Source organism: Equus przewalskii, chromosome 9, assembly GCF_037783145.1.
Source record: "Equus przewalskii isolate Varuska chromosome 9, EquPr2, whole genome shotgun sequence".
Taxonomy (NCBI): domain Eukaryota; kingdom Metazoa; phylum Chordata; class Mammalia; order Perissodactyla; family Equidae; genus Equus; species Equus przewalskii.
The window spans coordinates 25,525,197-25,660,612 of record NC_091839.1 but is presented as its reverse complement, the minus strand read 5'-3'; the positions used below and the strand labels follow the sequence as shown (position 1 = coordinate 25,660,612).

The window sequence follows — 135,416 nt, the reverse complement described above, 5'->3', positions numbered from 1 at the left end:
TTCCCCAAAGGTCCAATAACTAAAATGGGAAACTACTACACCTACTTCGTGGGAAGTGAGATGCAATGTGCTTAACACAGGGCCTAGTGCTAAACACATACAAGCTATTTTAGCATTCATTGTCACCACAAGGTTCTCACATATACTGCTATTGGAGGATGTCAGAGACCTGTTTTGTAGAATCGCTGATCATATTTTTCAAAATATAAACTACAGTGATTCCCTGACTCAGCAAGTAGCATCACAGGTAATGGTTAAAATTTTCACATAAATCACACCTATATACATTTAGGCTCATTCGAATTTTTAAAAATATCACATGCAGGAGGGTTTCATAAATTACAGGTAGGTCTGTTGTCCAAGGGACACATTCTTATACGCCAGATGATTCAAAACATAGGGCTATTAAGACTAATTGTCTTTAGGCTTAAGTGGACAGTGGAGTTAACATGGTTTCATATCATGGTTTGTTTCATAAGATGACAGAGTAATAATTCATGTCTAATTCACAGGAATAGAGACTCAAACTCCTCCTGCCTCCTTCCTGGATCTCAGGGCAGGCAGACCCAGGTACAAATGTATGATCATCAGATGGCCCAGCCTGACAGCCAGTGGCTCAAGGTCAGCAGGTCTGTGTGGTCCTCCTCCTCCTTAAGACATCATCTTCCCATTATCTAAACCTGCAGCTCACAAGGGAGCAGTAATTCCTGAGGAGGTATGAAATCTAGAACCACTGAGGCCCAAGGAGACAACCCCAGGAAGGAGCACAAATGAGAAGAAAAAATGAAGAAGCATTGGGGCCAGCCTGGTGGTGCAGCGGTTAAGTTTGCACATTCCGCTTTGGTGGCCTGGGGTTTGCGGGTTCAGATCCTGGGTGTGGTCCTACACACTGCTTGTCAAGCCATGCTGTGGCAGGCATCCCACATATAAAGTAGAAGTTGGGCATGGATGTTAGCTCAGGGCCAGTCTTCCTCAGCAAAAAGAGGAGGATTGGCAGCAGATGTTAGCTCAGAGCTAATCTTCCTCAAGAAAACTAAACAAAACAAAGAAGCATTTTCACAGTCACTCCTGCCTGTATTCCCTTGGCCAAAATTCATTAGCATGGTAGCAAATTAAGTGTAAGGGAAGCTAGGACATGCCTGTCCTCCTGGGTGTCCAGAAAGAGGAAACAGTGTAGGGGCACTAGCCTGCATGCCCTTCAGAGCCATGTGTCCTTGAGGCCCCTTGTGTGGGCTATGTGCCAGCACTCATGATGATAACAGTCCTGGGCTTGGCCAATTCAGGTGGGAGATTTAGCACAAAAACCCTCGGTGAAGGAACACGGAGGCCCTCGCAGGGAGCTCTCATCCTTGCAATGCAGGTCATACAAAGACAATCCCCCTTGACAAGCACGCAGCCTTTGTTCCTCTGCCTGCTTAAATAAACTTCTCTCAGGGGGCAGAAGCAGTGTGCAAATCTATGTCCAGCCAGCTGCCCATGGATTTTCCCTGTATGTGAATCCCAATAAATCTATATGTTTCACCCACCATCTCCAGGTCATTGCTTAGGTGTCTTGGCACGATACCCAGCTGTCTTAGCCCTGCTGGGCATGCAGCCAAACATAGTATTGGTGAGCACCTAGTCAGTTGTTAGCACAGTCCATCAATTTGATCACCAGATGCCCATTTTATTATTCATCATCTACATTCCACTCTTATACCTTGTTAATGTGACAACGAAAACCGTATCCATTCACTGACTGCATGTTAATGTTAGGATCTCTGGGTGATGTCATCAGCAACTCAGGTCAAATTATTGTTTCTCAAAGCCCAAGAAGCTATATATATATATATATATATATATACACACACATACACACACACACACATCCCCACTGACACTCAATATAAAGTTATGTGTCAGGGCCACACTGGAAGGACATACTGAAACTGTTGAAGAAATAACTACCAACAGGTTTCTATCCACAACAAATGCATCTTTGAAGAAAGAGTATAAAATAAGACTATTTAAGACCAAAAATGAGAAATTTGATGGACAAAAATAAACACCACAAATAGCACTTTAAGGATTCTGTTGAAGGTTGAGGAAAAGTGATCCCAGGTGACTGGTCTGTGACAATAGCAGAAATTAGGATTGTGAGAGGGGTGTGTTTGTAGAATAATACAATCACTCGTTATCTGTGTAAAACATTAATATTTCATTTTTGGAGACAGAATGATGGAATTACCCTGCATATCTTCAATAGCGCATAAACTGAGACGAGCAAATTAATGTTTAAATTTTGTATATTTTCCAGAAGGAGAACAAAGATATTAATAACTTTACACTTTAATGTGTTAAATAAGTGTTGTCATGTCCAGCTTACACACTAATGGAAGAGAATCAGAGTATATAGTCTAGAGATTTGAAGAAGGAAAACTGAAATATAAAGAAATAATCAATAGAAAGTCTTTAAAAAGGAATTTACAGAACCAGTGAAGCAGAGAAAAGCATGCACCCACCCAGGGAGGATGTATCGAAACCCAAATATATCAGTTATCTCATGACACGAGTATGGAGGAAATGCTCACATTAGCAGTCAGTGATAGTTTTTTTAATGAGGTAACATTGGTTTAGTAATTTTTGATATATTAAAAATATGCAACAGTAGTATGGATACAAGAGACACGTCTAAAAATATAACATTATGGAAATATATCAAATAGGTTTTGGAAAACATACCTGTTAGAATTATTTTGAAAATAATACATGAAAACGTGAAATATGTATTTACATCAGAAAAAAAATTTTAAAGAGAAAGCATCGCCAAACAGATAATACTATTCTAAAACAGGTATGTAATTTATAACACAGACTCAAATTACATAAAGGAAGAACTTTAGAATAAGAAGGATAAAGATATAAATCCATGAATATATCAGGCATTTTTACATCAGCAGTATAAGCAATTAGTAGAAACAGCCAATATCAAAGTGTTAAAGTTCTAGTGGATTCACACACCAAGTTTGATAAATCAGGCCTGACAGATAAATATCCATACAAATACAGAATGTTCACATTTAGTACAAACTGGATATTTACAAAACTGTCCATATCTATGACCATAAAAAGCATCTTCAATTTAATAGAATGAAATAAGACAAAGAATGCTATCAAGACATCAACAACAGAGATTAATGTAAAATATTTAAAAATGTGTTTGTAATTAAGTTATAGAATACTAACCCATGCATCACAAAAATAAAGACAAAAAATGTAAATTATTTTTTGCCAAATAATGACACCCCCTTATATGTTTTAGAGATGTGTTTAATAAAATTCTACAGGGACATTAATAACTTTAAATATATACATATAATATATTTTAAAAGGATAATTAGCAAGTGACACATTCACCTGAAAAATACTAAAAAAAAAAAAAAAACAAAGTAGAGTAAAGCACACTGATTCCATTCATATAAATTTCAAAATAAGGCAAAAAAAGTATCTATTATTGGTGATACATATATAAGGGGTCAAACTATGAATTAAAAAAGAGAGAATGAGTGAAACAAAATTCTGGATGAAGGATTCCTCTGAAGTGAAAATGGAGTTTGCCATCTGTGAGGTTCCTAAAGGAACTCTCATCTTGCTCTGCTCTTTGTATTCTGTGGGGTGCACATTGCTATTTTATTTCTCTTTTTTCTATCTGTGTAATTTCAATAAGATAACGTGGACAAGTCTTAAGTGCATGGCTTGATAGACATTTGTGTGTTAACACCCATATAAACCCCACCGATACAACGTCACAGAACATTCCCAACAGCCCTGTACAAAGGTGACCATTGTTCTGTCCTTTCTCGCCATGGTGTTTAACTTTTCTACAGAACTCTACAGTATGTACTGCTTTGTCCCTGACTCACATCCTTGTCATTCAATGTCTTTTTCTGTAAGATCCATCCACGTGGTTTCATGAAGCAGCAGTTTTTATTGCTGTTTTCTTCCATTTTGTGACCAAGTCATCGCTTGTTTAGGCATGTTCCCAGAGATGCCTACGTGGGCTGTTTCACGTTCTTTGTTATTTCAGTACAGTTGCTATAAACCTTCACGGATATATATTTTGGAAGAAAAAAAATGCCCTCATTGCTAATGGCTATACACTCAGAATTGGATTTGCTTGGTTATAATATATAAATACATTGGAATTTAGTACAAACCTTGACACATAAAAGAGTTACAGCAAAAATTGATGAAAACATTCTGTGAGAATCAATTGGCTATGTGGTGCTCACGACAGAGACCATTGTATATATTATTATCATTTGTAAATTGTGTGCTACACATCCTTTATGTCAGCAAAATTTGTAGTGAACTTATGTAATCTATATGTACTTTTTTCTCAAGAGCAGACAGCAAACATTTATCACCACATTCCTGTGGGTACAGATTGCATTGTCTGCACTGGGGAACATCTCTGTGATTGTGTGTGTTTGTGAGCAAGTGAGATCTTGTGTGCATGTCTCTCTCTGGATGGCCGGATCTCTATGTGGGGGACCATCTGTACATCTGTCTCTGTCAGTGTGGCTGTATACATGTGTCTACCTCACTCTCAATGCACCTGTCTTTGTTGTCCTCACGTTCTCCTGTGTTGCCCCTTTGTCTCTCCAGGAGCTTTTCTGTGAATGTCTCCATACTCTTTCTGCACATGCCCCAGTGCATACCTGTGTGGCTGCATGTACATGTTTGTGCCAATGGGTGCATCTGCCTGTGGCCCACGCATGTCCCTGTGACTACTGCTGTTGATGTGTGTGACTTGTGTGTATAGGTGACTGGGTGTCCTTCTACGTCTGTGTCTATCCATCTTCGTGGGTGTATGTGTCTTCAGTCGATATAAATTACCCTCTCTACTCTTGTGTCTGTCTGAGATGGGAGGGGTTGATTGGAAGGGGAAAGAGGAGCTCAGGGGCCTCCTGGGGGCCGGGCCACAGTATTCTCAGGAGCTGCTCTGGCACTCACCTCTAAGCTCTGGGATTCTCCTGTTGAATATTAGGTCACTCTGTGACCATGCTCGAGTGAGACCAAGACCGCCCTATCATCACGTCAGAGCACAGACGAAAACAAGAACCTGTGCAAACCACAGAAGTGACCAGATAGCCCCCTCTCTGGGGTAACATGAGTGATGGCTACGTCTCCTACCAGCTGCCGCTTTAGGGCTGCTTCCTTCCCCTGCCTTGTAGAGGATACACTTTGGGATTTCTGATTATAGAATAATCCTGCTTCCCGACACCATCCAATTCAGACCAAAGCTCCATTGCTTTAAACCCTTCTCCAAATCACTGAACACCCAGAGTTCTAACATCCTCTTACCGAGCGCCCCACATTTCCTCGGGTGTGTGGTACCCTACATGGCACGCAAGGCACTGATAAACCTCACTGTTCCACTACAGCTGTCGGGGTGTTCCTGGTGCCAGAGGGCACTGGCGCCACAGATCTGCACACCTGAATGCTCTCCTGGACATCAACATTTCCTCTTAGACGTCTGGTAGACCTCTCAAACTGAATGAGCACAAAACCCAATTCCTCATCTCGCCCTGCCCTGCTCCATCTCACTGCCCACCACTCTCCCCACCACAGCCCCAGTGGCCTTCCTCTGGTTCCTGCACCGACCATGCTCTCATCACTCTCTGCACCTTGACACACGCTGTTACCTTTGCTGGAGATGTCCTCCAACTCTGACCCTGCCTGGAGATCCCGCATCCTTCAGAGGGCTGCATGATACTACATCTTGCTTTTGTCTGCTCTGCTTTCTGTGCCTTAATTCAATGTTCATCTTCTCATTTTCCACACAAAGACACGGAACTTCAGGGATAAGTGACATGACCAAGGTCACGTGGCTGGGGATGGCCCAGTGCAGACAGGCTGGAATCCCAATCACTCCCAACTCCAAGCTCTCAGCCGCTACGTCACTCTGCCCCCTCCACACCTCGCCTCACATCCCTGCATTTCAATCCTTCTGTCTTCTGTATTGCCAGGGTCACCAGACACATTTCTGTCAAAGCAACAATTACTTTATTGCTAGTGCTTCATTTAACATGTTCTCCACATGAGACAAACTCAAGAGCAGGGCCCACATCTCAGTCACCCATGTGTCTCAACTCCTCATGGTATGCCATGGGAACGAAGGACGGGATCTCATCCCTCTTGCCCAAATGGTGGCAAACTCATAGCTGGCCCCTCTGACTGAACATGGAAGTGAAGACCAGATGGTGAGACATGGGACATGTCGGAACAAACCCAAGTCCTTCATCCTCCGGACGGCATGTCACATGGCTTTGGGACAAATGTAGGCCCAGGGCTCTGAATGTGCTGTGTTATACTGAAGAGCTCCCAGGTGTGGTAAGAAATGTCCTCTGTAGCAAAGGGTTTCATCGACCCTTACAGACCCAGGAGCTCAGCTACAGGTAAGCCACAGTCACTGCACAGACAAGCCCTCCTGAGAGAGGATAAAGGAGGGAGGAGTACTTGAGAGGAAACTCTTTTTCCCAAATAGAAAACTGTGTGTGCTGTCATTAAAAAATTATAAGTATTGTGACTACTTACTCATTAAGAAGTACATGCAAGATAACGAAATGTGGTAAAGCACCACAGAATGCTTTCAGTCCACAACAGTGATGCAAAACTACACCTGTGCTCATTGACAAAACTCTGAGGAGGGCTCAAAGTGAGGCTGTGATTATATTAAAAAAATGCACAATGTATTTTTTAACAGGTGGTAACAACGATCATCACACGTAGTTCAGCATTTACCCTCAAAGACAATCCCAGAAGGGATATTCCAAAGCACCCTGCATTTATTTATTTGGAAATGAGGTCATGGGGGTAAACGTGAAACCCACACGGAGCTGCACCTTCACATGATCTTCATGCCCCTGGTGAGTCCTGACCACTTGTCTTTATAGTGACACCTGACATAGTCTCATCAGAGTAAACAATGAGATTCCTTATCCACGATTGTTTTGTGGAGTTTATCATGAATTTAACTTGAATGTGTTTTACTGTTTGTTTGAGCCCTAACTCAACCCCTAGAAAACTTCTGAGGTAGACTTGGAGAAGACTCTCAAGTGAAGACTAAAACATGTGAAAAACCCAGTCAGAGGAAAGAATTAGGATTCACCAGGGAAGACCGCACAGCTACACGATCACCATCACGCCTCAGAGAAAATACAGAAAAAATAAACATGTACATTGGGATTAAGAAAAAGTGAGCATGGTGGATGTTTAAAATAACACAAAGAAATGACTTGCTGGTTTTTTTAAATTTAATTGAAAATTAAATTTTCTCTCTCACCACTTATCTAACATAGTACTAGAAGTCCTAGCCAGAGCAATCACATAAGACAAAGAAAGAAAAGGCATCAAATTGGAAAGAAAAAAGTAAAATTGTCATTATTTGCAGATATGACCTTATATATTGAAAAATCCCAATGACTTAAACTAAAAAACCATTGGATCTAATCAATGACTTCAGTGAAGTTGCAGGATATAAAATCAATACACACAAAATCAGTTGCATTTCTACACACTAACAATGAAGCATCTGAAAAAGAAATGAAACTATCCCATTCAAAGTAGCATCCAAAACAACAAAAGACCTAGGAATAAACTTAACCAGAGGTGAAAGATCTGTACAATGAAAACTATAAGACTTTGCTGAAAGAAACTGAAGACACAAATAAGTGGAAAGATATCTTGTGTTCATGGATCAAGAATTAATATCGTTAATATGTCCATACTACCCAAAGCCATCTAGAGATTCAACACAATCCCTATCAAAATTCCAATGGCATTTTTCACAGGAATAGAAAAAACAGTCGTAAATTTGTATGGAACAACAAAAGACCCCTAAATCGCCAAAGCAGTCATGAGAAAGAAGAGTAAAACCAGAAGCATCACACTTCCTGATTTCATACTACAAAGCTATGGTAATGAAACCAGTACGGTAGCGGCATAAAAATAGAGACCAAGGAAGAGAAGAGAGAGCCCAGAATTAAATCCCTACATATCCGGTCAACTAATATTGGACAAGGGAGCCAAGAATATCCAATGGGGAAAGGATAGTCTCTTCAACAAGCAGTGCTGGGAAAATTGGATAACCCACGCAGAAAAATGAAATTGGAGCCCTATCTTATACCGCTCACGAAAATTAACTTGAAAATCAAAGTCTTAAACATAAGACCTGATACCACAGAATGCCTAGAAAAAAACTTAGTGAAGAAGCTCTGTGACACTGGTATTGGCAACTATTTTTTGGATATTACACCAAAAGCACAAACAACAAAAGAAAAAAGCATCAAGTGGGACATCAAACTGAAAAGCTTCTGCACAGCAAAGGATACAATTAACAAAATAAAAAGGTAACCTATGGCACGGGAGAGAATATTTGCACACCATGTATCAGATAAGGGGTTAATATCCAAAATTTACAAAGAACTTGTACAACTCAATAAAAAAAAATCCAATTAAAACATGGGCAGAGGAGAGGCTGGCCCGATGGCCAAGTGGTGAAGTTCGTGCACTCCGCTTGGTCAGCCCAGGGTTCACTGGTTAGGATCCTGGGCGTGGACCTACCACCGCTCCTCAAGCCATGTTGTGGTGGCATCCCACATAGAGGAACTAGAATGACCTACAACTATGATATACACCTATGTGCTGGGGCCTGGGGGAGAAAAAGAAAAGAGGAAAATTGGCAAAAGATGTTAGCTCAGGGGCAATCTTTCTCACCAAAAAGCATACATTAAAGAAAAAAAAATGGGCAGATGAACTATACAGACCTTTTTCCAAAGAAGACATACCAATGGCCAACAGGTACATGAAAAGGTGCTCGATATCACTAATCATCAGGGAAATGAAAATCAAAACCACAATGAGATATCACCTCACACCTGTCAGAATGGCTATCATCAAAAAGGCAAGAGATAACAAGTGTTGGTGAGAATCTGAAGAAAAGGGAATGTGAAGAAAAGAGAATGTGGAGAAATGTGTACTATTGGTGGGAATGTAAACCGGTCCAGCCACTTTGGAGAACAGTATGACGGTTCCTAAAAAAATTAAAAATATAACTATCATATGATTCAGCAATCCTACTTTGGAGTAAATGGCCAAAGGAAATGAAAACAGGATATCGAAGATATATGCACTTATGTTTATTGTGGCATTATTCACAATAGCCAAGATAGTGAAACAACCTAAGCGTCCATCAACAAATGAATGGAAAAAGACATGTATACATATATACAATGGAATACTATTCAGCTGTGAGAAAAGAGGAAACCCTGCCATTTGTAACAACATGGATGGACTCTGAGGACATTATGCTAAGGGAGGTAAGTCAAGACAAAGAAAGGCAAATACCGTATGATCTCACTTGCATGTGGAATCTAAAAAGAAAAAAATAAAAAACTGAACTTGAAAGAAAAGTGAGTAGAACGGGGGTTACCAAAGGCTCGGGGGTAGGGGAATGGGAGAGGTGTGGTTTAAGGGTATGTACTGGCAACTAGTAAATAAATACGTTCTGGAGATCTAATACATAGTCTAGGAATTACTGACAACAAAACTGTATTACAAACATTAAACTTGCTAAGAGACTAGATCTTAAGTGTTCCCACCACTAGAAGAAATGATAATTCTGCGACACAATAGATGTATTGGCTAAGGCTACAATGGCAGTCATAGCGAATATAAATGTATCAAACCAATATGGTGTAAAGCTTAAACCGACACAATGTTATTTATCAATTATAACTCAATTTAAAAAACCAGAGTGAATAAATAATAAAATAAAAATGGAAGCCTTAAATGGTCTTAAGTGGTACAGTAGAACATACCCTTTCATGGGCACCCGTAGCTCCTTAGGTATAATTTTAGGCAATATTTTTAGTATTCTAATTGCTGTTAAGTGCTTCATAAATCAGGGCTTCACATTCACATTTATCACAGACTTATGCTCCTCAATGGTCAAGACAATGTTTTATTACAAAGAAGGATTTCAATAAATGTTTGCAGAGCTGCTGTCAAGTGTCCAGCTCTCCTGACACGGGGTGGCAGAGGTTGTGTGTCAAGTCAGGTGGAGGGCACGAGGTCCTACACTGCTCCTCTCCTGCCACCCAACAACAAACAACTGATAACAAATTGTCATGGGTTTCTCAGGGCCACCTGAAAGAGGCCCTGAATGCAGTTCTTTTTCTGCTACATCTACTCCTTGTCTTCCTCCTCCCTTATGCCTTTTTCTTTACTATCCCTGTGACTGCTTTTCACTGCATGCTAAGGGAGGAGCTATAGCTGAATTTGTAATTGCACAATAGCCACTGGTTTCCTCTCCCTTAGGAAGTTTTGGATGTACAGCGAGGTCCTAGGCTGTCAATTTCCAATATGACGCTTTAAATGACAATAAATGATGATCTGTCCCAGAAGGTTTTCTCACAGCGATGACACATATGGGGTCTCTCTTTGGTATAATTTCTCAGGTGCCGAGTAAGATGTTTCCTACAGCTAAAAGATTTTCCTCAGGAGTTACATTCAAAAGGTCTTTCCCCAGTATGAGTTCTCTGATGCTGACTGAGATAAGTCCACTTGCAAAAGGCTTCCCCACATCTCCAACACTGTGAAGCGTACGAGACCCCGAGTATGAAGTATGAAGACTCCAAGGCTGGGTGAGGCACGGATGAAGGCTGAAGGCCTGTCCATGCACTATATTTGCTGGGTTTCTTCCCAGTGTGACTCCTCAGGCATTGAGGAGTTAGGGAAGAGCACTCACAAAACTCTTTCTGAAATTCTTTTTTTTTAAAGATTGGCACCTGAGCTAACAACTGTTGCCAATCATCTTTTTTTTTTTTTTTCTGATTTTTCTCCCCGAATCCCGCCAGTACATAGTTGTATATTTTAGTTGTGGGTCCTTCTAGTTGTGGCATGTGGGATGCCACCTCAATGTGACCTGATGAACAGTGCCACGTCTGCGCCCAGGATCCGAACCGGTGAAACCCCAGGCCGCCGAAGTGGAGCACGCAAACATAACCACTCGGCCACGGGGCCAGCCCCTCTGATGTTCTTTACACTCTAAAGGTTTTTCTCCAGCATGGATTCTGCTATGCCAGAAAAAGAAGAAAGGGTGAATAAAGGCCTTTCCACTCAGAGCTTCTCTCCCGTGAGAACCCTCACATGATGAGTGAAAAAAACACTGTCACAACAGGCTTACCCACATGTTTTGCACTCGAAGAGACTTTCTCTAGAGTGGGAAATATTATTTTGGACAAAAGCAGAGCTGTCACAGGAGACTTTCCCATGTTCTTTGCATTCCTGAGGCTTCTCCCCAGTGTCAATATGCTGGTGCTGCATGAGGTCTGACGTGGTTGAAGGCCTTCCCACACTGGAGGCACTCATATGGCTTTGCCGAGTGTAAATCCTCACATGTTGACTGAGGTCCGCCTGCTTGACAAAGCCTTTCTCACGTGCACTGCCGTCACAGGGCTTCACGTCAGCCCAGTCTGCTGATGTCGAACAACAAGCCAACGTTTGCTCAACCCTTGCCCGCATTCCTTCCACTTGTGGAGATTCTTCCCTGCATGGACCATGGAAGCTGCACCTGGTCCATGGGAGTTCTGTTCACGAAAAGCATCCCCTGGAGCCTCGCTACTATGACCATCTCGAGTAGGGGTTATCACCTGTCCCCACACCACTGCGTTCAGAGCGCGTCTTCCCGGGGAGACTCTCCTTGTGGGATAACTTGTGGGAAACTGTCCTGGGCTCAAGCGCCCTTCCTGCATCTGGCCCTCTTTGTTCCCTGGCTCACCCCGACCAGGAGTCCCTTGAGACTGTGAGTGAACTGCCCCTGGAACGAGGCTCCTTCCAATAAGGGCAGCTGAGAGGTGGGAGGCTTTATGGTCTCAGGTTGTACTTTCTCGCCTAACAGAATCCGCTACACAAAAGGGCCCGTCAGTGACGCCAGCACAGAAAGGCCTCCCCACACTCAGTGCTCTGTGTGGCTTCTCCCCACTGTGAGGGGCCTGGTGCTGGACAAATCCAGAGTCAACCAGGAAGCTCTTGGGACCCACCCTGTGAGTGAAGGCCTTCTCTGACACGTGGGTGTGTAGCTCTTCATGTGGCCTTCAATGGAGCTCTGCAACGAGGCCTGGCCCTTCTCCCTTCTGAGGAATTTCTCTCCACTCTGCTGCTTCTGCACCTGGTCAAGGTTTACACTGAACCAGAAGTCTCTCCAAATCATTCATACGGTGGTGTACGGGTGCTGCCACATGGTGTCCCTGTGGCTCAGCCAGGTGCAAAAGTGTCTTTCAAGACCAGGCTGCACATGCCACAGGGCTGAGCCATCTGGGTGGAAGGACCCACCCTGGGAGTTCTTGTCTGTGACACACCCACAGAAAGACCCTGCTCAGAAGGTGGATCCTCATCCTCCACTCCTGCCAACAAGCTGATGGAAGATAAATGCCGGTGAAGTGAGTGTCTAACTGGTGGCAAATGGCATCCCATAACCAATGTGTGTCTGATACGACCAGGGATTAGCCCGTGGCACTTTTGGCAGAATAAGGGAGCTAGACTCAGCACGAGGAAGGGCTGCTGTGTACTGCGGGCCTCGAAAGGTCATGGAATGGAGGAGACGTCAGAGGGCAGAAGGGACAAGGACAGGGTACAGTGTAAGGAGGAGGAGCACAGTCTCCAAATCACTCCTCCACCAACTGTTTCCTGCCAAGGCCTTGGTTCCTTGTCACACGTGAGTGCTGTGCAAAAGGGTCTGTCCAGGGCAGAAAAACCTGCCTGGATGCAATAGTCAGTGTTCAAGGAAAATTTAAGGATACACATGTGTCTCATGACACGTTAAATGAAAGCCAATGTTGTAGAGACCTGCATGGACGATGCAGAAAATAAGACATAAGCTGGAGAGACTAGAAGGGTGGGGGACTAACAGGAACCTAGATCAGAGTGGAAATGACAAGTGAGCAAAACACTAAAAATGCGGAAAGACAAGTGGGATGATACTAGCTTCTGGGCTTGGCCCCACAACATCAGTAAACACAGGACAAGTTACTGGTGTAATGTGAAGCCAGCACCGATGTGACTGCTTCCAAAGTTTCCACTCACCAGGCCTCGTCCAGGTCTTCTTTGCTGTGGCTGAGGCTGTGTCTACCTTCTGAGGCACCCTGGGCTCCCCTCCAGCCCCATTTGGGTAACTACATGAGACCTGGACACTGCAAGCCCTATGGTGAAAGAAGAGCTGGTGAGTGGCCAGCAGTGACCCAGGGAGACCCCTTCTACAGAGAAGAAAATTAAATATTAAACAAAGAATCTTGGAAGAGGGTCTTGCAGGAACAACTCAGTGTTCTCCACAAGCAGTGACCATGTCAGTGTCTGCAATTTCTGGAAACTTCAGGGATTTGGACAGTCACCCAGCCTAGAAGTGGCAGGGCCATCTGGGATCTGTTAGACAGACTGCAAGACTCCTGACCACCAAATCCTTCATTTCAAGGCTTTAAGGGGTAGTGGTTGGGGCTGCTCTGGGAGCAGAGGTAGTTCACGCTGCCCAGCCCTGGTACCCAAAGTACCCACTCCAGGGAACCAAGAAAAGGAGGTATGCCATGATAGAACTGTGAGGCTGAGACAGGTGCCCCTTGGGAAAAGGGGAAGAACAAAACCCAGCCCAGGAGACTGGGAATCACACCCACCCCGGGGATCCATGCTGTTGTTATGTTCCCTAGCTGAGTGTGGGCTGGACCTAAAAACTCTTTTAATGAACAGAATATGGCAAAGATTATGGGATGGAACTTCTGAGAAGAGGTTATAAAAATCCCGGCTTCTATCTCAGATGCTGTCTCTTACTCTTGATCATGGAAATCAGCTGCCTTATTGTGACCTGCTTATGGAGAAGACAGCTTGGCAAGAAACTGAGGGTGGGCTCTGGCCAAGAAACAGCAAGGAAATGATTAATTAGTCCAACAGCCTCCTGCTCATGTGCATGACCTTGAAAGGAGTCACCCCTGCTGAGCCTTCAGATGAGACAGCTAGCCCCGGACATCCTGACAGCAAGGTCATAAAAGACCTTTAGCGAGAGGTACCCAAGCAGGATATGCCCGATTCTTGACCCACAGAAACTGTGAGATAATAAACATTTGTCTTTTCAACTCACTAAACTTTGGGGTAATTTACTGTCTAGCAATAGATACCTAAAACAGAGACTTACCCAGTGAGGACACAAGTGCAAAGTTCTCCAGCATCACATCACGGTACAGGAGTCTCTGAGCCTCCTCAAGGAGCTCCCACTCCTCCCGGGAGAAATACACGAACACATCCTCGAAGGTCACACAGCCCTGCCACGATGAGGACAGTTGAGGGGACAGGCAGCATCTCTCTCCCCAGGTCAAGCTGCTCACACAACCACTCCCTGGTCCCTCTCTCCCCCAGGCTCCCAATTCACAGGAGATACCACACTTGGCACCCTTAGTGCCTGCTCTCACTTCATGTCCCTGATCATCTTCCAGCCCAGAGCAGATCCAGGCGGCTGGGCAGACAGATACTATGTAAGCTACAGGTCAGGCATGAAAGGCACCATACACTCTCCTGCTGGCCAGTTCTCTTCCTGTCACCTAGACCATGCCTCCCAGACACAAACCTGGGCTCAGCCTTCTCCCACAAGCCCCACTACTAGGGCCTTAAGGCTCACATTTCACACTCCTCCCTGGTTTCCCTGCCACCTCCGTCGCTTCCACAGTCTCCACTGTGCAGGCTGAGGGGACCTGTTGAATGAAATCTGTTAAATCACCTCCCTTCTCTGCTCCAAACTTCAAAAGGGAGGCCTAGCTCCTCAGGCTGCTGTTCCAGGCCTGACTTCTGCCCAGCTGCTCTCTGTTCCCATACGACACAATGAGATTCTGATCACTCCCGACTCAGTCTCACCTCCAAGTATTTGCACATGCCCATTCCCCAGACTGGGACACCCTTCTGAACGGTATTCCATCGGTTGCCAGTAACGGGAAACTATCTATATAATCCTCGGCCTGGACTCAGGACCCTGGATGACTCCCCTCCAGGAACTGCACGACCAAGAGCCGGGAGAAGGAAACGTGGAGTCCCAGGACGCCACCATCAGCTCTAACGAGGAGTGCTAGCCATGACAGTGGGAGAGGGTGAGGCCCTGGGCGACCCTCCACTCACCTGCGCCGGATTCATCGGTGCTGCCGCCTCCGCCAACGGCCCGGGACCTGGAGGGCTGAGCGGAACCCTGAGAGGCGGGCGACCAGGGCGGGTCCCGAGGGCTCAGCCTGGGCGGGGTCGTCTCTGGCTGCGTGTTGCGCTCGCAGCCCGGCTAGAAAATGGTGCCGAAGGCTCACAGGGCGCAGGCCGCCGCCTTCGGGGCCGCAGCGACGGAGCGCAGGAGCTGAGGCCTGGGCGAACGCGCGGTCCCGGCGGCGCCTGGCAGACACGAGGCGCGAGGGGAGCTGTCCCACAGTCGGGGGCACAGTCCCAGGGGAATGGAGCGGGGGCCAGGGGGCACGGCTTGCACCAGGCGCGGCGGTGGCCTCCGCCACGTCACTCTCTTTCCCAGCTCGGCCGCACAGAAGCGGCCACCGCGCGGCGCTCCAGTCCACGTGGTCGTGGTCCAACCAGCCACCGCTCCCGGAAGGATGTCCCGCTGCAGCGATAGCGGAAGCCCCGCCCAACACCGCAGGAAATGCGCCTCCTGGGCCGTCATTGGCCACCCGCTCGGGCGGAAGCGCGGAGCACCACCTCCTGGGTAGTGTAGTTTGGACGCCACCTGTGCGCACGCGCCTGCACCCCTTCCCTTCTCCACGGCAACGGCCAAGCGGCTCCGCTAGAACCGACCAGGAAATAACGCTCCAGATTTCCAGGCACCGGGGCGGCGCTTCGCTTCCTCTTACAGAAAAGAGCTCACATTTCCGTGGGCGCGGGGGCAAGGTCCCGCCCTCAGGAGGCGTGCATCCGCGGGACCTGGGAACCTGCTAGGAATGCAAGCTTTGTGGACCCTCTCAGGCCTAGAGAATCCAACTGCGGGGGGCTCAGCACTCTGTGCTTTAAGGAATCCTTCTGCAGCTCACTCAAGTTTGAGAACCATGGCTCTTCTGTGACTAGAATGGGAAATACTAAGTCCATCATGGGAATTTACATGAAATGCCTATTAGATAGTTAGTACTCAGTAAGTAAGAGCTATTATCATCACTGTCGTTATCATTAACATCACAATGCCTTCACTTACACTGTGTGGGAGGCTATGTTGGAGATGCCTCTTTGCAAGATCCTTGGCATCATTTATCAAAAATATGACTCGTATTAATTGTTTCACATAAAAGCACCCATTTATATGCACCATTTGGCTTATTTAGTTATTTTTTTAAACAGCGCAGCAGGAGGTTTTCTTAAACTACAGGTAGGCATGTTGCCCAAGAGATGCAGTATTGCAGCCTACAGGATTCAGACCTTGGGAACATCAGGAGTAACTGCCCTCAGGCCTAAGTGGAGAGTAGACATGACATGGTTTAAAGTTTGTGACATAAGATGACATGTCGTCTAGTTCAAGTAATCAGGATCTCTCTCTCCTCCTGTCCTCCCTTTCTGACCCGCAGGGCAGCTGGGCCCAGATGTAAATAGATGATCACAAGATGGCCCAGCCTGAAGCTCAGAGGCTTCAGATCCTCAGGTCCTGTCCTCATCGAAACACCATCACCATCAGCCCATCACTTGAGCCTGCAGCCCTGAGGGAGCACTAAATCCTGGTGAGGTGTGAAATCTAGAACCAGTGGGGCCATCCCCGGAATGGTGAACAATGCAGTAACAAGACACAACTTCACAATCACTTCTGCGTGATTCAATTGGCCACATCTCACATGGTCCCAAATTAAAGGTAAGGAAAGCTGGGACATGCTGTCCTCCCAGTTATCCAGAAAGAGAAAATGGGATTGGTAAGCATCCAGCCAGTTTACATCACAATCTACCAATTTGGTCACCACATATTTCATTATTTCCCCTATGTATTCTACACTGCCACCCTTTTATTATTCCAACAACACAAAATCCCATCTAATCACTGAGCCCATCTCGCTGTTACAATCTCTAGGGTGTCTTGTCCTTTGCATTATGTTCAAATACTTTTCCTTAACACCAGGAAACTATCAACACAAAATACATCCTATCTACTCACACACCACATATAGTGGGTCAAGGACAAAGCAGAAGGACATACTGAAGGTGCTGGAGGAATGACCACCACATAGATTCTGTACTGAACAAGTGCATTTGTCAAGAAAGAGCATGAAATAAGACTATAAGAGGCCAAAAATGAGAACTGTGGTAGAAAACTAACCCACACAAAGTGAATCCTAAAGTTTTCACTTAAGTCCGAAGGAAAGTGATCCCAGTGAAAGGTCTGCAGCAATAGAAGGAAGGAAGATCCAAGAGAAGGATGCGTCTGTGGATTAATTTTCATTACCTGCATAAAACATCAACAGTGTCTCCTGCCGAGCAGAGTGAGAGAATCACCTCTCATGCAATCCTCAATAATACCCCTTATCTTGTGCAAGAGGAGAGTGAAGGTATTAATTCTATACTCCGTTAAGTTAAAGACATGTTATTTTTAGCTCAAACATTAATAAAATAGGAGTATCTACATTCCCAACTAAAAGCAACGTTTCGAATGTAAATAATCTATACCAATTTTTAAAAGTAAGTACAAGAAATAGAACTGAAGCAAAAATAAGCACAAAATAGGAAGATGCATATTAACCCAAATGTACCAGCTATCACACTAAATGAGCATGGAGTAAAAGTTTCAATTAGTCATCAGTAGATTTTGGTGAGCTGAAAAATATCCAGCAATATTCAGTTTGCAAGTCACACTTCTAGGATATAATGTTACAGAAAGAGATGCAATAAAAGTTTGGAAAATATATACCTTATAATTTTAAACAAAAACACACAAAAATGTATATTTGTATCTGAAAAATAGGAAGGAAACATAGGCAGGAAGACATACTTTCAATTTTGTATACAATTTTTAACATCATTTCAAGTTACATAAAAAATTTTATTATAAGAATAGTTAAACCTATAAACAAACTGGCATATTTTAATATGTTATCTCAGTAACTGATTTTTAAAAGGCAGGAATAACATTGCTAAGGTAGATGCACACACCAAGATGGGAAAATCTGGCCCGATAGACACATGCAGAAGTGTAGACACCAACTGCAGTATGTTTCCTTTTCAGCACAAATTGAATGTGTATGAAACCGACAATATATAGGACCATAAAAAAATCTCTTTAACTTGGCATAGAATGAAATAAAACAGAGAATGCACTCAGGATAGAGATCAGTAACAGAAGATACCTGAAAAAACGTAAAGATGTGCTTGGAAACTAAACTACAAAATACTAAATGTCCCATGTGAGAGGGAAGCAAAGACAATCAAACCCGGAGGATATGTTCTTTGAAAATACTGACAGCTCCGTGCTGATCTGATAGGCCTTTATAAGGAGCCTAATGGACAGAACTCCAACAAGTTAGCAGACACAGATAGGGTCTGCCCTTAAGAGTATGGGCTTGGGCTCATTGTCTGACTTCTCTGCACCTCCGTTTTCTCATCATTACATTGAGGGGGTCTCTGTGGTCGTTTAAAGTGCTCAAGTTCTATTATTCAAGGCATAATTTTGTTGTTTTTAAATTATTACAGAAAAAAATAAATTATTATAGGATATTCAATTTGAAGCTTTGCTTTACAACCTACCAAAAATAATAATATCTCTACATACTCTCATGAGATGCAATTAAGGAATTCCATTAAAAAGAATACCAGTAAAGGAATACCTTTTAACATACATACTATAAGTAAAGGATGATCATTAGGTTTATGTTCATCTCAAAAAGCTTTAAAAATCACAGGATAATATATCCAGGTAATACTAAAAAGCATATATTAAGCATTATTCCATTCACATAAATTTCAAAATCAAACAAAATATAATAGTTACTATTAGTGATACACACTTAAGGTGTCAACCTACAAAGAAAAGTAAGAGGAGGCGAGGAGGACGGAATCTGCAATCTGGAGGCTCACACAGGGTGCCCAAAGACTGCTATGTACTAATTTTTAATGGGGGTGCACTAGTATTAATTTATTAATCTTTTTTCCCTTTTTCATACATGTGTAATTCAGTGAGATTAAGTGGACAAACCTCAAGAGCGGGGCTCGAAGACTACTTACACCTGTTTCCCATGTAAGCCCCCGCCGCACAGAGAATATTCCCAGTAGCTTCTCAGGCACAGATCTGCCTCCCTTCAGTTAATACTGCACAAATGTGACCATTATTGTGTCCTTTGTTGCCATGTATTAGGTTTTCCTGGTTATGAACTTTTCTATAGAATTCTAGAGTATTTACTACTTTGCGTTTGACATACACTGCCACTCAAAGTACTTTTTTCTATGAAATTCATCCATGTTGTTGCACGAAAGCAGCAGCTTTGTTTTGTTTTGTTTTGTTTTGAGGAAGATTAGCCCTGAGCTAACATCTGCTGCCAATCCTCTTTTTGCTGAGGAAGACTGGCCCTGAGCTAACATCCATGCCCATCTTCCTCTACTTTATTTTTTTAAAGATTTTCCTTTTCCTTTTTCTCTCCAAAGCCCCCTAGTACATAGTTGTATATTTCTAGTTGTGGGTCCTTCTAGTTGTGGTACGTGGGATGCCGCCTTAGCGTGGCCCAATGAGCGGTGCCATGTCTGTGCCCAGGATTCGAACTGGCGAAACCCTGGGCTGCCAAAGCAGAGAGCATGAACTTAACCACTCGGCCACGGGGCCGGCCCTTCCTCTACTTTATATGTGGGACGCCTACCACAGCATGGCTTGCCAAGTGGTGCCATGTCTGAACCCAGGATCCGAACCAGGGAACCCTGGGCCGCCAAAGCAGAATGTGCGCACTTAACTGCTGTGCCACCCGGCCGGCCCTGAAAGCAGCAGGTTTAATCTGTTTTCTTCCATTTAATGACTTTCAAAATTTAGGTAAGCAGCTTATAGATGACTGTCATTTGCATTATTTCCAGTTCTTGGTTATTATGAAATTGTTATCAACCTTTGTGTGTATGTATTTTGGTGTAAGAAAGCACTCATTTCTAATGGGTATACCCCCAAAGTGACTTGCTTGGTTATAAAATATAGCATGTTTAAAAATAATATAAGATCCTTATCTCAGATCATATATAAACATTAACTCAAGATGGGTCCTGGACCACCACATAAGAACTAAAACCATAAAATGCCTAGAGGAAGCGAAAATCAAAGCTTTGCAACTATGGGTTGGACAAACTCTAATTAGTTAGATAGTACACAAAAGAATACATAAAAGGAAAAATAAATTTTGGGTTACACCAGGATTAAAAACATCTACTCTTTGGGGCCAGCCCTGCGGCCGAGTGGTTAAGTTCGCGCGCTCTGCTGCAGGCGGCCCAGTGTTTCGTCGGTTCGAATCCTGGGCGTGGACATGGCACTGCTCATCAAGCCACGCTGAGGCGGCGTCCCACATGCCACAACTAGAAGGACCCACAACTAAGAACATACAACTATGTACGGGGGGCTTTGGGGAGAAAAAGGAAAAAAATAAAATCTTTAAAAACATCTACTCTTCAAAAGATCACTAAGAAAATAAAAAGACAAGCCAATGACTGAGAAAAACTATTTTCAAAATACATATCTGATAAAAGACTAGCATCCACAATATTAAAAAAGAAGAAAATAAAACAAATTCTTCCAGTTCAATCTTAAGAACAAAAACACAAAGGTTTGGATAAATAACTAAAGATATGATTAATGAACACATGAAAAGATGCTCAATACCATCAGTCATTCCAGCAATGCCATTTAAAACTACAATAGGATAACTACACATTTGCTAGAATTGCTAAAATTAAAAAGACTGAAAATACCAGGTGCTGATGAGGATGCAAAACAACTGGAACTCTCATGCATCGTAGTGGCCAATACAAATTGATCCAGCCATTTTGGAAAACAATTGCAGTTTCCTCTATAGGGAAATATATATATACGCACGGCACAACAGTTCTCCTCCTAAATATTTACATGAGACTAGTTAAAATGTCTCCATCTAAATACCTGTTGCAAATATTCATGGCAGTTTTATTCACCTAAGCCAAAAACTTGTAAAAGTTTTCCATGAACTGGTTAATGAAGGAACAAAATGTAGCATATCCAGAAAACAAAACAGAACTCAGCTAGGAAAGGAAGAAACAAGGAAAAACACAAATGAATCTCAAAGCCAATACACCAAGTGAAAATATCAGGGGAAAAAAGGCCACATGTTGAATGATTCCATTCACTTCACATTCTAAAAAAGGCAAAAATGTAGAAAAAGAAAATCTCTACAATTTTGGGAGAGGAGTTTGCATGACGGAACATTTTGAGGTGATGGAAATATTTCACATCTCGATGGTGGTAGTGGTCACAAAATTGTATATATATGTGTCAAAATTCACCAAAATATACCCTTAAAAGAGAGATTATTATTGAATACAAATTATACTTCAAAAAACTTGAATACAAATTATACTTCAATTCACAAGGAATATTTAATTAAAGTTTGAGGTAACTCAGCGATGCACCTCAGATACTCCCCTACATTTTCTCCAAAAGAACAAGGGAGGAAATGTCAAGATAACATGCAAGAAAGCAACAACAATTTTGAATTTCTTTTACACTAGGTGAGAATGTTGGGGGGCAGGCTGAGGGAAGATAACCAGACATGTGACATATTTTATAGGCTGAAAATATGACTATCACAAGGGGCAAGTTGTAGAGAGCCACAGTGAGGGGCCAGCATGGAGTTCCTGGGCAAATGTATCCAGGGGCTACCACAATTTTGGAAGACTAACACAGAAAATTTCATCTCCAGTTCCTTTAATCAGTGAAGAGCAGTGGAGTTCCAGATGGTGATGACAAGGCCAGAAAATAGTGGGCATCTGAGAAGCTGGATCCTTTATGGATACTTTATGAGCATCTAGGCTTTTACCTGTGCCGAGAAGAGCTGCTTCAAGAACACCAATCAGAAGACATGATGATCAGGGCAAGTATTTGGCCTTTCCTTTGGTAGCACAACTGAGTATGTTCAAGCTATAAACACAAAACTGGAACCCTGAGAGGAGGCCAAATGATGCTGAAATCAGCGAAAGTACTTGGGACTGAGCAGGGAGAGGTTTGTGGGGTGGTGGAGATGGGGGTTCAGTTCTCTCGAGAATTCCCCAACAGCCTGAATCAGCTCAGAAAATGTGGGGCTTATGACTAATCTAGGTTTAGGGCCTCGTATGGCAAGTCCCACAGAATGGGGCAAAAAAGGGAGATCTTTCAGGAAAGTAGTATGAAGTAATAATCCACAGAAGTGGGAGTGGGAAGAATGATAATCGGAGGAGCTGATTAATGGGAAGAAAATGTGACAATAGAATTTCTTACTTCCGGTATTTTGACAGAAAACTGTGAGATGATTACTGGGGTATGGGGGGTTTACCTGAGAAGTGACCTCAGGATGGACAGGAGTGAAGTGGGCGGTGAGATGGGGTGGGGAAGGCCGTACAATTTCCATCAGGGAGCAGGTTGATGCCGAGGACAAAGCTGGCTCCACCCTGCTAGAGGTCTTTTTTTTTTTTTTTGGATTTTATTTTTTTCCTTTTTCTCCCCAAAGCCCCCTAGTACATAGTTGTATATTCTTCGTTGTGGGTCCTTCTAGTTGTGGCATGTGGGACGCTGCCTCAGCGTGGTTTGATGAGCAGTGCCACGTCCGCGCCCAGGATTTGAATCAACAAAACAGTGGGCTGCCTGCAGTGGAGCACGCAGACTTAACCACTCGGCCATGGGGCCAGCCCCTAGAGGTCCTTTGATAAGACCTGGAAAGTGGGTTATGTGGAGCAAGATCTCAACAGTGTTGGCTATAGACCTCCCGTGCAAGACCTCAAGCCATTTGTGTCTACACAGTGATTCATCTCCAGGGTGATGGCCAGCAACAGTGCTGGTGGATCAAGTAGTTAATACACCGTTATAATGGTGTCTAGAGGCCCTGTTGGCAGGGAAGTTACTAGCACATGCAGAAACAGTATCAATCCCAGTAAGGATGAGTCAGTGCCCCCTCCAGGAGGGAACAGATCTGACGTAAACAATCTACCACCAAGTGGCAGTTTGGTCTCCTAGAGATTGTATCGTATCATGATCTCAGTGTTGGTCTTTGTAACTGGCAGGTTAGACATTCAGAAAGGGAAGTGGCTATTTCAGTTGTGGCACGTGGGATGCCATGTTGTTGGGCCCATTCAAAACCTTCATTCCTGCCACCATAGCTACTGTGTCTACATCCCTAGAGTGCAAAGACTGGGAATGCAGAGGACTGAGCCTGGCCAGTCTCAACTCCTCTGCTCCCCTCCCCTTCTCCTCTGCAACGGGGGTCTTCTTGCAGGCACTGACGCGGGACATAAACATCCACTCATTTTGCACTCTCTCCAGGAACCTCATGCCGCTGGTCCATACAAACTTGTCACTCGTCTGCCCATCTTGATTCTTCAGTGCCTCTGAACAACCAGACAAGCCATTTGCCACAAAGGGCACATATATCCTTACTTGAGCCACTTCTCCCAAAACAAAAGTGACACTCAATTGTACTTGTCCAAGATCTGGCCATGAAGAGGATTTCTCCACACCAATGTCCTTTAGGGCCCCTCTAGGTGGGATGTGATGCGGCATCAGCTCATTTGCAGCTTACCCCCCAAATATCAAGGTGATCCATCCACCTGTAAACAAGGCTTGGGCCTTTCCAATTCAACCAGCCAACCAAATGTACAATATAACAGTCTGACTCTACTTTTGATGTTGGATTGTTTCTAGCTTTCAATCCTCCTCTCCTGCTTCTGCCCCACATTTGGACAACCATAACAGAGAAGCCCACATGTTCCTTCCCTTTCCACGGGTGGCAGAGCTAAACTCTCACCCTCACCCAGTAGCAGGGCAGAAGGAGGTGGTCCAAGGTAACAACAGTTCTCTTTCACTTCCAGGATAGTGTCATGAAGGCCCGGTGAGGGAGCTAACCTTCCAACCCCACCCAGAAGCAATGACAGTAGTTGGTATTCCACTCCTTGCTCCCCTCCCCAAAGAGAGGTCAACAGAAATTACTCAATCTGAACAGACATAAAGCAGACAGGAAAAATTAAAAACCAAACCAAACCAAACCAAAGCAGAGCCTCAGGGACCTGTGGGACAATAAAACAGAAAAAAGAAAAAAAAAAGAGATCTAACCTTCATGTTACTGAAGTCCCAGAAAGAAAGGAGATAGAGGGTCAGTCTAAAAATAATACTGGAAGAAACAAAGACTGAAAATTTCCCAAAATTGGCAACAGGCATACACCTACAGATTCAAAAACCTCAACAAACCCCAAACATGACAAACAAAAAAAATTCTAAACCAGGACACAACATAATTAAATTTCTGACAACTAGAGACAAATATTTTTAAAGCAGCTAGAGAGAAATAACACGCTATCTGTAGGGGAACAATGGTTTTTGAATGGCAGATCTCTCATCTGAACCCGTCCGTGGAGGGCTGAAGGAAGCGGCCTAACATTTCTCAAGCACTTTGAAAAAAGGACTGTCAACCATGAACAGTACAATGCACAAAATTTCCTTCAAGAATGAAGAAATAAAGACATTCTCAGATGAAAGAAAACAAAGAACATATGTTACCAGCAGAGCAACTCTGAAAAAATGGCTACAGGAAGTTTTCCAAACAGAAAGGAAATGTTAGTAGAACGCGGCTTGAAACTTCAGGATGGAAGAACAATGAAATAGAGGGAAATGGACCACCCTTCTTCTCACAAGCTTTTAAAAATGTTTGACAGTTGAATGAAAAATTATAACCTTAACAGATGAAGAGTAAACACCCAAGACAACTGTATTAAAAGAATAGTGAGGGGCTGGCCCAGTGGCGTAGCAGTTAAGTTCGCATGTTGTGCTTCGGCGGCCCAGGGTTCGCCAGTTTGGATCCCAGGTGCAGACCTAGCACAGCTTATCAAGTCATGCTGTGGCAGGTGTCCCACATATAAAATAGAGGAAGATGGGCACAGATATTAGCTCAGGGCCAATCTTCCTCAGCAAAAAGAAGAGGATTGGCAGAGGAAGCTAGCTCAGGGACAATCCTCCTCAAAAAAAAAAAAAAAAAGAATAGTGAGTGCAAAGGGACCTAATAGAAGTAAAGTTTCTACACTTCACTCAAATTGCTAAGATGTTGATGACAGTAGATTGTGATAAGTTATACATGCACAGTTTAAAACCTAGAGTAACCACTTGAAAAAAAAAAAAAGAAATCCCATACAAAGACATATACCCCAAAACACCATACATGAATCAAAATTGAATTCTAAAAAATGTTCATGTACCTAAAAGAAGACAAAGAACCACCTCCCCCTAAACACACACACACTAAAACAGTAAAATAGGAACAAGGAACACAGGAAAAATTAAAAAGTAAAAGAAAAATGGCATATTTAGTCCCAATATGGCAATGACTACTATAAATATAAATGGTCTAATATACCAATTAAAAGACAGATATTGTCAAAAGGTGGGGGGAGCAGGACACCTCTATATGCTATCTACAAAAAATTGACCTCAAATATGACAATATAAGTAGGTTGAAAATAAGAGATGGGCAAAGTAAGAGATGGACAAAGATAACCCATGCAAATATTAATAAAAATGCATAAGTGGCTATAATATCAGATAAAGAATACTTTAGAGCCAAGAAAATTAACAGGGACAAAGAGGGATGTTAGTTACATCATGATAAGGAAACATACAATGACCAAGAAAATATGGCAATCATAAACGTATATACACCAAACAAGAAAACAGTCAAATACACAAAGGTAATAGAAGTAAAAGGAAAAATAGACAATTCCACAATTACAGTTTGGAATTTCAATGCTTCTCTTTCAGTGATTGACAGAAACATTAGAAAGAAAATCAGCAATGGCAGAGAAAACCTGAATAACACCATTGACCAACAGAACCTCACAGACATTTATAGAACACGCCACCCAACAACAGAATATACATCCTTTCAAGCACCCATGGAACATTCTACAAGAATGTTGTTTATAGGACATTTGTTTGTGGATCATTAAACAAACCTTAACAAATGTAAACGTTCTGAAATCACACAGAGCATGTACTCAGACCACATGAGAAACCAGAAATAAATAACAGAAAGACAACAGGAAATATTCCAAACACTTGGAAATCAAAGAACACATTTCTAAATAATCTCTGGGTCACACAAGAAGGCTCAAATTGAATCAAGATATATTTAAACTGAATGAAAGCATAATTAAAACATATGAAAATCTGTGGGATGGAGCTCAAACAGTGCTAAGAGGGAAATTTATAGAACTAAATGCATACATTAAAATAGGGAAAAAGTCTCAAATTAATAAATCTAAGCTACCATCTCAAGAAACTACACAGAGCACAATAAAACCAAAGCAAGTAGAAGAAAGGAAACAATAAGGATCAGAGAAGAAATTGAGAACAGAAAAATAATAGAGAAAATCAATAATATAAAAAGCTGATTTCTTTGAAATAGTCAAGAAAGCTGATAAACATCTAAGAAGATTAACAAATATAAAAACAGAGTGAACATACATTTCTAGTATCAGGAATAAAACAGGAGATACAACCCCAGATGCTCCTGTCACGAAAAGAATAAGAGAATACTTCAAACAATTCCACGAATTTAGTTAGAAAACTAGATGAAATGGAGTAATTCCTCCAGAAGGGCAATCTATCAAAACCCACCTAAGGGCTGGTCTGGTGGTGTAGTGGTTAAGGTCACATGCTCTGCTTCCGCAGATGGGGTTTGCCAATTCAGATCCTGGACGTGGACCTATGCACCACTCATCAAGCCATGCTGTGGCAGCATTCCACATAGAAGAACTAGAATGACTTGCAACTAGGATATACAACTATGTACTGGGGCTTTGGGGAGGGAAAAACAAACAAAAAACCCCCACCCAATATGAAACAGATACTGTGAATAGTACTATATTGATTAAATTAAATAAATTGTAATTAAAAGCATCCAAAAGAGAAATCTCCAGGCCCAAATGGTTTCACTGGAGAATTCTACCAAACATTTAAAGATGAAATAACACCAATTCTACAAGATCTCATTCAGAAAAAAAAAAGAGAGAGAGGAAGAACACTTCCTAGTTCATTCTGGGAGGCCATTATTACTCAGACACCAATATCAGTACAAAAAAATTAAACTAAAGACCAACACGCTCATGATTTTAGACACAAAATTCCTCCACAAAATATTAGCAAATGAAATGGTGCAACACATATATATAAAGAATTATATTTCGTGACCTGGTGGGGTATATTGCAGGGATCCAAGGCTGGTTCGACATTCAAAAACCAGTCAAAGCAATCCATCCCATCAAAAGGCTACTGAAATCACAACAATTGAAGGAGAAAAAGTATCTGACAAAACTCAACACCCATTCATAATGAAAGCTCTTAGCAAATTAGGAGAGAAACTTTCCAAACTGGATAAAAAGATCTACATAAAAACACACAGCTATCATCATATTTAATGGTCAACACTGAAAGCTTTCTCCCCAACACTAAGAACAAGGTAAGTGTGTCCTCTTACCATTTCTATTCAACATTGTACTGGAAGTTCTAGCTAGTGTACTAGCGTACTGTAAAGATAGGAAAGGGAAATAAAAGGGATACAAATTAGGAAAAAGAAATAAGATGTTTGCTATCTGCTGATATTATTGTTTATGAAGAAAATCCCAAGGAATCTACAAAAAAAACTGCTAGAGGGGGCCAGCCTAGTGGCATAGTGGTTAGGTTTGCACACTGTGCTTCAGTAGCCCAGGTTCGGATCCCAGGCACGGACCTACACTTCACTCATCAAGCCACGCTGTGGTGATGACCCACATAGAAAATGGAGGAAGATTTGCACAGATGTTAGCTCAGGGCCAAACTTCCTCACAAAAACCACAAAAACCCTCCCAGAATAAGTGAGTTCAGTAAGGTCACAAAATACAAGGACAACACATAAAAATTAATTATCTTTCTCTTATAACAGCAATGACCACGTGCCAAATAAAATTAAAAACTCATGAGGTTGGCCCTGTGGCTGAGTGGTTAAGTTTGCATGCTGTCCTTTGGCGGCCCAGGATTTCGCAGGTCTGGATCCTGGGTACGGACATGGCACTGCTCATCAGGCCATGCTGAGGCAGTGTCCCACAGAGCACAACCAGAAGGACCTGCAACTAGAATACACAACTATGTCCTAGGGGTTTTGGGGAGAAGAAGGAAAAAAAAGAAGATTGGCAACAGATGTTAGCTCAGGTGCCAATCTTTCAGGGGGGAAAAAATCCTCCCCCACATGACTCCAAAAAGAGGCACCTAAGACAAAAATCTAACAAAATATGTTCAGGATCTATAAGCTGAAAAATTAAAAAACACTAATGAAATAAACCAAAGAGGATCTAAACAAGTGGAGAGACATACCTCATTCATGGACTAGAAAACTCAACATAATAAAGATGCCAAATCTCAACAAAATGATCCATGGAATAATGCCATTTATATCAAAATCACAGCAAGATGTCTTGTAAATATAGACAAGCCCATGATAAAATTTATATGGAAAGCCAAAGAAAAAAACTGATATGGAAAGCTAAAGCAATTTTTAAAAACATAAAGAGGGAGGAATCATTTTACCCAATTTTAAGACTTAGTGATAGCTATAGTATTCATGATAGTGTGGTACTGGCAGAAGTTTAGACACACAGATCAAGGCTATAATATGGGGAAACAGACCAACATGAATACGCTGAACTGATTTTTGACTAAGTAGTAAAGGCAATTCAGTGGAGATAAGATAGTCTGTTTAACAAATATGCTGGAACAACTAAACATCCTCAGGAAAAAAGGAAAGAAACTCAGTCTAAAGCTCACATGGTAAGGCAAAACTTAACTCAACACGCAGAGTTTTAAATGTAAAGGTTAAACGATAAAACTTTTAGGAGAAAATATTCAGGACCTACAGCTTGCTGAAGATTACTGAGACATGACATGAAAAGGATGAAGAGGAGACTTCACGATAATGCTATGGATTAACACAACAAAAATGACCGGGCCTACAATGGCAATACGAAACTACATGCGTGGTCATTTAAGCGGCCCTGAGGAGGGTTCAAAGTGAATACAGGATTATTTTTACATCTTTCTTAGAGTATATTTTTTAACGTGAGGGAATACTATCACACGTAGTTCCAAAAAACACCAAAGGAGGAATTCTAAAATACCCTGATAAAAGGTTCTAGTCTTTAGTCACTACACCAGGACTATGCCCATGGTGACAACTATGCAGCACACATGTACCTGCCTGCACACATGCCCACCTCACCTCTTAAATTCTAGTCGCTCTACTTGACAGTGAATCTTCACATCATCTTTTATAACATTAAAAATGATCTGTGTGTTTGTTTTTCTGAGTTTATCACTATCCTTCAACTTATTTTAGCTATGTGTTTTGTTTTGGCTCTAATTCGACCCCTAGAAAACTGTTGGAGAAACCTCTCTAAAGAGGGTTGAAGAAGCTCAGAAACCATAATAAGAGGGGAGAATCAGGATTCATCTGGGAAGGTTGCCTAGCCACACTGTCATCCTCACCCCACAGAAAAATAAAGAAAAAAAATAAGTAGATCAAGCATGAATGTTGGGTGGTTAAAGATACATGAAGAAACATGTTTTTAAAAATATCAGTCTTAAGTGTGCGGTATAATGGACCCATTCATATGTATATCTTTATCTCCTTAAATATTAAAGTTATTTTCTCATATTTCTCATGAAGACTTATGCCACTCAAGGGTTGAGACAATGCTATAGAACAAAGGCATTCAAAAAATGTTTCCAGACCTGCCCTCAACTGTCTGACTGTCCTGACAACGGACAGAAGTGAATGTCTATACAAGACAAATGAAGGGTGTAAGGCCTTGTCTCTGAACAACACTCCCCTCTCCCTGAATCAACTAAGGGATGACAAATTGCCACAGGCTGGTCACAGAAGTCTGAGAGAAGCTGTGCTTGCATTTCTTTCTCTTTTCTCTTCCATGTCTTCTCCTTCTTTGTTTAAATATTCCTGAGATAACACTGCAGTGTAAACTAAGGAGAAAGATGTGGCTGAAGGTTTTGCTAAGAGCACAATAAAGACTGGATTACTCTCCTGGATGAATCTCAGACGTGGAATAAGACTCTAGGCTGGGTCAATTTCCAATATGACTCTTCAGATGACAACTGATATCCTGCAACAGGGCTTCTCACAGAGAAGAAAACCGAGGGGTTTCTCTTTGGTATGAATGATCAGATTCTGAGTAAGATGTTTCCTCTGGCAAAAGATTTTCCTCAGTGTTTACATTCAAAGTCTTTCCCCAGTAGGAGTTCTTAGAGGATGACTGAGGATTGCCCATTTGGGAAGGGTTTTCCCACTTCTGCCACACTGACAGGGTTTCTCCCAGAATGAACCCTCTGATGCTGAGTGAGGGATGAGCTTCGACTGAAGGACTTTCCACACTCACTACACTCATAGGGCTTCTCTCCAGTGTGGATGATGGAATGACGAATGAGGCTTGTGCTCCAGCAGAAGGATTTCCCGCACTCCATGCATTCATAGGGTTTCTCTCCACTATGAATCCGCTGATGCCTTGTGAGGCCTGACCTGCGGTTGAAGGCCTTCCCACACTCCATGCACTCAAAGGGCTTCTCTCCAGCATGGATGCTGATGTGCCGAATGAGGTCTTTCCTAGTGCTAAAGCCTTTCCCACATTCTTTGCACTCAAAAGGTTTTTCTCCAATGTGGGCCCTTTTATGCAAGATAAAAGTGTAGCAGTAGGTGAAGGCCTTTCCACATTCAGTGCACACAAAAGGCTTCTCCCCAGTGTGGATAATGGCATGTCGAATGAGGTTTGCCCTCTGGCAAAAGGCCTTGCCGCACTCTATGCATTCATAGGGCTTCTCTCCACTGTGAATCCGCTGGTGTCTTGTGAGGTATGACCTGCGGTTGAAGGCCTTCCCACACTCCATGCACTCATACGGCTTCTCTTCAGTGTGGATGCTGAAGTGTCGAATGAGGTCTGACCGATTGCTAAAGGCTTTCCCACATTCTTTGCATTCATAGGGTTTTTCTCCAGTGTGGGCCCTTTTATGCAAGATAAAAGTGGAGCAGTGGGTAAAGGCCTTTCCACATTCAGTGCACTCATAGGGCTTCTCCCCAGTATGACTCCTCTGGTGCTGCTTGAGGTGTGACCTGCGATAGAAGGCCTTCCCACACTCAAGGCACTTATATGGCTTCTCTCCGGTGTGAATGACGTAGTGTTGTATCAAGTCTGTGCTGTCACAAAAGGCTTTCCCACATTCGTTGCATTCGAATGGTCTCTCTCCGCTATGAATCTGCTGGTGCCATGTAAGGTGTGACCTGCGGTTGAAGGCCTTCCCACACTCCAAGCACTCAAAGGGCTTTTCCCCCGTGTGGATGATGTAGTGTCGAAGAAAACCTGTCTTATCTCGAAAGGCTTTCCCACATTCTTTGCACACAAAGGGTTTTTCACCAGTGTGGCTTCTGTTATGCAAGACTAAATTGGAGCGATGGGTAAAGGCCTTTCCACATTCGCTGCACATATAAGGCTTCTCTCCAGTGTGAATCCGCTGGTGCCTGGTGAGGTGTGACCTGCGGTTGAAGGCCTTCCCACACTCCATGCACTCATAGGGCCTCTCCCCAGTGTGGATCATGTGGTGCTGGAGAAGGTGTGTGCTCTTGCTAAAAGTTTTCCCACACTCTGTGCATTCATAGGGCTTCACTCCAGTGTGAATCTGCTCATGTCGAACAAGGAAGCAGTTCTTGTTAAACACTTTCCCGCATTCCTCACACTTATAGGGATGTTTCTCTTCGTGGATTGAGGGATCTTTTGCTGGTCCGTGTGAGTCACGTTCATAGATAACATCTGGAGAGACTCGCTCCCATACAATCCTTGAGTATAGACCATCATCTGTCCCTAAACCATCACGTTCAGGGCTCATTTTCCCAGGGAGCATGTCCCTCTGGAGGTCTATCTCTGGTCTGGAGTGGCCTTCCAGAATTTCCAATAGCTCATCCTGATCCTTGCCTTGCCCCTCCTGGGAGTCCCCTGGGGCTCGCTGAGTCAGGTGTTCCTGGGGTGAGACGTCCTCAGACAAGGCCAGGTGAGAAGGACTAGGTTCTGTGGTCTCAGGTTCTGTGCTCTCACCTGAAGGGAATATAATATACAAAAGGGCTCAGTAGAGATGGCAACATAAAATAAATGAAATCACCACTTCACTGAGAACAAGAAGATGAAAATAGAGGCTTGCACCTGCTGTTTTTTCAAATCTCTGAAACGCAGGTTTGCAACTTCTTTCTTTTTGGTCTTGGACTCTTGAAACCTTTAGAGATGAAACCCAGAGGGACAGGACTGATGGGGGACAGACTGTCTGGAGATGAGGGTTGGGTAGAGTAATGATGACATGGGACATGGTGAGTTTGCTCAAAGCAAGAACATCTCAAGGTGCTACAAGAGGCCAGTGAAGGGGCACCTAATGCAGCTTAGATGGGAGACAGAAGAGGTCAGGGAGGCTCCCAGACAGGGTGCCTTATGAGCTGAGTCCTCCTGGAGAGGTAAAGTTGCTGTATAAAGAAAGTGGGAAGGCCATTTCAGCCTTAGGAAATAGAATGAACAAAGGCAGAGTCTCCCAGTAATCAGGGAACTGCAGTGCATGAGGATGGGGTTGTTGAGAGTGGATCCTCCAAGAGGGGAGTAGTGTCCTTATAAGAAAACACCAAGAGAGCTTGCTGCTTCTCTCTGCCATGTGAGGACACACCTCTGCACATCAGGAAGCAGACCCTTATCAGACACCAAATCTGCCAGCACCTTGATCTTGGACTTCCAGCGTCCAGAACTGTGAGAAAAAAATGTCTGTTGTTTAAGCTCCCTAGTCTGTGGCATTCTTGTTATAGCAGCCCAAACTAAGACAGCAAAGTATGAGTAACATTCTCATTCTGGAGTTTGGTGATGTTAAGTGTATTATTTCAAAAAGGAATGAATGAATAAATAAATAATGTAATTAATATATCAATTAATCAAGGTCATTCATAAATCAGTGATAACAATGTGTCACAAACCAAGGTTTATGATTAAACGAAATCTCTACCTGAGGTCCACTAAACAAAAGTAGGAAGTCATATGACTATTATGATTAAGATCATGGTCTCTGACCACAAAATCCCTAGACACAAAAACTTATTGAGTTCCAGAAGAACTCAATATTAGCTTTCTGGCACCTGGCAATGCACTCAAATTCTATAAGCCTTCATTTTCTCTTCTAAAGAATAAAGCTAAAAAGAGAGGCTGCCTTGTAGAACTGCTGTGAGGATCAGGTGAAACATCGCATATACCATATTCAGGATGGTGCCAGATGCCAACTGAAAAATCAACACACATGAGCTTTAAGTTTTTGTTATAGGTTAGTCAAATAATATTCAGCTGGAACCTAACTAGGAAGCACATAATTGAAGGTCTAAGAATGTATGGATTAACCTTGGAGAGTATTTAAGAGTAAGAAGAAAGGGTCACGAGATGCCTGATGAGCCAACATTAAAGTAGTGACCAGAGTAAAAAGAGAACAAAGGTCCAGTGAGAACAGGGGCAGAGGACCCAGAGGGCCAAATGCTCAAGCGCAAGACCATCTGAAAAGCCTGTGCTATGTCGTGAGCTCACGTGGCATGGAGGTCAAGTGTCAGCTCTGGAGCCAGAACACCTCAGCTCAAACTCTGCCTGAACCGAGTCAGCTGACACTGGACAAATTACTCAGCCAATCCTGTCTCAATTTCCTTGTCTGAAAACCTAACTTTCAGTTCCTGCCTCACAGGTTGTCGCGAGAGTTAAATGAGAAAATGCCTGTAGAGCGCTCAGCATGGTGCTGGACACCACAGCAGAGTCCAGTAACTACTACTATGGCCGCTGCTGTATTTGAAAATGGGGAGCAAAGCAGTGACGTACAAGGAACATTTGAGTGCTGTAGTGCAGAGGACCCTCCCTGAAGGCCGGGAATGTGAAAAGGTGCAGCCGCTCTGCAGAAGAATTTGGCAGTTCCTACTAAAGCTAAACATACTCCTACTCCGTAACTTGACCTGTACACAGACCTGGATATATTCCTAACCAGAATCAGTGCTTACATACACCAAAAAACATAACAAGCAGAATTAGGTTGAAAACAACAGGGATGCCCATCAAGAGGGGAATGGAGAAATGAGCACAGTTTTTCACACAATGAGATATTATGCTTTATCAAGAGCGAACAAACGCCAACTGTACACAACCACATGAGAAGAACCTCACAGACACTATGATGGTCAAAAGAAGACAGATATGACAGACAGGATACTGTGGGGTTCAACAGTCAAACTGTATCTATGCTGACAGTCTACATAGGGCTTACCTAGCAGAAGGGGCTACTGAGGGCAGGAAACCCTGATGAGGTGCTAGAAATATTCTATATATTGACCCAGGTGGTGGTTACACGGGTTTATACGTATACAAAAATTCATCCGGCTGACTTCTGAAGATTTCTCCACAAAACAGCATATGAGTTACACTTCGTTCCAAAAGTAAAATAATAGACAATGGGAGGTATGGAACACAAGTGTAGACATCTCTTGCAAGAATGAGACAAGTTCTCCAAGAAAATAAATTGTACAGGGAAAGTACAGTCAATGACAGCATGAAGTCATTAGAGAGGCATAAGCATTTTTTTTTTTTTTTGGAGGGAGATTAGCCCTGAGCTAAGATCTACTGCCAATCTTCCTCTTTTTGCTGAGGAAGATTGGCCTTGAACTAACATCTGTGACCATTTATCTCTATTTCATACCTGGGACTCCTGCCACAGCATGGCTTGATAAGTGGTGTGTAGGTTGGTGCCTGGGATCTGAATCGGTGAACCCTGTGCCACCAAAGCGGAGTGCACAAACTTAACCTTTAGGCCACCAGGCCAGCCCCGAGGCATAAGTATTTTTTATTTACTTTCCCCAAGTGTGAGGCAACTGAGCATATTTTTCTGTTGAGTAGACAATGGATAGTTGCAGAAGAGGCAGAAAAGAAGTGAAGAGGCAAGTTCCCTAAAAACGTATGATCTAGACTCTGGTGTGGGAATTGGCCATGGTCCAGAGCAAGGCCTCCTCTAGGACAGCGAGAAGGGAAGCTACACGTGAGAGATTGAGATGAATGTGTAAGGGCTGAGGATCAAGCAACACAAGGACGTACACTGTGTTTTCGCCATGAAAACATGTGGAGACATCAGTGGTTGGGGGAGCAGTGAAGGCCTGGAACCAGATGTGAGCGGCTGGAGGAACTGGTGTGGAAGACAGGGCAGATCAGAGCCACAGAAGAGATGTGGGGAGACCACTCAGAGTGTGCTGGCATCACCCAGGTAGAAGATGTAAACCTGGACAGAGACTGGGGATGGGTCTCCTGTGGGTGGTGGAGGTGATGGCGTCAAGAGACTTGCACGTAAGATGGACATGAGTTGGATTTGTCTGGATGCAGGAGTTGGTGGAGACGGACGTGTTGAGGAGCTGTCAGGGGCTGTACCCAGCCTTCTAACCTGCAGGGCAGGTGGGAGGAGCAGGAAAGATCATCAGCTTCCTCCCAGGCATACTGAGCGAGAGGGGCCTTTTCCACATTCACAGGAGATGTGGGATTCAGGACAAGGGTGAAAGTTTGGAACAGACTCTGAGGGGCTATGGAGAGGATGATCAAAGACACAGGCTGGCTGAGCAGCCCAAGGGACAAATAGAAGGGAGACAGCATGACTCTGTGGTGGCACCAATCACCACACATGATGGCCCCAGCGCCTCAGCAGTTCAGATGTGGGGAGAGAAGGTCAACTGTCACCTTGAGGTTTTTATTAAACAGGAGGGGCAGGACGACAGGGAACAAGGGAGTGCTGCTGAGTTTCTGACTGACACCCAGAGGAGGGGTGGAGGGAGAAGGTGGGACAGGGTGGGATGCAGAGTGTAGCTGGAAAGGCCTTGCTTCCTTCAAGTTCAGAAGGAAATGTGAGAGAGTCTCATTACCCAACAGGACTAACAGCATGATGTGAATAATAGTAATAGCTTACTTTTGCTGAGCCACTCACCACGGGTTAGGCCCAGTGCGAAGCAGATTCATGATAATCGATTACATCCTCAAACAACCCAATGACACAAAAGCTATTATGACTAGCATTTTCCAGGAACAGACTGAGTGTAGCAGACCACACTCACCCAACACTTTGCTCCTCTCCTTGGACACACAGCTCAGCCTCATTTCCCAGCCCAAGGCACCCAAGTGAGGCCAAATGTCTTGTCAGTGGAAAGGGAGGGGAATAATGTGTGTGAGAGTCAGTGTGACATCTTCCATTTTCTGTCGTTTCCCCTCTGCCAGCTGGAGGACGCCAGGACACCTTAAAGTCTCATGTTGATGACAGAAGGTACTTGGGTCCCTGAATAACTGCGTGGTACCCAGCTCTCTGCTGACCCACATGGTCCTTGGTGTGAGGAAAATACTTTTCATACACTGAGCCACCAAGACTTGGAAACAGCTTGTCAGTGAGGTTTACCCTGGCTGATCTCATATACAAAGGCACAGCAAGAGGTGCGAGCTCCTCAGGGCCACAAGGCTGCTGTGTGTCACAGCTATTGTTTTTTTAAGCCCAAGCAGCTGGAGCTGAGAGCCTGAACTTACCTACATACCCCCAGGAGCAGGAAAGAGTGTGATGGGGAGGAGGGGAGGGAAGGGGGCAAAGGGACCCCAGGTTAAAAGGCTCCATGGACCCCAAGCCTCCAGAAAGTCCGCAACAAGGGAACTGCCACAAATTCCAGACGCTGTGGTCGTCGCGCTGTCTGCAAGCTGCTGTGACCCCCACTGGCCAGCTGCTGGCACCCACCTGTGCAGGAGCTTGGGGAGAGGCCTCTCTTCAACGTCCATAACTCTGGGCTGTGCTCCAACTGGTAGATCAGCTCTGGTTTGGGTAAAGGACAGCCTGTTCACAGAGAAAGGAAGAGGACATGGGGATTTTAGTGAGAAGAAACTCCTCGCTCTAGATTGGGACTTCAGGATTTGGAGGAGACCTGGGAATGGAGCTGCTCCCATCCGTGCAAACAAAATGCTGGGACTTGGAAATGAACTGCAAAAACCCCAGCACCAATTCCCTTTGATCTCTACCCTATAGAGTCCCAGCACTGCTCAGACATATTTCCTGAGGATGCTTTCTAATGACTCCAAGTCAGGGGCCTCAACCTCCCTGCACCTCCTAACGCCTGGGTGCCTGGCTGCCACCGTAGACCACTTCAAACAAAATCTCTTGGGGAGGCCTGGGTATCAGCCGACTTTAAACACACCCCCGGTGATGGCAGCCCGCCCGGTAGGTTAAAAAGCCCTGGTTTCCATCATCTCACAAATGGCATCCCTGATCATCGGTAGTCTGAGGCAGGCAGGTCACCTATGCCAGCCACTCTGAGTAAAGAGGAAGCCTTATTCCAGAAGCAATGAACGAGGTGCCTGCAGCTCCTGTCATCCTGAAGCATCTTGTGACTTCTGTGAGGGAACCATCCTGAGCATCAGGATCAAGGAGAGGAAGCAAAGAAACAGATAACCGGGTTGCCACCCACCAACCTGAGAGCCAGCACCACCTTTGAACTTCTTATTAGGCAAGATAATAAATTTCTTCAGGGTGAAGACTGTTTGAGCTGGTCTGTCATGTAGCCAAACACATACTGACAAATATATGGGTAAAGACTCTGTAGAGAAACCAACGGCAGAGGTTCCAGGACCCACAGAAAGCTCATTGGCAGATCCTGAACCAAAGCTCAGACTCATCAGTCCTCGCTAAGAAAATGTTCACTGATGTCTGCCAGAGGGCAGTGGAAAGATAAATGAGACCTTCCTTCAGCTCTGTCAGGAGTCATGCCCCTCTGACCTCAGGACCTTTGCACACATCAGCCCTTCTACCTGAAATGCTGTTCTCTCCTCATCTTGCTCCATCCAGCCAACTCTCTTTGGCTCTCAGCTCAAATATCATTTCCTGAGAAGACTTCACTTAACTGTGGCTTGTGAGTTCATGTGCTTCATCGGTCTGCCATGTTGCCATGGGATTTTTAATCCTAACAGTAAGCCAAAAACTAATATTTAGGGAACTTTCTGGGTTCAGTTCTGCATGTAGGAGCTTGGAAGTCACCACTCCATCCTAACAAGTGAAAAGCTGAGCAGACTAAAAAATCAACTCTTCTTGGATCAGTAACAGACGGGAGGACACAGGGCAAACTGCTATCTCCAAGACTGGAGAGATAGGCAGTGAACATGGGCAGTCATGGCACAGGAGCAGAGACCTGTGAGCAGAAAAGCCATGGAACCAGTGCCAGGATAGCAAATCTGAAATGTAATGAATGAAAGGCTAGAGGCTTGGTGTGAACAACGCTGAGAGTAAAAACACTGCAGGGGGACACAGTCATGGGGGAGCCCTCACAGTATTATGAGATTTACCTCCAGGAGCTCAACCAGATTCACACAGTAAATAGAAGAGAAAAAGCCCCTTCAGCTTCTGGCAGGGGGAAGGAAACAGAACTAATTTTGAAACACACCACAGCACTCTGTTCTTAACAAGGCCTGCCTTCAGGAGAGGCTAGTTACCCGGAGCCTACACCGCTGGGGTTTTATCAGAGCCTAACTGACCTGGGGAAGGAAAATACCCAACTCCAGTCAACTATAGCCATCTTGTCCTACCTAACAGGCAGAGAAAAAACTGAGGAACATTCGTGACAGTTACAGTTGAGGCAGTGGCTCAGTGAAAGCCCAGCCCTAATCCTAGGACCACAGAACATCTTGCCCTCTCCCCACCTCTCACCACCTCATCACTAAAGGCCTATTTACAGCACCTCCTTTTACCCACCACATCATGTCTGTCTATCAAGAAAATATTACAAGTCATACCAAAAGGCAAAAACCACAATTTGAAGAGACAGAACAAGCATCAGAACCAGACATGTCAGGGATGTTGAAATTATCAGACTGGGAATTTAAAACAACATGCTCAGGGCTCTAATGGATGAAGTAGACAGTACACAAAAAAAGATGGGCAAAGTAAGCAGAGAAATGGAAATCCTAATTACGAACCAAAAAGAAATGCTACAGATCAAAACCACTGAAGAACACCTTTCACGGGCTTATCTGTAGACTGCACACGGCTGAAGAAAGAAATCTATGAGCTTGAGGATGTATCAACAGAAACCTCCAAAATAGAAAAGCAAAGAGAACAAAGCCTGAAAAAAACAGAACAGATTATCCAAGGACTGTGGGATAACTATAAAAGGTGTAACATACAAGTAATGAAAATAACAGAAAGAGAAAAGACAACAAAACAGAAGAACTACTTGAAACAATAATGACTGAGAATTTCCTCAAATTAATGTCAGACAACAAACCACAGATACAGGAAGTGGAGAGAACACCAAGCAGGATAAATGCCCAAAAAAAACCCCAAAAGCAAAAAAAACCACACCTAGGTAGGTATGTCATTTTAAAACTACAGAAAATCAAAGATAAAGAAAAAAGTCCCAAAAGAAGACAGAGGGAAAAGACACCTTACCTACAGAGGAACACAGACATGAATTATATCTGATTTCTCCTCGGAAATCATACAAGCAAGAAGACAGTGGAAAGAACTATTTAGAGTGTTCAGAGAAAAATCCCACCAGCCTTAAATTCTGTACCCTGTGAAATTACCCTTCAAAAGTGAAGGAGAAATACAGAATTTCTCAGAGAGGGGCCAGCCCCGTGACCGAGTGGTTAAGTTTGCACGCTCCGCTTCAGTAGCCCAGGGTTTCACTGGTTCCAATCCTGGGCACAGACATGGCACAACTCATCAGGCCATGCTGAGGCAGTGTCCCACATGCCACAACTAGAAGGACCCACAACTAAAACATATGCAACTAGGTACTGGGAGGATTGGGGGAGAAAAAGTAGAAAAAAAAGAAAAAAGAAAAAACAACAGAAAAGCAAAGCAAATCTTTAAAAAAAAAGAATTTCCCAGAGAAACAAAAATTAAAGGAATCTGTTGGCATCAGACCTGCCTTACAAAAAATGTTAAAAGTTCTTTAGAGAGAAGTAAAATGATATAGGTCAGAAACTTGGATCTACATAAACAAAAGAGGAATATCAAAGAAGGAATAAGAAGATAAAATAACTTTTATTTGTTTTAACTTATCTAGGAGATAACAGTGTGTTCAAAATAATAATAGCAACAATGTACTCGACTGTGTACACTTATGTATATATCTGGTGTGTGCGGGTGTATATACATGCTTACCTGTGCTTATATAGAAGTGATATGAACGACAGCAATGATACAAAGAATAGAAAGGAGGAATTAGGATTATTTTGTTATAAAGTCTCACACTACCTGTGAAGTAGTACATAGTGTTATGTGAAAGTGGACTTTGCTGTAAATGTATATTGCAAACTCTAGAGCAACCACTAAAAAAAGTAAGGGAAAAAAAACTATAACTCATACACTAAGAAAGAAGAGAAAACGGAATCATATGAAATGCTCAACTGAACAGCAAAACGAGAAAAAGAACAGAAGACAAAAATAGGAACAAAGAACAAGGATGACCAATAGAAAACAGTAACAAATATGTAGATATTCCTTCAACTATATCAATAATCACTTGGAACATCAATGGTCTAAATGCTCCAATGGTCTAAATGTCCCATTGTTCCAAACCATTTGCCCTCACAATAGCCCTGTGAAATAGATACTATATTACCTCACTTTATCTATGAGATACCTGAGGTACAGAGGGGTTCAGTAACTTGCTCAGGAATATACAGTTCACAAGCAGCAGAGTGGGGATTGGATATCCGGGCTGTGGCACCAGACCCATGTCTGCCAAGTGCTACACAAAAGAGGACCAGCAATGCTCCTGTGTGGGTCTAGCAGCTTCAGACCAAGTGGGCTATGGTGGTGAGAAAGATGTGAGCAGGAGGATTCAATCCCCAGGAAACAGGGGCCACAGGGAGGGGCAGACCTGATGACATCAGACTTTAGCATTTCATAAACCACTAAAAATAAAAAATTGGAGCTCTCATACAGTGATTTGGTCAAACAGAGACATTTGTATAAACATCAAACAGCATCTATTCTTATCAACATTTTACAAAAGAAAGAACTTGCACTACCAAAAAATGCAGGAGAGAGCTTTTCACATGAAGACGTGTCTTTTCTTTCTTTTTTTTTTTTGTGTATGAGGAAGATTAGCCCTGAGCTAACATCCGTTGCCAATCTTCCTCTTTTTGCTTGAGGAAGACTGTCACTGAGCCAACATCTATGCCAGTCTTCCTCTATTTTATGTGGGATGCCGCCACAGCGTGGCTCAACAAGTGGTGCTAGGTCTGTGGCCAGGATCTGAACCTGCGAACCCCAGGCCACTGAAGCGGAGCATGTGAATTTAACCACTACACCACCATCAGGCCAGCCCCTGAAGATGCGTCTTTTAAATTGAACGGATTAAGCTTTATGAGGGACACACTGCAACAGCCCCATTTTCCTTACTTGCAGAGGATGGCATGCTGGGAGAATTAAACGAGTGAAGCATGAATAGAGACAATATAGACATACAGAAAGAAGTAGAGGCAAGGAATGCGTGGGCCTCAGAGAGGCAGAACTAAGTGACAACAACCATCTGCAAAATAAGTGTGGCGAAAAAAAACATTGTGAAAAGACAGTGACACGAGCAGACCCACAGAGAGAAGCCAGGACAAGAGACCCAGAAGCCAGGGCACAATCGAGCTTCTCTAGGTTCCTATACCAGTCCATCAAGGAGCCTCGCTGGAATGCCTGCCTCTGGGTTCTGCAAGACACCCTCATTTCCTCCCAACACATCCCTCTCCTTTGGCTGTGACCAAAGGCAAACCGCATTTCTTGCTCAACCCTCTCTAAGTGAGACATAAGGAGACCATGCAGAAAGAGGTAGTCCAGAAAACAACTGAGGTTGTGGGGAGGAGGGCAGGCAGGCTACAGAGGCCTTCTGAAGCAGCCAGGCCTGGAGCCAGAGGGTGGAATGAAGAAGGTGACAGGTCCTCCACATGGCAGAGTTGGGCACGCCTTACCCAGAGAGACCAGGAGCCCGCAGGTCTCCAGCATCACCTCCTGGTACAGGGTCCTCTGGGTGGGCTCCAACTGCCCCCACTCCTCCTGGGTAAAAGTCACGGCCACATCCTCAAAGGTCACAGACATCTGGAAAGTCAAAGAGAGGTAGTAGTGTTGGTCGTAGGGCTGTTGGATGAGAACAAAGACCGTCTCTCTCGATGGTGAAGGTGCAATGAGACCAAACACCTCCCAAGGACTGAGCTCCGTGCTAAGCTCCAGGAGGCGGACACTGCTTTGCACTGATTACAGCAGAGTAGGGAACAGAAGCCTCCTATGCAGGAGCCAATGGAGAACGACACGGTCAGCACCATCCTGTGTGGGACAGAATGGTAAGGACTCTAACATGTCAGATGAAAGGAAAGAATAATAATGATAATGAAAACAATACAGTAATTACAGCAACAGCGCCTGAGACTCATTGGTCCTCACTGTGTGCCAGCCTTGTGCTGAGGGCTTTACATGTCGTGTTAAAGAGATTGAAAGTTCCCAGCTCTGAAGTCATACTCCTGAGGCTTGAATCCAAAATATTAAAATCAACACTTGCCTGCTATGTGAACTTGGAGATCTCACTTCATTTCCTGAACGTCGATTTCTGGATCAATACAATAATTCTCACTCAGCAATAATAGTTATGAGAATTAAAGAAAAAATACTTGTAAAAGAAACACTAGGGTGACTGGTCATAGCACGTGAGGTCAACACCACCATCATCTTCACGTCAGTAGGGAACCTGAAGTCCAGGGAGCTCTACCAGTTCACCCAAAGTTTACATGTGTTCTGAGCAGAGACGGCATCTGAATTCAGTTCCCTCTGGTCTAGAGGCTAATTTCATAGTGCCGACACTCCTCCATTAGTTAGCAAAGTAAAACTACAGTTACCAAAGACATGAAGCATTTCAACTAAATTTTGCAGTTACATTCATTTCTGCCACCACTGGAAACATTTCTGTAGACATGGGCAGAGGAGCTGGCTCATTATCACCCACCTTGGAGGACAGTCACCTGAGTTGCTGGCACCTGCTTGGGAAGTGGCAGGGCCTGGACCAGCTCCTGTCACCTTCTGCACCTCGGAGAATCCACAAGGAGCCATTACTTCTTTTTCCTACCTCAGTCCTGACAACACGTATCCCTGAGGACAGACTACTTCAGGACTAGGAAACAGGACTTGCCGAGGACAATGCAGGCTGGGCCATGAGAATAATGGCCTCCGACTGGCCACATTTCTGTTCTGGCTGAGCAGGATGGAACATTCAGCAAATGACACACAGTCTGGCCGTCCTAGGACATGTCTCAGCACATGGGAGGGGAGGGCAACCATGGCAACTCCACAGGTCCTCTGGGGACCCCTTAAACAACCAATATACCTTTTTTCTGTCCACACATTTCCACCTGCTGAAATACCACGTCGCCCACTGGTGCCCAAGACCACCACTGGAAGGAAGCCCACTCTGCTTGCAGAGTTTACCTTAGGTGTCACCCGCAGGCCTCCCTATCCACTGTTCAGGGAGATGAGGGTAAAAACACAGGTTGTGGTGGTGAAACACTGGTTGTCAGCTTCTGCTGCTTAAGAGCTGCAGCGAACTTGGCCAGGTAACTGAATCTCTCTAAGTCTCAAGCCGTACTTCTGCAAAACAGTAATAGTACCAGAACTTAACTCTGAGGAGCCGAGGATTAAACGAAGTGACACATTACGCCTGCCTGTCAGCCCACAGCAAGGACTCAATGAAGGCCAGCTATTATGGTTCTTTTATTACTGTTTCTTCTTTGTTCCCACAACATCCTGGGCAGATTCCACGATGCCCCCTTATTTAATGTTGCCAGGTTTCCTACACAGAAATGCCAGAGAATGAGCAAGCCGGGAAGGGGTCATTTTAGCCTGAACTGCCAGGAAAGGCCTCTCCAAATGGGTGACATCTGAGCGGAGGTCAGCAGAATGTGAGAGGGAGGCCCTGCGAAGACACACGGACAGCGTCCCAGGCAGAGGCCAGCGCAAAGACCAAGGCTGGGCATGAGAGGGAACCGAGCACGGCCAGCTGGCTTTGTCTGAAGACCCGTGAGCCAGGGAAGAAGGACGGTCAGAAGAGGGGGCGGGGGCAGGGGGCGGGGGCGGGGGACCGGACCTGCAGGCCTCGGCGGCGCGGGCCTTGGAGGGAAGCTTCATTCATCCTTCCCGCACCGACTGAACACCCGCCAGAGACCCGACACTGCTGCAGCACTGCGGATAGGGACAGCCCGGCGCCACTTGCTGGGAACAAACGATAAGGACAGAAAGAAATCGAGGGGCTCAGCTGGCCTCTAGCCCGCACAGGAGCCCGCCCCGAACCAGGAGAGAGGCGGCAATGCCGAAAACGCCGTCCACTCACCCGCGCCGGGTCACTCCACGGCGTCGCCATCATGGCCCCCCGTGGAGAGCGCGGGGCCCGGAGCGGCGGCGACAGACGCGGCTTCAGGATTCAGCCGACCGCCACTCCCCCCACCCCCGTACCCAGAGCGGGGTGGCCTCGGCTGACTGTCGCCCTCCGAGCTTCCGTTTCCCCGGCGTGAAAGGCGCACCAGACCCAGGGCGTCGCGTCAGGGGACAGAGGCCAGGGCCCCTGGGGGCGCTCACGGGACACCCCCGTCACGGAGGACGCGGCCGGGTGTCGGGCCCGTGCAAAGACGCAGAGGCGGACCCCGCCTTCCTCGCCGCCCCTCCCTGCTCGGGCCTGGGGAACGCCCCCGGCACTTCTCCCACGGCCCCACAGGCGGGGAGGGCCGGCCCGGCACAGGCAGACGACGTACCAATCGGAGGGCCGGAAGCCCGCCCCCGCCGGCCTGGGCCGCAGGAAACGCTCCTGTCCTGGGCCGTCATTGGCCCAGAGCCCGCGGCAGACGCCCGGTGCACAGCCTTCTGGGTAGTGTAGTTTTTTTCCCCTACAAGCCACCGGCCGGGGTTAACTTTCGGAGCCTGTGTTCTCCCGCTGAAGTGCGCACGAGGACCCGAACGCCGTGTCATCCCGCCTTTTCGCAGTCGGAACAATTCGGGGGAACGAAGGGGGGGCGAGACCGTGCGTTCTACGCGCGGGGAAATCGAGGCTCAGGAGGCGGGCACCTTCGCCCGGGGTCGGGGCAAGTGCAAAGGGGCGGAACCGGCCCGGCTGGGCTTGGGACTCCCTTGCGCGTGGTCTCCGCCCCGCATCCTCTTATGGGGATGCTGGTGAATGAGCCGTCAGAATACCCGCCAGAGGAGGGCGCCGGAAGTCTCCCTCCCGCGCGGCGTGCACCCACGCACCCGCCTCTCTTGGGCCTTCTGTGACCCAGAGCCGCCTCCACGCCGTGCACGGATTCCTGAGTGATGGAGTTGGCCCGGAGCACCGCAGGAGTGGATTTGCCATCCCCTGAGGTGGGGAGGCAGCAAGTAGGGGCGACTTGGAGGAAGCTCAGGACTCCAGTCTCGAGCATGGTCCGTTTGAAATGTCTATAAGATCACACAGCGTGGGGCTGGCCCTGTGGCCGAGTGGTTAAGTTTGCGCGCTCCGCTGCAGGCGGCCCAGTGTTTTGTTGGTTCCAGTCCTGGGCGCGGACATGGCACTGCTCATCAGACCACGCTGAGGCAGAGTCCCACATGCCACAACGAAGAATATACAACTATGTACCGGGGGGCTTTGGGGAGAAAAAGGAAAAAATAAAATCTTTGAAACAAACAAAAGATCACACAGCGTGTGTGTCTTGTATGCACTTCAGCCTGTTTGAACACTGGGAGAGGGTTCAGGCCTGGATATATGAGTTTGGGTTGTTAGCGTGCACTTTCAAGTCTTGATACTGGGTGAGACCAACAAAAGAATGAGGAGATGGAGAAAGGAATGGACGGGGGTTAACCCTGAACCAACCCAACACTAACTCGCAGAGAAGAAAGGAACAAAGTTATGTTAGGAATTGTAACATTCCTTCTAGAATTATATTGAGAAATGTCTTAGAAGTCACCATCCGGGACTTTTTTTTCTTTTCACAACTATGAAGGTGAGAAAGTTAAAATCCAGCTTCCAATGAATTGAGGAAACACACAGTTACAAAAATGGAAATGGTGTGCATTTGACCTGCTGTCTTGTCACAGATGATTACTAAATACATCACAAAGAAATTGACCTTCCTTTTCTCACCCCCCTCACGTGTATAAAATGGGAATTACAACACGCATAGTTCTTATAAGTACTGCTATTTGACTTTTTAAAAATAAGGACAATAGTAGTGCTCTCGTGTAAATAAAAAAAGGAGGATAAGACATCTTCCTGAAGAAGAGTTCCAAGTGAGACACAGATACTCCTACTTCACATGGTGGAGCTTGATTCCTTTTCCCTTGAATTGGCTGGACTTAGTGACTAAGTGGGGTGTTGACGCAAATAATCCATAACCAATCTATAAATCAAAATTGAGGTGAGTTTATTATGAGCCAGATTTGAGGACCATATAGCCCGGGACAGTCCTTCCACAAAGGAACGGAGCACTCCATAGAAGTGGGGGTGTACAGAGTGGTTATATCCTATTGCTTGCCATTTGTTTATCAATGGAAAGAGAAAAACAGTAACTTGACAGTGGAGGAAACTGACAGTCACCACCCTAACCAAGTGATCAAGATCAGCGTCATTAGTGATGTCATGTTGACATCATGCACCACATGGTATGGTTCAACAAGGACAGTTCACCACTGTAATGTCCTTCCCCAAAACCCACAACTCCACTCATGAAAAGGGATCAATGAGATTGAGGGACATTGTATAAAAATACCTGGTAAGTACTCATCAAAAGTGTTTGAATGAAGAAAAACAAGAAATGACAGAGCCAAACAAAATAAAATAAAATAAAACCTCATAAATACAATAGATTAGTGGTTACCAGAGAGGAAAGGGGTTTGGGAGTGGGCGAAACGGCTGAAGGGGGTCCATTGTATGGTGATGAATGGTTCCTAGACTTGTGGTGGTGAGCACTTTGTAGTGTATACCGATGTTGAATTATAATGCTGTACACTTGAAACATATAATAATAATAATGACACGACAGAGCAACTGTCAGAGATGAGAGAAGACTAAAGAGATAGGATGATTAAATGCGACTTGGTGTCCTGGATGGGATCCTGCAACAGGATATTAGTGGGGAAAAAATGGTGAAATCCAAATAGTGCCTGTAGTTTACTTAACAGTATTATATCAATGTAAATTTCTTAGCTTTGACAAATGTGCCATAGATCTGTAAGATAGTAACATGAGGTGAAGCTGAGTAGAGGTTATATGGGAACTCTCTATGCTATCTTTGTCACTTTACAGTAAATCTAAAAGTGTTTAAAAATTTTTAAATTAAACTAAAACAGAGCAAGGAGGGACTTTTGGCTTAACAATGTGGGGAGTTTTGTGGACTCACTTCTCAGCGAAACTGGTGAAAATTATTAACAACCAAACAAAAACAAAAAATGTTAATGTCTCTGGAAATGTTCCTAAGGATATACAGCAAATGAAGAACATTTATTCGAGATAATCGATAATTCCGTAGGAACAGTGAGAGTCTGCAGTATTTGAACTGAGGCGCTCACTCTCCCTCAAGCCTCCCGATTCAGCGAGATAGAAGATTCACTACACAGTGGTACAGGCGAGAACACAAGGATCACTCACTCCCAACTCCCAGTTGGAGAGATATCTTCCCAGAAGGGGCAGGAGATCAGCATTTCTCATCCTGCCCCCAGTTATTTGTTGCTAAGGTTAAATTCCTGACCAGGATTGTCCCAGGGTGGGGCTCCCTTCTTCCATCCAGCCAGCACTTCTGGGATGGAGGCCCTACCTGGGGCACCATGCTGCTGAGAACACCAGGACCCTATCACTCTTGCCAAAATGAAGTGTTTCCACGCTAGGAGAGGGTAGTTGAAAAGACTTGAGGGTACTGACACCCCTACTCCATGATCCCTCAGCTCCTAAATTGGGGTGTCAGAGAGAAGTGGGCCACTGTCCCCACTCCTAGTTCCTGAGCTCTGGCTCAGTAATTTTGCCTCGGAGGGGAGAAGCAGAGAAGCTGAGAAGAGGCAGTTGGGAGTAGCCTGCCTGGGGCAGAATGAATATCAAACACCATGGGAACCCCAGAAGCCCGAATATTTTTGGTTTAGCCTGTGGAGCAATTCACCCCAGAGCATTGTTGAAAGCAATATAATTCTGAGCTCTCTCCTCAAACTCCATGAATGGTCTCTGTGGGCGGAAAAACTCACCAACTCCCAGGTTCCTTCTGGCAGGGAATGTGATAAATGGGTGCTGAGCCTGGAATTCTGTAAGCTACTGCATCCTGTTCATCCCCAGTGTCACTTAAGGGGGACTCATCCTCTACCAGGTGTCTGCTCCAGTCAGCTCCTCCTTCCATTCCTTGTAGAATCTCTCTTGTTCTCATGGAACCAGGAGCACAAACATATCTTAATCCCAAACCACAGCTCTCACCCTGAAACTGAAGACGCCCCCTACCCGGGAGCCACAGACTAGTTTCTGGGAGCAGAGACAGGGAACTAGAGGATAAACAGCCAAGTTTGACCCAACAGTCCTAACAAGGGTCCCAAGAGACCCAGGGCATTTAGTAGCCTCATGGTAAAATCCACTCAACATTCACTCTGCAAATACTTCCTAGAGAAGCTGAGGGAAGACACTTTGCAAGGTGCTGTGAAGGATACCGTGCTGAGTCGCTGCCACCCGGCTTGTAGACGTAGTCCAAGCTGACGGGACTCCGCTTGTGAACCATTGCCTCCTCAAAGACGCCTTCCCAGACGCCTCACTTTAAAGCAGTCCTCCGCCCCAACATCACTCTGTTGTATTTCTCTTTTGTCACTCATAACCATTTGAAACTATGTTTATGGATATTTATTTACCTGTTAACTAATTCAATGAGTATTTATTGAGTGCCTATCTTTTGACAGGCACCTCTCTAAACAATGCAAAAAAGAGTATATTCCTATTCTTGAGGATCTTTCATCCTAACAACCAATAATTTAAAAAGAATAACAACAAAACTAAACAATACAGAAGGTTAAAAGGAGGTAGTACTATGGAGATAAGAAAAAGTAGAGCAGGTAAGACTTAGTGGGAGAGTGGAATGAGAGCTATTTTGCAATATTGAGTAACGTGGCTGGGACAGGCCTGATAAGACATTTACATCTGAGCACAGACTTTGAGGAGTGAAGGAGTCACGAAGTGGGTATCTGAGGGAACAGCGTCTCACACAGAGAACGCCTAGGACGAGGAACTAAAGTGGAGAGCACTGGGGGTTTGAGGAAAAGCGAGAAGCCTGCTGTCGCTGGAGCTGCATCTGCGGGGGTTACATTGGGACGAGATGAGTCAGAAAGAAATGGAGACAAATTGTGTAGAACCTCAAGGCCCTTGGAAGGAGGTTTTAATATGCTCCCTGCATGTTCTAAAATGCGCCCAGGAATTGGTTAACCTGGTATGGTAAGACGCACAGACCTGGAAATGACTGTCATGAAGAACGAAGAGGTCTATACTCACAGGTTCCTAGAAACAAGAGGCAGAGCACATCACACAGGGCCACGCAGGGAAGCCCAGGGCGGTGAGGAGGCAGAAGAGAAACCGATGACCTCAAAAAACTGCTACCATAAGATTAAGGGCAAGAATCAATTACACAGGACTGAATGAAGCTGAGGATGATTATAATTTGTGGCTTTTCATTTGAGATATTGCTGATTTTTGATGTTTTGTTTGGTTCTGTCAGGTTAAAGGAAATCTTTTTTCTCTTACGCTAATTATGACTTATAGCAATTTGGTGAAATTATACCTTTGTAAGCAAAATTGAAACATTTATCTTTTTTCTCCCTACCTGATCCCTCCAGAATTTGGAAACTCTTAGTAAGTATAGTTATTTTCATGGCAATATGGCATTTGCATAAGTTCAGTAAGAATCTATTCTCCTTATAACAGGACACAATAGGAAACGTTGGTTATATTACCAAGGCTTTGACTGGAATGACATTTTTGAGAGAAACATATAGGCTCAGATATGACAAGACAGCTCTTTGGGAACAAAGATTGGACTTTCTGGAATAAAGCCACTTGGAAATATTGGCCTGGTACCTTGTTTACAGAGATTCCAGCAATATTACCCGGTAAGTAAGGAAGCTAACTTATCTGGCAGGTGCCTGGAACCTCGAAATATTTTTGAGGACTTTGAGAAGAATCCACCCAAATCTGTAGGTATTACAGGCAAAATCTGATGGCAAGTCTTTGGCTTGGCTTTCCTGGCCTTGAGAAGCCTTTAAAGTTCAATCTCAGATTCCTTATAAAAAGTTCCAGCAAAGCAGATTTAAAAGAGCCTATATGATCAATGGCTATTCTTGCTGCACTTATGTAAATAATTGGGTCAAGTTTATTGAAATTAAACTTATTTTGCAAACCAATTAGTCTTAATTTGGTTATCTTTGGTAAAAATGGGGGTGATTTTAGAGATAAAAATTACGTTTCAATAAAAAACTATAATACACATTTGTGAATATTAGATCCTAATTCTGTTAATTGTCCTTGAGGGTTTTTCTACCTGTGAACTGGACAGGATCCTGAATTCTTCTAGTCTCCTGAAATATCTGGCTACAAATCTCCAAACTAACATTTTCAATTTTTTCCCTCATTTTCATTTGGAATCATTGAGAATTGAACCTGCCCTTTTTCCTGAAGCCTTGCAAAATGAAGCTGAACAACTTGATACAAACTTGAGAGATTCCTGTCTGTTGCCATGTAAGCTGTAAGCCACTCAGAAAGATACCGGAATGCCTGATGACATCATCAGAGACATTTCAAGCTGCAAAAGACGCTTCAACTCTGACATCTAGAAATTTTCTTGACTGGCTGCCCCCTGGGCTCAGGAACTGGTTTATAATTTGCTCCAACCATTAACCTTGTTTTTTCCTTTTTATTTCCGTAGAAATACTTCTTATTGGGGCTGGCCCAGTGGCGCAGCGGTTAAGTGTGCACGTTCCGCTTCTCGGAGGCCTGGGGTTCACCGGTTCGGATCTGGGGTGTGGACATGGCACCACTTGGCACACCATGCTGTGGTAGGCATCCCACATATAAAGTAGAGGAAGATGGGCACGGATGTTAGCTCAGGGCCAGTCTTCCTCAGCAAAAAAGAGGAGGATTGGCAATAGTTAGCTCAGGGCTAATCTTCCTCAAAAAACAAAACAAACAAAACAAAAAAAGAAATACTTCTTATTAAATACCTGGTTGCTTGCTTCCGCAATATAGGCCTAACTTTGGGAGGCCATCTGCATCACCACCTTCTAAAATGAATTTAACTGGACTGATCTATTATCAGGACTAAGAAATATGTTCAGTGAGATGAAACAATCTACCACTCAGCTTCTGGACTATGAAACTTCTTAAAGTTTCAAAGGACTGTCAAACTTAAAAGTTTCAAAGGTGGGACAGTGGGGGACTGGAATTGGTCACCCCAAGATATGTCTCTTCGGCATGAGGATTATTTTGGGCTGGTTACTTTTAAAAACTGCAAACATGAAAGAAAGTCAGAAAAGTAGAAGTTACCCTTTGTTAAGAGACATTTACATTTGTAAAGGAAATCTCCCTCTCTGTAAAGTTGTCTCCCTCTGTGTACTGGGAAGAAGGGGGGATGACCTTATCTCTAGAAGCTCTTATCAATGCAGAAGGCAAGGACTTAAATCCATGTAATAACCTTACTCTTGTTTACTGTGCTTTTCTGGTAATCTCCTGTAACTGACTCCCTCCACCCCCATCCTCCTCCTTTGTCTTTAGCAGAGGATGGTATTTAAGGTGAGAGCATCCACCATTTTGGTGAGTTATTCAGTTTTCCTGAGTCTCTCCCATGTATACATGTTATAAAGCTTTGTTTAATTTTCTCCTGTTATTCTGTGTCATGTGAATTTAATTCATTGTCCAGCCAAAAGGACCTAGAGCAGGTAGAGGAAACGTCTTCCTCCCCATCACCAGCAAGCTGTAAGAGAGAAACCCTTTCTCTCCTACCACCTTGCCTCCTGACTATTGGTATGTCTTGAGGTGAGCAGAGGACCCCCCCCCCCCCGCCCCGCCTTGGGCGGTAACATAGTGACAGGGGAGGTGGTTTATCACAAAGTACAAATAGCAGTTGATCAAAAAGGACAAGTAATCAAATTAGTACAAAAACGTGGATATGAAAGTAATGGCTTTATAGGATGGATTACTTGTTTCTTTAAATGTCTGTACGCCACACTGCCTCCTTCAAATGTTAGGCATATTCCTGATGATACGATGGTGTATGTTACAGAAATACTTTACTACATGTAGATGCTCAGGCAAATATGGTTGTCTTGCTGTAACAGAGCCTCGGCCAAGGGCCAATGGAGTGGATTGTGCAGGAAAGTGTTAAATGAACAGTCATTGGTTGCTCAAATGCTACACATTCAAAAGAAATGACTTGCCCTTACCAGCTGCAGGAAACCCACCTGAGTCCTTGGAATATCTTGCTGGTAAGAGTGATTTTTTATGCCTAAGGCCTTGGGTCCCACTGTATCAGTTTGACCAGATAACTTATGCTAACAGTATGACTCCTGGTGAATGATGGGTTTTGTACACCTGGGGCCCTGGGCCACACTGCATCTTTGCCTTCTGAGGATCCTGGAGACTGAGCATCCATGGTTAGTCATGTAGGTACCATGCGCCTCAATGAAAACCCTGAACACTGAAGCTTGGGTGAGCTTCCTTGGTTGGCAACACTTGAAAATGTTGTCACATCTTTGCTGAAAGAATTGGCTCCCCATGCAACTGCCCTGGGAGGGACACCTGAAAGCTTGTGCTTGGTTCTCCTGGACTTTCCCCCACGTGCCTTTTCTCTTTGGTCATCTTGATCTGTGTCCTTTTGCTGAAATAATCCGGAAGCATGAGTTTAACCACTTTCTGAGTCTAGTGAATCCTTCTAGCAAACCGTCGCACCTGAAGATTGTCTTGGGGAATGAAGAACTGTATATACATATATTTGTGAAAAAGCAAAGTTATGACCTGGATGGGTGTTGTGGTGAAGGCTTTCCTGAGGAGGTGCTAGTTGAGATGAGAGGGACAAGCACTCACTCACGGACCAGAGTGGGTAGGGAAGAGCCCCACAGCAGGTGGGAAAAAGGGACAAGAAAGGGAAGCAGGAAGTGAAAAGAGAGCTGAGAATTGTGCAGGAGAAAAGGCGGTAATGTAGGCACATCCCACACCAGGTAAGGCTCCCTGGATGGGCCACATTAAGGATTTGGTGATCTTTTTTTTTCTCCCCAAAGCCTGAGTACATAGTTGTGTATCCTAGTTGTAAGTCATTCCAGGTCTTCAATGTGGGATGCTGCCACAGCATGGCTTGATGAGTGGTGTGTAGGTCCGTGCTCAGGATCCAAACTGGCAAACCCCAGGCCACTAAAGCATAGCACATGAACTTAACCACTCAGCCCCGAGGCCAGCCCCAGGATTTGGTTTTATCCTAGGAGTTAAGGGAAGTCATGAAACACTTTAGGGAGTGCGGCAGGCTGAGTAGTACTTGATCAAATCTGAGCTGCATCTCTGGCTTCAGTGTGGAGAATGGATTAGAGAGGAAATGTGGATACAAGCAGACCCCATTAGTAAGGTGAGGCAGAAGTTGAGGTGATGATGGTTGGATGGACTAGGGAGGAGGCAGTGAATGAGAGGGATGACAGACTTGAGTGGCATTTAAGAGGTGAATGTGGCAACTCTCTCTGATTGTACATGGGGATGAGGACAGGGAGGTAATTGTGCTGAGTCAGGGATCTCTGTCCTGGGTAACCGCACAGTACAGGTAGTACTGAGGGAAGACTAAAAGTGGATCAGAATCTGGGAGGAGTCGGTTTTGAATCTCATTAAATCACATGGAGACCAAGGCATCTTTGAAACATCCAAGTGGGGACAGCAAGAAGACCATCAGGAATTCAGGTCCAGAGCTCCGAGGAGAAGTCAGGATTGGGGTAAAAAATTTCAGTGTCTTCAAAGCAAATACGATACCTGAAGTCCGGGGCACAGATGAGGGCTTGGCAGAGACCTTGTGAGAAATAAAGCGGTCTAGGGCAAAGTCTTTAGAAATTTCAACACTGAATGGGTACGTGGACATGGATGAGTCAGCAAGAAGGAAAAAGAGAGAAAGTGGGGCCGGCTAGGTGGCGCAGCAGCCAAGTGCACATGCTCTGCTTCGGCAGCCTGGGGTTCGCCGGTTCAGATCCTGGGTGCGTACATGGCACCACTTGGCAAGCCGTGCTGTGGTAGGTGTCCCACATATAAAGTAGAGAAAGATGGGCACGGATGTTGGCTCAGGGCCAGTCTTCCTCAGCAAAAAGAGGAGGATTGGCGGCAGATGTTAGCTCAGGGCTAATCTTCCTTAAAAAAAAAAAAGAGAGAGAGAGAGAAAGCAGGGAGAGACAGAGGGCAGGCTCAAGTGAGCACCAGGAGAATGATGTTCCATGTTCCAGAACCAAGGAAACAGAGTGTATTTCAAGAACGGAGTGCTCGACACAATCACATTCTGCTGATAGCCAGGTAAAGACAAGGCCTTAATGGGAGTCACTGCTGACCTTGGCAAGAGCTGTGTAGGGGCTGGCAAATTGTAGTAAGGATGTTCAGGACGCAGAGTAGAGGTTTTGGGAAGTGGAGAAGGAACAGAGCAAGGAAGAGGTAATGCTCAAGTCAAATACTACATACACACAGAGAGAACCCCAAGGGGCTCCTTGGTTAAACAGAGAGAGGGATGACAAGACAAACAACTCAGTTTCCGCACAGATGTAGGGTCACAGTGGTGATGCCTGTCACTGAAGCCAAAGTGTGAGGGATCTCAGGAAGGGCAAGAGTGAAAACAAAAAACAGATGAAAAACAGGTGTGCAGGTGGCTGTGGTATCTAAGGTGTAAGGCAAGAGGAGACTCTAATACAGAGAAATAAGGCGACACTGCTTATGTGTGATTTGGCTGTCAACAACAAGGGGCAAGGTGAGAAGAAAGCGCTCTGAACCTGTGTGAGGACTGAAAGCAGGGACAGGGAAAGGAACTAAGAAGAGCAAGAGTAGCAAACAGAGACGATGAAAGATGACGCAGCTGAGGAGGGAGAGTGACGAGGATGCCTGTGAAAGGGAGGATGGTCAGGAAAACAAATGGAGACAGCACACAGAAGGGCATTTCTTCCTTCAACCTAAAGTAGGAGAAATGACACAAGGAGAACATCTGAAGGCATTGTTTGTGTATTTGGAGGCCTTAATTAGTTGAGCTTGGCCATTTTCAGAGGTATGAGGCTAGGAGAAGGACTTCTGTAACAATCTTCCTAAAATAGCACCCCACAGGAGATAACTCGGACCTTACTAACACCATGGTCCCTCAAATGCCTGGTTTCTTGTCTTTTTTTTTTTAAGATTGGCACCTGAGCTAACATCTGTTGCCAATCTTTTTTTTTCTTTTCTTTCTCCCCAAAGCCCCTCAGTACATAAGTTGTATATTCTAGTTGTAGGTCCTTCTGGTTGTGCTATGTGGCATGCCGCCTTAGCACGGCGTGATGAGCAGTGCCATGTCCGCGCCCAGGATCCGAACTGGTGAAACCCTGGGCTGCTGAAGTGGAATGCACGAACTTACACACTCGGCCACGGGGCCGCCCCCATAGAATGCCTGGTTTCTACTTGCTCACCTGGACAGCCCTCCTTGGCATTGCTCCCTCCTCTGTCCAGGGCTCTCCACCTTGTTCTGACTTAAAGATCACATCTGGCTTGGTGCATTAACACCCCATTCTTTGGAAGTGACATAGAAATGGCCAATTTGCTAAACTCTTTAAATTTACCCCCACATCAATGCTTTGAGCTGGATTGCTTTAAATTGTAGGTTTCATCGTTATAAATTTATGGTAAGGCCAACAGATCAGGAGATGACTGCCATCAAAAAGATAATTTGTTACTCACAGTTCAACACCATACCATGCACGGTCACATGGGGAAGCACCAGGGTCAGCCAAGAAGCAGGAGGAGCGAGGGGAAAGCATGGGCAAGGGTCTTTATTGTGCTTTTCACTGAAAGGAATGGGCAGGAAGGTAAGCAGGCTAAGCAGGCTCAGCATTAACTAGTTTGAACAATTTCAGTGGGAACTGCCCTTAGTTGCCTGATCGCTGGCCCTGGTTGATTAGGCCAAGGAGACACTGGCTCCATGTGTGAGACCTTGACAGGAGGTAGCTGACAGGTATGGGCTTTGGATCAGCTGGTTTGCATGTGACAGGCCTGCTCAGACGGCAGTCCTTTGCTACCTCTAGGAAGTAGGTAGCCCTGGGAGAAGCAGTCTCTCCAGCATCAGCAAGGTGCCAGGAACCAAAACATTAGAATAAAAAGATATGCTTAGTGCATAGATTTCCTAATTAAAGGGAAGCACAGTGGTCAGGAATTTCCTTAAAGTCATCCAGCAGGTAAGAACAAGGCCGGGAAGTATAACCAGGTAGTTTGACTAGAAGGCTGATACTCCTGACACTGCTCTGAGGGAGGCAAAGTTGCCCATTTACAATTTAGCTTAGACCATCTCATTGTGAGGTGTGTAACATATCCGTGAGCCAACAGATTACAAATCTTTAACCCATGAAACTCACGGATGACATCACTGAACATTCCAGAGGCACTCAGCTTCCTACAACTGAGACAGGAAAGGCCATCTGTGGGCTGGAGTGTGAGGACAAAGGGAATATGTACATACACCCAGAGACCAGATTTCCATAGGTTTCTAGCATCATGACTCTGTAGAGGGCCTCCCAGCTGGGGCCACCCGCTCCCGCCCCTCCAAGTGAAACTCACAGATCCAGGAAGGTGACTAACCCTCCAACAACACACTCTTTAGTCTCAAGTGATGCACATTTAATGACGCAGGAACTATTATGACTCCATATTCTTTAATTCTTTTTGTTGAAGCCAAAGGCTACAAGTTTCAATAGTGGGAACAAAGAGTAGACGAGAAATTGTTGACATATGTGCAATGGAAATACACAGCATTGACCTGGCCATTACATCTTTATAGAAATAAAGGCAAATGAAGGGAATATTCAAAAGTCAAATGACTTGAAGACATATCTATACAGATAATGAGAGAGGCAACCTCCTTTCTTATCAGATATTCTCTGTACTTGTCATCACTAAGTTAAATCCTGTCTGCTTCGTTTGTAAGAATTTCCATCGTGATTTAACTGATTCTTTTAGTTACAATGGTTTACATGTATATATGACTTTACCTCAAAGCTATGACATATTTTGTTGTAGCAAACTTACTTGTTCGATATTTGTTACAGATATTTGAACTTACTCAACATTTTAGTACCGTTTAAATCACTATGAAGAGTAGTTAACGTAGCAGGCCTTAGACTGTCATCCTTTGAGCTTCAAAGTTTGCACATGGCTGGAATTTGGAAGCTTAGATTTCGGGAGATTTCCCATCATTCCCAGAAACAAGGAATGGCTCAGTGTGCCTATCGTTTGTGTAAACATGTGGCTTATGCTGGTCACCTGCTATCCTTCTGGAGGTCTAGAATTCTGGTTATGTTCTAGACAAAGGGAGCCCAATAAAAACCCTGGGGCAGTGAGTTTCTAATGAGCTTCCCTAGTAGACATTTCACACATGCTGTCATAACTCACTGATGGAGCTTAAATTAAACATCAGAACTCCTGAAACATGTCTCTGGTTTCCACTGGACTTTGGTCCTTGTGCCTTTTCCCTTGCCTGAATCTGTTTTGTATTCTTTTTGCTGTAATAAATCATAGTCATTGAGTATGATAATATGCTGAGTCCTGTAAGTCTTCCTAGTAAATCATCAAACCTGGGGTGACCTCTGGGAGGACCTCTGACACAATCATTCATTATAACTTTTAGAGTCTTATATATCAGACCATAAAACCCCATGTAGATTCTCTTTGAATCATGTCATATACTGTGCCAAATATATTCACAGCTTTGTGTAAACATTCTGCGAGGACCCAAACATTGTAATAAAAATATCCTGCTGTGTGTAGCCACTCACTAAAACACACATCTGTTGAGTGTCTACTAAGGAAAATAAAAAGGTAAAATGAACAGAACGGGAGAGTGGCCAGATGCCAGGATGATGACAGAAAAATGGCTGCGAGGTGTCTGGCTTGGGCGACAAGGCAGAAGATAGTGGGATTCACTGAGCTGTTCTGCAGGCACCTCAAACACAATGCTGAAAACCAAATGCCCACCTTCGCCCTTCTCTGCCTCCCCCCGACCTCAAATGCAGAGATTATCTGCATTTTCTACACAGTTACACCAGATTATGCAGCCATTAGAGAGAGAGTCTGGTTTATCTCACTCAACCTGAAGGGACGGCCAAGATGTACCATCAAATGAGAAAAAGCGTTATAGCTAAATGAGCACTATTTGATTCATTTTAGTAAAAATGAATGGTGACCAGGAAAACAAAGACTCATCCCATGAGAAGCAACACAGGAAAGTGAGAAGGGCATGGATTCTGCAGCCAGCCTAACTGGCCTCCCACCCCTAATCTCATACTTTCTAATTCCTTGGCAAATTCCCTTAACTTTTCTATGCCTCAGTTTTCTGATCTGTAAAATGGGGATAACATTACCTACTACAAAGACTTGTTGCAAAGGTTAAAAGAGTTGATGTGTGTAAAATATTCAAAAACAACAGCTGATACATAGTAATACTATATGCTTGCTTGCTCTTATGATTACTATGGGTGCATCCTCATGGTGATGGCCACGTGACATGTGCATAAACTCAGTGAATATGAATACAGAGAAGGTGTGGAAGGGTGACCAGTGGGTAACAGACATGAGAAATGCTCAACCTGGAGACATGGATTTGGGGGAACTCTGTAGACCATTAAGAGTAAAATCCCTTGAGAGGGAATTAACTCACTCATGCCACACATCACAAGTGAGAAAGCAATGGCCAAAGATGGATCCTGGAAAGCAGCATTATTTAATAGATGGAAGGAAGACATAGGACCTCTTTAGGGGAAGGGCAGGAACTCACAGAAACAAGGAAAGGATCTTCAAATCAAAGAGGTAGGCAGCAGTAAAAACGTCCAATAATGGAGTTGGGAGAGGGGCGACCACCACGATGCAAAAGGGAACTTTGTGAGAAGAGCTTAAGTCAGGAGACAGTGGAGGCCATTCTTTAGTAGTCAGTGGAGTGAAAGGGAGTACGGGGTGGGGACAGACAGTGGACAGGACAGTTAGACAGGGTGAGTCTGTGAGAGAAAGGAGAAAGACAGAGCTCAATGGGCTTACGGGGCAGAAAGTGGATGGGGGTAAGACTAGACTTGAACATAGGTACAGATTATGAGGATAGAAGGGGCTTAAGAGGAAAATGTTAAAGATCTAGCAGTGGGGATGTAAAAGAAAGTGGTCCTAGAAAGTTGAAGAGTAGGGGAAATGTGTTAAAGCATAAAGAGGAAGAGTGATCCTGGCAGAGGGGTGGCCCCATCTCCTTTGAGGCTGTAAGAGGGTATAGAGAGCTGGGGAATTTTACACACAAATCTTTCCTGGAGAACATAACCCTGAAAATCTGTGGATCACCCTCAGTTGTTAGATTTGTTCTTAGAAATACTTGTGGATGCCAACACAGAAGACTGTAGGCCTTCCATTCCTCCAAATAACTTAGGATTTCTATTTCAACATCAAGATAAACCACCGGAGAACCATGACTTTGGACTACACAGTTTTGTCTGTTTTCTCAGAGTCCTTCTTTGGCATTATAAACTAGGCAAAGAAATAGAAGACATATAAAAAAACCAAATGGAAATTAAACAATTGAAACATCAAAAACCAAAAGGAAAACTCAGTGGGTGAGCTCAATAGTAGTTTAAATATGAGAGAGAAAAGAATCAGTGAGCTCAAAGAAAGATCAGTGAAAATTAATCAATCTGAGCAACAGAGAGAAAACAGACTGGGGGAAAAACCCATGAGAGCCTGAGGGACCTGTGAAACAAGAAAAGATCTACCATTCATGTTATTGGAGTCCCTGAAAGAGAGGAGAAAGTATAGGGATGAAAAAATATTTGAAGAACTAATAACTAAAAATTTCCCAAATTTGGCAACGGGCATATACTAATAGATTCAAAAAGCAGAGCAAACACTAAACAGGATAAACCCAAAAGATTCATGCCAGGTTACATCATAATCAAACTTCTGAACTCTATATACAAAGAAAAAACACTCTGAAAGCAGCTTGACAGAAAGGATGCATTACAGATAGGAAAACAATGGGTCAAATGCGGTAGATTTCTCATCTGAAACAAAAAAGGACAGAAGGAAATGACATGCTTTTCACGTACTGAAAGAAAAGAACTGCTGAGCCCGAATCCTATGTCCCACAAAAATATCCTCAGGAACTAAGGGACATAAAGCCATTTTTAGATGAAGGAAAACAGAAATATCTGCTCAGAAGACCTACTCTAGAAGAAAGACCACAGGAATTCACAAAAAAGAAAGGAAATGTTAACAAAAGAAATCTTGGAATTTCAAAAAGGAAGAAAGAACAATGGAACGGGTAAAAGTAGACGTAAACTATGCTTCTCATGAGATGTGTAAAAATGCTTGACAGCTGAAGTAAAAATGAGGACATCGTCCAGTATGGTGCTCGTGTACGAACAGGAAATACTGAAGATTGGGGACTGTAAGGGGACCCCACAGAAGTAAGGTTTCTACACATCAAAGTGCTAAAATGGAAGGCTGTGATGTCATGTGTATACAACATAACACCTAGAGTAACCACTAAACTACAAAGAGATCTACTCAAAAACATCATAGATATATCAAATGGAATTATAAAAATTAAAGTAACCCACAGGAAGGCAAAAAAATAACAAGAGGAACAATAAATGGAACAAACACAAAAAACAAATCATAAAATGGGAGACTCAAACCCTATCATATCAATAATTACTTTAAGTTTAAATGGTCTAAATATACCAATTTAAAAACAGAAATTGGTAAAATGTATAAAAAGAAAGCATAACCCCGACTATATGCTATTCCCAGAAACTTACTTCAAATGTAACAATATAAATAAGGTTGAAAATAAAATTATGGAAAAATATAAATCATGCAAACGTCAACTACAAAATGCAGTAGTAACTACATTAATATCAGATAAAGTATACTTCAAAGCAAAGAAAATTACAGGGGCAAAAAGGGACATTATATAAAGATAACAGGGTCAATACATCAAGATGACATAGCAATCCTAAGTGTACGCACCAAACAACAGAGCTTTGAAATACATGAGACACAAACTGACAGACCTTAAAGGAGGAACAGATAATTCCAGAATTACAGGGCAGGGCTTCAACACCCCTCTCTCAGCTATTGATAGAATTACTAGCCAGAAAATCAGCAAGGATATAGAAAATCTGAATAACATCATCAACCAACATGATTGTGTAGACATTGATACAAACACCACCCAAAGACAGTAGATTACACATTCTTTTCAAGCAGAATTACAGAACATTCATCAAGCTAGACCATATCCTGGGTCATAAAACAAATCTCAGCAAATTTAAACAGCCAGATCAAATGTAAAACGAACAGGAAATCAATAACAAAAAGCATGAAATACTCCAAACACTAGGAAATTAAACAATACTAAATAATCCACAGATTAGAGAGGAAGTCTCAAATAAAGAAATAGAACTGAATGAAATATAATTAAAATGTATTAAAACTTGTGAGATGAAGCTAAAACAGTGCTGTGAACAAAATTTATAGAACTTAATGCTTACATTACAAAATTAAAAAAACTAAGCAACCATCTCAAGAAACTACAGAGCAAAATACAACCAAAACAAGTAGAAGAAAGGATATAATAAAGATCAGAAGAGAAATCAGTGAAATTAAGAACAGAAAGATAACAGAGAAAAAAAACAATAATATAAAGTGCTGGTTCTTTAAAACAGTGAATAAAATTGAGAACTGTCTCAGAAGACTGACAGAGAAGACATGTTTCCAACAACAGGAATAAAACGTGGGATATAAGTACAGATTCTGCTGCCATTAAAAGGATTATAAAGGAATACTCAAAACAAATCAGAAAATTTAGATGAAATGGAACAAGTCCTAGAAAAGAATAAACTATGAAAATTCATCCAATATGAAACAAATACTCTGAATAGTTCTATACATATTAAATAAAATAAATAAATAAAAAGCATTCAAAAGAAAAATCTCCAGGCCTAAATGGTTCACTGGAGAATGCTACCAAACATTAAAACAAATAAAACCGATTCTACACAGTCTTCCAAATAATAGAAGAAAGAACACCTCTCAACACATGTTGGGAGGCCCGTATCATCTAGACACTAAACTAGACAATGACAGTACAAAAAAAAGAATGAACAAAAGTAAGAAAGAAAAATGCATACCATGATCACTCATGAAACAGAGGAAAACTTCCCCAACAAAATACGAGCATACTGGATACTGCAATATAATATATAAAAATAACTATATTCCATGACCAAGTGGGACTTAGTTCAAGGATACAAAACTGGTTCAATATTCAAAATTCAAATAAATGTAACACATCATATGAACCGGCTACAGAAGAAAAAAAAACATGATCTTATCAACTGATAGAGAAAACGCATTTGACAAAATTCAACACCCATTCACAATAACAAATCTCAGCAAATCAGGAATAGAGGGAAACTTTCTAAACTTAAAAAGAAACCTCTATGAAGGAAGCCTTACAACTAACATCATACTTAATGATGAAAAACTGAATGTTTTCCTTGTAATACGAGGAACCAGGCAAGGATATCCTTTCTCACTACTACTACTGAACGTCATATTGGAAATCCTAGCCAGTACACTAAGACAAGAAAAAAAAAAGGTATATGGATGGGAAGAAAGAAATAAAACTGTCTCTATTTGCACGTTATTTCTGTGTAGAAAATCCCAAGCATATTATCAAAAAAAAAAAGGCTACAGTTCAGCAAGATTGCAAGATACCAAAATAACATCCAAAAAATAACTGTATTTCTGTATACTACCAAAGGTTGTGCGAAAATTGAAATTTTAAAAATCAATGCTATTTATAATCACTCAAAATAAAGAAATACCTAGATATAAAGCTTACAAAAATTGTACAGGACCTATTACTGAAATTTACAAAACAGTAATGAAATAAATCAAGTGATATTTAAATGAATGCTGAGACATACCGAGTTTATGAATTTGAAGACTCAACACAGTAAAGATGCTGATTCTCAAAAAACTGATCTACAATTTAACTCAATTTCTATCAAAATTTGATAAAGATTTTTGTAAAAATAGACAAGCTAATTCAATCTTTATATGGAAATTCAAAATAACTAGCAGTATTAAACTAACTTTAAATAGGAAGATTAAAGAGAGATGAATTGCCTTACTCAATTAAAAGATTTACCACATAGCTACAGCAATCAAATAAACCAATAGAACAGGATCAAGAAAAAGTCTGATTATCAGTTCTTTAAAACCACATGAAGAAAAGGTTTGTTTTTTAAAAATCAAAGCCTTAAACAGTCTTAACTGATGCAGTAAAATGTGCCCATTCATATGTGTACTCTTATCTCCTCAAATATAAAGGTATTTGATGGCTCAAGCCTTCATACTTCTCACAAAAATTAAGCTCCTTAAGAGTAGAGACAATGTTTTAGAAGAAAGATGTTCAATGAAAGTTTCCAGACCTGCCCTCCACTGTCTAACTCGCCTCACGCTGGACAGCAATTAACGTATATACCAAACACATAAAGAGTCTAGGTCCTTTATCTCTGAAACAAACTCTCTTCCTACAAAGTAAACTAAGGGATCCATGACAAAGTGCCATAGGCTTGGCAAGGAAGTCAGAAAGAAACTGTGTTTGCAGGTCATTTTCTCTTGTAAGTCTCTTCCTTCTTCTTAAAAAGAAAATTCCTGAGATAACACTGCAGTGTAAACTAAGGAGAAAGATGTAGCTGAAGGTTTTCCTTAGTGCATAATAACCACTGGGTCTCTCTCCTGGATGAATCTCAGACATGGAATAAGGCTCTAGGCTGGGTCAATTTCCAGTATGACTCTTCAGATGACAACTGATATCCTGCAACAGGGTTTCTCACAGAGAAGAAAACTGAGGGGTTTCTCTTTGGTATGAATGATCAGATTCTGAGTAAGATGTTTCCTCTGGCAAAAGATTTTCCTCAGTGGTTACATTCAAAAAGTCTTTCCCCAATAGGAGTTCTTGGAGGTTGACCGAGGATTGCCCATTTGGGAAGGGTCTTCCCACTTCTGTTACACTGACAGGGTTTCTCCCAGAATGAACCCTCTGATGCTGAGTGAGGGATGAGCTTCGACTGAAGGACTTTCCACACTCACTGCACTCATAGGGCTTCTCTCCAGTGTGGATAATGGAATGTCGAATCAGGTTTGTGCTCCAGCAGAAGGTCTTCCCGCACTCGAGGCATTCATAGGGCTTCTCTCCACTATGAATCCGTTGGTGCCTCGTGAGGCCTGACCTGCGGTTGAAGGCCTTCCCACACTCCATGCACTCATACGGCTTCTCTCCAGTGTGGATGCTGAAATGTCGAATGAGGTCTGCCCGATTGCTGAAGGCTTTCCCACATTCTTTGCACTCAAAAGGTTTTTCTCCAGTGTGGGCCCTTTTATGCAAGATAAAAGTGGAGCAGTGGGTAAAGGCCTTTCCACATTCACTGCATACATAAGGCTTCTCCCCAGTGTGAATCCGCTGGTGCCTCTTGAGGTATGACCTGTGGTTGAAGGCCTTCCCACACTCCAGGCACTCAAAGGGCTTCTCCCCAGTGTGGATGACGTAGTGGTGAATGAGGGCTGCGCTCTCACAGAAGGCTTTCCCACATTCACTGCACTCATAGGGCTTCTCCCCAGTGTGAGTCTGCTGGTGCCACATGAGGTATGACCGGTGTTTGAAGACCTTGCCACATTCAAAGCATTCATAGGGATTCTCACCACTGTGGATGATGTAGTGTCGAATGAAACCAGGCCTATCTCGGAAGGCTTTTCCACATTCCTTGCACACAAAGGGCTTTTCTCCTGTGTGGCTCCTGTTATGCAAGACAAAAGTGGAGCGGTGGGTGAAGGCTTTTCCACATTCATTGCACTTATAAGGCTTCTCTCCACTGTGAATCCGCTGGTGTTGTGTAAGGTGTGACTTGCGGTTGAAGGCTTTCCCACACTCCATGCACTTATAGGGCTTCTCCCCAGTGTGGACCATATGGTGTTGAAGGAGGTAAGTGCTCTTACTAAATGTTTTCCCACACTCTGTGCATTCATAGGGCTTCACTCCAGAGTGAATCCTCTCATGTCGAGCAAGGAGGCGTTTCTTGTTAAAAACTTTCCCACATTCATTGCATTTAAAGATGTTTTCCTCTTCCCGAATCACGGGATCTCTACCTGATCCACAGGAGTCATGGTCAAGGACAGCACCTCCCAGAGGGACTGGCTCCTGTACAATCCATGAACAGACACCATCCACTGTCCCTAAACCATCATGTTCAGGGCTCATTTTCCCAGAGAGCTTCTTCCTCTGGGGGTCTATCCCTGGTCTCAAGTGTCCTTCTTGCATTTCCGATGGCCCATCCTGATCCTTGGTTTGGCCCACCTGGGAGTCCCCTGGGGCTCCTTGTGTTAGTTGTTGCTGGAGTAAGGCTCCTTCAGACTGGGCTGGCTCACAACTGGTAGGTTCTGTGATCTTGGGTTTTCCTTTATCACCTGAAAGAAATCCAAAACACAACAGGGCCTGTTAGTAATGCCAAAACAGAAGAAACAAAATCCGCATTTCTGTGAAGAAAGTGAAGATTAAAACACTGCCTCTGTGTCTACTGTGTTTTGCTACCTCTCAATCCCAGGATAGCAATCTTCTTCTTGCCTGGTCCTTGAACTGTTGACACCTTGAAAGTGAGAGCTAGGAGGAGAGGCTGGGTTAGGGGAGAGAGTGCTGGAGAGGAGACACAGTCAATTCCAGACCAGATATTTATGCAAACAGGTAACTCATTTGGGTCCCCAGATAGTTTATGCTGAAGAGATAATTCAGAGCAAGGCTTGGCCACACTAGAAAGATCAACCATGTGATTAGAGGGTTGGGGTTTTGAGCCATAAGATAACAATTAAGCTGATGGAAAGAGGACAGGAGATTGAATCCTGTAGGCAATGATTCAATCAACTGTGCATATACAATGAGACTCAGTAAATCTCTGGACTATGAAGCCAGATGAAACTCCTAGGTTGGCAATACTTCATGTATGTCTTACCATACATCAAAACCAAGAAGGTAACGAGTCCCTGAGGACGTGGTAACTCATGTTTGCAACCCCTCCAAAAACTAAAAAACACCTGATGCAGATCTACGAGAGAAAGACTTAACAACAAGCATCTTAAAGGAGCTAAAGGAAGATATGGAGAAAGTGACAAAAACTATGTATAAACAAAGGGGAAATATCAATGAAGAGGTAGAAAAACAAAACAAACCAAAAAGAAAATCTGGAGCAGAAAAGTACAATAACTTATGAAAAATAAACAAGTGATTCCAAGGAAGATGTGAGCAGGAAGAAGAATCGGTAAGCTTGAAATAGGACACTGGACATTATTGAGTCTGAGGAAGAGGGGGAAAAAAAAAGACTGAAGAAAAGTGAACAGAGCCTAAGGGACCTGTAATACACCATCAAGCAAATCAATAAACTCATTGTGGCAGTCCCAAAAGGAGAAGAAAGAAAGGTTCAGAGAGAATATTTGAAGAAATGGCAGAAAACTTCCCAAATTTGATGAAAGACATCAAAGAAGTTCAATAAACTCCAAGATGAACTCAAATAGACTCACATGGAGAAAAATTATAATCAAACTATGAAAGCCAACGATAAAGAAAATATCTTGACAGCAAGAGTAAAAGCAAATTGTCACATACAAGGATTCCTCAATAAGATTATCAGATTTCTCATCAGAAACTTGAGAGGCCAGAAGGCAGTGGGTCAACATAAGCAAACATAAAAGAAAAAAACTGCCAACCAAGAATCCTATGTCCAGCAAAACTGTTCTTCAAGAGTGAGGGAGAAATTAAGACATTCCCATATGTAAAAGCTGAGGGAGATTGTTACCACTAGACCTGCTTTGCAAGAAATTCTCAAGAGTCCTGCAGGTTGAAATGAAAGGTCACTAGACAGTAATTCAAGACCATATGAAGAAATAAAAATGTCAATAAAGGTAAATATATGGGCAATTATAAAAGCTAGTATTACTGTAACAATGGTTTATAACTCCACTTTTTGTTTTCTATATGATTTAAGAGACTAATTTTTAAAAAATTATTAGTCTAAAAGCTGGTAGTATTGTAACTTTAGTTTACAACTTCACATGTAGTTTCCTACATAATTTAAGAGACTAATATATTTATGAGAGTTATTAGTTTAAGTTTTTGGGTATACAATATATAAAGATGTAATTTTGTGACATGAATAACTGAAAGAGGTAGGGATGGAGGTTTTCAAAGGAGTATTTTTTATGTTATTAAAGTTAGGCTAATATAAATTCAAGTTAGTGTTATAACTTTAAGTGTTAAATGTAATCTCCGTGGTAACCAGAAAGAAATTAGCCATACAGTATATGCAAAAGGAAATGAAAAAGAAATCTAAATGTTTTACTGAAAAAGTCAACTAAACACAAGAGAAGACAATAATGTAGAAAATGAGTGACAAGAAAGCTATAATACATATAGACAACAAATATCAAAATGACCGGGGCTGGCCCCATGGCCGAGTGGTTAAGTTCACACATTCCGCTTCGGTGGCCCAGGGTTTGCTGGTTTAGATCCTGGGTGCAGACCTCCACCACACTCATCAAGCCATGCTGTGGCAGCATCCCACATAGAAGAAGTAGAATGAACTGCAACCAAGATATACAACTATGTACTGGGGCTTTGGGGAGAAAAGGGGGAACAAAAAAAAAAAAAAAGGAAAATTGGCAACAGATGTTAGCTCAGGGCCAATTTTCCAAGAAAAAGAAACTAAGCTCTTTCCATATGTAATACTAATTTAAAAAAAATGCCAGAAGTCTCTCCATATCAGTAGTTACTTTAAATGTAAATGGATTAAACAGAGATTGGCAAAACGATAAAAACACATGATCCAACTATGTGCTTTCTACAAGAGACTCACTTTAGATCCAAAGACACAAATAGATTGAGAATGAAAAGAAGAAAAAAGATATTCCATCCATATACTAACTAAAAAAGAGCAGGGATGGCTCTATTAATATCAGACAAAATAGACTTTAAATCAAAAAAGATTATGAGAGACAATTAGAAAAGGTATAATTCAGCAACAAGATATAACAGTGGTAAACACTTACATACTTAATGACAAACCATCAAAATACATGAAGCAAAACCCAACAGAATGGAAGGGAGAAAGAGACAGATCTATGATAAGAGATGGAAACTTCAGTACCCTACTCTCAATAATGAATAGAACAACCAGACAAAAGACAAGTAAGGAAACAGAGGACTTAAACAACATAATAAACTGTCTAGATCTAACAGACATATACAGAACATTCTACCCAACAATAGCATACACATTCTTCTCAAGTGTACTCGAGACATTTTCCAGGATAGACTATACGTTAGTCCATAAATTAAGTCTTGAGAGATTTTAAAAGGATATCATACAAAGTATAATTTGTTTCTAATGAAAATGAAAACTTAACATACCAAAATTTATGGGATGAAGTAAAAGCAGTGTTAAGAGGGAAATTTATAGCTACAAATGGTTACATTAAAAAACAAAAAGATCTCAAATCAACAACCTAATTTAACAACTTAAGGAGGGAGGAAAAGAACAAAGTAAACCCAAAGCTAGCAGAAGGAAGGAAATAATAAAGATTAGAATAGAAATACATGAAACAGAGAATAGAAAAATAGAGAAAATCAATGAAACAAAAAGCTGGTTCTTTGAAAAGATCAACAAGAATGACAAACCTTTAGCTAGATGGACTAAGAACAAGAGACCCAAAACACTAAAATCAGAAATTGAAGTGTGGACATTACTGTCAATTCTACAGAAACAAAAAAAGAGGTCTAAGAGAGTATATGAACAACAGTACACCAAAAAATTGGACAACCTAGATGAAATGGAAAAATTCCCAGAAACAAAAAACCTGTCAAGACTAAATCATGAAGAAATAGAAAATCTGAATAGATCTATACCTAGGAAGGAGATTAAATCAGTAATGGAAAGTCTCCCAACAAAGAAAGACCCTCAACTTAATGGCTTCATTGGTGAAGTCTACCAAATATTTGAAAAGAACTAACAACTAACACTAATTAAAAATAATAATACCAGTCCTTGTCAAATTTTTCCAAAAAATTGAAGAGGAGGAAACACTTCTTAACTCATTCTGAGGGCAGTATTACCCTGATAACAAACCCAAAGACACCACAAGAAAGGAAAACTATAGACCAATATCCCTCATGAACACTAACGCAAAAATCCTCAACAAAATATTAGCAAATCAAACTCAGCACATTAAAAGGATCATACACCATGATCAAGTTGGGTTTACTCCTGTAATGCAAGGATGGTTCAACATATGAAAATTGATCAATGTAACACACCATATTAACAGAATGAAGGAAAAAACACACATGATCATCTCAAGTGATGTAGTAAAAGCTTTTGACAAAATTGAACACCCTTTCATAATAAAAACACTCAACAAACTAAGAACAGATGGAAACTACCTCAACATAATAAAAGCCATATATGAAAAATCCACAGTAAACATCATACTCAATGGTGAAAGACTGAAAACTTTTATTCCAAGATCAGGAATAAGGAAAGGATGTCTGTTTTCATCACTTTTTTTTTTTTTTTTGAGGAAGATTGGCCCTGAGGTAACATCGGCCACCAATCCTCCTCTTTTTGCTGAGGAAGACTGGCCCTGAGGTAACATTCGTGCCCATCTTCCTCTACTTTCTATGTGGGACGCCTGTCACAGCACGGCTTGACAAGCAGTGCAGGTCCATACCCGGGATCCCAACTGGTGAACTGCAGGCCACCGAAGTGGAACATGAGAGCTTAACCGCTGTGCCAGTGGGCCGGCCCATTTTCACCACTTATATTCAACATAATACTGGAAGTTCTACCCAGAGCAATTAGGCATAAAAAGAGAAATAAGGGGCCGGCCCAGTGGTTGGGTTTCTATGCTCTGCTCAGCACCCAGGGTTCATGGGTCTCACATCCAAAAGAGAGGGAGACAGGCACAGATATTAGCTCAGGGCCACTCTTCTTCAAGCAAAAAGAGGAAGACTGACTACAGATGTTAGCTCAGGGCCAAACTTCCTCACAAAAAAAAAAAGAGAGAGAGAGAGAGAAATAAAATACATCAAAATTGGAAAGGAAGAAGTAAAATTACCTTTGTTTCTTATCATCATAAGATGATATGATCTTATATGTAGAAAACTCTAAAGATGCCACAAAATAATTGTGAGAAGTGATAAATGAATTCAACAATGTAGTAAGATACAAAGTCAACACAAAAATCAGTTGCATGATTTCTATATATAGTAATGAATAATCTGAAAAGGAAATTATGAAAATAGTTCCATTTACAATAGCATAAAAAAAATAAAATACTTAGGAACTAATTTAAACAATGAAGTGAAAGAGTTGTACAATGAAAACTACAAAACATTGCTGAAAGAAATTAAAGAATATGTAAATAAGTGGAAACATATCATCTTCATGGACTGGAAGACAATATGGTTAAGATATTGAGACCACCCAAAACGATCTATAGATTCAACACAATCCCTATCAAAATCCCAATGACATTTTTTGCAAAAATAGAAAAATCCATCCTAAAATCCATATGGAATCTCAAGGGATCCTGAAGAACCAGAACAATCTTGAAGAACAAAGCTTGAGGACTCAAAATTCTTTATTTCAAACTCACTACAAACCTACAGTAATCAAACAGTGTGGAACTGGCACACAGAAAGAAAAACAGACCAAGGGAATAGAATCATGAGCCCAGAAATAAATCTTCACATACACCACCAAATGATTTTTGACAAGAGTGCCAAGACCATTAAACGGGGAGAAGAAGTTTTTTTAAGAAATTGTGCTGAGAAAACTGGAAACCTACATGCAGAAGAATGAAACTGGACCCTTATCTAATATCCTATACAAAAATTAACTCAAAATAGATCAAAGACTTAAATATAAGACTTAACACTATCAAACTCTTAGAAGAAAACCTAGGCATGGCATTGGATTCGGCAATGATATCTCGAATATGACACCAAAGGCACAGGTAACAAAAGAAAAAATAGACAAATCAGAGTTCATGAAAATTAAAAAAACTTTGTGCATCAAGACACTACCAACAGAGTAAAGGGAACCCAAAGAATGGGAGAAAATATCTGATAATCATGTCTGATGAGGGATTAATATCCAGGACATATAGAGAACTAAAACTCAGTAACAGAAAAAACAAGCAATCCAATTCAAAAATGGCCAAAGCACCCGAATAGACATTTTTCCAAAGAAGATATACAAATGGCCAACAAGCACAAGAAAAGATGTTCAACATCAGTAATCATTAGGGAATGCAAATCAAAACTACAAAGAGAGATCTTCTCACACCCATTAAGATGGCTACTATTAAAAAACACAGAAAATAAGTTGGTGAGGATATGGAGAAATTGAATCTCTTGTACACTGTTGGCAGGAATATAAATGGTATAGTCTCTGTGGAAAACTGTATGGCAGTTTCTCACAAAATTAAAAATGGAGGGGCCAGCCCCGTGGCCGAGTAGTTGGGTTCGCGCGCTCTGCTGCAGCGGCCCAGGGTTTCGCCAGTTTGGATCCTGGGTGTGGGCTCGTCAGGCCATGCTGGGGCGGCGTCCCACATGCCACAGCTGGAAGGACCCACAACTAAAGAATATATACAACTATGTACCGGGGGCCTTTGGGGAGAAAAAGGAAAAAATAAAATCTTTAAAAAAAAAAAAATTAAAAATGGAATTACCGCATGATCCAGCAATTGAAGTTCTGTATATATGACCAACAGAACTGAAATCAGGGCCTCAAAGAGATATTTTTACTCCCATATTCATAGTAGCCTTATTCAAAATAGCTAAAACATGGAAGCAACTCAAGTGTCCACTGAGGGATAAACAGATAAGCAAAATGTGGCGTATGTACATAATGGAATATTATTAAGCCTTAAAAAGGAAGGAAATTTTGACACATGCTACACAACATGGATGAGCCTTGAGAACATTATGCTAAGTGAAATAAGCCAGTCACACACACACAAAAATAATGCATGATTTCACTTATATGAGGTACTTAGTCAAAATCAGACACAGAAAGTAGAACTGTGGTTGCCAGGGGCTGGGGGGGGGATGGTGTTAAGGAAATGGGGGGGTTATTGTGTAATGGGTAAGAGTTTCAGTTATGTAGATGAATGGTGGTGATGGTTGCATGACATCAACATATTTAATACCACTCAATTGTACACTTAAAAATGGCTAAGATGATAAATTTTATGTAATGTGTATTTTTACCCCACACACACACACACACACACACACACACGATGATATGAGGAACGTACAAAGAATCCCTACAAATCAAAAAGAAAATGCAAACAAGTTAATAGAAAAATAGATATCGACATTTTAAAGAAGAAAATACAGACTGGCCCAAAATCATATGATAAGATGCTAAAGTTCCTTAGCAGTAAAGGAAAAGCAAATCAAGACCATATGAGGTAGAATTTTGTGTCCACTTGATTGTCAAAAATTGAAGAGTCTCATAGTATCAAGCATTGGGCAAGGTATAGGCCGAAAGAACCTCCACTCTTTGCTGGGAGAAGTGTAAATTGGTATAGTTCCTTTGGAAAAAATGAGAAGTATCTTGTAAACTTCAAAATCTGCATAGCCTATACCAACAATTTGACTTTGAGAAACATCAAAAGACACCTCTAGTCATATGCAACATGACCAATACACATGAATGTTCTTGGCAGCACTGTTTGTGAGAGTGAAAAGATGTGAAAAATTAAATGCCCTAAAAAGTGGATGAATACAACATGAGACAGGACCATTTTTAATTTTTTTCTTCAAATGTAAGGAACTTGCGCACATTTTATATTGACTAGGGAAAGGATGAAGCTGCAAAACAAGCAGAATATAAGTGAAGCAAGTATTTCCATGAAAAGGTGATTTCTAGATGCTGGTGTCAGAATTGGCCATGGCCAAGGGCAAGACTTCTTCCACTAGCTGAAAAGAGAAGCCACAGACATGAGATCCTTTTTTTCTGGTGAGGAAGATTTGCCCTGAGTTATCATCTGTTGTTGATCTTCCTCCTTTTGTTTGAGGAAGATTCAGCTGAGCTAACATCTGTGTCAATCTTCCCCTATTTTGTATGTGAGTTGCTGCCACAGCATGGCTGCCAATGAGTGTTGTAGGTCCGTGCCTGGGAACCAAACCCAGGCCGCTGAAGCAGAGTGCACTGAACTTAACCACTAGGCCACAGGGCTGGCCCCCAGACACAAGATTCTAAATGAGGTTAAGTGGTTAAGTTCACGCACTCTGCTTTGGTGGCCCAGGGTTTCAATGGTTCGGATCCTGGGTGCGGATCCTCGGCACCACTCATCAGGCCACGCTGAGGTGGCATCCCACACACCACAACCAGAAGGACCCACAACTAAAATATACAACTATGCACTGGAGGGATTTGGGGAAAACAAACAAACAAACAAACAAAAAAACCAAAAAGACTGGCAACAGTTGTTAGCTCAGGTGCCAATCTTTAACAAATAAAGAAAAGAAAGGAAAAGATTCTAAAGAGTGTGGAAGGGTTGAGGATCAGGCAGTAGAAGGAGGTAGACTTCACTTTCAACATGAAAACTAGCTGACACATTAGTGGCCAGATACTGAGACATCTGTAGCTGGAGAAGTGGTAACTGTTTGGAACAAAGTCTGAGCACCTGGGCTGGCTTGTGCAGGACACAGAGCTGACCAGAGGCACAGAGTAGATGGACAGACCAGTTAGGAGACGATTAGCACCCCCAGGGAAAAGATGACGAGAGCTCGGATTGAGAGTGTGGGGACAGATCTCATGGAAGTGGTACAAGTGATGGATTCAGGAGACGTACATGATGTAAAATGGACAGGATTTGGGGATGGCCGGATGTAGGGAGGGATGGAGGTGGAAGTAGGAGAAATTCTGTGAGGCTGTATCTAGTCTCTAACCTGCTTCTAACCACTCACTCAAGCTCAAGAGGTGGGAGGAGCGAGCAACATTACGAGTTCCTTGCCAGGCATGTTGACTTCGGGTGACTATGAGATACTCAAGTGCAGATGTGGGATTGAGGAGAGGGCAGAAGGCCTGGAACAGACTCTGAGGGGCTGATGATGACCTATATATGGACACGCACAGGCTGGCTGAACAGCTCAAGGGACCAATAGAGGGGAGACAGAATGACTCTGCAGTGGCACCAATCACACACACGATGGCCCCAATGCCCTCAGGAGCCCAGATGTGGGGCAGAGAAGGTCAAACGTCACCTTGAAGTCTTAGCAATCAGGAGGGGCAGGAAGACAGGGACAAGGGAGTGCCTCTGAGTTTCTAACTGACACTCAGAGGAGGGGTGGAGGGAGAAGGTGGAAAGGGGGTTGGCAGAGTGTTGCTGGAGAGAGTGAGTGGGAGAGGAAGGCCTTTCCTCACTGTTCAGAGAGACACGTGAGACACACTCTTCATTTCTTCATTCTGACTAATATGACAGGAACACCACTGAGAGCTCCCTTTCACGATGGCTCAGACGCTGCGCTCAGCAGTTTTCCGCATTAACACACTATGTGACTACATCCCAACAACCCAATGACACAGAAGCTATAATTACTAGCATTTTCCAGGAACAGACGGAGTGTAGCAGACCACACTCACCCAACACTTTGCTCCTCTCCTTGGATACACAGCTCGGCCTCATTTCCCAGCCCGAGGCACCCAAATGAGGCCAAATGCCTACTTCTTCTAAGTGGGATATGAGGGGACCTGGTGTCTGTGGGAGTGGGTGTGACATCTTCCCTTCCCCTCAGTCTCCTCTGCCAGCTGAAGGACGTCAGGACAAGCTTAAAGCCATATGTTGATGACAGAATGGACCTGGGTCCTTGAACAACTGTGTGGTACACAGCTCCCCGCCGACCCACATGGACCTTGGCGTGAGTGAGAAAAACAGCTTCCACATGCTGAGCACTGAGATCCTGGAGTCTGTCTGATACGGTAGCTGGCTTTAACTCAGCTGAACTCATACACAAAGACACATGAGATCCTGCACCTTGCTAGAGCCACAGGGCTGGTGATCGGCAAGACAGGCTTTCAGCCCAAGCAGCTGGAGCCCAAGTCAGATCTCAGCTCATATACCTCTGTCTGCTGGGAGGATAGAGGGCCCAGGGGTCAAAGGGCTCCATGGCGTCCAAACCACCAGAGGCCATGACAAGAAGCTTCCCAGGGAACCACGGCCAGAGGTCTCCCCCAGGCCTCAACCCTGCAGGCTCTCCCACCTGCCCACCAGGGCTCTTACCTGGACAGGGGCTTTGGGAGAGGTCTTTCTTCACAGTCCACAGCTCTTGCCCGTGCTCCAGCTGGCAGATCAGCTCAGGTCTGGGAACCGGACACCCTGTTCATGGAGAAGGAAAGAGGACACATAAGGGTTTTTGAGAAATGAAGTAAAACTTCTCAATCTAGCCTGGGACTTCAGAATGTGGACAAGATCTCAGAATAGAGCTGCTCCCATGCACACAAAATGCTGACCTGAGACCTGGAAACCATACTGCCGTGGAGTTTTTATTCCTGATACTAAGTCAAAAACTAATATATAGAGAGAGTTTAATCATATTCAAAGGACTGTGTCAAGAAACATCCATGTGTTATGTCATCTCAAAATTGAAATTAATCTATAGAGTAACTCAAACAACTGACATATTTAAAATATTGGCTCTTTTCATTCAAAACAAGGTATGTGTCGTCATTGATCTAGGTCTCTTTTTAGATCCTAAGCAAAGTTTTGTATTGTTCTTCCTCTACACCACAGACAAAAATTAGAATTTTATCTTAGGATTTCCTCACAGCATCCCCAGCAAGTCTGCATTGCAATCAGCACCATTTTATAGATGAAGAAACCAGAGCTCAGGCACATAACGTGATTTACCAAAGAGCACAGAACTGGTGAATGGCTGAGCCAAATGGAAATGCAGGTCTAGCCATCTCTGCTGTCTGCGCTGTTTTACCACAAAGCTACAGGACTCTGCTCCAGAAGATGCTGAGTCGAGGCATGAGGACGATGAGAATCCTGATGAGAGTGACAGCAGCGGGGGCAGCGGGGCTCTCAGCTGCCACCCTGCATACCGCCTGGTCCCATCAGGCACTGTTCTGAGTCCTTTTCCTAAGCTCCCCATTTACCCTGGCTACAGTCCCAGGAAGCAGACACCACAGTACCCCATTTTACCAAGGAGCACACTGAGGCATGGACAGGTTCAGCAACTTGCCCAGGCCCACACAATCTTTAAGAAGCTGAGCTAGGACTAAACACCAGGGGTCTGGCTCTGGACCCTGGTCTCCCAAACACTACACTAGGGAGGAAACAGCGAACACCCTTGTGTGGGGCCAGCAGCCTGAGACCAAGTGGAGGGTGGTGGTGAGGCTGGGACATGAGCACCAAGATTTATCCTTAGGGAACAAGGGCCAGGGGAGGGGCAGACTCAGCAACTCTAGACCTCAGCATTTCATGAACTACCAAACAATAACAAAATTGAAAATCTGACACAGTGATATGGTCACATATGGACATTTACAGAAATATCAAATATTATCTCTTGTCAAATTTCAGAAAAAAATGACTTTTACTACAGAGGACAGCTTCATAAAATGAACATGTAAGTTCAATACCGAGTTAAGTTAAGCTGCATGAAGGACTCGCCGTAGTAGCTGAGTTTTCCTGACTTTGCTGAGGACGGTGACACCATGAGAATTAGATGAGTAGAGCAGGAACAGTGCCTGGAACAGACCTGACAAGCAGCCAGTACTCCAAGGACCTGAGCAAGCTGGTGACTACTATAAACCACTTTTCTTAAAAGTGACTCACTTTTAATTTTCCTTAGATTCTTTCAAAAAGGGAATCCTGCATTGCTCTGGTAAATGGGAAACCAAGTCCCTTGCCTTGATGGCAAGTCACCCTGAAAATGCAGACACACAATCAAAGCGATGTTGCTGAGGCCTGGCAGGCTCACACGGCCTGCTTGGGGCTGTGCATGTCCTCTGCTGAAAAGGGGAGGCAGCCACAGTTGCGGGGTGGAGTGTTAAGATTCAGCCCTAAACTCAGATTTTCCTTCAACAATCAGGAGGCGGGAAAGAGATGAAATAAAGGAATGGCTTCCTCAGGGAGTCTCTCAATGCCCATGATGAAGTGTCTGTGTGCCCTTTGAAATAGGGTATCTCAAACTCTGCATGACTAACATTTAGATCCAGAAAATTCTCTGTTGGGGAGAGAGGGAGGGAGTGTGTATGTCGTGTACATATAAGGATGTTTAGCAGCATTCCAGGTCTCCACCCACCAGATGCCTGTAGCATCTCCATCCCAGTGTGACAACCAAAAATGTCTCCAGACATTGCCATGTGTCTCTAGGGGACAACATTGTCCTTGGATGAGAACCACTGGCATAGGAGGATATAAATAGGGTGATGGGAGAAAGCGAGTGTGACAGAGGAGGGACCTCCATGAGATTTTGGGGTCATGAAGCCACTGGTGAGGAGGTGGTGACTGTGCTAAGAAGGGGTGACCACGTAAAGGTTGAAATACCCAGGAACAGTCACCAGGCAGAGAGAACAGCAAGTGCAGAGGCCAAGGCAGGCATGTGCAGGCGGGGTGCAGTGGAGGAAGGGAGAATACGGCAAGAAGCCCAGCATGAGCAAAGCAGAGCGACCTGGAGGAGACTATGTGAAAGTGAGGGATGCACTCAGCAGGGCTACATGTGGACTTTTACAGCCACATGTCACTCAACAACAGGGATACGTTCTGAGAAATGCATCGTTAGGCAATTCCATTCTTGTGCAAACATCAGAGTGTACTGAAGGGGAACAAAATTCGCCACCCCAAAACGTATCTCTTTAACATGAGGATTATTTTACACAGATTTTTTTTTTTGGAAGATTAGCCCTGAGCTAACTGCTGCCAATCCTCCTCTTTTTGCTGAGGAAGACTGGCCCTGAGCTAACATCCATGCCCATCTTCCTCTTCTTTATATGTGGGACGCCTACCACAGCATGGCTTTGCCAAGCGGTGCCATGTCCGCACCCGGGATCCGAACTGGTGAACTCTGGGCCGCCAAAGTGGAACATGTGCACTTAACTGCTGCGCCACTGGGCCGGGTCCACAGGCAGATTATTTCTAAGAAACAAAAGACTCAGAAAGTTTTTCTTGTTACCTCCCCCTAACTGCCTAAAAGAATTCAGATAAAAAACCTGTCTTGGGGCCAGCCCAGTGATGCAGTGGTTAAGTTCACACATTCCACTTTGGCGGCCTGGGGTTCACCAGTTCAGATCCTGGGTGCAGACCCACACACTGCTTGTCAAGCCATGCTGTGACAGGCATCCCACATATAAAATAGAGGAAGCTGGGCATGGATGTTAGCTAGGGTCAATCTTCCTCAGCAAAAAGAGGAGGATTGGCAGGAGGTTAGATCAGGGCTAATCTTCCTCAAAGAAAAAAAAAAAGTAGAGTCTTAGAAAGGTCATCACAGAGAGGGGCGGAGCAAAATGGTGGGGTGAGCTGACCCGGGACTCTCTCCCCTCCAAATTACAACAAAGGATTGGAAAAACTGAATTTCAGATAATAAATCTAATGCCAACACGTCAGAGACCTACAGGACCAAGAAGACGGAGGACGGAAACCTTGCTGCTGGCCTCAGAGCAGCTGGAAAGGGGTAGGAGAGAACTTCGCTGGAGAGATCAGGATCACTGCCGGGAGTGTGGGAAGGAGCGGGGGAGGGGCCACAGGACCAGGGGATCATCCAGGACTCCCGCTACTGGTACAGTGGAAACCCGCTGACAGGGGAAAGCTTCCGTGCACGGGGACCCCATAAACCCAGGGCCCCAGGAGACCAGAGAACAGAACTGATCCGAATCCAGATCGGCAGGTGAGAATAGCAGCCCCTCCCTCCCAGCAAAGTGCACTGGGCTCCGCCATCCTGCCGAAGGCAGAGAGCTCAGAACACGTGGCTCTCGACCCCCATCTAGCGGCGACAGGCTGTAACTGCAACCGAATTCTACCACTATGGGAAAAAACCGCTCCTCTACCATCCAGCAATTTATAAAAGCCCCAGAGCAGAAGGAAAACAATAAAAACATAGAATTAAGTCCTGAGGACTTGGAATTAGGTGAACTAAGTGAAAATGAGTTCAGAGCAGCTATAATCAAAAAACTCAATGAGGTAGAGAGAAAGATAGAGAAACAAGCCAATGAGTTCTGGAGTTACTTCACAAAAGAGGTTGAAATTATAAAGAAGAATCAAACAGAATTACTAGAGATGAAAAACACAATGGACCAGATAAAACAGAATACGGATTCCCTGAATGCCCGTGTAGACACCACAGAAGAGCAAATTAACATAATCGAAGATAGGCTGAATGGCTCCAGACAGAGGAAGAAAGAGAACTAAAAATTAAAAAAAATGAGGAAAATCTCCAAGAGATAGTGGATTCAATGAAGAGAAAGAACTTAAGGATCACAGGAATTCCTGAGAACGTGGAAAAGGAGAATGGAGCAGAAAGTGTGCTTAATGAAATTATAGAAGAGAACTTCCCAAATCTAGGGACTGACGGAGAAATGTGTGTAAAGCAAGCTTTCAGATCTCCTAGATTTGTCAATGTAAAAAGACCTACTGCAAGGCACGTAGTAGTATAAATGGCAAAGATGAAAGACAAAGAAAGAAAACTCAGGGCAGCAAGACAGAAGAGAATAACCTACAAAGGAGCTCCTATCAGACTTTCAGCAGATTTCTCTACAGAAACCTTACAAGCTAGGAGAGAATGGAGTGACATATTCAAAGCTTTAAAAGATAAAAATCTTCAGCCAAGAATACTCTATCCAGCAAGAATATCCTTCAGATATGAGGGAGAAATTAAATCTTTTCCAGACAAACAAAAGTTAGCAGAATTTGTAACTAAAAGTCCTCCACTACAAGAAATCCTCAAGAAGGCTCTCATATCTGAAAAAAGAAAACAGGGAGAAAGGGGTCCCAAACCCCAGAGTAGGGAGACCGATGGACAGAACCAGAACAGGATAGCAAATATTCAACTACAGCATTAGGGTAAAAGTAAGGAAACTACCAAAGCAAGGACAATCTTATCACTCTAACTACAAATTCATAACACGAGTTGGAATAAGAAATGAAAATAATTATTTAGGAGGGGAAGAGCAAAGGGTCTAAGTCAGTCTAGGCCAAGTAAGTAAGAGACTACCAGAGAATAGACTATATTATACACGAGATTCTAAATACAAACTTCAGGGTAGCCACTAAACTAAAAAACAGAACAGAGCCACAAAACATAAATAAGGAAAAATCTAAGAAACCCAGCATAAGAAACTGCAGTATTAAATGGGTAGGCTAAAGCACACAGGAAAAGAAACACAGGAAAACAAGATAATGAGTGACAGATTGACAGCATTAAGTCCACATGCATCAATAATCACTCTCAATGTAACCGGATTGAACTCTCCAATAAAAAGATACAGAGTGGCAAAATGGATTAAAGAACAAGATCCAACAATTTGTTGCCTCCAGGAAACACACCTCAGCCCCAAGGACAAACACAGGCTCAGAGTGAAGGGGTGGAGGACAATACTTCAAGCTAATAGCAAGCAAAATAAGGCAGGTGTTGCAAATCTTATATCAAAGTGGATTTCAAAATAAGACAGGTAAAGAGAGACACAGAGGGACAACATATAATGATCAAAGGGACACTTCACCAAGAAGGAATAACAGTTATAAATATCTATGCACCCAACATAGGAGCACCAAGATTCATAAAGCAACTATTAACAGACCTAAAGGAAAATGTTAAAAACAACACAATAATAGTAGGGGACCTCCACACCCCACTCACATCAATGGACAGATCATCCAGACAGAACATCAACAAGGAAATAGTGGAGCTAAACGAAAAACTAAAACAATTGGACTTAATAGACACATATAGATCACTTCATTCTGAAACAGCAGATTACACATTCTTCTCAAGTGCACATGGAACATTCTCAAGGATAGACCATATGTTGGGAAACAAGGCAAGCCTCTACAAATTTAAAAAAATTGAAATAATAACAAGCATCTTCTCCGATCATAATGCTATAAGGCTAGAAATTAATGACAAGAAAAAAGCTGAGAAAGGCACAAAGATGTGGAGACTAAACAACACACTACTGAACAAGCAATGGATCATTGAAGAAATTAAAGAAGAAATCAAAAAATACCTGGAAACAAATGAAAATGATAACATACCATACCAACTCATATGAGATACAGCAAAAGCTGCATTAAGAAGAAAATTCATAGCAATAAGGCACATCTTAACAAACAAGAAAAATCCCGAATAAGCAGTCTTAAACTACACCTAACTGAACTAGAGAAAAAAGAACAAATAAAGCCCAAAGTCAACAGAAGGAGAGAAATAATAAAAATCAGAGCAGAAATAAATACTATTGAAACGAAAAAAGCAGTAGAAAGGATCAATGAAACAAAGAGGTGGTTCTTTGAGAAGATAAATAAAATTGACAAACTCCTAGCCAGACTTACAAAGAAAAAAAGGGAGAAAGCTCAAATAAACAAAATCAGAAATGAAAGAGGAGAAATAACAACAGACTCTGCAGAAACACAACGGATTATAAGAGAATACTACGAAAAACTATATGCCAACAGAATGGATAACCTAGAGGAAATGGATAAATTCTTGGACTCCTACAATCTCCCAAAGCTCACTCAAGAAGAGGCAGACAATTTGAACAGACCAATCACAAGGAAAGAGATTGAAACAGCAATCAAAAACATCCCAAAGAATGAAACCCCAGGACTAGATGGCTTTCCTGGGGAATTCTACCAAACTTTCAGAGAGGATTTAATACCTATCTTTTTCAAGCTATTCCAAAAAATTAGGGAGGATGGAACACTTCCTAACACATTCTATGAGGCCAACATCACGCTGATACCAAAACCTGACAAGGACACCACGAAAAAAGAGAACTACAGGCCAATATCACTGATGAACATAGATGCAAAAATTCTAAACAAAATTTTGGCAACCAGAATTCAGCAATTCATCAAAAGGATCATACATCATGATCAGGTGGGATTCATACCAGGGACACAGGGATGGTTCAACATCTGCAAATCAATCAACGTGATACACCACATCAACAAACTGAGGAATAAAAACCACATGATCATCTCAATAGATGCAGAGAAAGCATTTGACAAGATCCAACAGCCATTTATGATAAAAACTCTGAACAAAATGGGCATAGAAGGGAACTACCTCAACATAATAAAGGCCATATATGACAAAACCACAGCCAACATCATACTCAATGGGCAAAAACTGAGTGCCATCCCCCTGAAAACAGGAATGAGACAAGGATGCCCTCTATCACCACTCTTATTTAACATAGTACTGGAGGTCCTGGCCAGAGTAATCAGGCAAGAAAAAGGAATATAAGGAATCCAAATAGGGAGGGAAGAAGTGAAACTCTCACTGTTTGCAGATGACATGATGTTTTATATAGAAAACCCCAAAGAATCCATTGGGAAACTCTTAGAAGTAATCAACAACTACAGCAAAGTTGCAGGGTATAAAATCAATTTGCATAAATCAGTAGCATTTCTATATTCTAATAACAAACTAACAGAAAAAGAACTCAAGAACACAATACCATTCACAATCGGGACAAAAAGAATAAAATATCTCGGGGTAAATTTAACTAAGGAAGTGAAGGACCTATATAATGAAAATTACAAGGCCTTTCTGAGAGAATTGGACGACAACATAAGGAGATGGAAAGACATTCCATGTACATGGATTGGAAGAATAAACATAGTTAAAATGTCCGTTCTACCTAAAGCAATCTACAGATTCAACGCTATCCCAATCAGAATCCCAATGACACTCTTTACAGAATTAGAACAAAGAATCCTAAAATTCATATGGGGCAACAAAAGACCCCGAATTGCTAAAGCAATCCTGAGAAAAAAGAACAAAACGGGAGGCATCACAATCCCTGACTTCAAAACATACTACAAAGCTACAGTAATCAAAACAGCGTGGTACTGGTACAAAAACAGGTGCACAGATCAATGGAACAGAATTGAAAGCGCAGAAATAAAACCACACATCTATGGACAGCTTATCTTCGACAAAGGAGCTGAGGGCATACAATGGAGAAAAGAAAGTCTCTTCAACAAATGGTGCTGGGAAAACTGGAAAGCCACACGTAAAAGAATGAAAATTGTCCATTCTTTTTCACCATTCACCAAAATAAACTCAAAATGGATAAAAGACCTAAAGCTGAGACCTGAAACCATAAGGCTTCTACAAAAAAAGTAGGTAGTACACTCTTTGACATCAGTATTAAAAGGATCTTTTCAGACCCCATGTCTTCTCAGAGAAGGGAAACAATAGAAAGAATAAACAAATGGGACTTCATTAGACTAAAGAGCTTCTTCAAGGCAAATGAAAATAGGATTGAAACAAAAAAACACCCCACTAACTGGGAAAAAATATTTGCAAGTCATATATCTGACAAAGGCTTAATATCCATAATATATAAAGAACTCTCACAACTCAACAACAAAAAATCAAACTACCCAATCAAAGAATGGGCTGGAGACATGAACAGACATTTCTCCAAAGAAGATATATGGATGGCCAACAGGCACATGAAAAGATGCTCATCATCGCTGATCATCAGGGAAATGCAAATCAAAACTACACTAAGATATCACCTTACACCCATTAGAATGACAAAAATATCTAAAACTAATAGTAACAAATGTTGGAGAGGTTGTGGAGAAAAAGGAACCCTCATACACTGCTGGTGGGAATGCACACTGGTGCAGCCACTATGGAAAACAGTATGGAGATTCCTCAGAAAATTAAAAATAGAACTACCATACGATCCAGCCATTCCACTACTGGGTATCTATCCAAAGAGCTTGAAGTCAGCAATCCCAAAAGTCCTATGCACCCCAATGTTCACTGCAGCATTATTTACAATAGCCAAGACATGGAAGCAACCTAAGTGCCCATCAACAGATGATTGGATAAAGAAGATGTGGTATATATATACAATGGAATACCACTCAGCTGCAAAACAGAACAAAATCATTCCATTTGCAATAACATGGATGGACCTTGAGGGAATTATGCTAAGTGAAATAAGCCAGCTAGAGAAGGATAATCTGTGTATGACTCTACTCATATGAGGAATTTAAAAATGTGGACTAAGAGAACAGTTTAATGGATACCAGGGGAAAGGTGGGGTGGGGGGTGGGCACAAAGGGTGAAGTGGTGCACCTACAACACGAATGACAAACATTAATGTACAACTGAAATTTCACAAGATAGTAACCTGTCATTAACTCAATAAAAAATAAGAAGTATCAAAAAAAAAAAGTAACAACAACAAAACCTGTCTCAGGAGGTGACTATATCACCTTAGCATAACACGAACTAGGCAGCAGATAGGAAGGAACCTAGAAAAGCCTGTTTGTTGGGCTCCCCTGTGTGTTCTTCTGTTTCTGTGTGGCCAAATACTTGTTTTTCAAATGTTTGCTCCTTTTCACCTATCTGTGAATTGCGTTCCTTTCCTTTGAATTTGCTGCTTTCCCCAACTCCATCTTTTGTCTTTAACTAAAGATGATATTTAGAGAGAGAGCTTCCAACATTTTGGCAAGTTACTTGGTTTTCCTGGGTACTTACACAAGCCTAGATGGTATAGCCGACTACATACCTAGGCTATATGGTACTAATGTTATGAGGCCACCATCATCTATGTGGTCCATTGTTGACTGAAATATGGTTATGCGGCACATGACTGTATTCAAAAAAGTTTTGTTACAAAATACCTAAATATATCGAACTTTTTGTAACTTTGTTTAATCTCTTCTCATTGACACAGATCATAATTCCAGTTCTCTAAAATACGCGTGTCTTCCTCTAAGCCATGAACATACAGCACTCCTCTCCCTCAAACTGAGTGGTCTACGGTGATTATCCTCAAGCTCAGAAACACCTAAGCTGGTGTTTCTCAATGGTGGCACTCCTGACCCGTGGGCTGGGTAATTCTGTGTTAAGGGAGCTGTCCTGTCCATGTAGGATGTTTAGCATCTCTGGACTCTACCCACTAGAGGCCAGTACCACCCACACCCAGGTGTGACAATCAAAAGTGGCTGCAGGGGCCAGCCCGGTGACGCAGCGGTTAAGTGTGCACGTTCCGCTTCGGGGGCCTGGGGTTCATGGTTCGGATCCCGGGTGTGGACATGGCGCCGCCTGGCAAGCCATGCTGTGGTAGGCGTCCCACATATAAAGCAGAGGAAGATGGGCACAGATGTTAGCTCAGGGCCAGGCTTCCTCAGCGAAAAGAGGAGGATTGGCAGCAGTTAGCTCAGGGCTAATCTTCCTCAAAAAGAAAAAAAACGTGGCTGCAGACACTGACAAACGTCTCCTGGGGGGCAAAACCACCAAGTGTTGAGAAGCACTTCCCTAACTTTCCTCTCTTGTACTAGCAGAGGATCTCGGTCCTGGACTTAGGAAACAAGAGACGATTGTGACGGCTCACACGAGAATGAAGAAGCTCCATAACCGAGATCATGCTGCTTAGAACAATACCTGTTGGCACTGAAGGCAAAGGCCTCCTGGGGCCTGCCTGACTCACCCTCTTCCTGGAGAACATCCCAGCACTCACGGCCCTGCTAACTGGACTGCAGGGGACACCTGAGCCAACCAGGCTCAGTCGGGTCCCTCTCTGGAATGTGAAATAAGAACCTCAGACAGAGGCCAGTCTGTGCTGGGCCCTGGGGTGAGAGGTTCAGGAAAGGATGGGCTCAGGTGGCCACTCCTGCCCCAAGGATGCCCCAGAGAGCCCAGGAGCAGAGAAAGAAAGAGAAACAACATAAATATGCAAGGAAGCAGAGGCAAGGAACCTGGGGGCCACAGAGAGCAGGGACTGAGGCAGCCAGTCCTGCTGCAAACTCGCTGAGGAGAAAAAGCCATTCTGAAAAGACAGTGACATGAGCACACTCAGAGGGAGTAGCCAAGGACAAGAGACTCAGAAGCCAGGGCATAATTGTGGTGGCTCCCAGTTCCTATGTCAGTGGCACCCAGGGCCCAACTGGAAATCCTGCCTTTAGGTTCTGTGGAACACCGCCACTTCCTTCCATCACTTTCTAGGAGCCAAAGGCTCCTCTGTTTCTTGCCCAAAGAGACACAGGGAGACCAGGCAGGAAGACGTGAGCCTAGAAAACGACCGAAGCTGTGGGAAGGAGGTCGGGGAGAGGGGCTTCCTGAAGTCTTCTTGACCAGCTGAGATGGAGCCAGAGGTTGGAATGATGGACCTAGCAAGTCTGCCCAAATGGTGGAGTGGGGACGCCTTACCCAGAGACACCAGGAGCCCACAGTTTTCTAGCATCACCTCCTGGTACAGAGTCCTCTGGGCCAGGTCCAGCTGCCCCCACTCCTCCTGGGTGAAAGTCACAGCCACATCATCGAAGGTCACAGACATCTGGAAAGTCAAATAGAGGCAGGAGCATTAGCTTTGGGGCTGGTGGACGGGTTCACAGCTTATCTCTGCATTGCTGGTAAAGGTGCAGAGAGATCGAGGCCCTAATTCCCGGGCACCTCCTGAGGGCCAAGCTCTGTGCTGGGCTCAAAGTGGGGAGTGGTGGTCAATGCTTTGAACATATCCAATAGTGTCAGAGAGAGAAGCTTCCTATGCAGGAGCCCTTGGAAAATGACACAACACAGTGGAAATGACATGTAGACTGTGAGATGCAGACAGTAATGGCTCTAGGATGTCAGAGGAAGGAGAAAATGATGATAATACCAATGATGGTAACAGCAGCAGTACCTGAGCCTCACTGGTCCTGCTAGCTGCCTGCCCCACGCTGAGGGCTTCACATCATGTCTTAAAGTGACTAAAAGTCCCCAGGTCTTAAGTCATCGTTTTCACCAGTGTCTCCTGACTAAAAACACTTCGTACGGAGTTTGCCTTGCTAACGTTAATCCCACCACCATATTTCACACATTCTCCTCAATGCGAAATGTCCAGCACACGCAGGACCACGTCCCTATTATGACCAGACTAATTAAATATAAATAATTCAGCCCCTCCACTCTGACATGAACAGCTCCCACTAGTGCAGATCCATCATTTAAATGCTCCAAGACACTGACTCATGGTTTTTCACCTGCACGTTCAGTGCTCACATCTCTGTACTTTCTACCCTCATCCTCTCTATCAGGTTTCTTGAGTTAATATTTTGATCAAATCGTTGGCAATTCCTAATAAATTAACTGCTTCATACATAGGAACCCTGCAATGTTACTCACTTCCGGTGCTCGATAAACAGACATCACTGGGCACATTTTAGGCAGACAGATAAGAACAGAAAAATCAACTAGGGTCTCAACATTTAAAACATGATGATATATGTTTAAATAATGAAAACTCTCTGACATGCAATCATATAGCATCCTATGTAGCTGGTTAGGGGTGCATACATGGCTTTCTCTGGTTGGTCTTAAGTTGGAAGTCGGGGAAAAATTAGAGAAAGAGTCAGTTATTAATCATCCTGGCCATTTTGGGCCGACTGTTACAGAAATCATTGTTCAGCTTCCTGGATTGCCACTAGAGATAGTAATGTGATGTCCGGCAAGTCTGACTTAAAGAGCGGGTGGTTCCCTGGGTTGTTTATTGTAGACGAGGGGTTGGTTTTCCCGCCAGGGTGCTGCAGGTTCTGAGTCAGAGTTTTGTTTTTATACGTAGCCTGCCTATCGTCCCCTCGTATATTCAGTCTCTCATGTCCTAAGACTGGAAATAAAGCAGGTGACAAGCCGGCTCCACTTGTCATACACAAACACAACTGCAAAGAGAAAGCCAGTGCCTTTCCTGACTCCCACCCCGCCCAGGAGCCCTCCGCCAACTAACAGAGAACCAGCAACGCCGAAAACATCGTCCACTCACCTGCGCCGGGTCCCTCCACGCCGCCGCCATCATGGGACCCTGTGGGGAGAGCGGGGCCCGGAGAGGCGGCGACTGAGGCGGGTCCCGCGGGCTCAGCCGAACGAAACCTCTCCCCTGCCTTGCGTGGGGTGACCTCAGTTGACTGTCGCCCTCCCCGCTCACGGGGAGGCTCACGGCTCGTCCAAAGGCGCGGAGGTGAGTCCCAGCCTCCTTTCTGTTCCTCCTTTCTGCTCACTTTCCAAAAGCCGCACTGATACCGGCCACAGAACAGCGAGCGACCCCCGCCCCACAGCTGGCGTGGACGGAACCGTCGCATACAAATGACGTAGGCCATCAGGGAGACCGGAAGCCCCACACCCACGACAGCCGACCGCAGGAAACGCCCATGTCCTGGGCCGTCATTGGCCCAGCGCCCGCCGCAGACGCACGGTCCATAGCCTTCTGGGTAATGTAGTTTGTCTCTAAAAACACACACCGGTGGAGCGTGTCCAAGAGCCGGTCTTCCTCGATGTGAAGGACTTACCAGGCCCAGAGCGCCGTGTCACACCCGCCTCTTCGCAGTCGGAACAATTCGGGGGAACGAAGAGGGGGCGAGACCGTGCGTTCTACGCGCGGGGAAATCGAGGCTCAGGAGGCGGGCACCTTCGCCCGGGGTCGGGGCAAGTGCAAAGGGGCGGAACCGGCCCGGCTGGGCTTGGGACTCCCTTGCGCGTGGTCTCCGCCCCGCATCCTCTTATGGGGATGCTGGTGAATGAGCCGTCAGAATACCCGCCAGAGGAGGGTGCCGGAAGTCTCCCTCCCGCGCGGCGTGCACCCACGCACCCGCCTCTCTTGGGCCTTCTGTGACCCAGAGCCGCCTCCACGCCGTGCACGGATTCCTGAGTGATGGAGTTGGCCCTGAGCACCGCAGGAGTGGATTTGCCATCCCCTGAGGTGGGGAGGCAGCAAGTAGGGGCGACTTGGAGGAAGCTCAGGACTCCAGTCTCGAGCATGGTCCGTTTGAAATGTCTATAAGATCACACAGCGTGTGTGTCTCGTATGCACTTCAGCCTGTTTGAACACTGGGAGAGGGTTCGGGCCTGGATGTATGAGTTTGGGTCGTTAGTGTACACTGTTATTTCAAGTCTTGATACTGGGTGAGACCAACAAAAAGAATGAGAGGAGATGGAGAAAGGAATGGCCGAGGATGAACCCTGAACCAACCCAGCATTAACTCGTTGCAGACAAGAAACCAACAGCCATGTTAGGAATTCTAACAATCCTTCTAGAATTACAGTAGTCCCCCCTTATCCGTGGGGGATACTTCCGAGACCCCCAGTGGATACCTGACACCTCGGATAGTACAGAACCTAATATATACTGTGTTCTTTTCACTTAAAGGAAGCACTTTACAGCTTCTCTTTGACATATCCAAATTGCCAGCACTTGGGCACTCTTCCACTTTGAGGCCATTACTAAGTAAAAAAAGGGTTACTTGAACACAAGCACTGTGATACCAAGAAAGTCATCTGATAACCCAGAGGCTACTGAGTGACTAATGAGCCAGTAGCCTATACAATGGATACACTGGATAAAGGGAGGATTCACGCCCTGGGCAGGCTGGAGCAAGACTTCATCACACTACTCAGAATGGCTCACAATTTAAAACATGAATTACTTCTGGAATTTTCCATTTAATATTTTGAGACCAAGGTTGACCTCTGGTAACTGAAACCACGGAAGCTAAAACCTGGATAAGGGAGGACTACTGTATATTACACACAGTATTAGTCACTGTCAGCGACTTGTTTTGTTTTCTTATGGCTGTGAAGGTGAGAGAATAAAATCCACCTTCTAATGAGTTGAGAACACATACAGTTATAAAAATGGAAACATGTCCAGAAAATGCCCTCAAGATTTTTGCTTTTAAAAGTAGAGAAAAGCAAAGTGACAGGACATTAATTGAGTCAAAGAGTAAGGTACAGTCAATTTCCCAGAAGATGCTATTTATAAAACGAGGTTATGGGGCCAGCCCCAGTGGTCTAGTGGTTAAGTTCGCTGTGCTCCACTTTGGCCACCAGGTTCACTTCCCAGGCGCAGACCTACACAACTTGCCTGTCGGTGGCCATGCTTTGGTGGTGGCTCACTTACAAAAAAAAAAGAGGAAGCTTAGCAGTGGATGTTAGCTCAGGGAGAATCTTCCTCAGGAAAAAAAAAAAGTTATGGAGAAATATGACTTAATTAGTACACAAAGAACAGTGTTATCCATCATTTGCAATAGTAATTTGACCAGATTGAGAGAGACATAATTCTCCTTTTCACATGTGGTTGACTCTTATGGTTAAATTAAATGGTTGTGGGTTAGCATGTAAAACAGATATTAAAGTTAAGATTTTTATTTTCTCTGTGTCATGGGAGGCAGAATGTCTGGAATGAGGGTAGGTGAGGAAAGCTATGTAGCTATTGGAGAAACTTTGAAATCCTTACTGTAAAGCGTGTCAGAATTTTCGTTATTTAACCATATATCATCTGGTAGTCAGTGTTGAGGTCCTGGTTGATTTTTCTATTCTTTCCTACCTGCCCAAAATGTGCCCAGTGATATGAGATTTTCCAACACCAGAAATGAGTAATATTACATGCTTTGTGTGTACAAGCCAGTTAATTTATTAGGAATTTCCAAGTGTTTAATTGAAGTATTAACTCAAGAAAACTGATAGAGAGGACAAAGCTAGAAAGCACAGAGCTGTGAGCACTGAAGATACAGGTAAAAAAACCATGAGCCAAAGTCTTTGCACATTTAAATGATGGATCTGCACTAGTGGGAGCTGTTCATGTGAGAGTGGAGGGGCTGAATTATTTATATTTAATTAGTAAGTCTGGTTATAATAGGGACGTGGTCCTGCGTGTGCTGGACATTTCACATTGAGGACAATGTGTAGAAGATGGTGGTGGGAGTAACGTTAGCGAGGCGAACTCCATATGAAGTGTTTTTAGTCAGGAGACACAGGTGGATACGATGCCTGCAGTGAGCAAAAAACATGTTTGAGCTTCCAGCTGAAGAGCCTAGGTGTTTACTCTGGTACAGAGAGCATGCCATGGATGAAGGGAGCAGCTGCCACATGAAACTGTGACAGAAGGATATTGCTGCAGGTGGAGGGTGATTTCAGAAGTGATGTTACATTTATTATTAGGGATGATTTATTCTGATGCAATCAGAATATGACATACCATGGAGGTGCTACTGAATTCATTTGAGAATTTGGGGAACATTGAAGTGCAGTGAAATATTTTATCTTGAAGATGGCAGCATGTTGGATATCAGTATAAAGAGAGTGGACCTCTGGCTTGATCAGAGTCCTGTGTTACAGGTGGTATACTCCTGAGAACCTCGGGAATAGGAAGTTGAGTCTAGGAGCCACTGTGACAGGTGGTAGGTTATGTACCGCCAGGGCAATTATCTGCAGAGAGTAGTAACTAGTTTTCAAGGAGAGTGCTTAAGTCACCATCTCTGGGGGTCGGGGGGGCATCATCTTGCACTGCTCTCAAAGGGAAGAGTTACTACAAGAAATAAAGATTCTACCCAATCCCACACCGACTCACACAACTATAAAGACCTGGTACAAAAAGATTCAGCTTTTATTAATTAGCATCTTGCACCTTAAAAGAGAAGAAACAAAAGACGGGAGTTCTCCTTGAACAAACTCAAGGGAGGAGGGGCAGACAGGGCTCAGGAAGCCATCTGAGCAGATGGAGGCAGCACCCTCCGGGAGTGGGCCCGGACCCAGGGATGCTCCAGGATCTGGTCCAAGGGCAGCCGCTCCAAGGGCTGGTATCTGAGAAGCTTGGAGATCAAATCCTTGGCCCCTGAAGGTATTGATGGGGGAAACCTTACATCTACCTGATGAGGCCAGAGAAGAAGAAAGAGAAGTACGGTTCATTTCTTTGGTCTGTGTTCTCTCTGTTCCTTGAATTTCCTCAAGGCACTGTTCTGGATCTTAGTGGACAACCTGTGTGTGTGCCCCAGGCTCCACAGGCCCACCACCCACCACTGACTTGCTTCCCCATGAATACCTAAGAGTGTGGCCATCCCACCTTGAGGATGCGTCTGTAGGTCTCATTGTGGGAATTGCTCTCAAAGGGCGGATTTCCCACCAGCAGCTCGTAGCAGAGCACCCCAATGCACCACAGATCCACCTTCTCATTGTATGTTCTCCCCTCGATCATTTCTGGGGGCAAATAGTCCAGAGTTCCACACATTGTCTTTCTCCTAGAGGAGAGCAGAGAAAGGAGCACTGCGCAGAGGCCCAGAACAAGGAGAACCCTCCTTCCCCAGCTTCCAGTGAGATGGGAGACCCTAGGAAATCCCGAGCAGTCCCCTCCTGAGCACAGGAGTTTGGAAACACCACTTGTAATATGGATCAAGATGCAGAGAAGGCAAGCACTGGGACCCACCAATTCCTGTTTTGCAATTATCCATATAATTATTTAGCTCATGATCCAGGATGTTTTCATAAGAATGTTCTGGGCATCAAGAAAGGTTTGGAACAAACTGATGGTCCATCAAGAGGGACCAAGTAACTTAATTATGGTTTATTCATACAATAAGATTCCTAGAATTATGGAGCAATGGTCCTTAATTTACATGGAAACTTGTTGGTAAAGTTATACGTTAACAGAGATCAAGAAATAAAAAACATGGTTGAACCACATTCTTTCAAACTACAAATACATATTAAATATATGCATTTGATAAAGGCAGTATTCAAATACAAACCCAGGTTTGTATCTGGGTCTTCATGTGGAATGAATTAAATTGGATCATTCCTAACTGGCACCCAGGGCCCATCCCACCACACCTGACCTACCTCAGAGAGGGGGTGTGCACAGACCAGCCAAAGTCTGCAATCTTCACCTCACCTCTGAACCCCAGCAGCAGGTTCTCGGGCTTAATATCCCTGTGAATCACCTTCTTCTCATGGCAGTAGGTCAGAGCATCTGCCAACTCCTCCATTATCTGTGTGAGCAAAGAAAAAGCAGTCTGGAAATGAAGCCGGCCACAATTTCCCTATGAGGTAAAATACATATCGTGTATTTTATAATTGTAGTGGAATCTTTTGTTTCCTGGTTACTAGCTCCATTACCTCCTTAATAGCACCACAATTATTGGTGAGGGAGGATTTCCCCTCCACTATTTTATGCGGTCTTACAGGATGGATGCTAAGATGGACAGATCCTCCCTTTTGCCCTAGCACAGCAAGTGGCCAGATGGAGGACCTACACTGAGCCAATCAGATGATCTCCCACAGGACTTGAGGCCTGAGGAAGTGATACAAAAACAGGAGGAAAATTGGAAGATCAATCATTCTGACAGCAAGCTGACCCAATCATTCCTGCTGGGATGATCATCACTCTGGTTCCCTGTCTGGAGCCCTCTAGAAAACTCATGCTTCCTATTTCTGGGCCAGTTCATGCATTTACTCAGCAAACTCCCTCACAACCTTTAAATAAGTTTCTTTGCATAAGGTAGTGGAGTTAGATTCTGTTGCTTACAACCAAAGAATCCAAACTTATACACCCTTCTTATAAATACTCTGGGGGTAGTTAGGGTATCCAAATGTGAAGTTGTAGGATGTATGTGTCATATAAGATTTATAGAATAAAATTCAGAAATAAACTAAGGAAAAACCCAATTTGGACACCAGAACCAGCCAGAAGCAGTGACCCCACCAGCCCACAGTAAACTCACACACCCCAGAGCACCCATCCCCCCACCTCACCGTGGCCGTACGCTGTTCATCTAATGTGTGGCTCTTTTGCAGCTCCTTGTAGAGCTCACCCCTTGGAGCATATTCCAGAATCAGGTACACTCGGCGTGCATCATGGAAGTAGTTGTACAGGCGTAGGATATTTGGGTGTCTGGAGGAGGGATGGAGGAAAGGTCAGACTCCTCCCTGAGGCTCAACACATGATGCTAATACAAGTGATTGGTCATACAGGGGGCAAATTGAAATTGTGCTGGGACCAGTATAAATACAGTCTGGTCTGGGAGTGTGTGAGGGGAGAAAGAAGGAATGGGAATCAGGGTTCCAGTGTGACACAGAGGGAACTTTACATAGTGTAATTGGAATGAGTTGCAGAGAGAAGTCTTCAAGGTGGAAGCAAAGGGCTTATTTGGGGGTAGTACTGGGTTCAGATGGCAGAAATATCAGAGGAAACAGAACAAGAGTGAGGAACCACTTCTGGAATCTCATGCAGAGACTGTCCTTACTGTAGATGCGCCTGGATTTCAATTTCCCTGCGCAGCTGGTGTTCCAGTCCTTCCTTCTCTATCTGGGACTTAAAGAGGACTTTCAGAGCAACAATGAAATGGCTTTCCTTGAGCCGAGCCAGGTACACATTCCCAAATTTTCCCTTGCCCAGAGGACGCCCGATTTCAAAGTCATCAATTGTGAGATGCCGCCTGACAGGAGAGGAAGAGAGCCTCAGTTTGGGAGGTGGGTGGAGGGAGTCAGGGACTTGGAATGCTCACCTTCCTCCTTCACTTTACCCTCCCTCCGCCCCTTTCCCTTCTCAAGGGCCCAGCTGGGGTGTTTGATCAACAGCTCTCAGCCACATGAACCAATGCTGCACACGCGCAGCTTGGTCTTCTTCCTCAGTCTCACTGCCCTTCCGCTTCCAGACACAAAGCCAAAGGCACTCACACGGTTGGGAAGCCGGGTTGACTTTGGCCTGCTGTAGGTACTGCAATAAAAAAGAGATGTCAACGCTGTTCTGTGCACCCCCAACCCCAACAACTGACACCAGGCCTTTCTTCTCAACCCTCCTTCTCTGGTCCTGGTTCTGATCCGTTTCACCTGCGGGCCGAACACTGCCCGACTTCATCACAGCTTCTGGGAGACTCATGAGAAGAGAAGACGGAGAGGGGACGCCTTCCTGAGCCCTGCGGAACTGCGTGTCCAGGTCCGGGGGATCCTGCACACGGGTGGGAGGAGGAAACACTCAGGCTGAGGCTCTTCAAGCCCAGACCTGCGCCCACGACGGCGGGCAGGGACCGGGAACGCACCGCTCAGCTGCCCCTTAGCTTCTCACCACCCCTCGACGCACGGAGTCGGAGATAATCCTGGGCAACGAGAGCCAGGCCCTTTATACTGCGCGCCACGGCCCCTTTGCCCGGTAGTTCCTGACCGCTCCCATTGGCTGAAATTTCTCAGGCCGCAGGCAGCGTGCCCAATAGAAGAGACAGAACGGGGAACTTCCGCCGGGGAGAGGAGGGCCGAGGGGACCGGGCCAATGAGACGACAGGGCGCGGAGGCCGGAAGGCGGGCCGTGGGCGGGGCCGGGCCCGGCAGGCGGTGCGCACGCAGCTGCAGAGCAGTCCCGGAAAAGGGCGCGGGCGGGGGTGCGCTGAGGCCATGGTAAAGGGGCCCGGGTGAGCGAACGGGTGTGTAAGCCCCGGCGTGAGCGAGTGCGTTAGCCAGCCGACGTGACGCGCGTCGGAAGAAACAGACGCCGCTGGGGTCGGCCTTGTGCAGCTCGCAAACGCCAGGCCGCACGCGCGCCCAGCTGGCCCCGGCTCCAAGCTTGTGTCCGGCTCAGGCCACTCCCTGGGGTCCTCCTCAGCCACGCACATACCTGAGGGTCCCCGCGGTTCGGTTCCCCGAAACGTGTGCCTGTGTCCCCCGACACCCTGCGGCTTGTGGCCTCCCCCATCCCCCCGCACCCCCAGGAGCCGCCCCCAACCCAGGACTGCCCGTAGGTGGCTTGACTCAGTGACGCGCAGCCGCACTCACCCATCGCACCTTTTCAAAATAATTAGTCTTCAAGTAAGAAAACATGATAGCACCTTTTGTTACACATAGTTCATCCTAAATATACCTGGTAATGCGGGTGATCGTCGGCCGTTACATTAGCCTTCTACAAGGGAAAACAAATTTCTCATTTCTTTACGACAGAAGGTAGTTTTGCAACTTGGAGTTAGGTGCCCACGAAGTTAGGCTCCTAACCTCCCACAGAAGTGGGGAGCTAGAGATGTTATCTCCCTTTATGTCTTCGTTTCAAACAGATGGCTCCTAGGTCCCTGAGAAAGACATTCCTGGGTTGGGACCATGGTGGGGCGGGGGGGAGTTGAGGAAAAGCAAGGAGGCTAGTGTGGCTAGAGCTGCATCTGCAGGGGTTACAGTGGGACAAAATGAATCAGAGAGAAATGGAGACAAATTGTGTAGAACCTTGTCAACCACTGTAAGGAGGTTATAACATACTCCTGAATGTGTTCTAAAACTTACCTGGGATTTGTTTAATCGGCTGTGGTAAGACATGCAGACCTCATATCATGAAGGAAGCACCTTCCGCTCACAGATCCCTAGCAAACAGGAGTCAGGGCATGCCACACCGGGCCATGTGATGAAGCACCAGAGTGGGTCAGAAGGCAGCAGCAGCAAAGGAGAAGGCATGGCCCAGCACCTTTATTGTGTTTTCTGCAGGAAAGGCAGGGCAGGGCAGGTAAATAGCTTAGGATTAGCTGGTTTGAAAAATACAGTAGAGCTTTGGGGCATAGGAGGTATCTTTGCTGTCTGGTACCTAGCCATGGAGTTTTAGGGCAGAGGAATACTGTCTCCCAAAGTGCAAGAACCAAATAGAGGTGGTTAGTTTACACATGAAAGGCAAGGTCCTGGGCAAGTTGTTTGCTGTCTCTCCCCATTCACCGAGGTGCCCAATGCCAGAACAAGAATACAGAAAATAAAAAAATACATAGTACACTGTGAAATAGGTAGCCATGGTGGGGTTTTGAGCTGAAGAGTAATGTGATCTGATTTGTATATTAAAAGGATCACTCTAGGCACTGCGTGGAAACTAGACTAAGGAAGGGGCATGAGAGGGGGAAGGGGACCTTAAGAAGTTCTGCTTTCCAGATGGGTGAGGGTGATGACTTAAACCAGTGTAGTGACAGAGGAGGTGGTTTATCACAAAGTACAAATAACAGTTGATCAAAGAGGATGAGTAATCAAATTAGTACAAAAACCTGGATACGAATGTAATGGCTTTATAGGATGGGTTGGGGGTTCGTTTAAATCTATCCATACCCCACACCGCCTCCTTCAAATGCTAAGCGTATTCCTGATGGTACTGTGGTGTGTCTGTTACAGAAATGCTTTACTTCATGTAGATGCTCAGGCAAATATGTTTCACTGTAACAGAGACTAGGCCAAAGGCCAACAAGGTGGACTGTGCAGGAAAACATTAAATGAACAGGCTTCAGTTGCTCAAATGCTGCACATTCCAGAGAAATGACTTGCCCTCGACCTGCTCCAGGAAGACCACTTGAGTCCTTAGGATATCTTGCTGGTAAATGATTTTTATGCCTGAGGCCTTGGGTCCCCCTGTATCAGTTTGACTAGATAACCTATGCTAACAGTGTGACTCCTGGTGAATGGTGGGGTTTGTACACCTGGGGCGCCAGGCTACACAGCATCTTTGCCTTCTGAGGCAGGATCCTGGAGACTGAACATGCATAGTCAGTCACGTACATATCATGTGCCTTAATGAAAACCCTGAACACTGAAGCTTGGGTGAGCTTCCTTGGTTGGTGACACTTGAACATGTTGTCACATCTTTGCTGAAAGAATTGGCTCCCCATGCAACTGCCCTGGGTGGGACACCTGAAAGCTTGTGCTTAGTTCTCTTGGACTTTCCCCTATGTGCCTTTTTTCCTTGGTGATCTTGATCTGTGTCCTTTTGCTGTAATAAACTGGAACCATGAGTTTAACCACTTTGAGTCTAGAAGATTGTCTTGGGGAGCAAAGAACTGTATGTATATATATCTCTAGATATTCACATATATACATACTTTTTTTTTTTTTAAAGATGATTAGCCCTGAGCTAACATTTGCTGCCAATCCTCCTCTTTTTGCTGAGGAAGCCTGGCCCTGAGCTCACATCCATGCCCATCTTCCTCTATATGTGAGATGCCTGCCACAGCATGGCTTGCCAAGCGGTGCCACGTCTTCACCTAGGATCCGAACCGGCAAACCCCAGGCCACCGAAGCAGAACATGCGCAATTAACCGCTGTGCCACCAGGCCAGCCCCCACATGTATGTATTTCTGAAAAAGCAAGGTTATGACCTGGATGGGGGTTGTGGTGAAGGCTTTCCTGAGGAGGTGCTATTTGAGATGACATTGGAGGGATAAGCACTCACTCACTGGCCAGAGTGGGTAGGGAAAACCCCACAGCAGGAGGGGAAAAGCACAGGAAAAGGAAACAGGAAAAGAGAAGAGAGGTGAGGCTTGTGCAGGAGAAAAGGTGGTAACATACGCAGGCCCCACACCAGGTAAGGCCCCCTGGATGGGCCACCTTAAGGCTTTGGTGCTCAGTCAGGGGATCTCTGTCCTGGGTAACCACACAGTACAAGTAGTACTGAGGGAAGACTAAAAGTGGATCAGAATCTGGGAGGAGTAGTTTTTGAATCTTACTAAATCACATGGAGACCAAGGTATTTTTTCTTTTTCTGCTTTATCTCCCCAAACCCCCCCAGTACATAGTTGTTTATCTTACTGCAGGTCCTTCTAGTTGTGGCATGTGGGACACCGCCTCAATGTGGACTGACGAGCAGTGCCATGTACTCGCCCAGGAGCGGAGCCAGTGAAACCCTGGGCCGCTGCAGCGGAATGCGCGGACTTAACCACTTGGCCATGGGGCCGCCCCAGCAAGGTATCTTTGAAACATCCAACTGGGGACAGCAAAAAGACAATAAGGAATTCAAGTCCAGAGCTTGAAGAAGTCAGGATTGGGGTAATAAATTTAAATTTGTCAAAAGTAAAGAAGATAAGTGAAGCCACGTATGCAGATGAGGCCTGGGGAGACCACAGCATGAGAGAAAATTCTTCAGGAATTTCAAAACCAAATGGGTGGCTAGAGTATGAGTCAGCAAGGAAGGAAAAAAGGAGGGAGGGAGAAAACCAGGAGTGATGTCACAGAACCAAGGAAAGAGTGTATTTCAAGAATGGAGTGGGCAATGGGGACAAGTTCAGTCCTGAGCACAATAAAGACAAGGGCTGGAAATTTATGAATACAGGAGTCACTGCCGACCTTGGCCAGAATGGCGAAGATGGTGGCATTGTAATAAGGAGGTTCACAAGGCAGGGAGGTTTGGGAAGTGGAGAGTAAGAGGTAAAGGTGAAGTGGAAACACTGCATGGAGAGGAAAACTGCCCCAAGGGGAAGAGGGAGGAAAAGACAAAGAAGTGAAAGTGGCAGAAGCCAAGATATAGGAAAGATCACAGTGGTGATGTCTGACACTCAAGCAAACAAGCAAAGACAAGTCACAAAGGGTGAGGGGCAGAAGAACATGCAGACAAAGAGGCCTATAGGCTCTGCGATGACATGTGACATAAATGTCAGGCAGTCTCTAAGATGGGGGAAAAGGGTGATAATTTCTTAAGTGATTCCAGGGTTCAAGGAGAGACACGGTGAGAAGGAAGTACTCTGAACCTGTGTGAGGACTCTTATCTGAAAGCAGGGACATGGAAAGGAACTAGGAAGAGCAAGACTAGCAGAGATGATGAAAGATGACGCAGCTACAAATGCCATAAGGGATGAGGCAGCAAAATGGTGAGGATGCCTGTGAAAGGGAAAATGATCAGGAAAACAAATCAAGACAGCACACACAAGGGCATTTCTTCCTTCCGACCTCAGAAGTTGGAGAAATGATATAGGGAGAATACCTGAAGTCGTCAAGAATTTGCAGCCTGCAGTTAGTTGTGCTTGGTCACTGTCTGAAGTGTGGGGCTTTAAGAAGGGCATCTGGAAGAATCTTCCTAAAATACCATGGCAAATAACTGGGATCTTACAAACACCAGGGTCCCTCGAAGGCCTGCTTTCTCCTTGTCCCCTCCTCTGTCCATGGCTTTCCACCTTATTCCAACTTAAACATCACATCCAGCTAGGTGCATTAACACCCTCTTGTTTGGAAATGACAGGGAAATGGCTGACTTGCTTTGCTAAATTCATATATGTACCGTCTCATTAATGCTTTCAGGTGTATTGTTTTAAAATGTAGGTTTTCACTATTATGATATAAAGCCAACAAATCAGATGGTTGCCATTGAAAAGACAATTGTTACTCACAGTTCCCATAAGAGGGCAGACCATGTTCAGGCCACAAGGGGGTGCACCAGGGCGGCAAGAGTCACCAGGAGGGTGGGCAAAGACTATACTGTCGTTTTTGTTGGAAGGAATGGGCAAAGTGAGGTGAGCCAGTCTAGGATTAGTTTAAATAATTTCAATGGGCTCCAAAGTGTAGGGACTGCCCCTAGTTGTGTGGCACACAGTCCTGGGGGGATGAGTGAAGGGTCTTGCTGTGTGAGAGCTGGATAGAGGCATCAGATGAGGGGAATGGGCTTTGGGTTGCTTGGCTTGCATGCCAAAGTCCTCCTCACGGGAAGTCCTTTGCTACCTCTAGGAATCGGGTAGCCCTGGGAGGAGCAGTTTCTGCAGGATCAGCAAGGTCCCAAATGTCAAACCTTCGGAATAAAAACACATGGATATCCAAAATAAAGGGAAGCAGAGTGGACAAAAATTTTTTAAATCTCCCAGCAGGTAGGAACAAGGTCAGAAAGTACGAAGTCAAGACTACAGGGCCCACCCTCCTGACACTGCTCTGAGGGAGGCAAAGTTAAGTTGCCCATTTACAATTTAGCTTAGACCATTTAATTGTGAGACATGCAACATACCCACGAGCCAATAGATTACAAATCCTAAACCCATGAAACTCATGGATGACATCACCGAGCATTCCAGAGGCACCCAGCTTCCCACAACTGAGACAGGAACGGCCGGCTGTGGGCCAGAGTGGAAGAAAGGGGAAATGTACATACGCCCAGCAACCAGATTCCCATAGGTCTCCAGCATCACGTCTCTGTAGAGGCCCTCCCAGCGGGAGCCACCCACTCCCACCCCTCCAAGTGAAACTCACACACAGATCCAGGAACATGACTAACCCTCCAACAACACACTCTTTAGTCTCAAGTTAGGTGCACTCAATGATGCACATATTCTTTAGTTCTCCTTTTGTTGAAGCCAGAGGCTAACAGCAGGAACAAAGAGATGAGAAACTGTTGACCTATGTGCTACAGAAACACACAGCATTGATCTGGCCTTTAAATCTTTATAGATAAAAGCAAACCACGTGTATATTTGCACGTCAGACCACTTGAAGCCATATATATATGTTCTACATATATATATGCACCTACAGAACACACATAAAAAACGTTACATACATAATAGGTAGATGCGTATGTTTATATTCATATATGTGGCCCTAAGCAGTGTAATACACATACACATACACATATATATCAGGAAGACACAAGGTCCTTTCTCACCAGACTTCTGCTGTACTTTGTCATCACTGAATTAAATCCTGGCTAGTTTGTTTGTAAGAAGTTCTACTGTGACGGTGATGTTTCGGTTACAAAGGTTATTACATAAGCCTTCACCTCAAAGTTATGACTCATTTTTTCTTGTAGGAAACTGTATTTGCTAATGTTTGTTACAGAAATCAGAATGAGCCTTTTAGTACCATTTAAATCATTATGAAGAAATATCACAGCAGGCCTAAGACTGCTATTGTTTTGAGCTGGCAGTTCACTCTGGGCTGGGGTTTGGGACCTTAGATTTCAAGAGGTTTCCTGCCATTCCCAGAAAGGAGCAGTGGCTCACTGTGCCCAAGTTTTTTGTGTAAACAATGTGGCTTATGCTGAACACCTGCTATCCTTGTGGAGGTCTGGAATTTGGTATGTGCTAGAAAGAGTGCCATAAAAAATCCCTGGCAACTGAGCCTCTAATGTGCTTTGTTAGTAGCCATTTCAATCCACTGTCATAACTGCTTGATGGAGCTTAGATTAAGCATGTCCCGTGCGATGTCCCTGACAGAGGACTATTGAAGGTTGCCCCTGGTTTCCTCTGGACTTCAGTCCTTGTGCCTTTCCCTTGGCCGAGTTTGCTTTGATTCCTTTCCCTGTAATAAATCATGGTCGTTGAGTATGACAATATGCTGAGTCTTTTGAGTCTTCCTAGCAAATCATCAAACCTGGGGTGATCTTGAGGACCTCTGACACAATCATTCATTGTAACTTTTAAAGTCTCATAGATCTGGCCATAAAACCCCTGTGTAGATTCTCTTTGAGAATATGTCACATACTGTGCCAACTATACACAGCTTTGTGTAAACATTCTGTGAGGGATCCAAACACTGTAATAAAAATACTTTGTTGTGTGTGTCCATTCACTAAAACACACATCTATTGAGTGTCTACTAAGGAAAATAAAAAGGTAAAATGAACAGATGAACAGAACGGGAGAGTGGCTGGATGCCAGGATGATGACAGAAAAATGGCTGCGAGGTGTCTGGCTTGGGCGACAAGGCAGAAGATAGTGGGATTCACTGAGCTGTTCTGCAGGCACCTCAAACACAATGCTGAAAATCAAATGCCCACCTTCGCCCTTCTCTGCCTCCCCCCGACCTCAAATGCAGAGATTATCTGCATTTTCTACACAGTTACACCAGATTATGCAGCCTTTAGAGAGGGAGTCTGGTTTATCTCACTCAACCTGAAGGGATCGCCAAAATGTATTATCAAATGAGAAAAGTAATTTGTAGATAAATGATCATGGCTTCATCTATTTTAGTAAAATGAATAGTAAGTTTTGTAAAAAACATTTGTTAGTTGAGGCAAATTATAACAATATTCAGTATAGTGCTCAGTGTATGAAGAGGAAATACTTAGAACAATTATATTAAGAATGGGGAATGTAAAGGAACCTAATAGAATTAAGGTTTCTACACATCAAAGTGCTAAACTGCTAATAACATTAGACTGTGATAAGTTATGTCATGTACAATACGTAGAGCAACCACTTAAAAAATAAGACATAAACTCAAAATACATTATGGCTCTGTCAAATAAAATTCTAAAAAGAAATGGAAATAACCCACAAGGCAAAAAAACTGCCCAAAAACCCACAACAAAACAAAAATAATAATAAAACAAAAAAAACCCAACCACCCAAATAACAAAAACAACCAGAAAATAGAGGAACAATACACAGGGAACACATACAAAAGTCAAAGCGTAAAATGGCACACTAACTTAAGCCCTAATATATATCAGTAATTACTTTAAATTTAAGTGATCTTAATCTATCAATTAAAAAACAGAAAGCAGTAGAATGGATAAAAAAGCATGACCTGACTATATGCTGTTACAGGAAATTTACTTCACATACAACTGTATAGAGAAGGTTGAAAATAAAATTATGGAAAAATATAAACCATGCACACATTAATCAAAAAATGCAGTAGTGACTATATTAATATCAGATAAAGTATGCTTCAAAGGCAAGAAAATGAACAGAGGTAAAAAGGGACATTACACAAAGACTTTAAAAGGGTCTGTACACCAAGATGACATAGCAATCCTAAATGTGTATGCACCAAACAACAGAGCTTTGAAATACATGGAAGCACAAACTGATAGAACTTAAAGAAGGAACAGACAATTCCAGCATTACACTGCAAGGCTTCAACACCCTTCTCTCAGCTATTGATAGAAGTATTAGCAGGAAATCAGCATGGATATAGAAAATCTGAATAATATCACCAACCAATAGGATTGTGCAGACATTTACAGAAACTCCACCCAATGACAGCAGAAGACACATTCTTTTCAAGCAGCCATACAGAACATTCAAGAAAATAATATCCTGGGTCATAAAACAAACTTCAACAAAGCTAAGCAGTCAGATCAAACGTGAAACAAACTAGATCACAAACAAAAAGATAGCATGAAATACTCCAAACATTAGGAAATAAAATAATATACTTCTGAGTAACCCATGGGTTACAGAGGAAGTCTCTAAAGGAATCAAGAACTATTCAGAAATGAATAAACTGTAATTAAAAGTTGTGGTATGAAGCCAGAACAGCGCTGTGAAGGAAATTTATAGAACTTAATGCTAACATTAGAAAAGACAAGAAATTTCAAATCAATAACCTCAACACTCATCTCAAAAGATACAAATAGCAAAACAGGAGAGAGAATATAATAAGGATCAGAATACAAATCAGTGAAATTAAAAACAGAAAGATACTAGGGAAAAACTAGTGATATAAAGTGCTGGTTCTTCAAAATGATCACTAAAACTGACAAATGTCTAAGAAGATTGACAAAGATAAAAAGAGAGTTGACCTATTTCTAAAATCAAGAATAAAATGAGATATAAGTACAGATCCTGTGGGTATTAAAAAGATAATAAGTCTTCCAACAAGTCTACAAACAAAATGGAATATTTAGATGAAATGGAACAATTGCTTGAAAAGGACAAACTACCCAATTTATCCAATATGAAATACTTTCAACAGTTCTATACTTCTCAAATAAAATAATATGTAATTAAAAAGGATTCAAAAGAAAAATCACCAAGCCTAAAGGGCTCACTGGAGAACATTAACAACATTACAACAACAAAATAACACTAATTACACAGTCATCCAAGAAAGCAGAATGCATCAATACCTCCCAATTTAACTTGGGAAGTCACTATCACCTAGACACCAAAAGCCAACAATGACAGTAGTTTAAAAAAATAAACAAAAGAGAACTACACATCATTATCATTCAAGAAATTAGAAAACTTCCTCAACAAGAAATAATCAGATGGAATGCTTTTAATATGGTATATAAAAATTACACTCCAGGGGCTGGCCCCGTGGCCGAGTGGTTAAGTTCGCACGCTCCGCTGCAGGCGGCCCAGTGTTTCATTGGTTCGAATCCTGGGCGCGGACATGGCACTGGTCATCAGACCACACTGAGGCAGCGTCCCACATGCCACAACTAGAAGAACCCACAACGAAGAATATACAACTATGTACCGGGGGGCTTTGGGGAGAAAAAGGAAATAATAAAATATTAAAAAAAAAAAAAAAATTACACTCCACAACCAAGTGAGGTTTGTTCCAAGAATGCAAGCTGGTTCAATATTCAAACTTCAGTCAATGAAACTTATCATAACAGGCTGTGGAAGAAAAGTCAAATAATTATATCAATTGATGTAAAGCATTTGACAAAATCCAATACTTATTCCTAATTACAAAAAATCACAGCAAATGAGGAATAGAAACTTTAAACTTGGTAAGAAAACTAGGAAAAAAACTTACAACTAACATGATAATGATGAAAAACAACATTTTGGCCCCAATACCAGGAATCAAGTCAAGGATGTGACCACTCCTTACTTCTTACTATTCCTATTCAACGTCATACTGGAAGTCCTAGCTAGTGCAGTGAGACAAGCAAAAGAAATAGTAAGTACACAGATTGGAAAGGAAGAAGTATGAAACTTTCCATTCGCAGCTGACACTTCTATTAAAAAACCGCAAGGATTCTATCCAAAGAAATGGCTAATAGTGAGTTCAGCAAGGTTGCAGGATAACAAAATAACATTCGAAAAACAATTATACTTCTGTATACTATCAAAGATCCTGTGGAAAATTAGAGTTTAAACATCAATGCCATTTACTATACCTCAGAAAAAACCAAAAAACCCTAGATACAAATCCTAACAAAAATGTACAGAACCTATATGTTGAAAATTATAAAATGGTAATAACTCAAGAATTACTTAAATAAATGCAGTTATATCATTTACTGTGTTCAGGATGATTCTCAACAAACCGATCTACAGATTTAAATCAACTTCTATTAAAATGAGAGCAAGATTTTTTGTAAAAATAGGCAAACATATCCTAAGATTTATATGGAAAGTCAAAGGAACTAGGAAAGCTAAATCAATTTTAAATAAGAGAGAGAAATTACTCCATTTTTAGATACTGTGTAGCTGCAGAAATTAAACATAGATTGGACGTAAGAAAAGCCAGAGTATTAAGTGTCTAAAACAACACAAAGAATGGTTTTTTAAAAATCAAAGCCTTAAAGAGTCATAATTGGTGCCACGAAATGTGCCATTCATTTGTGTATCCTCATCTCCTTAAATACCTTCTCTCAACTGTCTAAGTCTGCCGACACTGGACAGCGATGAAGGTACATACAAGACACAAGGCCATTTGCTTCAGAAACATTCCCCTTGCCCCAAGTAAACTAAGGAATGCATGACAAAGTGCTGGAGACTTGCTAGAGAGGTCTCAAAGAAAGTGTGTTTGCATTTCATTTTCTTTTCTAAGTATCCTCCTCCTCTTAAAAAAAAATTCCTGAGATAACACTGCAGTGTAAACTAAGGAGAAAGATGTAGCTGAAGGCTTTCCTTGGTGTGCAATGAGCACTGGTCTCTCCCTCCTGGATGAATTCTCAGATACAGAATAAGGCTCTAGGCTGGGTCAATTTCTAAAACATGCCTTTAAATGACAAGCAAAGGTTTGCAACAAAAGATTTTCTCACAGCGAAGATACTTGTGGGGTTTCTCTTTGGTATGTACGATCAGATGCAGTGCTAGATGTTTTCTCTGGCAAATGATTTTCCTCAGTGTTTACATTCAAAAAGTCTTGCCCCAAAAGGAGTTCTCGGAGGGTGACTGAGGTTTGTACACTTGTGAAGGGTCTTCCCACTTCTGCCACACTGAGAGGGTTTCTCCCAGAATGAATCCTTTGATGCTGAGTGAGGGATGAGCTTCGACTGAAGGACTTTCCACACTCACTGCACTTATAGGGCTTCTCTCCAGTGTGGATAATGGCATGTCGAATCAGGTTTGTGCTCCAGCAAAAAGATTTCCCACACTCCATGCATTCATAGGGCTTCTCTCCACTATGAATCCGTTGGTGCCTCGTGAGGCCTGACCTGCGGTTGAAGGCCTTCCCACATTCCATGCACTCAAAGGGCTTCTCTCCAGTGTGGATGCTGAAGTGTCGAATGAGGTCTTTCCTAGTGCTAAAGGCTTTCCCACATTCTTTGCACTCAAAAGGTTTTTCTCCAGTGTGGGCCCTTTTATGCAAGATGAACGTGGAGCAGTGGGTAAAGGCCCTTCCACATTCAGTGCACACAAAAGGCTTCTCCCCAGTGTGAATCCGCTGGTGCCTCTTGAGGTATGACCTGTGGTTGAAGGCCTTCCCACACTCCAGGCACTCAAAGGGCTTCTCCCCAGTATGGATGACGTAGTGGTGAATGAGGGCTGCGCTCTCACAGAAGGCTTTCCCACATTCACTGCACTCATAGGGCTTCTCCCCAGTGTGAGTCTGCTGGTGCCACATGAGGTATGACTTGTGCTTGAAAACCTTGCCACACTCGAAGCATTCATAGGGATTCTCACCACTGTGGATGATGTGATGTCGAAGGAATCCTGGCCTATGTCGAAAGACTTGCCCACATTCTTTGCACACAAAAGATTTTTCTCCAGTGTGTCTCCTCTTATGCAAGACAAAATTGGAGCGGTGGGTGAAGGCCTTTCCACATTCACTGCACTTGTAAGGTTTCTCTCCACTGTGAATCCGCTGGTGTTGTGTAAGATATGACTTGCGGTTGAAGGCTTTCCCACACTCCATGCACTCATAGGGCCTCTCCCCAGTGTGGATCATGTGGTGTTGAAGGAGGTGTGTGCTCTTAATAAATGTTTTCCCACACTCTGTGCATTCATAGGGCTTCACTCCAGAGTGAATCTTCTCATGTCCAGCAAGAAGGTGTTTCTTGTTAAAAACTTTCCCACATTCATTGCATTTAAAGATGTTTTCTTCTTCCCGAATCACAGGATCTTTACCTGATCCATGGGTGTCATGGTCAAGGACAGCACCTCCCAGAGGGACTGGCTCCTGTACAATCCATGAACATACACCATCCACTGTCCCTAAACCATCATGTTCAGGGCTCATTTTCCCAGGGAGCTTCTTCCTCTGGGGGTCTATCCCTGGTCTCAAGTGTCCTTCTTGCACTTCCGATGGCCCATCCTGATCCTTGGCTTGGCACACCTGGGAGTCCCCTGGGGTTCCTTGTGTTAGTTGTTTCTGGAGTAAGGCTCCCTCAGACTGGGCTGGCTCATAAGTGGTAAGTTCTGCAGTCTTGGGCTGTCCTTTGTCACCTGAAAGAAATCCAAAACACAACAGGGCCATTAGTAATGCCAACGTAGAAAAAACAAAATCCGCATTTCAGAGAAAAAAATGAAGATGATAATAGTGCCTCTGTGTCCGCTATGTTTTGCTACCTCTGAATCCCAGGATAGCAATCTTTTTCTTGCCTGGTCCTTGGACTGTTGAGACTTTGAAAGGGAGACCCAGGGGGAGAGGCTGGATGAGGATCTGGAGTGAAGGCACCATCACAATTCCAGATTGGAGGTGGCTTGATAGAGTAATAACGACACCGTGTTTTGGGTTTCCTCTGAGCAAGGAGATCCCACATTGCTGTAAGAAGATTAGGAAAGGGGATCTAATGCCGCCCTGAGAGAAACTAGGAAGTGTGTAATGCAAAATTAACTTACCCTAAAGAGAAGTCTGGTCTTTGTCCCAACTCCAAAGAAGAAACCTCTAAATTTTGGGTATCTCCAGAGTGACAGGAATGACTGTTATCCATGGTGTAACCCTATGTAGTTCATGTTAAAGAGATGACGCAGGGTAAGGTCTGGCCATATCAGAAAGACCAATCATCTAATTAGAAAGTTGGGGCTTTGAGTCCTTAGATATCAGATGGACCTCCGGAAAGGGAAGGAGGCCTGGACCCTGAGTCCCATTGGTAAAGACTCAATCAAGAGTGCTTATAGGAGCTGGTCCTGTGGTCAAGTGGTTAAGTTCGAGCACTCTGCTTTGGCAGCCCAGGATTTTGCCGGTTCGAATCCTGGGCGCAGACATGGCACTGCTCATCAAGCCATGCTGAGGCGGTGTCCCACATGCCACAACTAGAAGGACGCACAACTGAAAATACACAACTATGTACCGGGGGGCTTTGGGAGAAAAAGGAAAAACAAAATCTTCAAAAAAAACCCAAGAGTGCTTATGCAATGAAGACTCAATAAAAATCTGGATACTGAGGCTGTGGAGAGTTTCCTGGGTTGGCAAAATTCTATGTACATCCCGCCCTACATCAACGCCAGGATGTAAGGAGCTGCTGAGGATACAGGAGCTTCATGCTTGCAACATTTCCTGCCCCACATTCTGCATCTCTTCTCATTTGCATCCTGTGTCTATAACAAATATGATAGTGAGTATCAAAGGTTTTAGAGAGTTTGTGATTCTTTCTAGCAAATCACTGAACCTGAGAGAGGTTTTGGGAAATCCTTAAACTTGTAGCTGGTGTCAGAAGACCTGGGCATACTTGGCAGTCTTGGAGTTCTGTGTCCATTTGACAAGCAAAAATTGTTGAGCCTTAGAATATCAAGTAGTGGACAGGAAATGACCAATGGAAACTGCATTCTGTCTAGGTGGAAATATAAGTTGGTAGAGCCTCTTTAGAAAACAATGGCAAAATGTCCATAGTCTATAATCCAACCATTTCACTCAGAGAAACATCAAAGACATCCTAGCCATGTGCAAGATGACCAATACACACGAATGTTCTTGACAGCACTGTTTGTGAGTGAGTGAAAAGATGTAAAAAACTAGATACCCCAGAGAGCAGATAAATACAATGTAAAACAGGAGCATTTTTTACTTATTTCTTCAATTGTAAGGACTTTCAGCATATTTTTACATTGAGTAGAGAAAGGATAAAGCTACAAAACAAGCAAAATGTAAGTGAAGAAAGAATTTCCCTGAGAAGGGGTGATCTAGGCTCTAGTTCAAGCCTTGGCCATGGCCAGGACCAAAACCTCTTCTGCTCAGCCAAAGGAGACACTACAGACAAGAGTCCAAATCAAGCAGTACGAGGAGGCAGACTTTACTTTCAATATGAAAACCTGCTAACAGGTGCCAGCCCCGTGCCCTAGTGGTTAGGTTCGGCATGCTCTGCTTTGGCAGCCAGAGTTTGCTTCCTGGGTGTGGACCTACACCACTCATCAGTGGCCATGCTGTGGAGGCAGCCCACATACAAAAATAGAGGAAGACTGGGACAGACGTTAGCTCAGGGGAAATCTTCCTCAAACAAAAAACAAAACCAGAAAACTTGATGACCAATCCCTGGTCATATGCTGAGACATCTGTGGAAAGTGGTAACTGTCCAGATGGTCGGATGAAGGGAGGGATGGAAGTGGAGGTGTGAGGAATTCTCTGAGGGTGTATCTAGTCTCTAACCTGCTTCTAACCACTCACTCAAGCTCAAGAGGTGGGAGGAGCGAGCAACATTATGAGTTCCTTGCCAGGCATGTTGACTTCGGGTGACTATGAGATACTCAAGTGCAGATGTGGGATTGAGGAGAGGGCAGAAGGCCTGGAACAGACTCTGAGGGGCTGATGATGACCTACATATGGACACACACAGGCTGGCTGAAGAGCTCAAGGGACCAATAAAGGGCAGACAGAACGACTCTACAGTGGCACCAATCACACACACGATGGCCCCAATGCCCTCAGGAGCCCAGATGTGGGGCAGAGAAGGTCAAATGTCACCTTGAGATCTTAGCAATCAGGAGGGGCAGGAAGACAGGGACAAGGGAGTGCCTCTGAGTTTCTAACTGACACTCAGAGGAGGGGTGGAAGGAGAAGGTGGAAAGAGGGTTGGCAGAGTGTAGATGGAGAGAGTGAGTGGGAGAGGAAGAAAGGCCTTTCCTCACTGTTCAGAGAGACACGTGAGACACTCTCTTCATTTCTTCATTCTGACTAGTATGACAGGAACACCACTGAGAGCTCCCTTTCACGATGGCTCAGACGCTGCGCTCAGCAGTTTTCCGCATTAACACACTATGTGACTACATCCCAATAATCCAATGACACAGAAGCTATAATTACTAGCATTTTCAAGGAACAGACAGGGTGTAGCAGACCACACTCACCCAGCACTTTGCTCCTCTCCTTGGACACACAGCTTGGCCTCATTTCCCAGCCCCAGGCACCCAAATGAGGCCAAATGCCTACTTCTTGTCAGTGGGATATGAGGGGACCTGTTGTTTGCGGGAGTGGGTGTGACATCTTCCCTTCCCCTCAGTCTCCTCTGCCAGCTGAAGGACATCAGGACAACCTTAAAGCCACATGTTGATGACAGAATGGACCTGGGTCCTTGAACAACTGTGTGGTACACAGCTCCCGGCTGACCCACATGGACCTTGGCGTGAGTGAGAAAAACAGCTTCCACATGCTGAGCACTGAGATCCTGGAGTCTGTCTGATACGGTAGCTGGCTTTAACTCAGCTGAACTCATACACAAAGACACATGAGATCCTGCACCTTGCTAGAGCCACAAGGCTGGTGATCGGCAAGACAGGCTTTCAGCCCAAGCAGCTGGAGCCCAAGTCAGATCTCAGCTCATATACCTCTGTCTGCTGGGAGGATAGAGGGCCCAGGGGTCAAAGGGCTCCATGGCGTCCAAACCACCAGAGGCCATGACAAGAAGCTTCCCAGGGAACCACGGCCAGAGGTCTCCCCCAGGCCTCAAGCCTGCAGGCTCTCCCACCTGCCCACCAGGGCTCTTACCTGGACAGGGGCTTTGGGAGAGGTCTTTCTTCACAGTCCACAGCTCTTGCCCGTGCTCCAGCTGGCAGATCAGCTCAGGTCTGGGAACAGGACACCCTGTTCACGGAGAAGGAAAGAGGACACACAAGGGTTTTTGAGAAATGAAATAAAACCTCTCAATTTAGTCTGGGACTTCAGAATGTGGACAAGAGCTGCTCCCATGCACACAAAATGCTGACCTGCAACCTGGAAACCCGAGGCACAAACACCATCAGTGGGATCCAAAGACTTTAGACAGTACTGATGGCTGTGTAGACAGCACCTATTCCCTGTGACTTTCATCACATAGAATCCCAATTATGTTTAGTTGTAGTCATGAGAGCCAGGGAACATGACCTTCCAGAAGGTGTTCTCTTATTACTTCAAATAAGTGGGACTCAACCACCTGTATGTGAAAGCCTCCTGGGATGTCTGCCTCACATCCAATTGAAACCAATCTCTGCAGATGAGGCCTGGATATCAGTAGAATTAAGAACCTCCCCAGATGATTCTGGCATCAAGGGAGGGTTGAAAAAGGCTGGTCTCCACCAACTTGCCCGTGGCATTCCTCAATCACCAATAGTTTGGGGTAGCCAGGTGACTTACACCAATCACTCTATGAGGAGAAAGCTTTACTCTAGCATGGTTGAATGAGGGCTCTGCCACTCCTGTCGTCTTGTGGCATCCTGAGACTTTTGTGAGAGACTCTGCCTAAGAACCTAGACCAAGGAGAGGAAGCAAACAAACAGATAACTGGGTTGGTACCCACCAACCTGGAAGCCAGCCCCACCTCTGAACTTCTAATGTGAGACAATAAATTTCCTTCAGGATGAAAACCAAGCTGCTCTGTTACATGCAGCCTAACACAGATGCAGGAGAAAAAAGATCCAAGGTATCGAGAAGTCAATGAGAGACACATGAGGACCCACAGAAGGCTCCTCTGTCAGATCCTGAACTGTAGCCAAGGATTCATTAGCTGTCACTTACGAAATGGTCACTCATGTCTGCAGACTAAGTCCTTCAGCTCTGTCAGGTGTCATTCTCCCTGTGACCTTCGCATGTGTCGGCCTTCCTACTTGGAATGCTATTCTTTCCCCATCTTGCTCCATCTAGCTAACTCTAGCTCAAATGTCACTCCCTAAGAAGACTTCACTGAACTGTGGCTCCTGAGTCTAGGTACTTAAATAATGTGCCACATTGCTATGGAATTTTCCATCCTAATAGTAAGTCAAAAACTAGTATTTATACGGTGTAACCATATCCCAGGGAACACGACAAGCTATTTAAATGCATGCCATTTAAAACTGAAATAAATTAATGGAATAATATAAGACAAGGTATGTGTCTTCATTGATCTAAGTCTCTTTTCAGATCCTAAGCAAAGTACTGAAGGCATGCTCCTTGGGTCGCTTCTGTAGTTTAAAAGTGTGATAATGATGTCTGCAAGGGTTGTAATTCCCTAATTGGCACCTAATCTGGAAGAGATGATCTCCACAGTCTGATTTTCTGCGGTCAGCACACCAAGTTGCTGGGCTGGTGACGCCAGCGGCATCTAGGACAACCGGCTGTTGTACAAGCTAAGGTCCCCTCAGAGACTGTGCTGGGATGCAAGTGTGCCAACCACACTCAAGTCAGCAGTGGGTGCTCAATGAGTCACCCTCCCTCCCATCCTGTAGAACTGATCGCATTGGCATACCCTTTTAAGGGGGCCTCCCTGGCAAAAGATTCGCACACTGGTCCTTGGGGCAATACAGGGATCCACCAGTGATGTGGCATGGGGCGCCCACCTCACAGATGCCATGGCACAAGGGAGGCTTAAACTGCTTAAAGGGCAAGTCTTGCCGTTGGTGACGCCTTACTGCTGATGCAGTCCGTCCTCCGACCCAGTAGGGTATACGGGATGCCATCCTTGGAGACTGGTGGTTCAACAGACGATGGAGTATCTTGTTCCTGCATCCCCTTAAGACACCTGAGGAGGTTTCTCAATTCATTCGAGACTGTATAACCCCGGGCTAATGCGTCGGGGCGCTCCTGAGTGCCTGGTGCTGCCTATCAGCATTCTAAGAGTCTCCTCCTTAAAACCAAATCGTCACACAACCACTGCTCTCCTAGATGCGAGCCCCGGCCCTGTGAGGTTGTTTGGGACATCCCAGAAAGGGAGGCCATCACTCAGCAGAGGCCACTTGGGACTGCCAGGAGCTTAGCAGGTAAATAACCCAAATAAATGAGAGAAAAATTGTTGGAGACAAAGAGGTGACCGAACAGAAGAAGAAGAAAAAAAAAGATTTTGTTTGGAGAGGAAAAAAAAAGAAAAAAGGGGGGGTGCTAATCCCAGGAAGGCTGCTGCCAGAGGCCTTAGGCCCCTCCGCCTTCCTCTCATCAGCAAGGGGCAGACTAAAAACCAAGGCTTCAGGGGGCCAAAGCCCAAGAGGAAAAAAAGGGGAGGGGTCTCTAAACTTTATGTACCCAGCAAATGCCAGGTCAGCAAACAGAATACTAGTTGTAGACTGTGTATTGATTTAAACACAATAACAAAAAACAAACCCCTAGATACGGGGGTAAAAAATAAAAGGAAACTAAATAAGATACAGTATTTAACTAAGTTAAAATACTGTCTATAATTTGACCCAACCAGAAATCCAAAATTTATATACCAAATATTCATATTATATAACAAATTATATATAATAACTATGTACAGCATAAGTATAATAAAATTTATATACTAAAGAAATTTGTATTACAAAAACAAAACAGGGCACTGATTGGTTTTGTGCCTCTACAAGACAGGTTCTAAATTCACTCTAGAATTTGCTAAAATGTACCAACTGACAAATTTCACGAACTGGAGATCAAATTATAGCTATACCTGGGAATTCCACTAATTTAAACATTGTACTTCCCAATCTTAAACAGTAACTAAATATATAGGGGCACATATGTGCGGTGACAGACAAAAACTAGACTATTGGTGGTGAACATGATGCAGCTTATACAGAAAGTGAAATATAACAAAATGTACTCTTGACATTTACACAATGTTATAAGCCAATATGACCTCAATAAAATAATTTTTTAAAAAATTTACTAAACAGAAAATAGGCAAAATAGGTATGCCTTGTTCTAACAGTAGGCTTGCCTAAATTTCCCACAGTCATAGTACCCATTGCCCCATACTGGGCATAGATGCTCTGACACAATACCTCACTAAAATAAATTTTTGGCACTTACAAATTGGCTGGATAAAATGGGACCCATAGACCTCAGTTAAAATAGTTAATATGCTCAGTGTAAGCTGAAAAAGGGCCTTCAGAAAGTAAAACTTATTTTATAAAACCTAATTAATAAAGGGTGATTATTGCCACTGCTTCTCCATTTACCGCCCGACTGTGCCTGTTCTGAAGCCTCGAGAAGATAAGCAAAACCTCCTGGTAGGTTACTATAACCTTAGCACTGTGGTCCTGCCCATTAAGCTCCGTTATGACTGAACTGTAACTCCTAAAGTTCATGTTAAGCCCTAAGCCCTAACCCCCAACATGATATTTGGGGACAGGGCCTTTAAGGAAGTAATTAAGTTTAAGTGAGGTCATGGGGTGGGGCCCTAATGTGGCAGGACTGGTGTCCTTATAGAAGAGGCAGCGAGGGCCTTGCCCAGCCAGCCGAAAGGCCAGGTGAGGACACAGCAAGAAGGTGGCCAGAAAGAGATCCTCATTGGAAACCGATCTGCTAGCACCTGGATCTGGAACTGCCAGCCTCCAGAACTGTGTGAAAATAAATTTCTGTTGTTTAAGCCACAGAGCAACGGCAGCCCAAGCTGACTAATACAGTGCACAAACTCAATATCCAACATCATTAAAATTACTAACGTTAGCCAGTCAACAACCAGAAATGATTTTGAGCTTATAGACTTGGCTAGTTGTTCTGTCCAGGGCCTATTTCAACAGCCTCTCAGCCAGTCTGCCTTCCTGTGTGAAGGGAAACAACACCCCTTTTCCAGGCTACCCATGGGGTAGCTCAGCAGCTCTGCCACCACACAGTCCGCACACAAGATATCAACAGCACCCACCTTGCTCCAGGAGCACAGAGGTGACTGTACACTGACCACAGCCTTGTCCCAGGAGACTCATTTGACATACTCATTAAGGATATGTAAGTCCAACATCTTTTAGTCCTTTTGGGGACTAGTTTTAGACAATAATACTATTTAGTATTATTTTGGGTCTGGTGGCAACATATTCCTCATTTATAGATTTTACTTAACTTCACTGATACTCATACTTACAAATCAACCCACCTCAAATGAGAACCCTTCCAACAAAGGCTCTAAAAGCTATTCAAAACACTGTAAACACTCATTCCCATTAGTGCCCCGAGAGACTCCTTCACTGCAGAGGAACTGACAACCTCTCCTCCTGGCGGCTCTGAGTCACCTATGACGGCCCTAAATTGCCCCAGGGCTTCTAATGGAAGAAAGTGTCCCCCTCAGCCTCGTGCTCTACACTACTAAAATGACAGTGACTAACTACACCCTAGGCTCTCCTGGAAACAGAGGCTCTCACAGACCCTGAGCTGTGACCCTCCACACCCAGCTGCCCATTACGCTGTGGGTCATGGAAACAGAACATCAAAAGCTCACAAAGCTACCAGAGCAAGGCAAAATAAACTAGGATCAAAACAAAGAGACAACCCGCCAATCAGGAGAAAATGTTTGCAAACCATATATCTGACAAGGAGTTAGTCTCCATAATACATAAGGAACTCACACAATTGAACAACAAAAAAACAAACAGCCCAACCAAAAAACGGGCAGAGGATACAAACAGACATTTTTCCAAAGAAGATGTACAACTGAAATCTCACATTGATGTTAACTATTATGAACTCGATTACAAATAAATTAATTAATTAAATTAAATTAAAAAAAAGCTCACACAGCTACCAGAGCCCCAAGACAGGACAAAACCCAGCCTGGGCCCTCTGGTGTATTCCACCTGCAGACGATGGCCTCCCCTCCACTTAGATGCCAGGGTGCTGGAGGTCACCTCTCCCCCAGACCCCTTGGGATTAACTCAGTGAACAATAATGGGGGTTCGTGGACTATAAGAAAGACACTGCCAACCATCATCCATGATGGAGCTCAGAGGAATGTTGCTACTTTCCATCACTTAGCCAGGATGTCCTGAATAAAAAATGGGACTTAAGAAATAGCACTCTGCCGAACTTCAGAGGGTCATCTTGGCACCAGACGCGCTGACCAACAAAGGGCCCCATCTTCACATTCACTATAAACAGATGAGTCACTGCCTAAAAACTGTCTCCTTGAGGGTAAAGACCTCTGGGAATCTCTTGTCTCACAGTTATGCCAAAATAACTGAAAATCACACGTCTCTAAACATAGAAAGGCCACAATACAAGGACCTGTCAGGGCACTCCTTCTTCCCTCTGGAGTGACAGACTAAACCGATAATAACCAAGACACAAATTTCACTTCTCAAATTACACAATGCTGGGCTCCTGAAAGAGGCATTCACTGGAGGTTTACTGGCCCTCATAGGCCCCAAACAGCTGGTTTATCGAAAAGACATAACTCTCTCCTCCAACTTCCAAATTCCAGCCTGGCAAACGAACCCCTAGCAGGTCTCTGTCTTGCCCCTGACCTCAATCTTTCTGGTGTGAGGCCCCTGGGCCTACTGACATCTCACTCACTTTAACCTGTTCCCACTGCCCTTCCCTGTACTTAAAGGGGAATGAGCCTCATCTCCATGTATCCAAAGACTCATTCTATGTTAGGCCCTTCAAAATGCCTCCCCCTATAAGTTACACATTTTTGAGCCTGTCACCACCAAGGATGGAAGCCAGACTAAGGGAGTGTACTCTCCTGGGACCCATTAACCATGGATTGTCCCACAGGCCAGGCAGCTGCTTATCTGATATGGAACCCCTCTTAGCCTGAAAAAAATAAAAAACCCAACCCTTTCAGTGCAGCGGAAAACCATTCTGCTAACTGCTAGTCTTATTACTACTGGTCTGGGTACTTTCGTTGGTGTACAGTTCAGAGGCTCAAAGCCTCCAAGTAAGCCAATGTTGCGACCTAACGTGGCAAAGGCTGAGGTTCACGTCAAATGGAGTGGGTACCTGCTTGGAAAGGTACCCCAGACCCACATCCAGACATCAACATCATCCCAGACCAAGACCTCAGTGATGAAGATGATGTCACCCAGGACACTAAAACCTTCACCCTGCGGTCACCCATGGACCGCCTCTCTTAGGACAGCAATTAGACACGGCACCCTCTGCTTTCTCCTTTTGATATTAGGAATTCTACTACATTCCTGAGCTTGTGCTATTTCCTCAGCCCACGATCCTAGTATATTCCTTGCCTTCCATCAAAGGGAAAGGTGACAGAGGCTGCTGCTGTGACATTTTAAAAATTAATGGAGATTACTGCTTTCCCCGGAAAGGCATCTGCCCCATTATCAACCAATCCCTTAAACTTCTGGAGAGAGGGGCACCCACTCGCCCAAGCTGCCTCCTAGCACCACCCCAGCTCTCACCATGACCTCCTGCCCTGCCTCTCAAGCTATAATCACTCCTACCCTTGGTTACACACTTTGATATAACAAGAACGATGTATTTGGCCTTTGTCCTCCTTCCTGGCACGCAGTGCCTAAAACTCTTGAAAATTCCTAGGCAATACAAGCACCTTTTGTTATATTTGGTTTTTGTCCTTAGAGCAGACAAGGGTGAAAGGAGCATGTTTTGTTATTTAAAACAAGCTCCCTTCTACCACACCTGAGTTCACATAATGGAAAGCCCCTAAGGAGGAGGGGCTGATCACCAGGGGAGCGAACTATGTGATTAGAGGGTTGGAACTTCAGCCCCACCCCCTGAGCTCTGTGGAGGGGAGAGGAGCTGGGGATTGGGTTCAACCACCAATGGCCAGTGATTTCATCATCATGCCCACCTAAGGAAGCTTCCTTAAAAACCCAAACTGAAGTGGTTCACAATTTCCAGGTTGGTAAACACACCGAGGTGTTGGGAAAGTGACAAGCCTGGAGAAGGCAGGGAAGCTCAGTGTCCCTGGCTGTTCCTGAATTGCACCCTTTATAATAAACAGATAAGAAGTAAGGCACTTTCCTGAGTTCTGTGAGCCATTCCAGCAAATTATTGTTCCTGAGGAGAGGGTGGTGGGAACCTCCAATTTATAGCTGGTTGGTCAGAAGGCCAGGTGACAACCTCGACTTGTGACTGGCATTTGAAATGGATGGGTGGGAGATAGACGGGCTGTGGTATGGGACTGAGCCCTTAACTTGTGGGGTCTGTGCTAACTCCAGGTAGTGTCAGAACTGCTTGGCGTGGAAAACCCACACATTTGTCTGAAGTGTTGTGAGTAGAGCAAAAAGAGGTTTTTTCCTTTTACACACAAATGTCATACATGTGTGTATCTCTCTCTCTCAAAAACGTTTAGTATACTTCACAACTCCACTAAGATGTGTGACACCTCAAAAATTTCAAATCAATTTTCTCGGCTAATGCTATATAAATGGGAAATTTAGTTATGGGTCTGCCTGCAGGGTCTTCTTGTAGCTCTACTTGTTGCGTTCCTCTTTTTCACTCTCAAAATGAAATATTTTCTATACTCTTTAGGGCAACTTACACCATCCTTTCTAAAAATCTCCACTACCACCGCCCCAAAGTCTCCTTACTATGATGTCAAACCATCAGAGGACTGGGGCCGGCCAGGTGGCGCAGTGGTTAAGCGCACACGTTCCGCTTCTCGGCGGCCCGGAGTTTGCCGATTCGGATCCCAGGTGCGGACATGGCACCGCTTAGCAAAAGCCATGCTGTGGTAGGTGTCCCACGTATAAAGGAGAGGAAGATGGGCATGGATGTTAGCTCAGGGCCAGCCTTCCTCAGCAAAAAGAGGAGGACTGGCAGTAGTTAGCTCAGGGCTAATCTTCCCCCCCTCAAAAAAAGAGGAAAAAACAACAACAACAAAAACATCAGAGGACCAATTATTTAACCACTCTTTAAATTTTTTTTTATTTTACAATGCTTTGACATCCTGGGGGCCTTCCTCCATGCAGGGCTAGCTAGTTCCTAGGGTAACAACTTTTCTTGGAGCACAAGGTTCATATGCAAACCAACAATCCAAAGCCACACCCACCCACCTCATCTAACTCACACCCCAAGCCAACATTTCCCAGCCCTCAATCAACCCAGATCCAGCTTCTGGACCAAAGGGGACAGCCCCTAGTGCCCCAAAGTCCACCTGAGATATTCAAAGGACTCAATCCTAAACTGTCCCCTGCCCTGTCCTGCCTTTCCCACAGAAACCCCAATAAATGCTCTGGGTCATGCTTTCTTTCCCCTCATCCCGTTTTTCCTCCTGACCAACGCTGGTGCTTCCCCACGGGGCCCTGGGAGACAGTATGTCCCCTTCTTGAGAGCTCCAATAAGTTGTTCTTTCCAAAGCATTACCTCTCCCTGTCATCTGTTACTAAGTCACCTCCATAAAGTGAAATCCCACAGGTACAAATTGATACAGTGGGGATACTGTGAGAATTACATGAGTGGAACATGAACAGTATGTGAATGCTCCTGACATGTGGTCAGTGCGCAGTGCTCAAAAGCAGGAGTAACTGCTTTTCTTAAAAATGACTCACTTTTGGGACTTCATCAGACTAAAGAGCTTCTTCAAGGCAAGGGAAAACAGGATTGAAACAAAAAAACAGCTCACTAATTGGGAAAAAATATTTACAAGCCACTTATCCGACAAAGGGTTAATCTCCATAATATACAAAGAACTCACACTGCTTAACAACAAAAAAACAAACAACCCGATCAAAAAATGGGCAGAGGACATGAACAGACATTTCTCAAAAGAAGATATGGGGCTGGCCCCGTGGCCGAGTGGTTAAGTTCAGGCGCTCCGCTGCAGGTGGCCCAGTGTTTTGTTGGTTCGAATCCTGGGCGCGGACATGGCACTGCTCATCAAACCACGCTGAGGCAGCGTCCCACATGCCACAACTAGAAGGACTTACAACGAAGAATATACAACTATGTACCGGGGGGCTTTGGGGAGAAAAAGGAAAAAAATAAAAAAATCTTAAAAAAAAAAAAAGAAGATATGAATATGGCCAATAAACACATGAAAAGATGTTCATCATCGCTAATCATCAGGGAAATGCAAATCAAAACTACACTAAGATATCACCTTACTCCCGTTAGATTGGCAAAAACATCCAAAACCAAGAGCAACAAATGTTGGAGAGGTTGTGGAGAAAAAGGAACCCTCATACACTGTTGGTGGGAAGGCAAACTGGTACAGCCACTATGGAAAACAGCATGGAGATTTCTCAAAAAGTTAAAAATAGAAATACCCTATGACCCAGCCATCCCATTACTGGGTATCTATCCTAAGAACCTGAAATCAGAAATCTCAAGAGTCCGTTGCACCCCTATGTTCATCGCAGCATTATTTACAATAGCCAAGACGTGGAACCAACCTACATGCCCAGAAACTGATGACTGGATAAAGAAGATGTGGTATATATAGACAATGGAATACTACGCAGCCATAAAAAAAGACAAAATTGGCCCATTCACAGCAACGTGGATGGACCTCGAGGGTATTATGTTAAGCGAAATAAGCCAGTCAGAGAAAGACGAACTCTATATGACTCCACTCATAGGTGGAAGTTAGTATATTGATAAGGAGATCTGATCGGTGGTTACCAGGGAAAAGGGGGGGTGGGGGGAGGGCACAAAGGGGGAAGTGGTGTACCCACAACATGACTAACAAAAATGTACAACTGAAATCTCACAAGGTTGTAATCTATCATAACATTAAAAAAAAAAAAAAAAGACTCACTTTTTATTTTCCTTAGATTCCTTCAAAAAGGGAATCTTGCATCACTCTGGTAAATGGGAAACCGAGTCCCTTGCATTGATGGCAGGTCACCCTGAAAATGGAGCCATGCAATCAAAGCGATGTTGTTGAGGCCCAGGGGGCTCAGGCTGCCTGCTCAGCACTGTGAGCCTGAGGCTACTCTCTGTTGAAAAGGGGAAAGCAGGAACAGCTGGATGGGGTAGGGGAGTGAAGAAGGGGTGTTCTGAACCCAGGCTTTCCATCAACGACAATCAGGAAGCAGGAAAGAGAAGAAACAAAGGAGGGGCTTCCTCAGTGTGTCTCTCAATGCCAGCTAATGAAGCGTCCCTGCACACTCTGCAACAAGATTTCTGAAACAAGCTTTAGGTCAAGATAATTCTTTGGAGGGCGGGAAGGAATCTGTCCTGTTCATTATAAGGGTGTTCAGTGGCATTTCAGGTCTGCACCCACTAGATGTCAGTAGCGTCCACAGCCCAGGTGTGACAACCAAAAACACCTTCAGACATTGCTGAATTTCTTGTGGGGAGCAACATCACTGGCGGGTGAGAACCACTGGATCACAAGGTTATAAACAGGAAGGTGAGAGAAAGTGAGTGGGACTGGGGAGACCCTCCGTGAGATTTTGTGGCCTAGACACAGAGTGAGGTGGCGACGGTGCCAAGAAGGGGTAGCTGTATAAAGGGCTAAAATGCCTAAGAACACTCACCAGGCAGGCAGAACAGCAAGTGCACATGCAAACGTGCATGGGGAAACAGCAAGAAGCCAAGCAGAGCCGAAGCGGTGAACTCGGGGAGAGCAAGCGAAGATGAGTGAAGAGGTCTTCAGGACCAGATGGTGAACTTTTTATTTTAGAAAGTTGCCTTACAAAAATATTTAATCTATCAAACTTTTCTAATTCTGCTTTTTCTCTTCTCCTAGATACGCAACATAATCCCAGTTCTCTAAAACAAGCATGTCGTTCTCTAAGCCCTGGACATACAGCACTCCTCTCCCTCAAACTGAGTGGTCTACGGTGATTATCCTCAGGCTGAGAACACCTAAGCTGGTGTTTCTCGACAGTGGCACTCCTGACCTGTAGGCTGGGTAATTCTGTGTTGAGGGAGCTGTCCTGTCCACGTAGGATGTTTAGCATCTCTGGACTCTACCCACTAGAGGCCAATACCACCCACACCCAGGTGTGACAATCAAAATTGGCTGCAGACATTGACAAATGTCTCCTGCAGAGCAAAACCACCAAGTGTTGAGAAGCACTTCCCTAACTTTCCTCTCTTGTACTAGCAGAGGATCTCGGTCCTGGACTTAGGAAACAAGAGACGATTGTGACGGCTCACACGAGAATGAAGAAGCTCCATAACCGAGATCATGCTGCTTAGAACAATACCTGTTGGCACTGAAGGCAAAGGCCTCCTGGGGCCTGCCTGACTCACCCTCTTCCTGGAGAACATCCCAGCACTCACGGCCCTGCTAACTGGACTGCAGGGGACACCTGAGCCAACCAGGCTCAGTCGGGTCCCTCTCTGGAATGTGAAATAAGAACCTCAGACAGAGGCCAGTCTGTGCTGGGCCCTGGGGTGAGAGGTTCAGGAAAGGATGGGCTCAGGTGGCCACTCCTGCCCCAAGGATGCCCCAGAGAGCCCAGGAGCAGAGAAAGAAAGAGAAACAACATAAACATGCAAGGAAGCAGAGGCAAGGAACCTGGGGGCCACAGAGAGCAGGGACTGAGGCAGCCAGTCCTGCTGCAAACTCGCTGAGGAAAAAAAGCCATTCTGAAAAGACAGTGACATGAGCACACCCAGAGGGAGAAGCTAAGACAAGAGACTCAGAAGCCAGGGCATAATTGTGGTGGCTCCCAGTTCCTATGTCAGTGGCACCCAGGGCCCAACTGGAAATCCTGCCTTTAGGTGCTGTAGAACACTGCCACTTCCTTCTGCAGCTTTCTAGGAGCCAAAGGGTCCTCTGTTTCTTGCCCAAAGAGACACAGGCAGACCAGGAAGGAAGATTTGAGTCTAGAAAATGACTGAAGCTGTTGGTGGTGGTGGGGCGGGGGGCGGCGGCGGCTTGCGCTCCTGAGGTCTTCTTGACCAGCTGAGATGGAGCCAGAGGTTGGAATGATGGAACCAGCAAGTCTGCCCCAATGGTGGAATGGGGACGTCTTACCCAGAGACACCAGGAGCCCACAGTTTTCTAGCATCACCTCCTGGTACAGAGTCCTCTGGGCCAGGTCCAGCTGCCCCCACTCCTCCTGGGTGAAAGTCACAGCCACATCATCAAAGGTCACAGACACCTGAAAAGTCAAATAGAGGCAGCAGTATTAACCTTGGGGCTGGTGGACGGGATCACAGCTTATCTCTGCATTGCTGGTAAAAATGCAGAGATCAAGGTCCTAATCCCTGACCACCTCCTGGGGGCCGAGCTCTGTGCTGGACTCAAGGTGGGGAGTGGTGGTCAATCCTTTGAACATAATCCAATAGTGTCAGAGAGAGAAGCTTCCTATGCAGGAGCCCTTGGAAAATGACACAAGACAGTGGAAATGACATGCAGACTGTGAGATGCAGACAGTAATGGCTCTAGGACATCAGAGGAATGAGAAAATGATGATAATATCAATGATGGTAACAGCAGCAGTACCTGAGCCTCACTGGTCTTGCTAGTTGCCTGCCCCACGCTGAGGGCTTCACATTCTGGTTAAACTAACTAAAAGTCCCCAGTTCTTAAGTCAACCTCCTGTGGTTTGCATTCAAACTCTTGAAACCCTGACACTTGTCAGCTCAGTTGGAGCTTGGAGACACCACTTCATTTCTCTGAGCCTGGATTTCTGGATCAATACAATTATAGTTCCCACTTCACCAGTAACAGTTGTGAGATTTAGACCGAAATGCCTGCTGTGCTTCGAGATTTTCATTAATTCTCCCACAGCCCCTGAGGTCAACATTTCATCAACTCCAGGCCACAGTTCTGAGGCTACGGGAGCTCCACCCATTCACCCAGTCTCCAGTCTGACAAACCAGGGGCAAGATACTAACACAGGTTACTCCAGCACAGGGTCTAAAAGAGTACCCGACATTCCCTCATTATCAAAGTGAATACACAGAAAGGAGATTGTGAAGCATTTACACCAATTCTCGGTGTGAAATCCATTTGTCACCCCTGCAAATATTTCTGCAAACACGGACAAAGGAGAAGAGCTCTCATCACTGAACTCACAGGAGAGGCACCTGGAGGGGTGGCACCTACCTGGGTAATGGCAGGGCCTGAACCAACTCCCCATGCCGCCTGGTCCCCTGGGTCCTCAGACTCCCAGGGAGATTGCCCAATGAACCATTAGCCTTTTTTTCCTTCCTGAGTCCTGACAACACTTACCCCTGAGACCAGGATACTTCAGGACCATGGAGCACAAACAGCCAAAGACAACACAGACTTCAGCCATGAGAATAAGGGCCTCTAACAAGCCACAGTATCTGTCTGGCTGATGGTGGGTGGAACATCCTGCAAAAGGCCACCCAATCTCGCCTTCCCAAGACACATCTCAGCAGCTGGAGGAACCATGGCGACCTCACAAGACCTCCTGAGCCTCCTTAAACCACCACTATACCTTGCCTTTGTCCGTGCACTTCTCTCTGCCTGGAAAACCCTGTCCCCCCTTTCCCCGGGCACCTGTCGGAAGGACAGGCGGGCCAGGGTGGATCCTTGCAGTACTTGGTGGGGGTTGGGATTACTCTAAGCACGATGGGAACCCTGGAGGAAGCATCAGACAGCCGTCCAACAACTTACGGAGCATCTGGCAGAGCCCAACACCATTTAGAACAAGGGACAAACTAAGCGATAAACCAGCTGCGCGTGCCGAGACGACACCTTCGAAGGTAAGGCCGGTCGGCGTCCTGGCTCCCGGGCCCTTGGGGAACCGTCCCCACCCTCGCAGAGACCAACTCCGAAGTCGCCGTCCACTTACGCGCGTCTGAGCGCTGGGCGACGCCGCCATCGTGGGACCCTGAGGGGCGAGCGAGGCCGGGGGAACAAGCACCGGGCGGCCCGCTGACCCTCGCCGGGGACCTCGGCCGACTGACGCACCCCGAGCCGCGGAGTCCTTCTGGAAAAGGTGCCCGAGACCCCCGGCGCCGCCCTTGGCGACAGCGGGGAGGGGACGCGGCCGCAGAACCCCCGAGGTGCCGCGCCCGGCGTGCGACTAAGGGACACGCACGGTATACGGAGTCGCGGCCCGTACAAAGGCGCGACGGTGACTCCTGGCCTCCTGCCCTGCTCGGTCGCGACCGAATGCCTGAGAAGCGTCGCCGGGTTAGCCCCCAGCAAAACACCGCCCGCCGGGACCGAACCACAGACGCAAATGGCGTCCGCGGTCGAAAACCCGGAAGTCCCGCCCTCATACGTGGGCCGCAGGAAACGCCCCTGTCCCGGGCCGTCATTGGCCAGAGCCCGCCTTAGACGCACGATGCACAGCCTCCTGGGTAATGTAGTTTCCCCCGTCTCTACCCAACTTCGCGAGGTGGGCCGTAACCAGGCAATCGTCCTCGGCGCAGGTGGCTCACGAGGAACTGATAGCCGCCCGGCCCCGCCCCCTTACACAGGGCGCAACTCAGGAGGAGCAGCCGGCAACGGGACCGGTGCTTTCTGTGTCTGGGAGATTGAGGCTCGGGATGGGGGCACGTTTGCCCAGGGTCAGGGCCAGTGCAAGGGTCCGGAACCCTCGGCTCGCGGCTGCCTTGGTTACTTCCTCTTCCTTTACCTCCTCCTCTCCTGGGAGGACCAAAAAGTAGCTTTAAAGTCTTCAAGAGTAGGATGCCGGAAGACAGCCTCGTGCGTGGCGCGCTCACTGATGGCTGCCCCTTGGGCCGCCTTTGACTCAGAGCCTCTTTCTTGTGACGCATGAACTTCTGAGTCACGTGGTTGACCCTGATTTCCCCCCCCCCCACCCGCCCCCCAAGAATGTATTTGCTCTCCTTTGAGGTGGGGAGGCCACGAGTGGAGGAGGCTTGGAGGAAAATTCAAAATCTGGTTTCAAGCATGGCCAATTTGGAATGTCTATGAGATCACAAAGCCTGTGTCACGGAGACTTTTCAACTATGACTGAAGATTGGGAGAGAGTTCTAGCCTGGATATATAAATTTGGGAGTTGTTAGTGTACGCTGTTATTTCAAGTCGTGATAGGTGAGACCAAAAGGAATGGGTGTAGTCTGGAGAAGATAATGGACAGAGCATGAACCCGGGACGACCCGACTTCGTTAAGTGATTGATGACAAGAAACCAGCAAACTCACATTAGGGGTTATAACGTCCACCCAGAGGTACAGGACGTGATATTAGAAGTCACCATTGGTAATTTTTTTTCATAACTGTGGAGCTGAGAAGAAAATGCATCTTTCGTGATTTAAGGATGCATATGAGATTGAGAAATGAAATCAGGGAGTGCAGAATATACCCTTAAGAGATTTTTGCTTTTGAGGAAGATTAGCCCTGAGCTAACTACTGCCAATCCTCCTCTTTTTTTGCTGAGGAAGACTGGCCCTGAGCTAACATTCATGCCCATCTTCCTCTACTTTATATGTGGGACACCGACCACAGCATGGCTTTTGCTAAGCGGTGCCATATCCACACCCGGGATCCAAACCGGCAAACCCCGGGCCGCCGAGAAGTAGAATGTGCCAACTTAACCTGCGCCACTAGGCCGGCCCCTCCCTGGGTCTTTAGTTACACTCATTTGTAAATATTTGTTTCTTTAACCTCTGACTCCCCGATTCTTACACCCAAATAGAAGTTGCAAATTGTGAAAGTCCAGATGTCCTCAAGCTGGGCTCCCACTAAATTTGGGGCTAATCACAGGAACTTGAAGTTCTTTTACAGAGAAACTAATATCCAGAGAATATCAAGAAATGGAAGCTTCCCAGGACCAACTCCTCGGCTTCCTGATGCCAGAGTCTACATTCCACCATGGAGATAATAGCCAAGGACACTCACCTGAGAAATTGTTTGTCTCCTCTGCTGGAAGCAGCCCCAGACACAGGCCAAAGGGAAAATGCTGACCAAGAGGGCCATGGCCCCCCTCCCCTACCTAGAACCCCCAATAAAAACCCCTACCTGGGGGGTCAGCCCGGTGGCACAGCGGTTAAGTTTACGCATTCTGTTTTAGTGGCCCAGGGTCCGCCGCTTTGGATCCCAGGTGCAGACAAGGCATCGCTTGGCAAAAGCCATGCTGTGGCAGGCAGCCCACAAAGAAAGTAGAGGAAGATGGGTACGGATATGAGTTCAGGGTCAGGCTTCCTCAGCAAAAAGAGGAGGATTGGCAGCAGATGTTAGCTCAGGGCTGATCTTCCTCAGAAAAAAACCCCCCAAAACGAACAAAAAACCCCTACCTGTTTCTTAATGGGGAGCTAGCAATTCTTGAGGCAGTAACCCTTGCTTTGCTCCCTCTGCCTGGCAAAGTAAAGCCTTTCCTTTTCATTCAAGGCTCTGTTCTCGTTATTTGGATTGGCATTGGGTTCAGAGACTGAACTTTTGGTAACAGTAGTGTAGATCGTATTGTTTTTAATTTTAAATTCCACTTATGGGGGGCTGGCCCCATGGCCAAGTGGTTAAGTTTGTGCTATCTGCTTCGGCAGGCCAGGGTTTCGCCAGTTTGAGTCCTGGGTGCAGACATGGCACTGCTCATCTAAGCCATGCTGAGGAGGCGTCCCACATGCCACAACTAGAAGGACCCACAACTAGAAATACACAACTATGTACTGGGGGGCTTTGGGGAGTAAAAGGAAATATAAAATCTTAAAAAAAAATTCCACTTATTCATTGCTGGTGTATAGGAAAGCAATTGACTTTTGTACATTAACCTTGCATCCTGCAACCTCGCTGTAATTGTGTATTCGTTCTAGGAGTTTTTTGGTTGATTCTTTTAGATTTTCTACGTAGATGATCATGTCATCTACAAATAAAGACAGTTTTATTTCTTCCAAATCTGTATAAAAATGGAATATCTTATGATATATTATTGTCTGGACCTTGCTTTTTGACTCAACATTATGTTACTCTGATTCACCTATTTGTTTTCACAGCTGTATAATTTTCTGTCCTATGAATATATCACAACGTATTGTGACCAGTCTGCTCTCAATGGGCACTTGGATTGCTTGCAGATTTTTTGCTGTTGAGAACAGTGCTTTAGGGAACATATAGAAAAGTTTCCCTTCAGTGTATAATCAGGATGAGAATTGCTGCATCATGAGAGAGTATTCAAATTTTCAGTTTTGAAAGATAATGCCAAGTTGTTTTCCAAAAGTTTTGGAAGAAACAAGAGATTGTCGGTGTTGTAATCCAATGTACACATCAGGATAGATGCGGAGAGGGCTGATGGCCACTCTGAGTTTATAACCAGCTTTTCAATATACACATAGCTTACAGCTGTTAAACATACACAGGTGTTCTGGACAATGTAATTAGCGGATGCCAAGAATTCTTAGTGATTTCTCAAGGAGCCCTCCCTCGGCCTCTGTTTTGATATTATCATGTTTTTGCTGTGTTCGTATATTTTATCTTGGAGCATGCTAGGCCTCCTAGGCAACGGCCCCTCCTGCTCCTGATATCCTGTCTCCATCTGTGCCCCTGGAAGACCGGTGCCTGGCTTAGGTTGCCTCCCCATGGAGGTCTTACCCGTCATTGGCTAACCGGCCTTCTCACCTCTGGATCACAGTTTGTTGGCAAGCCTTTTCCAGTGATTATTAACCCTTCCTGCGTCAGGGGCAGCTACAGAGATGTCATTAATTCACGTCTCCAATACTTGGAATTGTCACATTTCTCATATTTTACCAACAAAATCAGTAAATGGAATTGCATGGTGGCCTTGATTTCATTTCCCAGATACTGATGAGGTTGAGAATTTGTCTATCTTTTCTAATTGTTTCCTCTCTTTTGAAACGTAATGTAGTCTCCTCAAGCTCAGAGATTTTCACTGATGAAAATTTTAGGGAATATTTTTCATCATGGCCAACAATTTTCAAAAGACTGTTTTTAAAAAAAAGAAGTTCCAATGACACATTGCTTGGGGGGCCAGCCTGGTGGTGCAGCAGTTATGTTCGCATGTTCCACTTTGGCGGCCCGGCGTTCACCAATTCGGATCCTGGGTGTGGACATGGCACTGCTTCACAAGCCATGCTGTGGTAGGTGTCCCACATATAAAGTAGAGGAAGATGGGCACAGATGTTAGTTCAGGGCCAGTCTTCCTTAGCAAAAAAGAGGAAGATTGGCGGCAAATGTTAGCTCAGGGCTAATCTTCCTCAAAAAAAAAAAGACAAGTTTCTTGGTCATGACTGGCTCATTTATTCCAAAGAATCTTTATCTTTATTTTGTTTTCCATGTGTACTCTTCAGCAGTAAAACAACAGTTCGAATATTTTCAACTCAAATAAAGGTTTAAAAAATTGGAAGAATTTAAACAGAATTTGTGATGATGAAAATTCCATGGTTCATAATGATGCTTTTCTAAAGTAAAGTGTTTTAAAAATACATTCAGATTGACCATTTAATCAGTGATGCTTTTCAGAAGGCTATCAAAAGGGTTAAGTAGGGGTTGACCCGGTAGCACAGTGGTTAAGTTCTCAGGTTCTGCTTTGGTGGCCTGGGGTTGGCCAGTTTGAATCCCAGGTGAGGACCCATACACGACTTGTCAAGCCATGCTGTGACAGGCGTCCCACACAAAATAGAGAAAGACAGGCATGGATGTTAGTCAGTGCCAGTCTTTCTCAGCAAAAGGAGGAGGATTGGTGGCAGATGTTAACTCAGGACTAATCTTCCTAAAAAAAAGAAGGGTTAAGTAGTTTTTCCAAAGTCATACAGAGCTTAAGTAATAGAGCTGATATTCAAAGTGATGTGGCTGGCACCAGTGTCTGTATTCATAACCACTGCACTATATTTCCTACCCAGTGTTGCAAATATTTTTCCATATTTTTAAAGTATTTCATTTTTATCTTTAAATTCCAAAGATTTTGAAATTTCTATTGCCAATGTGAATGGGATCTACTTTTATGTATGTTGTGAACTATTGCTGTGGTCTTGTAAGAGAGCTATTACTATTGTAGAAATAAATATTTTTGTAAGAAAGCTATTAATATTGTAGAAATATATATTTATTGATAAGAAGGGTATCCAATATATTGATACATAAAAAATAGCTCAGCAAACTATATATACATATCTCGTGAGAACTGCAGAATTCTCAGTATACAGCAACCTCCATCCAAACTTCTGCACTAAGAAACTTGACCAAACTCTAAGATGGTTTCTAGTAGCTTACTGCTGTGTCCCTAGGCCTGTGCTGCAATTCATCTATAAAGGTCTGTCAAAGGCCCCAAACAGCATCCCTATCTGCCACTGAGACTTTAAGCACCATTGGATTTACTGGGTCATATGACCCAAGTGGAAGAGCAGTTTGCACGGCAACTTGGACCAGTTGGAGAGCCTTCCCTTGCTCTGGACCCCACTCAAAACTAGCAGCTTTTCAGGTCACTCCATAAATGGGCCGGAGTAACACATCCACATGAAGGATATGCTGCCTCTTTCTTGGTTGTAGAGATGCAATAGATGCGACAACTTAATTGTTCACCTTAGAAGGGATGTCTTGATGTGACCCACACCACTGGACCCCTAGAAGTTTCGCTGAAGTAGAAGGCCCTTGAATTTTCATTGGATTCATTTCCCACCCTCTGTCATGCACATGTCTTACCAGTAAGTCTAGAGTAATTGCTACGTCTCATTCACTAGGTCCAATCAGCACAAAGGCATCAATGTAATGGACCAGTATGATATCTCATGGAGGGGAAAAGTGATCAAGATCCCTGTGAACTGAATTATGCCATAAGGCTAGACAGTGGATATATACCTGAGGTAGGACAGTGAAGGTGTATTGCTGGCCTTGTCAGGTGAAAGCACTATTTTTGGGGGGCCTTATGGACAGGGATGGAGAAAAAGGCATTTGGCAGATCACCAGCTGCATACTAAGCACCAGGGGATGTGTAAATTTGCTCAAGCGATGAGACCATATCTGGTACAGCAGCTGCAGTTGGAGGCATCCTCTGGTTAAGCTTATGATAATTCACTGGGATTCTCCAAGATCCATCTGTCTCCTCCACAGGCCAAATAGAATAGTTGAAAGGGAATGTGGTGGGACTCATCACCCTTCATCTTTCAAGTCCTTGACGGTGGCATCAATCTCTGCAGTCTCTCCAGGAATGTGATGTTGCTTTAGATCTATTATTTTCCCAGGCAGAAGCAGTTCTAATGGCTTCCACTTGGCCTTTCCCACCGTGAAAGCTCTCACTCCATGGGTCGGAGAACCGATGTAGGGATTCTGCCAGCTGCTAAGTACATCTATTCCAATTATGCATTCCGGAACTCTGGAACTAAACACAGGATGGGTTTGGGGACCCACTGGGCCCACTGTGAGGTGGACCTGAGCTACAACTCCATTGATCACCTGGCCTCCATAAGCTCCACTCTGACTGGGGGACTAGTGACATTTTGGGTCTCCTGGAATTAGTGTCAGTTCAGAGCCCGTGTCCAGTAGTCCTAAAAGTTCTGATTATATATTTTTCCACAATATATAGTCACGCTGGTAAAAAGTCCTTTTGGGCAAGGCTGGGAGAGAGACTAACAGAATAAATTTTCTGTAGTGTACTGGGGTTTTCCTCAAGGGGACCCAGCCTCCCTTCATTCAAGGTGTTCTGTGCCTGTAAACTGGCTCAAGTCTGGGAATTGATTGAGGGGCCATGACTCTCTGTTTTTATGATTTGAGTTAGATTTTGTTCATTTGACCTAGAACTTTTCTGCTTATACAGATAAGTAAAAATCTAGTAGGCTTCCAGGGGCCCGCCTGGTGGTGTAGTGGTTAAGTTTGCACACTCCACTTTGGCGGCCCAGGGTTCATGGGTTCAGATCCTGGGTGCGGACGTACACACTGCTCATCAAGCCATGCTGTGGCAGCATCCCACATTTGGGGAAAAAAAAGAGGAAGATTGGCACAGATGTTAGCTCAGGGCCAATCTTCCTCACACACACACACACAAATTTAGTAGGCTTCCTATCTATTTCACTTCCAGGAACTCTATGATTAACTAGCCAACACCCTAAGTCTGCACACTCCAGACTGCTGATTTGCTGCTTTGAAGCTGCTGTCCGTTACAGTAATCACGCCCACCTTGCCTTTGACATTGAGTGCCACCACTTGGCCCTTGCTGCTCCAGAATCCAATTACTCCCATTGCATTTAGGTTTTCCAACTGAGTGGCTGCAGTTCCCACTGTATGGTCTGGCCTGCAGAGAAGAGTAATCTCACAGAGGTCTTTGAGGATCCCCAGCCTTCTCTCACAAATTTATTTCTCAAAGTATTGGTAAAAAGTATGTCTTTTGGGCCCTCCTAGTGTAGGTAAATAGGTCTTAAATGAGAAATCCATAACATCAAATCTTCCTAAGCCTTTGAATCCCCTCCCCTACATTTATTTATTTATTTTTTGAGGAAGATTAGCCCTGAAAAACATCTGCTGCCAATCCTTCTCTTTTTGCTGAGGAAGACTGGCCCTGAGCTAACATCCGTGCCCATCTTCCTCTGCCTTATATGTGGGACAACTACCACAGCATGGCTTGCCAAGTGGTGCCATGTCTGCACCCGGGATTCGAACCAGCGAACCCCGGGCTGCTGAAGCAGAACATGCACACTTAACGGCTGCACCACCGGGCTGGCCCCCCCACATTTATTAAAAATCAAAATTCAACTGAGTAAATTTGAAGATCTAATTAGCTTTATTAAAGGATTCATGAATTGAGCAGTGTCCCATCTAGTGAATAAAAGGGAGCTTTGAGGAGCTGTGCAATGTGAAGTCTCTTATAGGCAGCAGGAAGGTGGGACAAGGAAACAAAAGAAGAATTATTTCAGGCAAACACCTTCCCTTAGGGGGAAGAGCAAGGTGTCTTATCATGCAGATTACCTCACTAGTGTTGATCAGGAAAGTCCAGACTGATTGGTTTAAAATTCCAGTCCTGAGAGAGGCTGAGACTGCAGTTAGGTGAGGTATTAATTCTTGGTGGGGCTTAACAAAAGTGACTCCATTTTGGGTTTGTTGATTCTTTTTAACCCATTAAACCATGGGAGGTTGGGCATTTCCAGTTCACTCATGGTGGGCCACCTTTTGGTCCATGGTTCAGTCAACCAACCAACCAACCGAACTGTGACTGCCCTTTCTAACCTCCTGAGCTGCACCATTAAGTGCAGAATCTCTCCTCTGAGCCCATGTTGATAGATTCAGCCTGATTCCAACTTTCTGTCCCCTCCACCATTATCCCACACCCTTAGTATCCATTTTCACACGTGCTCCCCAGATTTCTGCTCGTATAAATCGGAAATGGCAAACAGTTCTTTTGGAATGTAGTGCACCTCATCGCCGGTCGCTCTTTGTAGCTCACCTTTAGGGGCCTGATGGGACTTGAGTCTAGTGATGGGTCTAAAAGCAAAGACAGGTGGTGAGGTGGGTCCTGAGGAGAATCAGCATTGTCTTCCATGGCGACTGCCTCAGGGGAGGCCATTACTGTTTCCTAAGGCGATGCAGGGTTAATTCCTTCAGAGGTGGAAAGGCGCGTCACTGGGGTGGCAGGCCCTTCCACTAGGGGAGGAGAGACCTTTATGCTGGCAAAGAAGACTCATCAGAATTTAGTCTCAATGTCCCCATTTTCATCAAGGTTGTCCCACACGTCCCCACGTCAAACTATAGGACCCCATTCTTTCTCAGTCAGTGTCCTGGCTTTAACAGTAGACACCCTGTGAGGCTGGGAGTTCAACTTGCCTTGTAATTCAGCCAATCACAGGATGAGGTTCTGCATTTGATTTTCAGCAGTTTCAGCCCTGTGTCTGCAGAAGATAAGGTCTCTTTCAGGGCCTACAGAGAAGCTCTTAGGTCGTTTATGTGAGCTGGGAATTCAAATCCCTGAGCTCAGCCTTTTCTTTCACCACTTTGTCCAGTAACGTTAGGAGCAAGCAACCAACATTATCTATTCCTTAGCTTTCTGAAAATGCTTGAAAGTGTCCTATACAGAGTCACTTAGCTCCTTACCTCTTGTAAGTGGCTGATTAAGAGTGTTCAGTGGAGATGTTTTGGGTATCTCTATAAACAGGTCATGCCTTAGACTATCAGTGCGCTCTTTACCACTGGAAAGTAGAGTCATTAGCATCTTTAAGTCTAATCAGATTAGAGAGCCAGTTCCAGAAACCCCAGAACCAATTCAGGAAACTCAAAATTCTGTT

At 44.3% G+C, this 135,416-nt stretch overlaps 4 protein-coding genes and 1 long non-coding RNA gene across 13 annotated transcripts; 1 reads left to right on the top strand and 4 right to left on the bottom strand.

Moving 5' to 3' along the window:
• Window positions 1-9,167: 9,167 nt before the first annotated feature.
• On the bottom strand, window positions 9,168-16,709 carry LOC103541980 (uncharacterized). The gene is made up of 4 exons (XM_070632440.1): window positions 16,617-16,709; window positions 15,196-15,998; window positions 14,225-14,351; window positions 9,168-13,244 (listed from the first exon to the last, which is right to left on the bottom strand). The coding sequence occupies exons 1-2, from the start codon at window positions 16,707-16,709 to the stop codon at window positions 15,207-15,209; spliced, it is 885 nt and encodes a 294-aa protein (XP_070488541.1). The 3' UTR covers window positions 9,168-13,244; window positions 14,225-14,351; window positions 15,196-15,206.
• A 10,721-nt stretch (window positions 16,710-27,430) lies between these two features.
• LOC103541979 (zinc finger protein 543-like) lies at window positions 27,431-45,142 on the bottom strand. Of its 3 annotated transcripts, XM_070633498.1 has the most exons (6): window positions 44,724-45,142; window positions 44,481-44,605; window positions 43,826-43,984; window positions 42,322-42,448; window positions 37,103-37,198; window positions 27,431-32,391 (listed from the first exon to the last, which is right to left on the bottom strand). In XM_070633498.1, the coding sequence occupies exons 4-6, from the start codon at window positions 42,446-42,448 to the stop codon at window positions 30,554-30,556; spliced, it is 2,061 nt and encodes a 686-aa protein (XP_070489599.1). In that variant the 5' UTR covers window positions 43,826-43,984; window positions 44,481-44,605; window positions 44,724-45,142; the 3' UTR covers window positions 27,431-30,553. The 3 variants fall into 3 exon arrangements, with proteins under 3 accessions (XP_070489599.1, XP_008507100.2, XP_070489598.1); XM_008508878.2 differs by lacking the exon at window positions 44,481-44,605 and having other exon boundaries at window positions 44,724-45,054; XM_070633497.1 differs by lacking the exon at window positions 43,826-43,984 and having other exon boundaries at window positions 44,724-44,861.
• Window positions 45,143-57,243: 12,101 nt separating this feature from the next.
• On the bottom strand, window positions 57,244-127,172 carry ZNF805 (zinc finger protein 805). Of its 4 annotated transcripts, XM_070633507.1 has the most exons (5): window positions 126,081-126,505; window positions 124,289-124,415; window positions 112,222-112,317; window positions 107,298-108,746; window positions 57,244-65,771 (listed from the first exon to the last, which is right to left on the bottom strand). In XM_070633507.1, exons 1-5 carry the CDS (start codon window positions 126,108-126,110, stop codon window positions 64,483-64,485), a joined length of 2,991 nt encoding a protein of 996 aa, XP_070489608.1. In that variant the 5' UTR covers window positions 126,111-126,505; the 3' UTR covers window positions 57,244-64,482. The 4 variants fall into 4 exon arrangements, with proteins under 4 accessions (XP_070489608.1, XP_070489605.1, XP_070489607.1 ...); XM_070633504.1 differs by lacking the exons at window positions 107,298-108,746; window positions 112,222-112,317; window positions 124,289-124,415; window positions 126,081-126,505 and adding exons at window positions 75,987-76,082; window positions 87,103-87,229; window positions 88,691-89,022 and having other exon boundaries at window positions 57,244-66,113; XM_070633506.1 differs by lacking the exons at window positions 107,298-108,746; window positions 112,222-112,317; window positions 124,289-124,415; window positions 126,081-126,505 and adding exons at window positions 75,987-76,082; window positions 87,140-87,229; window positions 88,691-89,008 and having other exon boundaries at window positions 57,244-66,113.
• On the bottom strand, window positions 92,283-95,938 carry AURKC (aurora kinase C). Of its 3 annotated transcripts, none has more exons than XM_008510726.2 (8): window positions 95,759-95,938; window positions 95,524-95,641; window positions 95,371-95,410; window positions 94,938-95,129; window positions 94,447-94,585; window positions 93,535-93,683; window positions 92,762-92,936; window positions 92,283-92,567 (listed from the first exon to the last, which is right to left on the bottom strand). In XM_008510726.2, exons 2-8 carry the CDS (start codon window positions 95,570-95,572, stop codon window positions 92,397-92,399), a joined length of 915 nt encoding a protein of 304 aa, XP_008508948.1. In that variant the 5' UTR covers window positions 95,573-95,641; window positions 95,759-95,938; the 3' UTR covers window positions 92,283-92,396. The 3 variants fall into 3 exon arrangements, with proteins under 3 accessions (XP_008508948.1, XP_008508947.1, XP_070489629.1); XM_008510725.2 differs by having other exon boundaries at window positions 95,733-95,910; XM_070633528.1 differs by lacking the exon at window positions 94,938-95,129 and having other exon boundaries at window positions 95,733-95,871.
• On the top strand, window positions 95,970-101,684 carry LOC139085541 (uncharacterized). Of its 2 annotated transcripts, none has more exons than XR_011543901.1 (3): window positions 95,970-96,098; window positions 98,531-98,758; window positions 99,225-101,684. It is a non-coding gene; the product is annotated as an uncharacterized lncRNA (long non-coding RNA). The 2 variants fall into 2 exon arrangements; XR_011543900.1 differs by having other exon boundaries at window positions 95,998-96,084.
• Window positions 127,173-135,416: the final 8,244 nt, after the last annotated feature.

Bases quoted from the DNA above. Each gene is read 5' to 3' on its own strand.
- ZNF805 (XM_070633507.1), bottom strand. From the start codon at position 126,110: ATGGCGGCGTCGCCCAGCGCTCAGACGCGC. The intron at 112,318-124,288 runs GTAAGACGTCCC...CTCCGTGAACAG, and splicing joins TGGGCTCCTGGTGTCTCTGG to GGTGTCCTGTTCCCAGACCT. The intron at 65,772-107,297 runs GTGTGGCAGAAG...TGATTCGGGAAG, and splicing joins TTCTGGGAGAAACCCTCTCA to AGGAAAACATCTTTAAATGC.
- LOC103541980 (XM_070632440.1), bottom strand. From the start codon at position 16,709: ATGAGGACAGGACCTGAGGATCTGAAGCCTCTGAGCTTCAGGCTGGGC. The intron at 15,999-16,616 runs GTCAGAAAGGGA...CATTCCTAGCAG, and splicing joins TGGGCCCAGCTGCCCTGCGG to GTTCCCAGGTCCCGCGGATG.
- AURKC (XM_008510726.2), bottom strand. From the start codon at position 95,572: ATGAGTCTCCCAGAAGCTGTGATGAAGTCGGGCAGTGTTCGGCCCGCA. The intron at 95,130-95,370 runs GTGAGTGCCTTT...CTCTCCTGTCAG, and splicing joins CAACCCGGCTTCCCAACCGT to GCGGCATCTCACAATTGATG. The intron at 93,684-94,446 runs GTGAGGTGGGGG...TTGCTCACACAG, and splicing joins ATGAACAGCGTACGGCCACG to ATAATGGAGGAGTTGGCAGA.
- LOC103541979 (XM_070633497.1), bottom strand. From the start codon at position 44,525: ATGAATGAAGCTTCCCTCCAAGGCCCGCGCCGCCGAGGCCTGCAG. The intron at 42,449-44,480 runs GTCCGGTCCCCC...TTGACTTTCCAG, and splicing joins CGCGCCGCCGAGGCCTGCAG to ATGTCTGTGACCTTTGAGGA. The intron at 32,392-37,102 runs GTGGGTGCCAGC...TATTCCCTTCAG, and splicing joins CTCCCCAAGCTCCTGCACAG to GTGAGAGCACAGAACCTGAG.